The 144,179-nt window shown below is 31.9% G+C and overlaps 54 non-coding genes across 54 annotated transcripts; all 54 read left to right on the top strand.

Annotated features, from left to right (window-relative positions):
• The first annotated feature begins 1,401 nt into the window (after window positions 1-1,401).
• LOC148617388 (U6 spliceosomal RNA) lies at window positions 1,402-1,508 on the top strand. Its single transcript, XR_015923006.1, has one exon. It is a non-coding gene; the product is annotated as a U6 spliceosomal RNA (small nuclear RNA).
• A 12,560-nt stretch (window positions 1,509-14,068) lies between these two features.
• Window positions 14,069-14,142, top strand: Trnat-agu (transfer RNA threonine (anticodon AGU)). Its single transcript has one exon. It is a non-coding gene; the product is annotated as a tRNA-Thr (tRNA).
• Window positions 14,143-14,651: 509 nt separating this feature from the next.
• Window positions 14,652-14,725, top strand: Trnat-agu (transfer RNA threonine (anticodon AGU)). The gene has a single exon. It is a non-coding gene; the product is annotated as a tRNA-Thr (tRNA).
• A 510-nt stretch (window positions 14,726-15,235) lies between these two features.
• On the top strand, window positions 15,236-15,309 carry Trnat-agu (transfer RNA threonine (anticodon AGU)). The gene has a single exon. It is a non-coding gene; the product is annotated as a tRNA-Thr (tRNA).
• A 31,533-nt stretch (window positions 15,310-46,842) lies between these two features.
• On the top strand, window positions 46,843-46,916 carry Trnat-agu (transfer RNA threonine (anticodon AGU)). The gene has a single exon. It is a non-coding gene; the product is annotated as a tRNA-Thr (tRNA).
• A 509-nt stretch (window positions 46,917-47,425) lies between these two features.
• Trnat-agu (transfer RNA threonine (anticodon AGU)) lies at window positions 47,426-47,499 on the top strand. Its single transcript has one exon. It is a non-coding gene; the product is annotated as a tRNA-Thr (tRNA).
• A 509-nt stretch (window positions 47,500-48,008) lies between these two features.
• On the top strand, window positions 48,009-48,082 carry Trnat-agu (transfer RNA threonine (anticodon AGU)). Its single transcript has one exon. It is a non-coding gene; the product is annotated as a tRNA-Thr (tRNA).
• An 8,941-nt stretch (window positions 48,083-57,023) lies between these two features.
• Window positions 57,024-57,097, top strand: Trnat-agu (transfer RNA threonine (anticodon AGU)). Its single transcript has one exon. It is a non-coding gene; the product is annotated as a tRNA-Thr (tRNA).
• Window positions 57,098-57,606: 509 nt separating this feature from the next.
• Window positions 57,607-57,680, top strand: Trnat-agu (transfer RNA threonine (anticodon AGU)). Its single transcript has one exon. It is a non-coding gene; the product is annotated as a tRNA-Thr (tRNA).
• A 511-nt stretch (window positions 57,681-58,191) lies between these two features.
• Window positions 58,192-58,265, top strand: Trnat-agu (transfer RNA threonine (anticodon AGU)). The gene has a single exon. It is a non-coding gene; the product is annotated as a tRNA-Thr (tRNA).
• A 509-nt stretch (window positions 58,266-58,774) lies between these two features.
• Window positions 58,775-58,848, top strand: Trnat-agu (transfer RNA threonine (anticodon AGU)). Its single transcript has one exon. It is a non-coding gene; the product is annotated as a tRNA-Thr (tRNA).
• Window positions 58,849-59,357: 509 nt separating this feature from the next.
• Trnat-agu (transfer RNA threonine (anticodon AGU)) lies at window positions 59,358-59,431 on the top strand. Its single transcript has one exon. It is a non-coding gene; the product is annotated as a tRNA-Thr (tRNA).
• Window positions 59,432-59,940: 509 nt separating this feature from the next.
• On the top strand, window positions 59,941-60,014 carry Trnat-agu (transfer RNA threonine (anticodon AGU)). Its single transcript has one exon. It is a non-coding gene; the product is annotated as a tRNA-Thr (tRNA).
• A 509-nt stretch (window positions 60,015-60,523) lies between these two features.
• On the top strand, window positions 60,524-60,597 carry Trnat-agu (transfer RNA threonine (anticodon AGU)). The gene has a single exon. It is a non-coding gene; the product is annotated as a tRNA-Thr (tRNA).
• A 511-nt stretch (window positions 60,598-61,108) lies between these two features.
• On the top strand, window positions 61,109-61,182 carry Trnat-agu (transfer RNA threonine (anticodon AGU)). Its single transcript has one exon. It is a non-coding gene; the product is annotated as a tRNA-Thr (tRNA).
• Window positions 61,183-61,691: 509 nt separating this feature from the next.
• Trnat-agu (transfer RNA threonine (anticodon AGU)) lies at window positions 61,692-61,765 on the top strand. The gene has a single exon. It is a non-coding gene; the product is annotated as a tRNA-Thr (tRNA).
• Window positions 61,766-62,276: 511 nt separating this feature from the next.
• Window positions 62,277-62,350, top strand: Trnat-agu (transfer RNA threonine (anticodon AGU)). The gene has a single exon. It is a non-coding gene; the product is annotated as a tRNA-Thr (tRNA).
• Window positions 62,351-62,859: 509 nt separating this feature from the next.
• Window positions 62,860-62,933, top strand: Trnat-agu (transfer RNA threonine (anticodon AGU)). Its single transcript has one exon. It is a non-coding gene; the product is annotated as a tRNA-Thr (tRNA).
• A 509-nt stretch (window positions 62,934-63,442) lies between these two features.
• On the top strand, window positions 63,443-63,516 carry Trnat-agu (transfer RNA threonine (anticodon AGU)). The gene has a single exon. It is a non-coding gene; the product is annotated as a tRNA-Thr (tRNA).
• Window positions 63,517-64,025: 509 nt separating this feature from the next.
• On the top strand, window positions 64,026-64,099 carry Trnat-agu (transfer RNA threonine (anticodon AGU)). The gene has a single exon. It is a non-coding gene; the product is annotated as a tRNA-Thr (tRNA).
• A 509-nt stretch (window positions 64,100-64,608) lies between these two features.
• Trnat-agu (transfer RNA threonine (anticodon AGU)) lies at window positions 64,609-64,682 on the top strand. Its single transcript has one exon. It is a non-coding gene; the product is annotated as a tRNA-Thr (tRNA).
• A 511-nt stretch (window positions 64,683-65,193) lies between these two features.
• Trnat-agu (transfer RNA threonine (anticodon AGU)) lies at window positions 65,194-65,267 on the top strand. The gene has a single exon. It is a non-coding gene; the product is annotated as a tRNA-Thr (tRNA).
• A 509-nt stretch (window positions 65,268-65,776) lies between these two features.
• Window positions 65,777-65,850, top strand: Trnat-agu (transfer RNA threonine (anticodon AGU)). The gene has a single exon. It is a non-coding gene; the product is annotated as a tRNA-Thr (tRNA).
• Window positions 65,851-66,361: 511 nt separating this feature from the next.
• Trnat-agu (transfer RNA threonine (anticodon AGU)) lies at window positions 66,362-66,435 on the top strand. The gene has a single exon. It is a non-coding gene; the product is annotated as a tRNA-Thr (tRNA).
• Window positions 66,436-66,944: 509 nt separating this feature from the next.
• Window positions 66,945-67,018, top strand: Trnat-agu (transfer RNA threonine (anticodon AGU)). Its single transcript has one exon. It is a non-coding gene; the product is annotated as a tRNA-Thr (tRNA).
• Window positions 67,019-67,529: 511 nt separating this feature from the next.
• Window positions 67,530-67,603, top strand: Trnat-agu (transfer RNA threonine (anticodon AGU)). The gene has a single exon. It is a non-coding gene; the product is annotated as a tRNA-Thr (tRNA).
• A 509-nt stretch (window positions 67,604-68,112) lies between these two features.
• Trnat-agu (transfer RNA threonine (anticodon AGU)) lies at window positions 68,113-68,186 on the top strand. The gene has a single exon. It is a non-coding gene; the product is annotated as a tRNA-Thr (tRNA).
• A 509-nt stretch (window positions 68,187-68,695) lies between these two features.
• Trnat-agu (transfer RNA threonine (anticodon AGU)) lies at window positions 68,696-68,769 on the top strand. The gene has a single exon. It is a non-coding gene; the product is annotated as a tRNA-Thr (tRNA).
• A 511-nt stretch (window positions 68,770-69,280) lies between these two features.
• Window positions 69,281-69,354, top strand: Trnat-agu (transfer RNA threonine (anticodon AGU)). The gene has a single exon. It is a non-coding gene; the product is annotated as a tRNA-Thr (tRNA).
• A 509-nt stretch (window positions 69,355-69,863) lies between these two features.
• Window positions 69,864-69,937, top strand: Trnat-agu (transfer RNA threonine (anticodon AGU)). Its single transcript has one exon. It is a non-coding gene; the product is annotated as a tRNA-Thr (tRNA).
• A 511-nt stretch (window positions 69,938-70,448) lies between these two features.
• On the top strand, window positions 70,449-70,522 carry Trnat-agu (transfer RNA threonine (anticodon AGU)). Its single transcript has one exon. It is a non-coding gene; the product is annotated as a tRNA-Thr (tRNA).
• Window positions 70,523-73,821: 3,299 nt separating this feature from the next.
• On the top strand, window positions 73,822-73,895 carry Trnat-agu (transfer RNA threonine (anticodon AGU)). Its single transcript has one exon. It is a non-coding gene; the product is annotated as a tRNA-Thr (tRNA).
• A 509-nt stretch (window positions 73,896-74,404) lies between these two features.
• Window positions 74,405-74,478, top strand: Trnat-agu (transfer RNA threonine (anticodon AGU)). The gene has a single exon. It is a non-coding gene; the product is annotated as a tRNA-Thr (tRNA).
• Window positions 74,479-74,989: 511 nt separating this feature from the next.
• Window positions 74,990-75,063, top strand: Trnat-agu (transfer RNA threonine (anticodon AGU)). Its single transcript has one exon. It is a non-coding gene; the product is annotated as a tRNA-Thr (tRNA).
• Window positions 75,064-75,574: 511 nt separating this feature from the next.
• Window positions 75,575-75,648, top strand: Trnat-agu (transfer RNA threonine (anticodon AGU)). The gene has a single exon. It is a non-coding gene; the product is annotated as a tRNA-Thr (tRNA).
• Window positions 75,649-76,158: 510 nt separating this feature from the next.
• Window positions 76,159-76,232, top strand: Trnat-agu (transfer RNA threonine (anticodon AGU)). Its single transcript has one exon. It is a non-coding gene; the product is annotated as a tRNA-Thr (tRNA).
• Window positions 76,233-76,742: 510 nt separating this feature from the next.
• On the top strand, window positions 76,743-76,816 carry Trnat-agu (transfer RNA threonine (anticodon AGU)). The gene has a single exon. It is a non-coding gene; the product is annotated as a tRNA-Thr (tRNA).
• A 511-nt stretch (window positions 76,817-77,327) lies between these two features.
• Window positions 77,328-77,401, top strand: Trnat-agu (transfer RNA threonine (anticodon AGU)). The gene has a single exon. It is a non-coding gene; the product is annotated as a tRNA-Thr (tRNA).
• A 510-nt stretch (window positions 77,402-77,911) lies between these two features.
• Trnat-agu (transfer RNA threonine (anticodon AGU)) lies at window positions 77,912-77,985 on the top strand. The gene has a single exon. It is a non-coding gene; the product is annotated as a tRNA-Thr (tRNA).
• Window positions 77,986-78,496: 511 nt separating this feature from the next.
• Window positions 78,497-78,570, top strand: Trnat-agu (transfer RNA threonine (anticodon AGU)). Its single transcript has one exon. It is a non-coding gene; the product is annotated as a tRNA-Thr (tRNA).
• Window positions 78,571-79,080: 510 nt separating this feature from the next.
• On the top strand, window positions 79,081-79,154 carry Trnat-agu (transfer RNA threonine (anticodon AGU)). The gene has a single exon. It is a non-coding gene; the product is annotated as a tRNA-Thr (tRNA).
• A 448-nt stretch (window positions 79,155-79,602) lies between these two features.
• Window positions 79,603-79,676, top strand: Trnat-agu (transfer RNA threonine (anticodon AGU)). Its single transcript has one exon. It is a non-coding gene; the product is annotated as a tRNA-Thr (tRNA).
• A 448-nt stretch (window positions 79,677-80,124) lies between these two features.
• On the top strand, window positions 80,125-80,198 carry Trnat-agu (transfer RNA threonine (anticodon AGU)). The gene has a single exon. It is a non-coding gene; the product is annotated as a tRNA-Thr (tRNA).
• Window positions 80,199-80,708: 510 nt separating this feature from the next.
• Trnat-agu (transfer RNA threonine (anticodon AGU)) lies at window positions 80,709-80,782 on the top strand. The gene has a single exon. It is a non-coding gene; the product is annotated as a tRNA-Thr (tRNA).
• A 509-nt stretch (window positions 80,783-81,291) lies between these two features.
• Window positions 81,292-81,365, top strand: Trnat-agu (transfer RNA threonine (anticodon AGU)). Its single transcript has one exon. It is a non-coding gene; the product is annotated as a tRNA-Thr (tRNA).
• Window positions 81,366-81,874: 509 nt separating this feature from the next.
• Trnat-agu (transfer RNA threonine (anticodon AGU)) lies at window positions 81,875-81,948 on the top strand. The gene has a single exon. It is a non-coding gene; the product is annotated as a tRNA-Thr (tRNA).
• Window positions 81,949-82,457: 509 nt separating this feature from the next.
• On the top strand, window positions 82,458-82,531 carry Trnat-agu (transfer RNA threonine (anticodon AGU)). Its single transcript has one exon. It is a non-coding gene; the product is annotated as a tRNA-Thr (tRNA).
• A 9,149-nt stretch (window positions 82,532-91,680) lies between these two features.
• On the top strand, window positions 91,681-91,754 carry Trnat-agu (transfer RNA threonine (anticodon AGU)). Its single transcript has one exon. It is a non-coding gene; the product is annotated as a tRNA-Thr (tRNA).
• Window positions 91,755-97,257: 5,503 nt separating this feature from the next.
• On the top strand, window positions 97,258-97,331 carry Trnat-agu (transfer RNA threonine (anticodon AGU)). The gene has a single exon. It is a non-coding gene; the product is annotated as a tRNA-Thr (tRNA).
• A 510-nt stretch (window positions 97,332-97,841) lies between these two features.
• Trnat-agu (transfer RNA threonine (anticodon AGU)) lies at window positions 97,842-97,915 on the top strand. The gene has a single exon. It is a non-coding gene; the product is annotated as a tRNA-Thr (tRNA).
• Window positions 97,916-102,636: 4,721 nt separating this feature from the next.
• Trnat-agu (transfer RNA threonine (anticodon AGU)) lies at window positions 102,637-102,710 on the top strand. Its single transcript has one exon. It is a non-coding gene; the product is annotated as a tRNA-Thr (tRNA).
• Window positions 102,711-103,220: 510 nt separating this feature from the next.
• Window positions 103,221-103,294, top strand: Trnat-agu (transfer RNA threonine (anticodon AGU)). The gene has a single exon. It is a non-coding gene; the product is annotated as a tRNA-Thr (tRNA).
• A 25,595-nt stretch (window positions 103,295-128,889) lies between these two features.
• On the top strand, window positions 128,890-128,963 carry Trnat-agu (transfer RNA threonine (anticodon AGU)). Its single transcript has one exon. It is a non-coding gene; the product is annotated as a tRNA-Thr (tRNA).
• Window positions 128,964-135,901: 6,938 nt separating this feature from the next.
• On the top strand, window positions 135,902-135,975 carry Trnat-agu (transfer RNA threonine (anticodon AGU)). Its single transcript has one exon. It is a non-coding gene; the product is annotated as a tRNA-Thr (tRNA).
• Window positions 135,976-144,179: the final 8,204 nt, after the last annotated feature.

Here is a 144,179-nt window from a genome sequence, read left to right as displayed (position 1 = left end):
CTTTTCCAAAGTACAAGAAATGAAACTTGGTATTGAGATTTTGTTCTGTGAATTTAAGCAGAGACAGTTGGAGAGTTTACCTGATTTTTATAAATATATGCTGTTTGCTTGGGGAAAGATACGTGATTATATTGAAATTGATATCAATTTGAATAATGTATTTGACCTGCCTTTGTTCAATAATCCTTTGATGACTAATAATGGTAATATGCTGTATATCAAGACTTTTATAGATGCAGGCATTATTAAAGTGAAAGATTTAGCATTTGAATGTAAAAAAGGATTCATGAGAGATGAGTTTGTTCAAGATATTGTTTCTGAAAAGTTTCCACAGGTATCTGCTGCTAAGATTATTAAGGTAGTACAATGTATAAAACAATGTATTCCTGATGAATGTAAAATTTTAGTAGAAAATAATGAAAATGTTCGTAGAAATCTCAGTTTGAATATAGAATGTAATGTTAATAATAGAAAATACTCTTTTCCTAGTACAACAAAGTCTTTTTATTCTATGTTGTTGAAATCATTATCAAAAGAACCGAATACTGTCAAATATTGGTGTGAGATGTTTTCTGATTTTGATACTCAAAAAGTCCAAAGAATTTTGAACTTTCCATTTTTACCAAGTGATTGGATTGAGTTATCATTTAAAATATTTCATAGAGTTTTATTTACTAAGGAGAAGTTATTGAGATGTCGCATTACTGATGATTCATTGTGTCCAGTTTGTGACGATATGCATGAGGACTTAGAACATCGAATAATTTCGTGTAGATGTTTGACTCAATTCAATGACTTTTTTAAAGATTTTTTACATAATATATTGTGTAATAGTTCAGCTACCTTTATCAATATGTTAGACTTTAATTATCTATGTTATTTCGGTCTACTCAAGAAAGATAAAAAAGTTAACTTTTATTTTGTTAATACTGCTTTATCTGTTAGAAAGTTTTGTGATGTAAAGAGAAGAAATTTAGCAGATTGTGGAAAATAAACTTTACATTTATTCCAAATAAAGCATAAGAAATCATCAACTTGTGGAACAAGTTATTAAATGCGACGTCAATGACGTATAAAGAACATCTACATGCTACTATTTTTTCTTTAAAGTGATTCGGTGATCTTTCTGATGAGTAGATATCTTCAAAACAAGTACATGTATGTATATGCACATATCACCTTTTCTATTAAAATCAATGCATCAATACTATACAACAGTGTAGATCTATACACAAAGGCAGACATAAATGTATTGTGTGTTCATTTTGTGAATCTGAACTTGTAATATTGGAAACTTGGTGTATATGATTAAAGGTTGTTTCTGTTGTATTCCATTTTCATATTACTATACTTTTCCTATTTTTTGCTGAACAAGACTACCTCTAAATACGGTAATTTCCTGTACTCGCGTCGGCAGTACATATACTAAAATTGGAACGATACAGAGAAGATTAGCATGGCCCCTGCGAATGGATGACACGCAAATTCTTGAAGCGTTCCATATTTTTATGTCCGGTTCGAGACGACGGCCACGTTTTCTGAGCTGGGTGAAAAATCGAAAAGTTTTTCTCGTTTTTACGAGTCATCCGCACAGTTGGATATTCTTTTATTGGATTATTAACCTTAACTGTGATATTAAATAAGTATTTGTGCTTTTTATCAACCTGAACTGTGTTTCCTCCCTCCACCATATCGGGTGGGAGGGGAGGTCGAAAAACCCTGAAAGAACTTACTGTGTTTGTTGATGTTGGAGACAACAAATCTGTATTAGCCGGTGCTGTTATTAAAAGTGTTGAAGAAGCAGTCGGAGATGGAACAGTTGCTGCGTATGTACCGAAAAGTGGAAACGGATATGAAATTACTTTGTTGGATTACGATGCTTTGGAACTTATCTGTGACACAGGATTTAAAATCAAGAACAATACGTTTAAACCAAATGCCATTTTCTCAAAAGAGAAGCTGGTAAGTTTTTTGAATGTTTCATATTATGTAACTGATGAAGAAATTACTAAAAAGCTAACAGATGCAGGCTTAGAACTTGTTACTTCTCTGAAACGCAGGATGTACCCTGGCACCTCGGTGGCGGATGGTACACGTTTCGCAGTAGTCAAATTCCCTGATGAAATACAGAGCTTACCATATTCAATGAAGTTCTCAACTGGCATAAACTCTTTCGAATATATCCGAGTTGTACATGACAACCAGAAAAAGGTATGCACGAAGTGTTATGAAAGTGGTCACGTCTACGCCAACTGTCCAGAAAACCGATGCTTTAAGTGTTATAGAACTGGTCACCTAGCAAAGTTGTGTAACACGCCACCGTGTAAAACCTGCAACAAATACCCCCACAAGTGTCACTGTACCCCTTGGGGGGAACATTCACGGCCAGAAGTCGAGATTGATGAGGCAGAGCTATGGCAGACGAAAGGCGGAGATACGACCTCGGATGATAATACAGAGGAGGCAACTTTGATGACAGCTAATGATGATACAGTCGATACTGGTAGCGGTGATGTGCAGGACGACGATGATACACTTGACATTGAGGACATTTCAGATATTGAAACAGACAATTGTGTGAATCTAAAGAACATTATGAAAGAACCAGTTTCAAATATGGACACTGACAGTGTTGGTAATATTGATACTTGTAATAAATTTGGGGGGTCTGGGTTTCTCGGGCATCAAGGGACAGCCTCGGATTCCGTTATTCCTCTTTTTACTACAGATTTTGCATGTAAGTCTGATGATAAAGACCAAAATGACTCCGAGTCTGTCCTAGAACTTGAGAAAGATAAGTCTGATGAAGATTGTGAAAACCTTAAGAAAATTTGTAAAATGGGGTCAGGCCATATTCGAAGAAGAAAGATGCTAACAGGTCCTTCACTTACTGCTGAGGACATTAAGAAGTTGAAACAAAATCCTAGACACAAACTTTCCTGTTAAGACTCCACCTTCATCGTCCTAAACCCTTTAGTAGCCTTCCTCCTTATTACGATGGTTAATATTGTATCAATTAATGTCAATGGTCTTAGAGATTTGCATAAATTTGAACTGTTTAGTACATATTGTGAAGAGAATAAGTTTGATATTATTGCTATTCAAGAAACTTTTTGGGACGAGTCCGTTCAAAATAATTTAAGTAAATTATGGAATGGCAAAATATATGCCGAATGTACCGAAACCCATAGGCAAGGTGTTGGATTTTTAATTTCAAATAGATTAAAAGATAATGTTTCTTATGTAAAAAGTTTTGACGGCAGGTATCTACATATTAAGTTAAAAGTTGACGATAGAGAATTGGATATAATAACTTGTTATGCTCCAAATGTCGTGAAAGAAAAGGTTGCCTTTTTTGAGAAAATATCAAAAAATATCCCCATGTCAGAAAATACCATTTTACTCGGAGATTTTAACAATTCATTATCTAAACTCGACCGCCCAGAAAGGTCAGTTCATATAGAAGATAATGCTTTTAAATGTTTAGTACAATTATGCGAGACCCGTGATATTTATGATATTTGGAGAGCTAGAAACCATTCAGTCCGTTGTTACTCGTGGCGCAGAGTTATTAGTGATAAATTATGCCAAAGCCGTATAGATTTCATTTTTATTTCTAGAGTTTTGTCACAATTTGTCAAAAATGTTTATTACAAACACAATACATTTAGCGACCACTCCGCCGTCGTGATGCGTGTCGACTTTGTAGATGTAGAGCGTGGCCCCGGCCTCTGGATTTTCAACAACATGTTATTAGAAGACGTTATGTTCACTGAAAAAATTCGTACTTTAATCGAAAATGAAAAGAAATGTCACTTATATAATAGTGAACCGCTGGTGTGGTATGATAATTTAAAATTCAAAATTAAGCAAATTTCAAAGCTTTTTGCTACGAATAAAAGAAAGGCTGAAAAGTCAGAATATTTTAAACTACAGCGTGAATATGAAAAAATGTCCATCCAAGCCGCAAGTAATATAAATTTTAATGTTACTAAGTTTGAAGAAACCAAAATGAAACTTAAAGAGTATGAACATGATATATGTAAAGGTGCCATTCTCAGGTCCAAAGCCCATTGGGCGATCGAAAGCGATCGAAACTCTAAGTATTTTCTTGAATTAGAAAAGTTTAGGCAAAACAATAACTGTATAAAAGAACTCAAAACTCCCGACGGTAACTTACTCACAAACACCGACGACATTTTGAACGAAATCCACAGATTTTATAAAAACTTGTACTCTTGTACTGAAATTAATAAGGATAAGGCAGCGGAGATACTTGACTATATTTCCGAAAAAATTACAGAAGAAAACATGCAAATATTGGAATCTGAGGTAACTCTAGACGAGATTCGTTCGGCCTTATTCGGGATGGCTAAAAATAAGTCACCTGGTCCCTGCGGTTTAACAGTTGAGTTCTTTTGCAAATTTTTCGATTTATTCGGTGAAATTTTTATGAAGATTTTCAAAGTTATAGAAAATGAACAAATCCTTTCTAGATCTATGCGCCATGGTGTGATAAATCTTGTTTACAAAAATAAAGGAGATAAAAATAATCTTAAAAACTTTCGTCCAATTTCATTACTTTGCGTCGATTACAAAATTCTGGCAAGAGTTATGTCGAATCGCCTAAAAATCGTTCTGCCTAGTATCATCTCCGAAACGCAGACATGTTGTGTAACCGGTCGCGATATCGCGGATACAACGTCCAGCATACGAGACATTATAGAAGTCATTGAAAACGACAACTTAGAAGGGTATTTGATTAAGGTTGATCAAGAAAAAGCATTCGATCGAGTCGATCACGAATATCTCTATCTTGCTTTGGAAAAATTCGGATTCGGGCCAAATTTTATTCGTTGGATAAAAATTTTTTATAATGACGTAAGCGGCAGTATTAAATGCAACGGATTCCAAACTAAATACGTAAAAATTAGAAACTCAATTAAGCAGGGTTGTCCCGTTTCTGCTCTCCTGTACGTCTTGGCCGCTGAACCTCTCGGACAGGCTATAATTAAAAACAAAAATATTGTAGGTGTTAAAATTCACAATTCAGAGAAAGAGGGTAAAGTTTTTCAACATGCCGATGATACTAATATATTTACTTCCGACAAAGAGTCTATAGGTGAAGTGTTTGAGGTCCTTGACTTATACTGTCAGGCTTCAGGTGCTAAAATTAATAAAGATAAATCAGAAATTATGTGTCTCGGAGCCGGAAAATTATCGGATCAGGAATTGTATAATCTTAAACTTAAACGAAGTGAAAATGTTACAAAAGTTTTAGGTATTTACGTTGGTAAAGATAAAGTTTCTTGTGAATATCTTAATTGGAGAGACAAAATTCAAACAATTAAGTCCATTCTCTCCCTTTGGAACAAGCGTCAGCTAACCCTCCATGGTCGCGCAACTGTCGTCTCTATTTTGATCATGTCGCGTTTATATTATACGCTAACAGTTTGTCCCCTACCTGAAATTATTAAAGTTGAACTCCGGTCAGCAGTTTTAATTTTTTTATGGAAAGGGAAACCACCTTTAATTAAATACCAGTCAATTATAGGTGCAAAGGCTAATGGTGGCTTAAACATACCAGATATTTACTTAAAAATGCAAGCATTTAGATTAAAATTTCTTAATAAATATTTAGACCCTAATTGCACTGCTCTTTGGAAAAGTGCATTTAGCTATTTCATAACAAATATCAATAATCTTGATGTTGCCGAAAATATTGTCTATTTGGTTTTAAATAACAGCCAGCTTAAGCAACTTCCGGTATTTTATCAAGAAATGATGGAATCATTCTACAGAATCAAACATAAAATCAGCTTCAAAATGGAACCACACCAGATTTATAATATCCCAATTTTTTGTAATCCAGAGATTAAGTATAACAATAAAATGCTCCTCTTTCAAAATTTCATAGATGCAGGCTTGTTTCTAGTAAAGCACATATCCTCTGAAGTGGTACCAGGTTTTCTAAATCCGAATGCAATAATCGAAATAATCCAATCGCATAATCCAGATGAGAATGCCGAACACATAGCGTTATCCTTACAAAAGATTCTCGTTTCTATTCCTTTAGAATGGCACAAACACGTAAAAACTGTAAATAATCCCCAAGGTGACAAAATCCCGATACTCAAAATTATCGACGAAAATGACAAAGAAATTTTCTTCAATACATGTACAACTAGGAATTTCTATTCAGTCATTTTATCTTTATCGTGGGAACAGCCTACGGCCGAGAAGAAGTGGGCGGAGTTTTATCCTGAACTAGAATTTAAACGCTTATACTCGCTTGTCAATCAAGAAACGTTAACGCCTGATTGCCGATGTTTGTACTATCGCATGATACATCGCTCTATATTTACCCTTGAAAAATTAAATAAAATAGGTACTGTAGATAATGAGATATGTAAGTGCTGTAATCAATCAACAGAAGACTTGTCTCATCTGTGGGTCACTTGTTCATTTCAGAAACCACTTCACAACTATTTAAAGGATTTATTATTTGACATGTTTAGGAATTGTTCTGCAGATATTGTGAACTCTATAGATTACGAACAACTTATCCTACTAGGTTATTTGAATACTTCAAAGCTTATAAATACATACTTTTTGAACTACATGATTTGTGTAGCTAGACTTGGCATTTATAAATCACGTAATTTGAAAGTGTTTGAAAGCAAAAATATCGAAACAGTCCGTTTTTTCAAATATACAATTCAGAGATACATTGAATATGCTTTTGCTTTATATAGAGTGAAAAACAAAATGAACCAGTTTTATCAATATTTTCTTAATAGAAATCCACTCTTACGACTAGAAATGGATTCACTTGTGTTTCATTTTTGATTTTTAACATATTGATGAAAGGAAAATGTTCTTGCCTAATTATTGTGATTACTTGTAGACATTGTTTATATAAATACAACTTGATACATGTACAACTGTGTTTGTATGCAGAAAGCATTGTTATCTATTTTTATTTCTTCCTTTCTTCTAACATGTATTGGCTAACTTTGGCTAAATTCAAAATTAAGTATATCTAAAAGACATATATATATATATATATATTCGTTGAATTTGTAAAACCGGGTATTGTCCGGTTCAACACAACCTTGTAAATATTAATGAATAAAATTATTTTTACAATGAAAAAAAAAGAGCGCCAGTCTAGTAAACTGGAGGTCGCGAGTTCGAATCTCGCTGGAGCCTTTTTCTCAGTTGAAATCATTGTTCACATCTTTTTTTCCCCTATTTTGACGATTAATAGGCTACAATTAGCAGATTGTAGAAAATAAACTTTACATTTATTCCAAATAAAGCATAAGAAATCATCAACTTGTGGAACAAGTTATTAAATGCGATGTCAATGACGTATAAAGAACATCTACATTCTACTATTTTTTCTTTAAAATGATTCGGTGATCTTTCTGATGAGTAGATATCTTCAAAACAAGTACATGTATGTATATGCACATATCACCTTTTGCTATTAAAATCAATGCATCAATACTATACAACAGTGTAGATCTATACACAAAGACAGACATAAATGTATTGTGTGTTCATTTTGTGAGTCTGAACTTGTAATATTGGAAACTTGGTGTATATGATGAAAGGTTGTTTCTGTTGTATTCCATTTTCATATTACTATACTTTTCCTATTTTTCGCTGAAGAAGACTACCTCTAAATGCGGTAATTTCCTACTCATTATTGTCGACGGCTCCATAGCTCAGTTGGTTAGAGCGCCAGTCTAGTGGAGCTGGTTTTTGGATGTACCATGTTTAACATGTAAACAAAGTGTTGTCCGGAAATTATTCTGATTTTGGTGAGTTCTTCGCCATATTTGTAACTGTAAACATTTCCTGAAGTTTAATGTGTATTATATGATTGAATGTGACATATATTATCTCATAATATTTGTTGAATAGCCCCTTTTCCTGTGTTTTCGTTACAGGGAAAAGGGGGAGGGAAGGTGTGTTCGATTTGTATTCAGTGGTTTGACTAAAGACTGATGGCAAACTTTAATAATAGTGGGGGAGAAAGTTCTCGAAAAAACATGAATTTTTCAAATGAACAGTTCTCAAAGGAGAAAACCGTTTTAGTTGGGTGCCCCGTAGATGGTTTTGGTGCCGTGGAGGCTGAAATGATTATTGATGAAATTGAGAAGAAATGTGGTGTTGGAAGTGTCGTTGCATGCGTACCGAAAAATGGAGTTGGTTATGAGGTGGTACTAAGAGAGAGAAAAATGATGGAATCCGTTATTGGTGAACTATCTTTAAATGGTAAAAAGTGCGCTGTTAATGAAGTAGAGGCAAGTTTTAAGTACGTTTCAATACTAAATTTAAGTATGTATGTCTCAGATCGAGAAATTATTGATAGATTTTCCAAGATTGGAGTGGAGATTGTTTCTCCGATAAAGAAGCATAGGATGAAGTCAAAGAATAATGTCTTTGACGGAACTCGTATTTTCAAAGTTAAACTTCCGCCGAACATGGCTTCAATACCGTATTCAATGAAGTTTTCAGTTAATGAAAAGGAGACGGCTTACTACCGGGTTATTCATAACCAACAAGTCAAGGTGTGCTCTGGGTGCTTTAGCTCAGAACATATATACAAAGACTGTCCAGAATTTAAATGTTTTGAATGTGGTCAGCAGGGGCACATTAGTAGAAAATGTTTAAAAAACAGGTGTGCGTTTTGTTTTCGAAAGAAAGACTATTGTAATTGCAAAGCCAGAGAAGAATTGCAAATTGTGAATCAATTTCCACAATTTTCTTCTGAGAATTTGCAGGAAATGTCATGTCAGGAGTTGATAAAAGAAGCAGATGAGGAGGCTATGAAAACCACAGATGTGAAAGTTGGATATATGGATAAAAATTGTAAGGAGACGGAGGTTTGTACAAGTGTGCAGGAGAATGTTGATTCTCGTGAAGGTACAGATGTAGGAGATAGTATGGAAGAAGGAATCGTAAGTGTAAATGGCGATGCTAGTCATTACACTGAGGATGTAGATGAAGTGGGTTTTGGTGAAAGTGCTAAAGGTGGTGCTAGCCTTTGCACTGATGATGAGGGTGACGGTGATTGGAATGGAGATGGTATTTACATTGATGAGGAGGAGTGTTTTGAGATGGATGATGGTGTTGGTGATGACAGTGCGGAATGTGTCAGAGATGATAAAGTCAAGAAAGGTACAGATAAAGAATTAAACAATATTTGTTTGAATAATTGTAATATTGAACCAGTTTTGCTTACTAAATCAAATGTTGAATTGTCTGGTGAAAATATAATTGATAAAATGTCTGATGGTTTAGGTGTTGAAAGTGCTGTCTCCCCCTTGAACAAAATGACAGTAGCCAGGGGGAAGTCAGGAGTTCATGTGATTCTCTGGATGAGATTACTATGGACACTTTTCCCGTGGTCAGTGAAGACCAAGAGGAAAGTGGAGATACTTTCACTGTTGTAGGGAAGAAGAGAAATTACTTGGGTATTAAAAGGAGAAGTATGCTTAATATCAAGCCTAATATTAAAGCAGCAAGGTTGTCAAATTTACAAAAACATTTGAATAGTTAATAATGGAGTGTTTAATGTTGTATATTATTAGAATTATTTTTGTGATGGCTACTTATAACTTCATAAGTTTTAATTGTAATGGTCTATGTAACCAAAGTAAAAAGGATTGTATTTTTTCATTATGTAATGAAAGAAAGTATGATATTGTATGCTTACAGGAAACATTTTGGAATAATATTATTTTTGAAGATATAAAGAATGATAAGACATTATGGAATGGTGATATTTTTGCAAGTAATAGTAACTGTAATAGACAGGGTGTTGCAATTCTTGTCAGTAAAAACCTTAAAAATGTATTTAAAGTTTGTGAATGTGTACCTGGTAGATTTATTCATATTCAAGGTAAAATCAATGATAAAATTGTAGATATTTTTAATTTGTATGTTCCTAATAGTGTAAGTGAAAAATGTGAATTTTTTGAAGATTGTAAAAGTAAAATTAAAGGAGACGGATATGTTATAGTAGCAGGCGATTTTAATACTGCACTGTCTCCTTTAGATAAAAGTGGGAAAACTGCTTTTTATGCAGATAGGTCTGTGAAATATCTTAATACTATGATGCATGATAATTGTTTGTTTGATGTCTGGAGAGACAGAAATGCAGGTGTCAAAATGTTTTCACGAAAACAAGTTGTACAAGGTTTTTTGACACAGAGTAGAATTGACTATTTTTTAGTTTCTAGTAATGTTAAGCCCTGTATTAAAAATATTTTTATAGAGATACTTGTTTTAGTGATCACTGTATTGTTAGCATGAAATTAGATTTTACAGAGGTTGAAAGAGGACCAGGTATCTGGATTTTTAACTATTCCTTATTAGATAATGAAGAATATGTAACAAGAATCAGAAAGTTATTAGAAGATGAAATATGTTCAGATTTTTATTATTCAAACCCTCTCATTTGGTGGGATAATTTGAAATTTAGTATTAAGAGAATAAGTCAAATCTATGGCAAAGAAAATCAGAAAGTGAGAAGCAAAGAATATTTTAAATTGCAAAATAAGTTACAAGAATTGTCAGTGAAGTCTGCATGTGGTATAGAAATTGATTATGTAAAATATTTAGAATTAAAAGATGAACTTGAAGCTATAGAAAAACATAGATGTAATGGTGCTATATTAAGGTCTAAATGTCAACATGCCTTAGAAAGTGACAAGAATACTGCTTATTTCTTAAGTGTGGAAAAATATAAACAAAATAAGAATTTGATAAGTACTTTGAGAAATTGTGATGGTAATGCTGTTAATAGTACTGTGGAATTATTAGATGTTGTGCATAATTTTTATGAAAAATTGTTTTCATGTGTAAATACTGACAATAATGCAATCAATGACATGTTAGATTGTGTTGATGTTAAAATTGATGATATTGATATTACTAAATGTGATGATGATATATGTATTGATGAGATTGAACAATCATTGAAAGGAATAAAAAAAGGCAAAACGCCTGGCTCTGATGGATTGACTGTTGAATTCTATCTTTATTAAAAATTAAAAATTTCAGACCTATAACTTTATTAAATGTGGATTATAAAATACTAGCAAGAGTAATGGCTAACAGGTTTAAGTTTGTATTACCAAAAATTATATCACCTACTCAAAGTTGCTGTATTATAGGTAAAGACATTTCTGACACTACTGCAAGTGTTAGAGATATTATTGATTTGGTTGAAATGGATGATTTAGAATGTTACTTGTTGAAACTTGATCAGGAAAAAGCATTTGACAGGGTTGGACATGAATATTTATTTTCTGTCTTGCAGAAATTTGGATTTGGGGAGAAATTTATTTCTTGGATAAAAATATTTTATACTGTCAGTAAATACTATTTATACTATATATTTTTCAGCACTGTCAAGTGTAATGGGTTCCTGTCCAAATATTTTCAATTAAAGAACTCTGTAAAGCAAGGTTGTCCTATATCAGCTTTATTATATGTATTAGTAGCTGAACCATTGAGTACAATGATTAAAAAGAATAGTAGTATTAGAGGTTTGAATATTCCTAATACAAACGTTGAAGAAAAGATTTTTTCACATGCTGATGACACTACTTTAATTTTGTCTGACAAAAATTCAGTAGATGAAGCCTTTAGAGTTTTACATTTGTATGAACAAGCATCTGGGGCAAAATTAAATAAGGATAAATCAGAAATTTTGGCATTGGGAACTGGAACTATTTCAAAACATGAATTAGATGCTTGGAGTATTAGAGAGTGTGATGGGGTTTTACAGCTTTTAGGCATATGGATTGGTAAGGATAAATCTCTTTGTGATAGTTTGAATTGGGATTGCAAAGTACAATCTATTTTGAAGCTATTGAATTTTTGGAAAAGGAGACACTTATCAATACATGGTAGATTAACTGTAATAAATACTTTATTGATGAGTAAACTTTGGTATACTCTTATGGTTGTTAATATACCAGAAAAACATTATTTAGAAATTAAGAAGATATGTATTGATTTTTTGTGGAATGATAAACCATCTCTAGTTGCATATGATGTAATAACTAATAAGGTGTTAGATGGTGGTTTAAATTTTCCTGAAATTTTTCATAAAATGTATGCATTTAGACTAAAGTTTTTAAATAGGCTATTAGATATGGATTATAATGCTGTTTGGAAAGTTATATGTCTTTATTTCTTTTCTAAAGTACAAGGAATGAATCTTGGTGTTGAAATATTTTATTGCGATTTTACTCATAGACAATTAGGATGTTTGCCTGATTTTTATAAATGTATGTTGTATGCATGGGGGAAGATACGTCATTATATGGAAATAGAAATTAATGTAACTAACGTTTTTGATTTTCCCCTCTTCTGTAATCCAATGATTGTGAATGGTGATAGTATGTTATATATGAGAACATTTATAGAAGCAGGTATTATCAAGATTAAGGACTTAGCTTATGAATGCAAGAGAGGTTTTATGAAGGACACTTATATTCAAGATATTGTATCTCAAAAGTTCCCTGATGTTTCCGTTGATAAAATTATTAAAGTAGTGAAATGTATTAAGCAATGTATTCCACAAGATTATGTAGTTTTAGTTGAAGAAAATGCAAACACTTGTAAAGCAACTGTTTTAAATATAATTTACAGCGTTAATGGTAGAAAGTATGCTTTACCTAATACAACAAGATCATTTTATGATATACTGTTAAAGACATTAACAAGAGAACCTAATTCTGTAAAATACTGGTGTGAAACATTTTCAGATTTTGATGTTCAAAAAGTACAAAAGGTTTTGAACTTTTCACTTTTACAAAGTGATTGGATTGAGTCATCATTCAAAATTTTCCATAGAGTTTTCTTCACTAAGGAGAGACTGATGAGATGCCAAATTACTGTTGATTCTATGTGTCCAGTTTGCGAAGATGTGCATGAAGACTTGGAGCACTTGATCATTGTGTGTAGATGTTTGACTCAGTTCAATGACTTTTTTAAAGATTTCCTACATAACATTCTGTGTAATAGTTCTACTAGCTTTGTCAATACTCTAGATTTCAATTATATATGTTACTTTGGTCAAGTCAAGAAGGATAAAAATATAAACTTATACTTTGTGAATACAGTTTTATGTGCTAGAAGATTCTGTGTAGTAAAGAGGAGAAATATCTCTATGAAGGATGATCATTTGATAGACATAGTGCCATATTTTAAAAATGTTCTGCAAAAACATATGAGTTATGCATACTTGTATTATAAACAGAAGAAGTGCGTGTATTTATTTGAAAAGTATTATTTAAACAAAAATCCTGTATTAAGGATAAGTAATGATGAAGTACATATTGAGTTTTAATTGAGATCTGTTGTTAATAATAGTTACAATTCTAACCAACACTGTGATAATATGAATTAATGGGAGACTAGCCCAATAATTCTTTTATGAATGTATTTATTTGAATAAAATTTTATCAAAACAAAAAAAAGAGCGCCAGTCTAGTAAACCGGAGGTCGCGAGTTCGAATCTCGCTGGAGCCTTTTTCTCAGTTGAAATCATTGTTCACATCTTTTTTTCCCCTATTTTGACGCTAAATTGGCTACAATTAGCAGATTGTAGAAAATAAACTTTACATTTATTCCAAATAAAGCATAAGAAATCATCAACTTGTGGAACAAGTTATTAAATGCGACGTCAATGACGTATAAAGAACATCTACATTCTACTATTTTTCTTTAAAATGATTCGGTGATCTTTCTGATGAGTAGATATCTTCAAAACAAGTACATGTATGTATATGCACATATCACCTTTTCTATTAAAATCAATGTATCAATACTATACAACAGTGTAGATCTATACACAAAGGCAGACATAAATGTATTGTGTGTTCATTTTGTGAATCTGAACTTGTAATATTGGAAAGTTGGTGTATATGATTAAAGGTTGTTTCTGTTGTATTCCATTTTCATGTTACTATACTTTTCCTATTTTTTGCTGAACAAGACTACCTCTAAATACGGTAATTTCCTACTCATTATTGTCGACGGCTCCATAGCTCAGTTGGTTAGAGCGCCAGTCTAGTAAACTGGAGGTCGCGAGTTCGAATCTCGCTGGAGCCTTTTTCTCACTTGAAATCATTGTTCACATCTTTTTTTCCCCTATTTTGACGCTTAATTGGCTGCAATTAGCAGATTGTAGAAAATAAACTTTACATTTATTCCAAATAAAGCATAAGAAATCATCAACTTGTGGAACAAGTTATTAAATGCGACGTCAATGACGTATAAAGAACATCTACATTCTACTATTTTTTCTTTAAAATGATTCGGTGATCTTTCTGATGAGTAGATATCTTCAAAACAAGTACATGTATGTATATGCACATATCACCTTTTCTATTAAAATCAATGCATCAATACTATACAACACTGTAGATCTATACACAAAGGCAGACATAAATGTATTGTGTGTTCTTTTTGTGAATCTGAACTTGTAATATTGGAAAGTTGGTGTATATGATTAAAGGTTGTTTCTGTTGTATTCCATTTTCATATTACTATACTTTTCCTATTTTTTGCTGAACAAGACTACCTCTAAATACGGTAATTTCCTACTCATTATTGTCGACGGCTCCATAGCTCAGTTGGTTAGAGCGCCAGTCTAGTAAACTGGAAGTCGCGAGTTCGAATCTCGCTGGAGCCTTTTTCTCAGTTGAAATTATTGTTCACATCTTTTTTTCCCCTATTTTGACGCTTAATTGGCTACAATTAGCAGATTGTAGAAAATAAACTTTACATTTATTCCAAATAAAGCATAAGAAATCATCAACTTGTGGAACAAGTTATTAAATGCGACGTCAATGACGTATAAAGAACATCTACATTCTACTATTTTTTCTTTAAAATGATTCGGTGATCTTTCTGATGAGTAGATATCTTCAAAACAAGTACATGTATGTATATGCACATATCACCTTTTCTATTAAAATCAATGCATCAATACTATACAACAGTGTAGATCTATACACAAAAGGCAGACATAAATGTATTGTGTGTTCATTTTGTGAATCTGAACTTGTAATATTGGAAAGTTGGTGTATATGATTAAAGGTTGTTTCTGTTGTATTCCATTTTCATATTACTATACTTTTCCTATTTTTTGCTGAACAAGACTACCTCTAAATACGGTAATTTCCTACTCATTATTGTCGACGGCTCCATAGCTCAGTTGGTTAGAGCGCCAGTCTAGTAAACTGGAAGTCGCGAGTTCGAATCTCGCTGGAGCCTTTTTCTCAGTTGAAATTATTGTTCACATCTTTTTTTCCCCTATTTTGACGCTTAATTGGCTACAATTAGCAGATTGTAGAAAATAAACTTTACATTTATTCCAAATAAAGCATAAGAAATCATCAACTTGTGGAACAAGTTATTAAATGCGACGTCAATGACGTATAAAGAACATCTACATTCTACTATTTTTTCTTTAAAATGATTCGGTGATCTTTCTGATGAGTAGATATCTTCAAAACAAGTACATGTATGTATATGCACATATCACCTTTTCTATTAAAATCAATGCATCAATACTATACAACAGTGTAGATCTATACACAAAAGGCAGACATAAATGTATTGTGTGTTCATTTTGTGAATCTGAACTTGTAATATTGGAAAGTTGGTGTATATGATTAAAGGTTGTTTCTGTTGTATTCCATTTTCATATTACTATACTTTTCCTATTTTTTGCTGAACAAGACTACCTCTAAATACGGTAATTTCCTACTCATTATTGTCGACGGCTCCATAGCTCAGTTGGTTAGAGCGCCAGTCTAGAGAGGAGTCGAACGCACCCAAGATGTCAGACGTGTTTTGTTATAGTGTTTTTAATGTTTGTGGAATTAGTTAGATTATCAGTTTTGGAATGGATTTTCCAGCCGAAATATAGTGATATGATGGACATAGTTACACAAGTAGTAAGTTTCAGTTGAGAAAATACGTATTTATGTACAACTGACATTATCGTGATAGCTTCTGCCGTTTTTGATTTGAGGGTCTTTTGGAAAATTGATTTATGAATTCAATGTTGAGAGATTAATTTATGCGAAAATGGATTGTCTACCGAAACATTAACTTCTTTATTGAAAATTGTAAATGAACAATATACTGATTTTAGCTGGACATCTACTGAGCAAAATGGAAGAATGAAAATATCTTTATTGTGGACAAATGGTGATAAATTAACGAAACGGAAATCTAATGCATCTAGAAAACGTGACCGGAAACGACTGAAGCAATTTGTAGAAAAGAAAAATTCAGAAAATAAAACATCTGAAAGCGAAGATGAATCGTTTATTGAAAGTGATACAGAAAGTGATATTCCATCTGAACCCACCGATGCGTTAATGGACGTGATCGACAGTGTTCCGTGCAGCGCCTCATTGACGGTAAATACTAACAAGGGAAAGCAGTCAAGTGAAGAGAATAACCAATTGCGAACCGAGAGTGTGAAACATGTTAACGGAAATTTAAATGCCGCAGGGAAAATATGTATAAGTGAACATTCGAATACACAGAATATGTTAACTAAATCTCATGACGTTGTGAATACAGAAAATATTTTGAACACTGAAGAGAAATCAAAATCTCGACAGACACCAGTTCTAGATAAAATTGTTATCAAAACTTCGTTGAGTATGTGTAGCGCAACACTATTAACGTTGATCCCAATGATTAATTTAATCATGTCCTACTCATTGGGAAAGGAAGAGGACATTCATTATTTCGGTCCAGGAACAAAGCGGTACACGTACGCTTTGCACAATATTGAAAACGATTTTGATGATGTTAGGAAAACTAAATACATGAATAGTGATATAGCTAGTGCAATTGAGAAAATGGCAATTGTTGCCCGCAGGAAAATAGAGACATGGTTAAACTAGGTCTTATTTGATTTTTAAAATGTATGATAAAGTTTGAATGTATGGAAAATGTTTTGAAATATTTTTTTTTACATTTTTTGCATGCCAATGTTTTAAAGCAGTATGGAATGGATAGCCAGCCGGAATCTTTAATATTTGGATATGAAATTGTGTAATGTATTTCAATTACCTTTTCACTTGTTTTTATATTTTACCTAAAATTAAAAAAAAAAGAAAATAAAAATGTGCATGAATACAGTGAAAGAGTACAACTGTGATATCGCTTGTGCGTACATGATTGTGAATAAAAATATATTAAATGTATGAATATAAAAATTTTGTAGGTATTGCGAAAATGGACAATTGTGGTGACTTTGTTTTCTATGCGTATGTAATTGACATATATGATATAACTAATCAATATGATAATAGTATGTCTATGAGAATATTAATAACAATATCTCTTTGATTTGTAAATGTTTTTCTGTTAATAAAATTTTATCAAGATAAAAAAAAAAAAAAAAAAGAGCGCCAGTCTAGTAAACTGGAGGTCGCGAGTTCGAATCTCGCTGGAGCCTTTTTCTCAGTTGAAATCATTGTTCACATCTTTTTTTTCCCTTGATCGGTTATTGGACATATCATAGGATGGTGTTTACATATTGCTGCTCCGGTTGAATGTGCCGTTTTGGTGAGTTCAGCTTTATTTCTGTGTTCAGATACATTTCGTTTTGTAGAGCATTGTTTATTTGACTTAAAGTGATAAGACCACTTGTCTATTTTGTTCGTTTATTTCCCCTTTTCCTGCATTTCACTGCAGGAAAGAGGGGGGAGGAAAGGTGCGTTTGATTCGGTTTTACTGATACAACCAATCACCAAATTTAGTTATGGAGAACAAAGCACCGGAAAGTTCTGGAAATCGCAATATTGGTGCGAAAGGGTATGATGGTGGTAGAAAAGGTGAAAGAACCCGAAAGTACACGAGTTCAAAAAGGGAATATAAAAAAGAGTGTACCGTTAAGATTGTTAAAATTGGGAAAACATCTGAGACTCCATCAAAAATAATTAAAGCAATGGAGGATGTTTGTGGAGTAAACACTGTGTTAGCAGTTGTCCCTGATGATATGGAGGATTCGTACTGTATTACGATGGATAGTGAACAAAATGCTGACAAATTAACCAGGGGTGTTAATATTGAAAGTAAAAACTATGATTGCCTATTTTTGTTTGATAATTCAGTTATAGTTTCATTCATTCATTTGCCTGCTCATCTTAGTGATGAGCTTATTCTTGATGTATTGAGAGAAAAGAATTGTAAGCCTCTGTCCCAGGTATTTACGCATGTTCATCCAGGAACTGAGGTTGCTGATGGAACAAGATATGTGAGAGTACAGTTTCCGCCTGGCCTAATTTCTCTTCCATGGTCAATAAAATTTGATACTGGATTAGGAACACGAAGTTTCCGTGTTAAACATGATCACCAGAGGCAATTATGCAACTATTGTGGATCTCCTGGCCATAAATATAGACAATGTCTACAATTAGTTTGCTATAATTGTGATAAACATGGACATAAAGAAAATGAATGTAAAATTCCACCGTGCCAGAGGTGCAAAAAAAGATTGAGACATTGTGAGTGCAAGGAAACAAAATGCCAATATTGTAACAAAGAAATTTGTGAATGTCCTTGTTTTACTTGTGACCAATCTAAAGAAGAATGCAGATGTAAGTGCAGAGAATGTGGAATAGTAACTGCGCGATGTGCATGTAGAAAGGGATATACTGGTAGAGGTAATGAAGAATTTAGGGGTAAAGAGAAGGAAGAAGAAAGTCATGACAGTGATCAAATATCACGTGAGAATGGCGATAGGGAGGATTTGGAAGGTACATACTCTGACGAGGACGAAAATGGAGGTGACTCAGTTCAGATAGAAAACAAGCGAGATAATAAGTGTGATGACAAGCAGTCTCTTGAAGGTGAAGTTTCGGTAAATATACGTAATGAGACAACATATGCGGTCTTCGGGGCCACTGTAGAAAATGATGATATGGTCTTCGGGACCACTGCCAAGAAAGGGGATGTGGTCTTCGGGACTACAGAAGAGAGAACTAAGGTCTTCGGGGCCAATGCAAATGAAGAAAGCTCAAAAAGAGCATGAATGATAAAAATGTGGTCTTCGGGGCCTCAGATAACCGGGATAAGGTCTTCGAGACCGAAGGTAACAAAAGTGTTGATAAACAATGCACTGGAGATTTGGTAGAAGATGAATCAATGATAGAAAAGACTAAAGGACAGAAAAGACAGAGAAATGAGATTTCGAGAGCATGTGACTCTGATGATGAAATTGTAATTATTAACAAGCATATTGTAACACAAAATGACATTAAAGAAAATAGTTTTGATAGTGATGATATGGAAACTGACATCTCCTCCAGTGATTGTAACACTGGAGTTGATGTTGCAAATGATGCAAAAGATAATTTGTCTTGTTCCCAGAGCAGTGGTACAAGTACTGTGGACTTAGGTCCACCTGAAGGGAAAAAAAGAAGGAACAGGATGAAATTTTATCCTAATATCAATAGTGTTCAGAAAGACAAACTCAACCAAAAGAATGTTAATAATGGAGATGTTTAATTTATTTTATCTGATTTTTACTTTTGCAATGGTGCTTTTTGTAAGTAACAATTGTAATGGTTTGAGAGATTGTGATAAATTTAAGAAGTATGTAGCCATTATAGATAATAGTAAGATTGATTTTTTGTTACTGCAAGAAACTTTCTGGGATGATGATTTTATGTTGAATATTGATAGGATGTATGATGGATGTGTCTTATACTCTAATAGTAAGACAAAAAGACAAGGTGTTGCTATACTTGTAAATAAAAAATTTAAAAACAATGTAAAAGAAATTTTTAAGGATGAAGAAGGTAGATTTTTACATGTTCAACTTCAACATGAAGGATGTATTTACAACATACTGAATGTATATGCTTATAATTCTATTAAGGAAAAATGTGAACTGTTTTCTTTTCTTTGTCATTATATGAATTCATATGATAATATAATATTATCTGGTAATTGGAATACAACTTTGTCAAACCTTGATAGGTCTGGTAAATCAATTCATAGAGATGATATGAGTTTTAAGTCATTGTGTAATTTTATGACTGATAACAATCTATATGATATATGGAGAGCTAGAAATCCTGGTGTTCGAACTTTTTCATGGAAACGTGTTAGTGAATCCTATTTACAACAATCAAGGTTGGATTATTTTTTAATTTCTAGAAATTTGTCAAGTTTTGTACAATATGTAAATTACAAAGATACCACATTAAGTGATCATTCTTTTGTAGAAATGAGAGTTGTTTTTGATAATGTAGAAAGAGGTCCAGGTATATGGATTTTGAATAATACTTTATTAGATAATGAAGAATATGTATTAAATATTACGAATATGATTGAGGACAATAAGAAATGTACTCTTTTTGATGATGATGTATTGATTTGGTGGGATAATTTAAAATATAGAATTAAGAAATTCTCTCAAGTTTTTAGTAAGAGAATTGCAAAAGAGAAAAATGCTGAATATTATTGTTTACAAAATAAGATTCAAAGGTTATGTATGAGGATTGCTGAAGGAGAAATTATAGATGTAGAAAGATATGCAAACTTAAAGTTAGAATTAAGTTTATTAGAAGAAGAAAAATGTAAAGGTGCTATTTTGAGATCAAAAGCTTTTTGGGCTACAGAAAACGATAAATGTACAAGGTATTTTTTGAATTTAGAAAAGTACAAGCAAGAAAGTAACTGTATTAAAGAACTTACTGATTATGATGGTAAAACTGTTGTGTCTGATACTGAAGGTTTGTTAAACTTACAGTATAAGTTTTATGATAAGTTGTATTCATGTGTGGAAACAGACAAAAATGCTATGGATGATTTTTTGCAAAATATAGATGTAAAAGTTGTTGATCATGATCAAGAAATATGTGATAATGATATTACTGCAGAAGAGATCTTTGTTGCATTACATAAAATGTCCAAAAATAAGAGTCCAGGATCTGTTGGACTAACAGTTGAGTTTTATTGTAAATTTTATTATGTTTTAAAGGATATTTTACTGAAGGTGTTTAAGGCAATAGAAAATCGTAACACGTTATCAAGGTCAATGAGAAATGGTGTACTTTCTCTTATTTATAAGAAGAAAGGTGATAGAAGGGATTTGAAGAATTATAGGCCGATTTCATTGTTACAAGTTGATTATAAGATATTAGCAGGTGTCATGTCAAATAGATTTAAGTCAGTACTTTGTAAAATAATATCAAATAGCCAGTCATGTTGTATACCTGGTAGAGATATTGCAGATACAATAGCCAGTGTACGTGATGTAATAAATATGGTTGATAATGATGATGTAGAAGGGTATATTTTAAAATTTGATCAAGAGAAAGCTTTTGACAGAGTGAGTCATGATTATCTCATTAGAGTATTAGAAGGTTTTGGTTTTGGATGTAAATTTATTAATTGGATTAGGATTTTTTATACTGATATTCAAAGTACTGTCAAGTGTAATGGTTTTTTAACAAAATATTTTAAAGTTAGAAATGGTATTAGGCAAGGATGCCCTATTAGTGCTTTATTGTATGTTTTATCAGCAGAACCACTGTCAATGACAATAAAGAAAGACTGTAATATTAATGGTATACGTATATCTTATAGTAATGAAACTGCAGTTTTGTTTCAACATGCAGATGATACTACATTATGTTTGAGTGATAAAAAATCTATTAAATATACTTTTGATGTATTTGATTTATATAGTAGAGCATCAGGTTCTAAGATTAACAGAAGTAAGTCTGAAATTTTATGTATTGGAAAAGGAAATTTGACTGATGATGATAAGACTGTACTTGGATTAAGAGTTTGTGAAAAATGTATTCAAGTTCTTGGTGTTTATGTTGGTGTAGATATTGATGTATGTAATGATATGAATTGGAAGGATAAGATAAGAAAAATAAGATGTATTGTTAATATGTGGAAACAAAGACGTTTGACTTTATCTGGAAGGAATGTTGTAATTTCTTCTTTATTGGTATCTAGAATTTGGTATTTATTAGCTGTTTCTCCAATACCTGAAAATGTGTTGACAGATTTGAAACAAATATGTATTGATTTTTTGTGGGATTCTAAATCTTATTTAGTACAATATGCAACTATTACTGGTATGAAACAAGATGGTGGCTTGAATTTTCAAGATATATATTTAAAAATGTTATCATTTAGATTAAAATTTTTAGGGAGATTTTTAAATCCTGATTGCAATTGTATTTGGAAAAGTACCTTTAGCTATTTTTTGAGAAGAGTGCATTGTATGAATCTTTCGAGGTCTGTTCTATTTTTGTTTTTAAACAAAAAGGATTTATTATGTTTACCGCATGTGTACAGAGAAATGTTGGAAGCATGGCAGTGTATTAGAAAAGATATAACTTTTAATATAGGAGACTCTGATGTTTATAATCAACCACTGTTTTATAATAGTTCTAAGTTTGTGTCTGGTAAAGAATGGGAATATTTTATAAAAGCTGGTATTGTTCAAATTAAAGATATTTCACATGAAGCTATACCTGGATTTTTGCCAGTTCATGCAATTTTTGATATGATGAGAGAAAAAGAAATAGATGTTACTTTTAACATTGTCAGAAAATTGTATACGTTATTATTGAATCACATTCCTGTCGAGTGGAAAGAAGTTGTTTTGACAAAATGTAATGTGAAAAATGATGAACTGTCTCAATTCTATGTTCAGTTTGACAATAAAGTATGTGACATGTCGTTGTGTAAAACAAAAAGATTTTATACGTTACTGTTACAAAAGTGTTTTATTAAACCTAAATGTTATGAATTTTGGTGTGAACAATGTGATATTCATGAAAGTGATTTCTGTTTTGTTTGGAAACAGATACATAGTTTCTGGAAACCATCTGAATGTATTGATCTAGATTTCAAGTTATGTCACAATAAGATTTTTACTAATGTTAAACTATGTAAAATAGGAATAATAGACAGCAATGTGTGTCAAAACTGTGACTGTGAAGAGGAAACTTTATTTCATATATTTCTAACATGTGACATACTTATTAACTTTCATGATTTCGTATTTGATATTTTAGAGACACTATTTGTACAATCGGAGGTGAACTTAATACAGGAACATACTTATATGACGTTATTTTTGTTGGGTGTATCAACCAGTGTAAAGGGTGTAAATGTTCACTTTGTTAATTTTTTGCTGTCTATTGGAAGACTGTGTATAATGAAACAAAGACAAATGTTCAAAAATGGTACACGAAGTATTAACCTAATTCAATATTTCAAATACACACTGAGACATTACATTTGTTATTTTTATATGTATTGTAAATCTACAAACAGACTTTCAGTCTTTCATAAAAAGTTCTTGAGAGACAATCCCATTGTGCTATTAGAAGAAGATGTGTTGTTATTCAAACTGTGATAAATTGTATATTCTTAAATTGTGTAATATTCTGATTTTATAGACATTCTGATTTGCATTGTTATTTAGTATTGTTTTATTCAATAAAGATAAAAAAAAGAGCGCCAGTCTAGTAAACTGGAGGTCGCGAGTTCGAATCTCGCTGGAGCCTTTTTCTCACTTGAAATCATTGTTCACATCTTTTTTTTCCCCTATTTTGACGCTTAATTGGCTACAATTAGCAGATTGTAGAAAATAAACTTTACATTTATTCCAAATAAAGCATAAGAAATCATCAACTTGTGGAACAAGTTATTAAATGCGACGTCAATGACGTATAAAGAACATCTACATTCTACTATTTTTTCTTTAAAATGATTCGGTGATCTTTCTGATGAGTAGATATCTTCAAAACAAGTACATGTATGTATATGCACATATCACCTTTTCTATTAAAATCAATGCATCAATACTATACAACAGTGTAGATCTATACACAAAGGCAGACATAAACGTATTGTGTGTTCTTTTTGTGAATCTGAACTTGTAATATTGGAAAGTTGGTGTATATGATTAAAGGTTGTTTCTGTTGTATTCCATTTTCATATTACTATACTTTTCCTATTTTTTGCTGAACAAGACTACCTCTAAATACGGTAATTTCCTACTCATTATTGTCGACGGCTCCATAGCTCAGTTGGTTAGAGCGCCAGTCCAGAGAGGAGTCGAACGCACCCAACATGTCAGACGTATTTTGTTACAGTGTTCTTAATGTTTGTGGAATTAGTTAGATTATCAGTTTTGGAATGGATTTTCCAGCCGAAATATAGTGATATGATGGACATAGTTACACAAGTAGTAAGCTTCAGTTGACAAAATACGTATTTATATACAATTGACATTATCGTGATAGCTTCTGCCGTTTTTGATTTGAGGGTCTTGTGGAAAATTGATTTATGAATTCAATGTTGAGAGATTAATTTATGTGAAAATGGATTGTCTACCGAAAACATTAACTTCTTTGTTGAAAATTGTAAATGAACAATATACTGATTTTAGCTGGACATCTACTGAGCAAAATGGAAGAATGAAAATATCTTTATTGTGGACAAATGGTGATAAATTAACGAAACGGAAATCTAATGCATCTAGAAAACGTGACCGGAAACGACTGAAGCAATTTGTAGAAAAGAAAAATTCAGAAAATAAAACATCTGAAAGCGAAGATGAATCGTTTATTGAAAGTGATACAGAAAGTGATATTCCATCTGAACCCACCGATGCGTTAATGGACGTGATCGACAGTGTTCCGTGCAGCGCCTCATTGACGGTAAATACTAACAAAGGAAAGCAGTCAAGTGAAGAGAATAACCAATTGCGAACCGAGAGTGTGAAACATGTTAACGGAAATTTAAATGCCGCAGGGAAAATATGTATAAGTGAACATTCGAATACACAGAATATGTTAACTAAATCTCATGACGTTGTGAATACAGAAAATATTTCGAACACTGAAGAGAAATCAAAATCTCGACAGACACCAGTTCTAGATAAAATTGTTATCAAAACTTCGTTGAGTATGTGTAGCGCAACACTATTAACGTTGATCCCAATGATTAATTTAATCATGTCCTACTCATTGGGAAAGGAAGAGGACATTCATTATTTCGGTCCAGGAACAAAGCGGTACACGTACGCTTTGCACAATATTGAAAACGATTTTGATGATGTTAGGAAAACTAAATACATGAATAGTGATATAGCTAGTGCAATTGAGAAAATGGAAATTGTTGCCCGCAGGAAAATAGAGACATGGTTAAACTAGGTCTTATTTGATTTTTAAAATGTATGATAAAGTTTGAATGTATGGAAAATGTTTTGAAATATTTTTTTACATTTTTGCATCCCAATGTTTTAAAGCAGTATGGAATGGATAGCCAGCCGGAATCTTTAATATTTGGATATGAAATTGTGTAATGTATTTCAATTACCTTTTCACTTGTTTTTATATTTTACCTAAAATTAAAAAAAAAAATAAAATAAAAATGTGCATGAATACAGTGAAAGAGTACAACTGTGATATCGCTTGTGCGTACATGATTGTGAATAAAAATATATTAAATGTATGAATATAAAAATTTTGTAGGTATTGCGAAAATGGACAATTGTGGTGACTTTGTTTTCTATGCGTATGTAATTGACATATATGATATAACTAATCAATATGATAATAGTATGTCTATGAGAATATTAATAACAATATCTCTTTGATTTGTAAATGTTTTTCTGTTAATAAAATTTTATCAAGATAAAAAAAAAAAAAAAAAGAGCGCCAGTCTAGTAAACTGGAGATCGCGAGTTCGAATCTCGCTGGAGCCTTTTTCTCAGTTGAAATCATTGTTCACATCTTTTTTTCCCCTATTTTGACGCTTAATTGGCTACAATTAGCAGATTGTAGAAAATAAACTTTACATTTATTCCAAATAAAGCATAAGAAATCATCAACTTGTGGAACAAGTTATTAAATGCGACGTCAATGACGTATAAAGAATATCTACATTCTACTATTTTTTCTTTAAAATGATTCGGTGATCTTTCTGATGAGTAGATATCTTCAAAACAAGTACATGTATGTATATGCACATATCACTTTTTCTATTAAAATCAATGCATCAATACTATACAACAGTGTAGATCTATACACAAAGGCAGACATAAATGTATTGTGTGTTCATTTTGTGAATCTGTATTGAAATATATTTATGATAGTATTGAAGAAAATAAAGTTTTATCTAGGTCTATGAGATATGGCATGATTAATTTGATATATAAGAATAGAGGTGACAAATCTGAACTTAAAAATTTCAGACCTATAACTTTATTAAATGTGGATTATAAAATACTAGCAAGAGTAATGGCTAACAGGTTTAAGTTTGTATTACCAAAAATTATATCACCTACTCAAAGTTGCTGTATTATAGGTAAAGACATTTCTGACACTACTGCAAGTGTTAGAGATATTATTGATTTGGTTGAAATGGATGAATTAGAATGTTACTTGTTGAAACTTGATCAGGAAAAAGCATTTGACAGGGTTGGACATGAATATTTATTTTCTGTCTTGCAGAAATTTGGATTTGGGGAGAAATTTATTTCTTGGATAAAAATATTTTATACTGACATTTTCAGCACTGTCAAGTGTAATGGGTTCCTGTCCAAATATTTTCAATTAAAGAACTCTGTAAAGCAAGGTTGTCCTATATCAGCTTTATTATATGTATTAGTAGCTGAACCATTGAGTACAATGATTAAAAAGAATAGTAGTATTAGAGGTTTGAATATTCCTAATACAAACGTTGAAGAAAAGATTTTTTCACATGCTGATGACACTACTTTAATTTTGTCTGACAAAAATTCAGTAGATGAAGCCTTTAGAGTTTTACATTTGTATGAACAAGCATCTGGGGCAAAATTAAATAAGGATAAATCAGAAATTTTGGCATTGGGAACTGGAACTATTTCAAAACATGAATTAGATGCTTGGAGTATTAGAGAGTGTGATGGGGATTTACAGCTTTTAGGCATATGGATTGGTAAGGATAAATCTCTTTGTGATAGTTTGAATTGGGATTGCAAAGTACAATCTAATTTGAAGCTATTGAATTTTTGGAAAATGAGACACTTATCAATACATGGTAGATTAACTGTAATAAATACTTTATTGATGAGTAAACTTTGGTATACTCTTATGGTTGTTAATATACCAGAAAAACATTATTTAGAAATTAAGAAGATATGTATTGATTTTTTGTGGAATGATAAACCATCTCTAGTTGCATATGATGTAATAACTAATAAGGTGTTAGATGGTGGTTTAAATTTTCCTGAAATTTTTCATAAAATGTATGCATTTAGACTAAAGTTTTTAAATAGGCTATTAGATATGGATTATAATGCTGTTTGGAAAGTTACATGTCTTTATTTCTTTTCTAAAGTACAAGGAATGAATCTTGGTGTTGAAATATTGTATTGCGATTTTACTCATAGACAATTAGGATGTTTGCCTGATTTTTATAAATGTATGTTGTATGCATGGGGGAAGATACGTCATTGTATGGAAATAGAAATTAATGTGACTAACGTTTTTGATATTCCCCTCTTCTGTAATCCAATGATTGTGAATGGTGATAGTATGTTATATATGAGAACATTTATAGAAGCAGGTATTATCAAGATTAAGGACTTAGCTTATGAATGCAAGAGAGGTTTTATGAAGGACACTTATATTCAAGATATTGTATCTCAAAAGTTCCCTGATGTTTCCGTTGATAAAATTATTAAAGTAGTGAAATGTATTAAGCAATGTATTCCACAAGATTATGTAGTTTTAGTTGAAGAAAATGCAAACACTTGTAAAGCAACTGTTTTAAATATAATTTACAGCGTTAATGGTAGAAAGTATGCTTTACCTAATACAACAAGATCATTTTATGATATACTGTTAAAGACATTAACAAGAGAACCTAATTCTGTAAAATACTGGTGTGAAATATTTTCAGATTTTGATGTTCAAAAAGTACAAAAAGTTTTGAACTTTTCATTTTTACAAAGTGATTGGATTGAGTCATCATTCAAAATTTTCCATAGACTTTTCTTCACTAAGGAGAGACTGATGAGATGCCAAATTACTGTTGATTCTATGTGTCCTGTTTGCAAAGATGTGCATGAAGACTTGGAGCACTTGATCATTGTGTGTAGATGTTTGACTCAGTTCAATGACTTTTTTAAAGATTTCCTACATAACATTCTGTGTAATAGTTCTACTAGCTTTGTCAATACTCTAGATTTCAATTATATATGTTACTTTGGTCTAGTCAAGAAGGATAAAAATATAAACTTATACTTTGTGAATACAGTTTTATGTGCTAGAAGATTCTGTGTAGTAAAGAGGAGAAATATCTCTATGAAGGATGATCATTTGATAGACATAGTGCCATATTTTAAAAATGTTCTGCAAAAACATGTGAGTTATGCATACTTGTATTATAAACAGAAGAAGTGCATGTATTTATTTGAAAAGTATTATTTAAACAAAAATCCTGTATTAAGGATAAGTAATGATGAAGTACATATTGAGTTTTAATTGAGATCTGTTGTTAATAATTGTTACAATTCTAACCAACACTGTGATAATATGAATTAATGGGAGACTAGCCCAATAATTCTTTTATGAATGTATTTATTTGAATAAAATTTTATCAAAAAAAAAAAAAAAAAAAAAAAAGAGCGCCAGTCTAGTAAACTGGAGGTCGCGAGTTCGAATCTCGCTGGAGCCTTTTTCTCAGTTGAAATCATTGTTCACATCTTTTTTTCCCCTATTTTGACGCTTAATTGGCTACAATTAGCAGATTGTAGAAAATAAACTTTACATTTATTCCAAATAAATCATAAGAAATCATCAACTTGTGGAACAAGTTATTAAATGCGACGTCAATGACGTATAAAGAACATCTACATTCTACTATTTTTTCTTTAAAATGATTCGGTGATCTTTCTGATGAGTAGATATCTTCAAAACAAGTACATGTATGTATATGCACATATCACCTTTTCTATTAAAATCAATGCATCAATACTATACAACACTGTAGATCTATACACAAAGGCAGACATAAATGTATTGTGTGTTCTTTTTGTGAATCTGAACTTGTAATATTGGAAAGTTGGTGTATATGATTAAAGGTTGTTTCTGTTGTATTCCATTTTCATATTACTATACTTTTCCTATTTTTTGCTGAACAAGACTACCTCTAAATACGGTAATTTCCTACTCATTATTGTCGACGGCTCCATAGCTCAGTTGGTTAGAGCGCCAGTCTAGAAAAGGCAGACATAAGGCAGACTGGTTTTTGGATGTACCATATGTGAAATGTAAACATTGTGTCGTCCGGAGATTTTTCATTGTTTGGTGAGTTCATCGCCTTATCTGTGTTCATAAACATTTTCTGAAGATTGCTAATTAATTATTGATTAAATGTGACCACAGTTTGCTTAGAAACAATTGTTTGTTTGCCCCTTTTCCTGCAATTTCGGTGCAGGAAAAAGGGGGAGGAAGGGTGTGTTTGATTACTATTTGGAGATCTTACTAAAAACCAATGGCTAACTTTGACGGAAGTGGACCAGACAGGTCCAATGGAATGTCGGCTAATTATGATAGCAAATTTTCTAAGGAGAAAACTGTGTTAATTGCTTGTGCTCTGGAGGGTTTTGGAAAACTAGAGCCTGATTTGTTGATAGATGACATTGAATCGAAATGTGGTAAAGGAAGTGTAATTGCATGTGTGCCAAAAACTGGTTACGGCTATGAAATTGTGTTTCGAGAAAGGCAGATGATGGAACCAGTACTCGGTGATCTGACTGTGGATGGAAAAAGATGCAAAGTGAGTGAATTGCAATCTAGCTTTAGATTAGTTTCGATACTTAATTTGAGTATGTATGTGACTGATGAGGAAATTGTGGATAGATTTAATAAAATTGGTGTTGAAATTGTTTCTGTTATTAAGAAGCATAAGATGAAATCAAAGAACAATATTTATGATGGAACAAGAATTTTCAAAGCCAAACTTCCCCCGAATATGAAGTCAATCCCATATTCAATGAAGTTTTCAGTCAATGAGAAAGAGACTGCATATTACCGCGTGATTCATAATCACCAGGTAAAAGTCTGTAATGGTTGCTTTAGTCCTGACCACATGTATAAGGACTGTCCTGAATTCAAATGTTTTGAATGTGGAGAGCAAGGTCATGTCAGGAAGAAATGCTTTAAGAATAAGTGCTCTAAGTGTTTGCATAAGAAGGTTAGCTGTAAGTGTAGTACTCTAAAGAAAACACACGTAGACAATTCTTTTGCTGAATTCCAAGGAACATTTACACGAGATGACGATGTATGGCCTTGTAGCAGAATAATGGATGATGACCATACCAATGGTGAGAGTAATATAACTGTTAATGCTCATCTTGATGATGTAAATGATGTCAGTGATAGCGGAAAGAATGATGTTGCGAATCATTACACTGTTGAGCGTGGTGGTCAGTCTTCGGCTTGTAGTGATAATGGCGTTGCTAGTCATATCACTGAAGATGATGAGAATATTGATTTAGATGTTATTTCAAGTGTCGTTGCTAGCCATTGCAGTGATGAGGGTGATGGTAATGGTGATGTGAATGGTGCCGTTTTGGTCAATGATGATGAAGCTGAGATGGTAGATGGTGATGATGAAGTGTCTGGGGAAGTTGGACAAGATGATAGTATGGTTTATGGTGACCAAGAAAGAAACAAGACAGATAAAGAAGAAAGTAATGTTGATATTGAACTTAATGTTAACAATGTTGATTATGTTAAATCTAAAAGTAAATGTGTTATGCCAAAAGAAAATGTTTCAGAAAATGATTGTAAAATAGGTTCTATTTTGAATATAGAAGCTTCTGTCTCCCCTCTAGAACAAATTAACAGTCAGGGGGAAGTCAGTCAGAGTTCATGTGACACTTTAGACGACTTTGAAATGGATACTTTCCTGATGACTGATAGTAGTCAAGGGGCAAGTGAAAATGATTTTACTCTTGTAGCTAAGAAAAAAAATGCCTTGGGTGTCAAGAGGCGTAGTAAGATTAATATAAAGCCTAATCTGAAAGCAGCAAGGTTATCGAATATACATAAAAAATTGAAATAAGGAACAATGGAGTGTTATATGTTTGCTATTTTACATTTTTGTTTTGCGATGGCTTCTTTTAATTTTATAAGCCTTAATTGTAATGGTCTTTGTGACAAAAATAAAAGAGAGTGTATTTTTGCACTGTGTAATGAAAAGAAATATGATGTTGTATGTTTACAAGAAACATTCTGGAATGATGATTTATATAAAATTATACAGAATGACAATAGTGTATGGGGTGGTGATATTTTTGCTAGTAATAGTAATTGTAATAGAAAAGGTGTGGCTATTCTTTTAAGTAAAAGATTGAGAAATGTTTTTAAAGTTTGTGATAGTATATGTGGAAGATTATTGCATATTCAAGGTAAAGTTGAAGGTAAAAATGTTGATATAATCAATGTGTATGCTCCTAATAGTATCAGTGATAAATGTACTTTTTTTAATGATTGTAAAGACAAAATATATGGAGATGAATATATTATAGTTGTAGGAGATTTCAATACTGCGTTCTGTCCTTTAGATAGAAGTGGAAAAACTACGTTTTATGCAGATAAATCTGTAAAATGTTTAACTAATTTGATGAATGATAAATGTTTATTTGATGTATGGAGAAATAGAAATATGAATGTCAAAATGTTTTCTAGAAAACAGGTAGTTCAAGGTTTTTTAACACAAAGTAGGATTGATTATATTTTGGTATCTAGTAATTTAAAATCATGTATAAGAAATATTTTTTATAGCGACACATGCTTTAGTGATCATAGCATTGTAAATATGAAACTTGATTTCCCTGAAGTTGAAAAAGGACCTGGTGTTTGGCTTTTTAATGAAACCTTATTAAATGATGATGTTTATGTTGAAAAGATTAGACAAATTTTATTTGATGAAATTGGTTCAGATTTTTATTTGTCAAATCCACTTATTTGGTGGGATAATTTGAAATATAGAGTAAAGAAAGTCAGCCAAATATATGGAAAAGAGAAACAAAAAGAATTAAATAGAGAGTATTTTAGGTTACAAAATAAGCTGCAAGAAATGTCTGTGAAGTCAGCTTGTGGTATATCAATTGATCATGTCAAATATTTAGAATTGAAAGATGAATTAGAAAGTTTAGAAAAACACAAATGTAATGGTGCTATTATTAGATCAAAATGTCAGTATTCAATTGAAAGTGATAAGAATACAGCTTATTTCTTAAGTTTAGAGAAACATAGACAAAACAGAAATATGATATGTAGCTTAAAAAATTGTGATGGTGTTGTTGTCAATGATTCTGCTGAAATGTTAGATGTTGTACACAATTTTTATGAGAAACTCTTTTCTTGTGTTCAAACTGATCATGAGGCAATAGAGGAAATGTTAGACTGTGTTAACGTTAGTGTTGAAAATTGTGATATTGAAAACTGTGATTGTGAAATTACTAGTGATGAAATTGAAACCTCTATAAAAGGCATGAAAAAGGGTAAAACACCTGGCCCTGATGGGCTTACTGTAGAATTTTATTTATACTTTTTTAGTGAGTTGAAACCGGTATTGAAATATATTTATGACTGTATTGGAGAAAATAAAATTTTGTCAAGATCTATGAGATATGGAATGATTAACCTGATTTATAAGAATAGGGGTGACAAGTCTGACCTGAAAAACTTCAGACCTATAACTTTGTTAAATGTTGATTATAAAATTTTAGCAAGAGTAATGGCCAACAGATTTAAATTTGTATTACCAAAGATTATATCACCAAATCAGAGTTGTTGTATTATTGGTAAAGATATTTCTGATACTACAGTAAGTATCAGAGATATTATAGAATTAGTAGAAATGGATGATTTGGAATGTTATTTGCTGAAACTTGATCAGGAAAAGGCATTTGACAGAGTTGGACATGACTACTTATTTTCTGTATTGCAGAAATTTGGATTTGGGGAGAAATTCATTTCATGGATAAAGATATTTTATACTGACATTTTCAGCACTGTCAAATTCAATGGTTTTTTGTCCAAGTATTTTCAATTAAAGAACTCTGTAAAACAAGGGTGTCCTATATCAGCTTTGTTATATGTGTTAGTTGCTGAACCCTTGAGTATTATGATTAAAAGGAATGATAGAATTCATGGTATACAAATTCCCAATGCATCTGGTGAGGAGAAAATATTTTCACATGCAGATGATACAACATTGATATTGTCTGACAAAAATTCAGTAAATGAGGCCTTTGGAGTTTTAAATTTGTATGAACAAGCATCTGGGGCAAAATTGAATAAAGATAAATCTGAAATTTTGGCATTGGGTACCGGAAAGATATCGAAACAAGAAATAGATGCTTGGAATATTAAAGAGTGTGATGGGGTTCTTCAGCTTTTAGGTATATGGATTGGCAAAGACAAAACTGTTTGTGATAATTTAAATTGGGATTGCAAAGCGCAATCTATTTCAAAATTATTGAATTTTTGGAAAATGAGACATTTATCAATACAGGGTAGAGTAACGGTTATAAATACCTTGTTGATGAGTAAATTATGGTATACTCTAATGGTGGTCAATATACCTGAGAAATACTATTTAGACATTAAAAAGATGTGTGTAGATTTTTTGTGGAATAATAAGCCATCATTGGTTGCATATGATGTTATAATAAATAGAGTTTTGAATGGTGGTTTAAATTTTCCAGATATATTTCACAAAATGTATGCTTTTAGACTTAAATTTTTAAGTCGATTGTTAGATAATGATTATAATGCAGCGTGGAAACATACTTGCACTTATTTTTTATCAAAAGTTCTAGATATGAATCTTGGTATGGAAATTCTATTTTGTGATCTTAATAATAGACAATTAGGTATTTTACCTGATTTTTATAAGTGTATGTTATATGCTTGGGGAAAGATTCGTACTCATATGGAAATTGATATAAATGTGAATAATGTATTTGATATTCCATTGTTTTATAATCCAATGATAGTAAATGATGGGAAAATGTTGTATATTAAACCCTTTGTAGATGCAGGAATAGTTAAAATTAAAGACTTGGCATTTGAATGTAAAAAAGGTTTTTTGAAGAACAAATATGTACAGGATATAGTCTCTCAAAGGTTTCCTGAGTTAGTTGCTGATAGAATTGTTGATGTAGTTCAGAGTATTAAGCAGTCTATTCCAGAACAGGTAAAACGTTTAGTTAGAGAAAATGCATATAACTATAATAAACCTGTTCTGAATGTAGTATATAATGATAATGGTAAAAAATATACATTACCTAGAACGGCAAAAATTTGTTATGGTATGCTCTTAGAAACTAGCACAATAATGCCAAATGCTGTCAGCTACTGGTATGAAGTATTTAGTGATTTTAATGTCCAAAGGGTTCAAAATATTTTGAATTTTCCATTTTTACCTAGTGACTGTATTAAAACATCGTTTAAAATTTTCCATAGAGTTTTATTTACGAAGGAGAGATTATTCAGATGTCATATTACTATTGATTCTTTATGTCCAGTATGTTATGATGTACATGAAGATTTGGAACATCTTATAATTTCATGTAGATGTTTAACTAAATTCAACAACTTTTTGAAGGATTTCCTACATAATATTTTGTGCAATAGCTCTACAAGATATGTCAATATGCTTGATTTTAATTTTCTATGTTATTTTGGATTAACTGAGAAAGATAAAAACAGTAACTATTATTTTGTTAATACTGTCTTAGCATTTAGAAAATGTTGTGTTGTGAAAAGGAGAAATGTAGCTGTGAAAGATGAGAAAGTACTAGATATTCAAAATTATTTTAAGTCCGTACTTCAGCGACATGTAAATTATGCTTATATGTATTATAAAAAGAAGAACTTTTCATTGTTTGAAAAATACTACTTGAAAAGAAATCCTGTTTTACGTATATGTGACGAAAATGTTGTGATTGACTTTTAGTATGCAAGCCATTATATAATATGGAAGACTGACTTAACATACATGATATTATTAATTGTTATCTGTGATATGTGAATTAGTGGGAGATTAGCCCAATAATTCTTTTACATGTAAATATATTTCTGTGAATAAACTTTTATCAAGAAAAAAAAAAAAAGAGCGCCAGTCTAGTAAACTGGAGGTCGCGAGTTCGAATCTCGCTGGAGCCTTTTTCTCACTTGAAATCATTGTTCACATCTTTTTTTCCCCCTATTTTGACGCTTAATTGGCTACAATTAGCAGATTGTAGAAAATAAACTTTACATTTATTCCAAATAAAGCATAAGAAATCATCAACTTGTCGAACAAGTTATTAAATGCGACGTCAATGACGTATAAAGAACATCTACATTCTACTATTTTTTCTTTAAAATGATTCGGTGATCTTTCTGATGAGTAGATATCTTCAAAACAAGTACATGTATGTATATGCACATATCACCTTTTCTATTAAAATCAATGCATCAATACTATACAACAGTGTAGATCTATACACAAAGGCAGACATAAATGTATTGTGTGTTCATTTTGTGAATCTGAACTTGTAATATTGGAAAGTTGGTGTATATGATTAAAGGTTGTTTCTGTTGTATTCCATTTTCATATTACTATACTTTTCCTATTTTTTGCTGAACAAGACTACCTCTAAATACGGTAATTTCCTACTCATTATTGTCGACGGCTCCATAGCTCAGTTGGTTAGAGCGCCAGTCTAGAGAGGAGTCGAACGCACCCAAGATGTCAGACGTGTTTTGTTACAGTGTTCTTAATGTTTGTGGAATTAGTTAGATTATCAGTTTTGGAATGGATTTTCCAGCCGAAATATAGTGATATGATGGACATAGTTACACAAGTAGTAAGTTTCAGTTGACAAAATACGTATTTATATACAATTGACATTATCGTGATAGCTTCTGCCGTTTTTGATTTGAGGGTCTTGTGGAAAATTGATTTATGAATTCAATGTTGAGAGATTAATTTATGTGAAAATGGATTGTCTACCGAAAACATTAACTTTTTTGTTGAAAATTGTAAATGAACAATATACTGATTTTAGCTGGACATCTACTGAGCAAAATGGAAGAATGAAAATATCTTTATTGTGGACAAATGGTGATAAATTAACGAAACGGAAATCTAATGCATCTAGAAAACGTGACCGGAAACGACTGAAGCAATTTGTAGAAAAGAAAAATTCAGAAAATAAAACATCTGAAAGCGAAGATGAATCGTTTATTGAAAGTGATACAGAAAGTGATATTCCATCTGAACCCACCGATGCGTTAATGGACGTGATCGACAGTGTTCCGTGCAGCGCCTCATTGACGGTAAATACTAACAAAGGAAAGCAGTCAAGTGAAGAGAATAACCAATTGCGAACCGAGAGTGTGAAACATGTTAACAGAAATTTAAATGCCGCAGGGAAAATATGTATAAGTGAACATTCGAATACACAGAATATGTTAACTAAATCTCATGACGTTGTGAATACAGAAAATATTTCGAACACTGAAGAGAAATCAAAATCTCGACAGACACCAGTTCTAGATAAAATTGTTATCAAAACTTCGTTGAGTATGTGTAGCGCAACACTATTAACGTTGATCCCAATGATTAATTTAATCATGTCCTACTCATTGGGAAAGGAAGAGGACATTCATTATTTCGGTCCAGGAACAAAGCGGTACACGTACGCTTTGCACAATATTGAAAACGATTTTGATGATGTTAGGAAAACTAAATACATGAATAGTGATATAGCTAGTGCAATTGAGAAAATGGCAATTGTTGCCCGCAGGAAAATAGAGACATGGTTAAACTAGGTCTTATTTGATTTTTAAAATGTATGATAAAGTTTGAATGTATGGAAAATGTTTTGAAATATTTTTTTTTACATTTTTTGCATGCCAATGTTTTAAAGCAGTATGGAATGGATAGCCAGCCGGAATCTTTAATATTTGGATATGAAATTGTGTAATGTATTTCAATTACCTTTTCACTTGTTTTTATATTTTACCTAAAATTAAAAAAAAAAGAAAATAAAAATGTGCATGAATACAGTGAAAGAGTACAACTGTGATATCGCTTGTGCGTACATGATTGTGAATAAAAATATATTAAATGTATGAATATAAAAATTTTGTAGGTATTGCGAAAATGGACAATTGTGGTGACTTTGTTTTCTATGCGTATGTAATTGACATATATGATATAACTAATCAATATGATAATAGTATGTCTATGAGAATATTAATAACAATATATCTTTGATTTGTAAATGTTTTTCTGTTAATAAAATTTTATCAAGATAAAAAAAAAAAAAAAAAAGAGCGCCAGTCTAGTAAACTGGAGGTCGCGAGTTCGAATCTCGCTGGAGCCTTTTTCTCACTTGAAATCATTGTTCACATCTTTTTTTCCCCTATTTTGACGCTTAATTGGCTGCAATTAGCAGATTGTAGAAAATAAACTTTACATTTATTCCAAATAAAGCATAAGAAATCATCAACTTGTGGAACAAGTTATTAAATGCGACGTCAATGACGTATAAAGAACATCTACATTCTACTATTTTTTCTTTAAAATGATTCGGTGATCTTTCTGATGAGTAGATATCTTCAAAACAAGTACATGTATGTATATGCACATATCACCTTTTCTATTAAAATCAATGCATCAATACTATACAACAGTGTAGATCTATACACAAAGGCAGACATAAATGTATCGTGTGTTCATTTTGTGAATCTGAACTTGTAATATTGGAAAGTTGGTGTATATGATTAAAGGTTGTTTCTGTTGTATTCCATTTTCATATTACTATACTTTTCCTATTTTTTGCTGAACAAGACTACCTCTAAATACGGTAATTTCCTACTCATTATTGTCGACGGCTCCATAGCTCAGTTGGTTAGAGCGCCAGTCTAGTGGGGAGGAGTCGAACGCACCCAAGATGTCAGACGTGTTTTGTTACAGTGTTCTTAATGTTTGTGGAATTAGTTAGATTATCAGTTTTGGAATGGATTTTCCAGCCGAAATATAGTGATATGATGGACATAGTTACACAAGTAGTAAGTTTCAGTTGACAAAATACGTATTTATATACAATTGACATTATCGTGATAGCTTCTGCCGTTTTTGATTTGAGGGTCTTGTGGAAAATTGATTTATGAATTCAATGTTGAGAGATTAATTTATGTGAAAATGGATTGTCTACCGAAAACATTAACTTCTTTGTTGAAAATTGTAAATGAACAATATACTGATTTTAGCTGGACATCTACTGAGCAAAATGGAAGAATGAAAATATCTTTATTGTGGACAAATGGTGATAAATTAACGAAACGGAAATCTAATGCATCTAGAAAACGTGACCGGAAACGACTGAAGCAATTTGTAGAAAAGAAAAATTCAGAAAATAAAACATCTGAAAGCGAAGATGAATCGTTTATTGAAAGTGATACAGAAAGTGATATTCCATCTGAACCCACCGATGCGTTAATGGACGTGATCGACAGTGTTCCGTGCAGCGCCTCATTGACGGTAAATACTAACAAAGGAAAGCAGTCAAGTGAAGAGAATAACCAATTGCGAACCGAGAGTGTGAAACATGTTAACGGAAATTTAAATGCCGCAGGGAAAATATGTATAAGTGAACATTCGAATACACAGAATATGTTAACTAAATCTCATGACGTTGTGAATACAGAAAATATTTCGAACACTGAAGAGAAATCAAAATCTCGACAGACACCAGTTCTAGATAAAATTGTTATCAAAACTTCGTTGAGTATGTGTAGCGCAACACTATTAACGTTGATCCCAATGATTAATTTAATCATGTCCTACTCAGTGGGAAAGGAAGAGGACATTCATTATTTCGGTCCAGGAACAAAGCGGTACACGTACGCTTTGCACAATATTGAAAACGATTTTGATGATGTTAGGAAAACTAAATACATGAATAGTGATATAGCTAGTGCAATTGAGAAAATGGCAATTGTTGCCCGCAGGAAAATAGAGACATGGTTAAACTAGGTCTTATTTGATTTTTAAAATGTATGATAAAGTTTGAATGTATGGAAAATGTTTTGAAATATTTTTTTTTACATTTTTTGCATGCCAATGTTTTAAAGCAGTATGGAATGGATAGCCAGCCGGAATCTTTAATATTTGGATATGAAATTGTGTAATGTATTTCAATTACCTTTTCACTTGTTTTTATATTTTACCTAAAATTAAAAAAAAAAGAAAATAAAAATGTGCATGAATACAGTGAAAGAGTACAACTGTGATATCGCTTGTGCGTACATGATTGTGAATAAAAATATATTAAATGTATGAATATAAAAATTTTGTAGGTATTGCGAAAATGGACAATTGTGGTGACTTTGTTTTCTATGCGTATGTAATTGACATATATGATATAACTAATCAATATGATAATAGTATGTCTATGAGAATATTAATAACAATATATCTTTGATTTGTAAATGTTTTTCTGTTAATAAAATTTTATCAAGATAAAAAAAAAAAAAAAAAAGAGCGCCAGTCTAGTAAACTGGAGGTCGCGAGTTCGAATCTCGCTGGAGCCTTTTTCTCACTTGAAATCATTGTTCACATCTTTTTTTCCCCTATTTTGACGCTTAATTGGCTGCAATTAGCAGATTGTAGAAAATAAACTTTACATTTATTCCAAATAAAGCATAAGAAATCATCAACTTGTGGAACAAGTTATTAAATGCGACGTCAATGACGTATAAAGAACATCTACATTCTACTATTTTTTCTTTAAAATGATTCGGTGATCTTTCTGATGAGTAGATATCTTCAAAACAAGTACATGTATGTATATGCACATATCACCTTTTCTATTAAAATCAATGCATCAATACTATACAACAGTGTAGATCTATACACAAAGGCAGACATAAATGTATCGTGTGTTCATTTTGTGAATCTGAACTTGTAATATTGGAAAGTTGGTGTATATGATTAAAGGTTGTTTCTGTTGTATTCCATTTTCATATTACTATACTTTTCCTATTTTTTGCTGAACAAGACTACCTCTAAATACGGTAATTTCCTACTCATTATTGTCGACGGCTCCATAGCTCAGTTGGTTAGAGCGCCAGTCTAGTGGGGAGGAGTCGAACGCACCCAAGATGTCAGACGTGTTTTGTTACAGTGTTCTTAATGTTTGTGGAATTAGTTAGATTATCAGTTTTGGAATGGATTTTCCAGCCGAAATATAGTGATATGATGGACATAGTTACACAAGTAGTAAGTTTCAGTTGACAAAATACGTATTTATATACAATTGACATTATCGTGATAGCTTCTGCCGTTTTTGATTTGAGGGTCTTGTGGAAAATTGATTTATGAATTCAATGTTGAGAGATTAATTTATGTGAAAATGGATTGTCTACCGAAAACATTAACTTCTTTGTTGAAAATTGTAAATGAACAATATACTGATTTTAGCTGGACATCTACTGAGCAAAATGGAAGAATGAAAATATCTTTATTGTGGACAAATGGTGATAAATTAACGAAACGGAAATCTAATGCATCTAGAAAACGTGACCGGAAACGACTGAAGCAATTTGTAGAAAAGAAAAATTCAGAAAATAAAACATCTGAAAGCGAAGATGAATCGTTTATTGAAAGTGATACAGAAAGTGATATTCCATCTGAACCCACCGATGCGTTAATGGACGTGATCGACAGTGTTCCGTGCAGCGCCTCATTGACGGTAAATACTAACAAAGGAAAGCAGTCAAGTGAAGAGAATAACCAATTGCGAACCGAGAGTGTGAAACATGTTAACGGAAATTTAAATGCCGCAGGGAAAATATGTATAAGTGAACATTCGAATACACAGAATATGTTAACTAAATCTCATGACGTTGTGAATACAGAAAATATTTCGAACACTGAAGAGAAATCAAAATCTCGACAGACACCAGTTCTAGATAAAATTGTTATCAAAACTTCGTTGAGTATGTGTAGCGCAACACTATTAACGTTGATCCCAATGATTAATTTAATCATGTCCTACTCATTGGGAAAGGAAGAGGACATTCATTATTTCGGTCCAGGAACAAAGCGGTACACGTACGCTTTGCACAATATTGAAAACGATTTTGATGATGTTAGGAAAACTAAATACATGAATAGTGATATAGCTAGTGCAATTGAGAAAATGGCAATTGTTGCCCGCAGGAAAATAGAGACATGGTTAAACTAGGTCTTATTTGATTTTTAAAATGTATGATAAAGTTTGAATGTATGGAAAATGTTTTGAAATATTTTTTTTTACATTTTTTGCATGCCAATGTTTTAAAGCAGTATGGAATGGATAGCCAGCCGGAATCTTTAATATTTGGATATGAAATTGTGTAATGTATTTCAATTACCTTTTCACTTGTTTTTATATTTTACCTAAAATTAAAAAAAAAAGAAAATAAAAATGTGCATGAATACAGTGAAAGAGTACAACTGTGATATCGCTTGTGCGTACATGATTGTGAATAAAAATATATTAAATGTATGAATATAAAAATTTTGTAGGTATTGCGAAAATGGACAATTGTGGTGACTTTGTTTTCTATGCGTATGTAATTGACATATATGATATAACTAATCAATATGATAATAGTATGTCTATGAGAATATTAATAACAATATATCTTTGATTTGTAAATGTTTTTCTGTTAATAAAATTTTATCAAGATAAAAAAAAAAAAAAAAAAGAGCGCCAGTCTAGTAAACTGGAGGTCGCGAGTTCGAATCTCGCTGGAGCCTTTTTCTCACTTGAAATCATTGTTCACATCTTTTTTTCCCCTATTTTGACGCTTAATTGGCTGCAATTAGCAGATTGTAGAAAATAAACTTTACATTTATTCCAAATAAAGCATAAGAAATCATCAACTTGTGGAACAAGTTATTAAATGCGACGTCAATGACGTATAAAGAACATCTACATTCTACTATTTTTTCTTTAAAATGATTCGGTGATCTTTCTGATGAGTAGATATCTTCAAAACAAGTACATGTATGTATATGCACATATCACCTTTTCTATTAAAATCAATGCATCAATACTATACAACAGTGTAGATCTATACACAAAGGCAGACATAAATGTATTGTGTGTTCATTTTGTGAATCTGAACTTGTAATATTGGAAAGTTGGTGTATATGATTAAAGGTTGTTTCTGTTGTATTCCATTTTCATATTACTATACTTTTCCTATTTTTTGCTGAACAAGACTACCTCTAAATACGGTAATTTCCTACTCATTATTGTCGACGGCTCCATAGCTCAGTTGGTTAGAGCGCCAGTCTAGAGAGGAGTCGAACGCACCCAAGATGTCAGACGTGTTTTGTTACAGTGTTCTTAATGTTTGTGGAATTAGTTAGATTATCAGTTTTGGAATGGATTTTCCAGCCGAAATATAGTGATATGATGGACATAGTTACACAAGTAGTAAGTTTCAGTTGACAAAATACGTATTTATATACAATTGACATTATCGTGATAGCTTCTGCCGTTTTTGATTTGAGGGTCTTGTGGAAAATTGATTTATGAATTCAATGTTGAGAGATTAATTTATGTGAAAATGGATTGTCTACCGAAAACATTAACTTCTTTGTTGAAAATTGTAAATGAACAATATACTGATTTTAGCTGGACATCTACTGAGCAAAATGGAAGAATGAAAATATCTTTATTGTGGACAAATGGTGATAAATTAACGAAACGGAAATCTAATGCATCTAGAAAACGTGACCGGAAACGACTGAAGCAATTTGTAGAAAAGAAAAATTCAGAAAATAAAACATCTGAAAGCGAAGATGAATCGTTTATTGAAAGTGATACAGAAAGTGATATTCCATCTGAACCCACCGATGCGTTAATGGACGTGATCGACAGTGTTCCGTGCAGCGCCTCATTGACGGTAAATACTAACAAAGGAAAGCAGTCAAGTGAAGAGAATAACCAATTGCGAACCGAGAGTGTGAAACATGTTAACGGAAATTTAAATGCCGCAGGGAAAATATGTATAAGTGAACATTCGAATACACAGAATATGTTAACTAAATCTCATGACGTTGTGAATACAGAAAATATTTCGAACACTGAAGAGAAATCAAAATCTCGACAGACACCAGTTCTAGATAAAATTGTTATCAAAACTTCGTTGAGTATGTGTAGCGCAACACTATTAACGTTGATCCCAATGATTAATTTAATCATGTCCTACTCATTGGGAAAGGAAGAGGACATTCATTATTTCGGTCCAGGAACAAAGCGGTACACGTACGCTTTGCACAATATTGAAAACGATTTTGATGATGTTAGGAAAACTAAATACATGAATAGTGATATAGCTAGTGCAATTGAGAAAATGGCAATTGTTGCCCGCAGGAAAATAGAGACATGGTTAAACTAGGTCTTATTTGATTTTTAAAATGTATGATAAAGTTTGAATGTATGGAAAATGTTTTGAAATATTTTTTTTTACATTTTTTGCATGCCAATGTTTTAAAGCAGTATGGAATGGATAGCCAGCCGGAATCTTTAATATTTGGATATGAAATTGTGTAATGTATTTCAATTACCTTTTCACTTGTTTTTACATTTTACCTAAAATTAAAAAAAAAAAGAAAATAAAAATGTGCATGAATACAGTGAAAGAGTACAACTGTGATATCGCTTGTGCGTACATGATTGTGAATAAAAATATATTAAATGTATGAATATAAAAATTTTGTAGGTATTGCGAAAATGGACAATTGTGGTGACTTTGTTTTCTATGCGTATGTAATTGACATATATGATATAACTAATCAATATGATAATAGTATGTCTATGAGAATATTAATAACAATATATCTTTGATTTGTAAATGTTTTTCTGTTAATAAAATTTTATCAAGTTAAAAAAAAAAAAAAAAAAAGAGCGCCAGTCTAGTAAACTGGAGGTCGCGAGTTCGAATCTCGCTGGAGCCTTTTTCTCACTTGAAATCATTGTTCACATCTTTTTTTCCCCTATTTTGACGCTTAATTGGCTGCAATTAGCAGATTGTAGAAAATAAACTTTACATTTATTCCAAATAAAGCATAAGAAATCATCAACTTGTGGAACAAGTTATTAAATGCGACGTCAATGACGTATAAAGAACATCTACATTCTACTATTTTTTCTTTAAAATGATTCGGTGATCTTTCTGATGAGTAGATATCTTCAAAACAAGTACATGTATGTATATGCACATATCACCTTTTCTATTAAAATCAATGCATCAATACTATACAACAGTGTAGATCTATACACAAAGGCAGACATAAATGTATTGTGTGTTCATTTTGTGAATCTGAACTTGTAATATTGGAAAGTTGGTGTATATGATTAAAGGTTGTTTCTGTTGTATTCCATTTTCATATTACTATACTTTTCCTATTTTTTGCTGAACAAGACTACCTCTAAATACGGTAATTTCCTACTCATTATTGTCGACGGCTCCATAGCTCAGTTGGTTAGAGCGCCAGTCTAGAGAGGAGTCGAACGCACCCAAGATGTCAGACGTGTTTTGTTACAGTGTTCTTAATGTTTGTGGAATTAGTTAGATTATCAGTTTTGGAATGGATTTTCCAGCCGAAATATAGTGATATGATGGACATAGTTACACAAGTAGTAAGTTTCAGTTGACAAAATACGTATTTATATACAATTGACATTATCGTGATAGCTTCTGCCGTTTTTGATTTGAGGGTCTTGTGGAAAATTGATTTATGAATTCAATGTTGAGAGATTAATTTATGTGAAAATGGATTGTCTACCGAAAACATTAACTTCTTTGTTGAAAATTGTAAATGAACAATATACTGATTTTAGCTGGACATCTACTGAGCAAAATGGAAGAATGAAAATATCTTTATTGTGGACAAATGGTGATAAATTAACGAAACGGAAATCTAATGCATCTAGAAAACGTGACCGGAAACGACTGAAGCAATTTGTAGAAAAGAAAAATTCAGAAAATAAAACATCTGAAAGCGAAGATGAATCGTTTATTGAAAGTGATACAGAAAGTGATATTCCATCTGAACCCACCGATGCGTTAATGGACGTGATCGACAGTGTTCCGTGCAGCGCCTCATTGACGGTAAATACTAACAAAGGAAAGCAGTCAAGTGAAGAGAATAACCAATTGCGAACCGAGAGTGTGAAACATGTTAACGGAAATTTAAATGCCGCAGGGAAAATATGTATAAGTGAACATTCGAATACACAGAATATGTTAACTAAATCTCATGACGTTGTGAATACAGAAAATATTTCGAACACTGAAGAGAAATCAAAATCTCGACAGACACCAGTTCTAGATAAAATTGTTATCAAAACTTCGTTGAGTATGTGTAGCGCAACACTATTAACGTTGATCCCAATGATTAATTTAATCATGTCCTACTCATTGGGAAAGGAAGAGGACATTCATTATTTCGGTCCAGGAACAAAGCGGTACACGTACGCTTTGCACAATATTGAAAACGATTTTGATGATGTTAGGAAAACTAAATACATGAATAGTGATATAGCTAGTGCAATTGAGAAAATGGCAATTGTTGCCCGCAGGAAAATAGAGACATGGTTAAACTAGGTCTTATTTGATTTTTAAAATGTATGATAAAGTTTGAATGTATGGAAAATGTTTTGAAATATTTTTTTTACATTTTTTGCATGCCAATGTTTTAAAGCAGTATGGAATGGATAGCCAGCCGGAATCTTTAATATTTGGATATGAAATTGTGTAATGTATTTCAATTACCTTTTCACTTGTTTTTATATTTTACCTAAAATTAAAAAAAAAAGAAAATAAAAATGTGCATGAATACAGTGAAAGAGTACAACTGTGATATCGCTTGTGCGTACATGATTGTGAATAAAAATATATTAAATGTATGAATATAAAAATTTTGTAGGTATTGCGAAAATGGACAATTGTGGTGACTTTGTTTTCTATGCGTATGTAATTGACATATATGATATAACTAATCAATATGATAATAGTATGTCTATGAGAATATTAATAACAATATCTCTTTGATTTGTAAATGTTTTTCTGTTAATAAAATTTTATCAAGATAAAAAAAAAAAAGAAAAAAAGAGCGCCAGTCTAGTAAACTGGAGGTCGCGAGTTCGAATCTCGCTGGAGCCTTTTTCTCAGTTGAAATCATTGTTCACATCTTTTTTCCCCTATTTTGACGCTTAATTGACTACAATTAGCAGATTGTAGAAAATAAACTTTACATTTATTCCAAATAAAGCATAAGAAATCATCAACTTGTGGAACAAGTTATTAAATGCGACGTCAATGACGTATAAAGAACATCTACATTCTACTATTTTTTCTTTAAAATGATTCGGTGATCTTTCTGATGAGTAGATATCTTCAAAACAAGTACATGTATGTATATGCACATATCACCTTTTCTATTAAAATCAATGCATCAATACTATACAACAGTGTAGATCTATACACAAAGGCAGACATAAATGTATTGTGTGTTCATTTTGTGAATCTGAACTTGTAATATTGGAAAGTTGGTGTATATGATTAAAGGTTGTTTCTGTTGTATTCCATTTTCATATTACTATACTTTTCCTATTTTTTGCTGAACAAGACTACCTCTAAATACGGTAATTTCCTACTCATTATTGTCGACGGCTCCATAGCTCAGTTGGTTAGAGCGCCAGTCTAGTAAACTGGAGGTCGCGAGTTCGAATCTCGCTGGAGCCTTTTTCTCACTTGAAATCATTGTTCACATCTTTTTTTCCCCTATTTTGACGCTTAATTGGCTGCAATTAGCAGATTGTAGAAAATAAACTTTACATTTATTCCAAATAAAGCATAAGAAATCATCAACTTGTGGAACAAGTTATTAAATGCGACGTCAATGACGTATAAAGAACATCTACATTCTACTATTTTTTCTTTAAAATGATTCGGTGATCTTTCTGATGAGTAGATATCTTCAAAACAAGTACATGTATGTATATGCACATATCACCTTTTCTATTAAAATCAATGCATCAATACTATACAACAGTGTAGATCTATACACAAAGGCAGACATAAATGTATTGTGTGTTCATTTTGTGAATCTGAACTTGTAATATTGGAAAGTTGGTGTATATGATTAAAGGTTGTTTCTGTTGTATTCCATTTTCATATTACTATACTTTTCCTATTTTTTGCTGAACAAGACTACCTCTAAATACGGTAATTTCCTACTCATTATTGTCGACGGCTCCATAGCTCAGTTGGTTAGAGCGCCAGTCTAGTAAACTGGAGGTCGCGAGTTCGAATCTCGCTGGAGCCTTTTTCTCAGTTGAAATCATTGTTCACATCTTTTTTTCCCCTATTTTGACACTTAATTGGCTACAATTAGCAGATTGTAGAAAATAAATTTTACATTTATTCCAAATAAAGCATAAGAAATCATCAACTTGTGGAACAAGTTATTAAATGCGACGTCAATGACGTATAAAGAACATCTACATTCTACTATTTTTTCTTTAAAATGATTCGGTGATCTTTCTGATGAGTAGATATCTTCAAAACAAGTACATGTATGTATATGCACATATCACCTTTTCTATTAAAATCAATGCATCAATACTATACAACAGTGTAGATCTATACACAAAGGCAGACATAAATGTATTGTGTGTTCATTTTGTGAATCTGAACTTGTAATATTGGAAAGTTGGTGTATATGATTAAAGGTTGTTTCTGTTGTATTCCATTTTCATATTACTATACTTTTCCTATTTTTTGCTGAACAAGACTACCTCTAAATACGGTAATTTCCTACTCATTATTGTCGACGGCTCCATAGCTCAGTTGGTTAGAGCGCCAGTCTAGTAAACTGGAGGTCGCGAGTTCGAATCTCGCTGGAGCCTTTTTCTCACTTGAAATCATTGTTCACATCTTTTTTTCCCCTATTTTGACGCTTAATTGGCTGCAATTAGCAGATTGTAGAAAATAAACTTTACATTTATTCCAAATAAAGCATAAGAAATCATCAACTTGTGGAACAAGTTATTAAATGCGACGTCAATGACGTATAAAGAACATCTACATTCTACTATTTTTTCTTTAAAATGATTCGGTGATCTTTCTGATGAGTAGATATCTTCAAAACAAGTACATGTATGTATATGCACATATCACCTTTTCTATTACAATCAATGCATCAATACTATACAACGGTGTAGATCTATACACAAAGGCAGACATAAATGTATTGTGTGTTCATTTTGTGAATCTGAACTTGTAATATTGGAAAGTTGGTGTATATGATTAAAGGTTGTTTCTGTTGTATTCCATTTTCATATTACTATACTTTTCCTATTTTTTGCTGAACAAGACTACCTCTAAATACGGTAATTTCCTACTCATTATTGTCGACGGCTCCATAGCTCAGTTGGTTAGAGCGCCAGTCTAGAAAAGGCAGACATAAGGCAGACTGGTTTTTGGATGTACCATATGTGAAATGTAAACATTGTGTCGTCCGGAGATTTTTCATTGTTTGGTGAGTTCATCGCCTTATCTGTGTTCATAAACATTTTCTGAAGATTGCTAATTAATTATTGATTGAATGTGACCACAGTTTGCTTAGAAACAATTGTTTGTTTGCCCCTTTTCCTGCAATTTCGGTGCAGGAAAAAGGGGGAGGAAGGGTGTGTTTGATTACTATTTGGAGATCTTACTAAAAACCAATGGCTAACTTTGACGGAAGTGGACCAGACAGGTCCAATGGAAAGTCGGCTAATTATGATAGCAAATTTTCTAAGGAGAAAACTGTGTTAATTGCTTGTGCTCTGGAGGGTTTTGGAAAACTAGAGCCTGATTTGTTGATAGATGACATTGAATCGAAATGTGGTAAAGGAAGTGTAATTGCATGTGTGCCAAAAACTGGTTACGGCTATGAAATTGTGTTTCGAGAAAGGCAGATGATGGAACCAGTACTCGGTGATCTGACTGTGGATGGAAAAAGATGCAAAGTGAGTGAATTGCAATCTAGCTTTAGATTAGTTTCGATACTTAATTTGAGTATGTATGTGACTGATGAGGAAATTGTGGATAGATTTAATAAAATTGGTGTTGAAATTGTTTCTGTTATTAAGAAGCATAAGATGAAATCAAAGAACAATATTTATGATGGAACAAGAATTTTCAAAGCCAAACTTCCCCCGAATATGAAGTCAATCCCATATTCAATGAAGTTTTCAGTCAATGAGAAAGAGACTGCATATTACCGCGTGATTCATAATCACCAGGTAAAAGTCTGTAATGGTTGCTTTAGTCCTGACCACATGTATAAGGACTGTCCTGAATTCAAATGTTTTGAATGTGGAGAGCAAGGTCATGTCAGGAAGAAATGCTTTAAGAATAAGTGCTCTAAGTGTTTGCATAAGAAGGTTAGCTGTAAGTGTAGTACTCTAAAGAAAACACACGTAGACAATTCTTTTGCTGAATTCCAAGGAACATTTACACGAGATGACGATGTATGGCCTTGTAGCAGAATAATGGATGATGACCATACCAATGGTGAGAGTAATATAACTGTTAATGCTCATCTTGATGATGTAAATGATGTCAGTGATAGCGGAAAGAATGATGTTGCGAATCATTACACTGTTGAGCGTGGTGGTCAGTCTTCGGCTTGTAGTGATAATGGCGTTGCTAGTCATATCACTGAAGATGATGAGAATATTGATTTAGATGTTATTTCAAGTGTCGTTGCTAGCCATTGCAGTGATGAGGGTGATGGTAATGGTGATGTGAATGGTGCCGTTTTGGTCAATGATGATGAAGCTGAGATGGTAGATGGTGATGATGAAGTGTCTGGGGAAGTTGGACAAGATGATAGTATGGTTTATGGTGACCAAGAAAGAAACAAGACAGATAAAGAAGAAAGTAATGTTGATATTGAACTTAATGTTAACAATGTTGATTATGTTAAATCTAAAAGTAAATGTGTTATGCCAAAAGAAAATGTTTCAGAAAATGATTGTAAAATAGGTTCTATTTTGAATATAGAAGCTTCTGTCTCCCCTCTAGAACAAATTAACAGTCAGGGGGAAGTCAGTCAGAGTTCATGTGACACTTTAGACGACTTTGAAATGGATACTTTCCTGATGACTGATAGTAGTCAAGGGGCAAGTGAAAATGATTTTACTCTTGTAGCTAAGAAAAAAAATGCCTTGGGTGTCAAGAGGCGTAGTAAGATTAATATAAAGCCTAATCTGAAAGCAGCAAGGTTATCGAATATACATAAAAAATTGAAATAAGGAACAATGGAGTGTTATATGTTTGCTATTTTACATTTTTGTTTTGCGATGGCTTCTTTTAATTTTATAAGCCTTAATTGTAATGGTCTTTGTGACAAAAATAAAAGAGAGTGTATTTTTGCACTGTGTAATGAAAAGAAATATGATGTTGTATGTTTACAAGAAACATTCTGGAATGATGATTTATATAAAATTATACAGAATGACAATAGTGTATGGGGTGGTGATATTTTTGCTAGTAATAGTAATTGTAATAGAAAAGGTGTGGCTATTCTTTTAAGTAAAAGATTGAGAAATGTTTTTAAAGTTTGTGATAGTATATGTGGAAGATTATTGCATATTCAAGGTAAAGTTGAAGGTAAAAATGTTGATATAATCAATGTGTATGCTCCTAATAGTATCAGTGATAAATGTACTTTTTTTAATGATTGTAAAGACAAAATATATGGAGATGAATATATTATAGTTGTAGGAGATTTCAATACTGCGTTCTGTCCTTTAGATAGAAGTGGAAAAACTACGTTTTATGCAGATAAATCTGTAAAATGTTTAACTAATTTGATGAATGATAAATGTTTATTTGATGTATGGAGAAATAGAAATATGAATGTCAAAATGTTTTCTAGAAAACAGGTAGTTCAAGGTTTTTTAACACAAAGTAGGATTGATTATATTTTGGTATCTAGTAATTTAAAATCATGTATAAGAAATATTTTTTATAGCGACACATGCTTTAGTGATCATAGCATTGTAAATATGAAACTTGATTTCTCTGAAGTTGAAAAAGGACCTGGTGTTTGGCTTTTTAATGAAACCTTATTAAATGATGATGTTTATGTTGAAAAGATTAGACAAATTTTATTTGATGAAATTGGTTCTGATTTTTATTTGTCAAATCCACTTATTTGGTGGGATAATTTGAAATATAGAGTAAAGAAAGTCAGCCAAATATATGGAAAAGAGAAACAAAAAGAATTAAATAGAGAGTATTTTAGGTTACAAAATAAGCTGCAAGAAATGTCTGTGAAGTCAGCTTGTGGTATATCAATTGATCATGTCAAATATTTAGAATTGAAAGATGAATTAGAAAGTTTAGAAAAACACAAATGTAATGGTGCTATTATTAGATCAAAATGTCAGTATTCAATTGAAAGTGATAAGAATACAGCTTATTTCTTAAGTTTAGAGAAACATAGACAAAACAGAAATATGATATGTAGTTTAAAAAATTGTGATGGTGTTGTTGTCAATGATTCTGCTGAAATGTTAGATGTTGTACACAATTTTTATGAGAAACTCTTTTCTTGTGTTCAAACTGATCACGAGGCAATAGAGGAAATGTTAGACTGTGTTAACGTTAGTGTTGAAAATTGTGATATTGAAAACTGTGATTGTGAAATTACTAGTGATGAAATTGAAACCTCTATAAAAGGCATGAAAAAGGGTAAAACATCTGGCCCTGATGGGCTTACTGTAGAATTTTATTTATACTTTTTTAGTGAGTTGAAACCGGTATTGAAATATATTTATGACTGTATTGGAGAAAATAAAATTTTGTCAAGATCTATGAGATATGGAATGATTAACCTGATTTATAAGAATAGAGGTGACAAGTCTGACCTGAAAAACTTCAGACCTATAACTTTGTTAAATGTTGATTATAAAATTTTAGCCAGAGTAATGGCCAACAGATTTAAATTTGTATTACCAAAGATTATATCACCAAATCAGAGTTGTTGTATTATTGGTAAAGATATTTCTGATACTACAGTAAGTATCAGAGATATTATAGAATTAGTAGAAATGGATGATTTGGAATGTTATTTGCTGAAACTTGATCAGGAAAAGGCATTTGACAGAGTTGGACATGACTACTTATTTTCTGTATTGCAGAAATTTGGATTTGGGGAGAAATTCATTTCATGGATAAAGATATTTTATACTGACATTTTCAGCACTGTCAAATTCAATGGTTTTTTGTCCAAGTATTTTCAATTAAAGAACTCTGTAAAACAAGGGTGTCCTATATCAGCTTTGTTATATGTGTTAGTTGCTGAACCCTTGAGTATTATGATTAAAAGGAATGATAGAATTCATGGTATACAAATTCCCAATGCATCTGGTGAGGAGAAAATATTTTCACATGCAGATGATACAACATTGATATTGTCTGACAAAAATTCAGTAAATGAGGCCTTTGGAGTTTTAAATTTGTATGAACAAGCATCTGGGGCAAAATTGAATAAAGATAAATCTGAAATTTTGGCATTGGGTACCGGAAAGATATCGAAACAAGAAATAGATGCTTGGAATATTAAAGAGTGTGATGGGGTTCTTCAGCTTTTAGGTATATGGATTGGCAAAGACAAAACTGTTTGTGATAATTTAAATTGGGATTGCAAAGCGCAATCTATTTCAAAATTATTGAATTTTTGGAAAATGAGACATTTATCAATACAGGGTAGAGTAACGGTTATAAATACCTTGTTGATGAGTAAATTATGGTATACTCTAATGGTGGTCAATATACCTGAGAAATACTATTTAGACATTAAAAAGATGTGTGTAGATTTTTTGTGGAATAATAAGCCATCATTGGTTGCATATGATGTTATAATAAATAGAGTTTTGAATGGTGGTTTAAATTTTCCAGATATATTTCACAAAATGTATGCTTTTAGACTTAAATTTTTAAGTCGATTGTTAGATAATGATTATAATGCAGTGTGGAAACATACTTGCACTTATTTTTTATCAAAAGTTCTAGATATGAATCTTGGTATGGAAATTCTATTTTGTGATCTTAATAATAGACAATTAGGTATTTTACCTGATTTTTATAAGTGTATGTTATATGCTTGGGGAAAGATTCGTACTCATATGGAAATTGATATAAATGTGAATAATGTATTTGATATTCCATTGTTTTATAATCCAATGATAGTAAATGATGGGAAAATGTTGTATATTAAACCCTTTGTAGATGCAGGAATAGTTAAAATTAAAGACTTGGCATTTGAACGTAAAAAAGGTTTTTTGAAGAACAAATATGTACAGGATATAGTCTCTCAAAGGTTTCCTGAGTTAGTTGCTGATAGAATTGTTGATGTAGTTCAGAGTATTAAGCAGTGTATTCCAGAACAGGTAAAACGTTTAGTTAGAGAAAATGCATATAACTATAATAAACCTGTTCTGAATGTAGTATATAATGATAATGGTAAAAAATATACATTACCTAGAACGGCAAAAATTTGTTATGGTATGCTCTTAGAAACTAGCACAATAATGCCAAATGCTGTCAGCTACTGGTATGAAGTATTTAGTGATTTTAATGTCCAAAGGGTTCCAAATATTTTGAATTTTCCATTTTTACCTAGTGACTGTATTGAAACATCGTTTAAAATTTTCCATAGAGTTTTATTTACGAAGGAGAGATTATTCAGATGTCATATTACTATTGATTCTTTATGTCCAGTATGTTATGATGTACATGAAGATTTGGAACATCTTATAATTTCATGTAGATGTTTAACTAAATTCAACAACTTTTTGAAGGATTTCCTACATAATATTTTGTGCAATAGCTCTACAAGATATGTCAATATGCTTGATTTTAATTTTCTATGTTATTTTGGATTAACTGAGAAAGATAAAAACAGTAACTATTATTTTGTTAATACTGTCTTAGCATTTAGAAAATTTTGTGTTGTGAAAAGGAGAAATGTAGCTGTGAAAGATGAGAAAGTACTAGATATTCAAAATTATTTTAAGTCCGTACTTCAGCGACATGTAAATTATGCTTATATGTATTATAAAAAGAAGAACTTTTCATTGTTTGAAAAATACTACTTGAAAAGAAATCCTGTTTTAAGTATCTGTGACGAAAATGTTGTGATTGACTTTTAGTATGCAAGCCATTATATAATATGGAAGATTGACTTAACATACATGATATTATTAATTGTTATCTGTGATATGTGAATTAGTGGGAGATTAGCCCAATAATTCTTTTACATGTAAATATATTTCTGTGAATAAACTTTTATCAAGAAAAAAAAAAAGAGCGCCAGTCTAGTAAACTGGAGGTCGCGAGTTCGAATCTCGCTGGAGCCTTTTTCTCACTTGAAATCATTGTTCACATCTTTTTTTCCCCTATTTTGACGCTTAATTGGCTACAATTAGCAGATTGTAGAAAATAAACTTTACATTTATTCCAAATAAAGCATAAGAAATCATCAACTTTGTTAATACTGCTTTATCTGTTAGAAGGTTTTGTGTTGTAAAGAGAAGAAATTTAGTCATGAAAGATGAGAAAGTTTTGCACATTATTTCTTATTTTAAATCTGTTCTTCAAAAGCATGTTAATTATGCTTACATATATTATATACAGAAAAAGAACTTTTCTTTGTTTCAAAAATATTACTTGAATGACAATCCTATTCTGCGCATCTCTGATGATAATGTTGTGATAGACTTTTAAATATACTTATTCATATATATACTGTCAATGTAATTTAAGGACAATTTGTGATCTGTGATATGTGAATTATTGGGAGACTAGCCCAATAATTCTTTTATATGATGTTTTACTGTGAATAAAATTTTATCAAGATAAAAAAAAAGAGCGCCAGTCTAGTAAACTGGAGGTCGCGAGTTCGAATCTCGCTGGAGCCTTTTTCTCACTTGAAATCATTGTTCACATCTTTTTTTCCCCTATTTTGACGCTTAATTGGCTGCAATTAGCAGATTGTAGAAAATAAACTTTACATTTATTCCAAATAAAGCATAAGAAATCATCAACTTGTGGAACAAGTTATTAAATGCGACGTCAATGACGTATAAAGAACATCTACATTCTACTATTTTTTCTTTAAAATGATTCGGTGATCTTTCTGATGAGTAGATATCTTCAAAACAAGTACATGTATGTATATACACATATCACCTTTTCTATTAAAATCAATGCATCAATACTATACAACAGTGTAGATCTATACACAAAGGCAGACATAAATGTATTGTGTGTTCATTTTGTGAATCTGAACTTGTAATATTGGAAAGTTGGTGTATATGATTAAAGGTTGTTTCTGTTGTATTCCATTTTCATATTACTATACTTTTCCTATTTTTTGCTGAACAAGACTACCTCTAAATACGGTAATTTCCTACTCATTATTGTCGACGGCTCCATAGCTCAGTTGGTTAGAGCGCCAGTCTAGTGGGGAGGAGTCGAACGCACCCATGTGTACTGAAAAACCTATTGGTACTCTCATGTGGAAAACAATTTTTAATATTGAAGATGTTGATTTAGTTCCAATCTGGAAATATTTGAATATGTACTGGAAACCTGCTAATATGATAGAATTAGATTTTAAGCTTTTACATGGTACTTTGTATACCAAAGTTAAACTACAGAAAATTGGGTTATCTGATAGTGATATTTGTGATGTATGTGGACAAAAACCAGAAAACATTTTACATTTATTTTTAGAATGTGATGAGTTAGATGAATTTCTTGATTATATTTCATTACTATTGACAAAATGTTTTGAAAATTGTGATTCCGATCGAATAAGCCTAGTTGAGAGTGACCAACTTCTTTTCTTAGGTTTACGCTGGTCCATGAAAGGAGTAAATGATGTGTTTGTTAATTTCCTCATGTCAACAGTGAGATTTTGTATCTATAGAAGAAGAAATCTTGTGATGAATGGTCCAACAAATGTCAATTTGATCAAGTTTTTTTTCAATTTACCTTTAAGCATTATATTTCTTACTTCCAAATGTACATGAGTCAGAATAAGCTATTAAAGAGAGTTTCTGAAAAACAATTTTTAATGTTCATTCAACTTTTGGAAGAGACTGCGAATGCAATAATGTTAAACATATAATATGTAAGAGATTAACTGTGATATTTCAGATTATTGTGATATGATAGTGTTTTTATTTGTGAACATGATGATGACTTATTTTAATAAAGATAAAAAAAAAAGAGCGCCAGTCTAGTAAACTGGAGGTCGCGAGTTCGAATCTCGCTGGAGCCTTTTTCTCACTTGAAATCATTGTTCACATCTTTTTTTCCCCTATTTTGACGCTTAATTGGCTGCAATTAGCAGATTGTAGAAAATAAACTTTACATTTATTCCAAATAAAGCATAAGAAATCATCAACTTGTGGAACAAGTTATTAAATGCGACGTCAATGACGTATAAAGAACATCTACATTCTACTATTTTTTCTTTAAAATGATTCGGTGATCTTTCTGATGAGTAGATATCTTCAAAACAAGTACATGTATGTATATGCACATATCACCTTTTCTATTAAAATCAATGCATCAATACTATACAACAGTGTAGATCTATACACAAAGGCAGACATAAATGTATTGTGTGTTCATTTTGTGAATCTGAACTTGTAATATTGGAAAGTTGGTGTATATGATTAAAGGTTGTTTCTGTTGTATTCCATTTTCATATTACTATACTTTTCCTATTTTTTGCTGAACAAGACTACCTCTAAATACGGTAATTTCCTAATTATTGTCGACGGCTCCATAGCTCAGTTGGTTAGAGCGCCAGTCTAGTAAACTGGAGGTCGCGAGTTCGAATCTCGCTGGAGCCTTTTTCTCACTTGAAATCATTGTTCACATCTTTTTTTCCCCTATTTTGACGCTTAATTGGCTGCAATTAGCAGATTGTAGAAAATAAACTTTACATTTATTCCAAATAAAGCATAAGAAATCATCAACTTGTGGAACAAGTTATTAAATGCGACGTCAATGACGTATAAAGAACATCTACATTCTACTATTTTTTCTTTAAAATGATTCGGTGATCTTTCTGATGAGTAGATATCTTCAAAACAAGTACATGTATGTATATGCACATATCACCTTTTCTATTAAAATCAATGCATCAATACTATACAACAGTGTAGATCTATACACAAAGGCAGACATAAATGTATTGTGTGTTCATTTTGTGAATCTGAACTTGTAATATTGGAAAGTTGGTGTATATGATTAAAGGTTGTTTCTGTTGTATTCCATTTTCATATTACTATACTTTTCCTATTTTTTGCTGAACAAGACTACCTCTAAATACGGTAATTTCCTACTCATTATTGTCGACGGCTCCATAGCTCAGTTGGTTAGAGCGCCAGTCTAGTAAACTGGAGGTCGCGAGTTCGAATCTCGCTGGAGCCTTTTTCTCAGTTGAAATCATTGTTCACATCTTTTTTGTTTCCCTATTTTGACGCTTAATTGGCTACAATTAGCAGATTGTAGAAAATAAACTTTACATTTATTCCAAATAAAGCATAAGAAATCATCAACTTGTGGAACAAGTTATTAAACGCGACGTCAATGACGTATAAAGAACATCTACATTCTACTATTTTTTCTTTAAAATGATTCGGTGATCTTTCTGATGAGTAGATATCTTCAAAACAAGTACATGTATGTATATGCACATATCACCTTTTCTATTAAAATCAATGCATCAATACTATACAACAGTGTAGATCTATACACAAAGGCAGACATAAATGTATTGTGTGTTCATTTTGTGAATCTGAACTTGTAATATTGGAAAGTTGGTGTATATGATTAAAGGTTGTTTCTGTTGTATTCCATTTTCATATTACTATACTTTTCCTATTTTTTGCTGAACAAGACTACCTCTAAATACGGTAATTTCCTACTCATTATTGTCGACGGCTCCATAGCTCAGTTGGTTAGAGCGCCAGTCTAGTAAACTGGAGGTCGCGAGTTCGAATCTCGCTGGAGCCTTTTTCTCACTTGAAATCATTGTTCACATCTTTTTTTCCCCTATTTTGACGCTTAATTGGCTGCAATTAGCAGATTGTAGAAAATAAACTTTACATTTATTCCAAATAAAGCATAAGAAATCATCAACTTGTGGAACAAGTTATTAAATGCGACGTCAATGACGTATAAAGAACATCTACATTCTACTATTTTTTCTTTAAAATGATTCGGTGATCTTTCTGATGAGTAGATATCTTCAAAACAAGTACATGTATGTATATGCACATATCACCTTTTCTATTAAAATCAATGCATCAATACTATACAACAGTGTAGATCTATACACAAAGGCAGACATAAATGTATTGTGTGTTCATTTTGTGAATCTGAACTTGTAATATTGGAAAGTTGGTGTATATGATTAAAGGTTGTTTCTGTTGTATTCCATTTTCATATTACTATTCTTTTCCTATTTTTCGCTGAACAAGACTACCTCTAAATACGGTAATTTCCTACTCATTATTGTCGACGGCTCCATAGCTCAGTTGGTTAGAGCGCCAGTCTAGTAAACTGGAGGTCGCGAGTTCGAATCTCGCTGGAGCCTTTTTCTCACTTGAAATCATTGTTCACATCTTTTTTTCCCCTATTTTGACGCTTAATTGGCTGCAATTAGCAGATTGTAGAAAATAAACTTTACATTTATTCCAAATAAAGCATAAGAAATCATCAACTTGTGGAACAAGTTATTAAACGCGACGTCAATGACGTATAAAGAACATCTACATTCTACTATTTTTTCTTTAAAATGATTCGGTGATCTTTCTGATGAGTAGATATCTTCAAAACAAGTACATGTATGTATATGCACATATCACCTTTTCTATTAAAATCAATGCATCAATACTATACAACAGTGTAGATCTATACACAAAGGCAGACATAAATGTATTGTGTGTTCATTTTGTGAATCTGAACTTGTAATATTGGAAAGTTGGTGTATATGATTAAAGGTTGTTTCTGTTGTATTCCATTTTCATATTACTATACTTTTCCTATTTTTTGCTGAACAAGACTACCTCTAAATACGGTAATTTCCTACTCATTATTGTCGACGGCTCCATAGCTCAGTTGGTTAGAGCGCCAGTCTAGTAAACTGGAGGTCGCGAGTTCGAATCTCGCTGGAGCCTTTTTCTCACTTGAAATCATTGTTCACATCTTTTTTTCCCCTATTTTGACGCTTAATTGGCTGCAATTAGCAGATTGTAGAAAATAAACTTTACATTTATTCCAAATAAAGCATAAGAAATCATCAACTTGTGGAACAAGTTATTAAATGCGACGTCAATGACGTATAAAGAACATCTACATTCTACTATTTTTTCTTTAAAATGATTCGGTGATCTTTCTGATGAGTAGATATCTTCAAAACAAGTACATGTATGTATATGCACATATCACCTTTTCTATTAAAATCAATGCATCAATACTATACAACAGTGTAGATCTATACACAAAGGCAGACATAAATGTATTGTGTGTTCATTTTGTGAATCTGAACTTGTAATATTGGAAAGTTGGTGTATATGATTAAAGGTTGTTTCTGTTGTATTCCATTTTCATATTACTATACTTTTCCTATTTTTTGCTGAACAAGACTACCTCTAAATACGGTAATTTCCTACTCATTATTGTCGACGGCTCCATAGCTCAGTTGGTTAGAGCGCCAGTCTAGTAAACTGGAGGTCGCGAGTTCGAATCTCGCTGGAGCCTTTTTCTCACTTGAAATCATTGTTCACATCTTTTTTTCCCCTATTTTGACGCTTAATTGGCTGCAATTAGCAGATTGTAGAAAATAAACTTTACATTTATTCCAAATAAAGCATAAGAAATCATCAACTTGTGGAACAAGTTATTAAACGCGACGTCAATGACGTATAAAGAACATCTACATTCTACTATTTTTTCTTTAAAATGATTCGGTGATCTTTCTGATGAGTAGATATCTTCAAAACAAGTACATGTATGTATATGCACATATCACCTTTTCTATTAAAATCAATGCATCAATACTATACAACAGTGTAGATCTATACACAAAGGCAGACATAAATGTATTGTGTGTTCATTTTGTGAATCTGAACTTGTAATATTGGAAAGTTGGTGTATATGATTAAAGGTTGTTTCTGTTGTATTCCATTTTCATATTACTATACTTTTCCTATTTTTTGCTGAACAAGACTACCTCTAAATACGGTAATTTCCTACTCATTATTGTCGACGGCTCCATAGCTCAGTTGGTTAGAGCGCCAGTCTAGTAAACTGGAGGTCGCGAGTTCGAATCTCGCTGGAGCCTTTTTCTCAGTTGAAATCATTGTTCACATCTTTTTTGTTTCCCTATTTTGACGCTTAATTGGCTACAATTAGCAGATTGTAGAAAATAAACTTTACATTTATTCCAAATAAAGCATAAGAAATCATCAACTTGTGGAACAAGTTATTAAATGCGACGTCAATGACGTATAAAGAACATCTACATTCTACTATTTTTTCTTTAAAATGATTCGGTGATCTTTCTGATGAGTAGATATCTTCAAAACAAGTACATGTATGTATATGCACATATCACCTTTTCTATTAAAATCAATGCATCAATACTATACAACAGTGTAGATCTATACACAAAGGCAGACATAAATGTATTGTGTGTTCATTTTGTGAATCTGAACTTGTAATATTGGAAAGTTGGTGTATATGATTAAAGGTTGTTTCTGTTGTATTCCATTTTCATATTACTATACTTTTCCTATTTTTTGCTGAACAAGACTACCTCTAAATACGGTAATTTCCTACTCATTATTGTCGACGGCTCCATAGCTCAGTTGGTTAGAGCGCCAGTCTAGTAAACTGGAGGTCGCGAGTTCGAATCTCGCTGGAGCCTTTTTCTCACTTGAAATCATTGTTCACATCTTTTTTTCCCCTATTTTGACGCTTAATTGGCTGCAATTAGCAGATTGTAGAAAATAAACTTTACATTTATTCCAAATAAAGCATAAGAAATCATCAACTTGTGGAACAAGTTATTAAACGCGACGTCAATGACGTATAAAGAACATCTACATTCTACTATTTTTTCTTTAAAATGATTCGGTGATCTTTCTGATGAGTAGATATCTTCAAAACAAGTACATGTATGTATATGCACATATCACCTTTTCTATTAAAATCAATGCATCAATACTATACAACAGTGTAGATCTATACACAAAGGCAGACATAAATGTATTGTGTGTTCATTTTGTGAATCTGAACTTGTAATATTGGAAAGTTGGTGTATATGATTAAAGGTTGTTTCTGTTGTATTCCATTTTCATATTACTATACTTTTCCTATTTTTTGCTGAACAAGACTACCTCTAAATACGGTAATTTCCTACTCATTATTGTCGACGGCTCCATAGCTCAGTTGGTTAGAGCGCCAGTCTAGTAAACTGGAGGTCGCGAGTTCGAATCTCGCTGGAGCCTTTTTCTCAGTTGAAATCATTGTTCACATCTTTTTTGTTTCCCTATTTTGACGCTTAATTGGCTACAATTAGCAGATTGTAGAAAATAAACTTTACATTTATTCCAAATAAAGCATAAGAAATCATCAACTTGTGGAACAAGTTATTAAACGCGACGTCAATGACGTATAAAGAACATCTACATTCTACTATTTTTTCTTTAAAATGATTCGGTGATCTTTCTGATGAGTAGATATCTTCAAAACAAGTACATGTATGTATATGCACATATCACCTTTTCTATTAAAATCAATGCATCAATACTATACAACAGTGTAGATCTATACACAAAGGCAGACATAAATGTATTGTGTGTTCATTTTGTGAATCTGAACTTGTAATATTGGAAAGTTGGTGTATATGATTAAAGGTTGTTTCTGTTGTATTCCATTTTCATATTACTATACTTTTCCTATTTTTTGCTGAACAAGACTACCTCTAAATACGGTAATTTCCTACTCATTATTGTCGACGGCTCCATAGCTCAGTTGGTTAGAGCGCCAGTCTAGTAAACTGGAGGTCGCGAGTTCGAATCTCGCTGGAGCCTTTTTCTCACTTGAAATCATTGTTCACATCTTTTTTTCCCCTATTTTGACGCTTAATTGGCTGCAATTAGCAGATTGTAGAAAATAAACTTTACATTTATTCCAAATAAAGCATAAGAAATCATCAACTTGTGGAACAAGTTATTAAATGCGACGTCAATGACGTATAAAGAACATCTACATTCTACTATTTTTTCTTTAAAATGATTCGGTGATCTTTCTGATGAGTAGATATCTTCAAAACAAGTACATGTATGTATATGCACATATCACCTTTTCTATTAAAATCAATGCATCAATACTATACAACAGTGTAGATCTATACACAAAGGCAGACATAAATGTATTGTGTGTTCATTTTGTGAATCTGAACTTGTAATATTGGAAAGTTGGTGTATATGATTAAAGGTTGTTTCTGTTGTATTCCATTTTCATATTACTATTCTTTTCCTATTTTTCGCTGAACAAGACTACCTCTAAATACGGTAATTTCCTACTCATTATTGTCGACGGCTCCATAGCTCAGTTGGTTAGAGCGCCAGTCTAGTAAACTGGAGGTCGCGAGTTCGAATCTCGCTGGAGCCTTTTTCTCACTTGAAATCATTGTTCACATCTTTTTTTCCCCTATTTTGACGCTTAATTGGCTGCAATTAGCAGATTGTAGAAAATAAACTTTACATTTATTCCAAATAAAGCATAAGAAATCATCAACTTGTGGAACAAGTTATTAAACGCGACGTCAATGACGTATAAAGAACATCTACATTCTACTATTTTTTCTTTAAAATGATTCGGTGATCTTTCTGATGAGTAGATATCTTCAAAACAAGTACATGTATGTATATGCACATATCACCTTTTCTATTAAAATCAATGCATCAATACTATACAACAGTGTAGATCTATACACAAAGGCAGACATAAATGTATTGTGTGTTCATTTTGTGAATCTGAACTTGTAATATTGGAAAGTTGGTGTATATGATTAAAGGTTGTTTCTGTTGTATTCCATTTTCATATTACTATACTTTTCCTATTTTTTGCTGAACAAGACTACCTCTAAATACGGTAATTTCCTACTCATTATTGTCGACGGCTCCATAGCTCAGTTGGTTAGAGCGCCAGTCTAGTAAACTGGAGGTCGCGAGTTCGAATCTCGCTGGAGCCTTTTTCTCACTTGAAATCATTGTTCACATCTTTTTTTCCCCTATTTTGACGCTTAATTGGCTGCAATTAGCAGATTGTAGAAAATAAACTTTACATTTATTCCAAATAAAGCATAAGAAATCATCAACTTGTGGAACAAGTTATTAAATGCGACGTCAATGACGTATAAAGAACATCTACATTCTACTATTTTTTCTTTAAAATGATTCGGTGATCTTTCTGATGAGTAGATATCTTCAAAACAAGTACATGTATGTATATGCACATATCACCTTTTCTATTAAAATCAATGCATCAATACTATACAACAGTGTAGATCTATACACAAAGGCAGACATAAATGTATTGTGTGTTCATTTTGTGAATCTGAACTTGTAATATTGGAAAGTTGGTGTATATGATTAAAGGTTGTTTCTGTTGTATTCCATTTTCATATTACTATACTTTTCCTATTTTTTGCTGAACAAGACTACCTCTAAATACGGTAATTTCCTACTCATTATTGTCGACGGCTCCATAGCTCAGTTGGTTAGAGCGCCAGTCTAGTAAACTGGAGGTCGCGAGTTCGAATCTCGCTGGAGCCTTTTTCTCACTTGAAATCATTGTTCACATCTTTTTTTCCCCTATTTTGACGCTTAATTGGCTGCAATTAGCAGATTGTAGAAAATAAACTTTACATTTATTCCAAATAAAGCATAAGAAATCATCAACTTGTGGAACAAGTTATTAAACGCGACGTCAATGACGTATAAAGAACATCTACATTCTACTATTTTTTCTTTAAAATGATTCGGTGATCTTTCTGATGAGTAGATATCTTCAAAACAAGTACATGTATGTATATGCACATATCACCTTTTCTATTAAAATCAATGCATCAATACTATACAACAGTGTAGATCTATACACAAAGGCAGACATAAATGTATTGTGTGTTCATTTTGTGAATCTGAACTTGTAATATTGGAAAGTTGGTGTATATGATTAAAGGTTGTTTCTGTTGTATTCCATTTTCATATTACTATACTTTTCCTATTTTTTGCTGAACAAGACTACCTCTAAATACGGTAATTTCCTACTCATTATTGTCGACGGCTCCATAGCTCAGTTGGTTAGAGCGCCAGTCTAGTAAACTGGAGGTCGCGAGTTCGAATCTCGCTGGAGCCTTTTTCTCAGTTGAAATCATTGTTCACATCTTTTTTGTTTCCCTATTTTGACGCTTAATTGGCTACAATTAGCAGATTGTAGAAAATAAACTTTACATTTATTCCAAATAAAGCATAAGAAATCATCAACTTGTGGAACAAGTTATTAAATGCGACGTCAATGACGTATAAAGAACATCTACATTCTACTATTTTTTCTTTAAAATGATTCGGTGATCTTTCTGATGAGTAGATATCTTCAAAACAAGTACATGTATGTATATGCACATATCACCTTTTCTATTAAAATCAATGCATCAATACTATACAACAGTGTAGATCTATACACAAAGGCAGACATAAATGTATTGTGTGTTCATTTTGTGAATCTGAACTTGTAATATTGGAAAGTTGGTGTATATGATTAAAGGTTGTTTCTGTTGTATTCCATTTTCATATTACTATACTTTTCCTATTTTTTGCTGAACAAGACTACCTCTAAATACGGTAATTTCCTACTCATTATTGTCGACGGCTCCATAGCTCAGTTGGTTAGAGCGCCAGTCTAGTAAACTGGAGGTCGCGAGTTCGAATCTCGCTGGAGCCTTTTTCTCACTTGAAATCATTGTTCACATCTTTTTTTCCCCTATTTTGACGCTTAATTGGCTGCAATTAGCAGATTGTAGAAAATAAACTTTACATTTATTCCAAATAAAGCATAAGAAATCATCAACTTGTGGAACAAGTTATTAAACGCGACGTCAATGACGTATAAAGAACATCTACATTCTACTATTTTTTCTTTAAAATGATTCGGTGATCTTTCTGATGAGTAGATATCTTCAAAACAAGTACATGTATGTATATGCACATATCACCTTTTCTATTAAAATCAATGCATCAATACTATACAACAGTGTAGATCTATACACAAAGGCAGACATAAATGTATTGTGTGTTCATTTTGTGAATCTGAACTTGTAATATTGGAAAGTTGGTGTATATGATTAAAGGTTGTTTCTGTTGTATTCCATTTTCATATTACTATACTTTTCCTATTTTTTGCTGAACAAGACTACCTCTAAATACGGTAATTTCCTACTCATTATTGTCGACGGCTCCATAGCTCAGTTGGTTAGAGCGCCAGTCTAGTAAACTGGAGGTCGCGAGTTCGAATCTCGCTGGAGCCTTTTTCTCAGTTGAAATCATTGTTCACATCTTTTTTGTTTCCCTATTTTGACGCTTAATTGGCTACAATTAGCAGATTGTAGAAAATAAACTTTACATTTATTCCAAATAAAGCATAAGAAATCATCAACTTGTGGAACAAGTTATTAAATGCGACGTCAATGACGTATAAAGAACATCTACATTCTACTATTTTTTCTTTAAAATGATTCGGTGATCTTTCTGATGAGTAGATATCTTCAAAACAAGTACATGTATGTATATGCACATATCACCTTTTCTATTAAAATCAATGCATCAATACTATACAACAGTGTAGATCTATACACAAAGGCAGACATAAATGTATTGTGTGTTCATTTTGTGAATCTGAACTTGTAATATTGGAAAGTTGGTGTATATGATTAAAGGTTGTTTCTGTTGTATTCCATTTTCATATTACTATTCTTTTCCTATTTTTCGCTGAACAAGACTACCTCTAAATACGGTAATTTCCTACTCATTATTGTCGACGGCTCCATAGCTCAGTTGGTTAGAGCGCCAGTCTAGTAAACTGGAGGTCGCGAGTTCGAATCTCGCTGGAGCCTTTTTCTCACTTGAAATCATTGTTCACATCTTTTTTTCCCCTATTTTGACGCTTAATTGGCTGCAATTAGCAGATTGTAGAAAATAAACTTTACATTTATTCCAAATAAAGCATAAGAAATCATCAACTTGTGGAACAAGTTATTAAACGCGACGTCAATGACGTATAAAGAACATCTACATTCTACTATTTTTTCTTTAAAATGATTCGGTGATCTTTCTGATGAGTAGATATCTTCAAAACAAGTACATGTATGTATATGCACATATCACCTTTTCTATTAAAATCAATGCATCAATACTATACAACAGTGTAGATCTATACACAAAGGCAGACATAAATGTATTGTGTGTTCATTTTGTGAATCTGAACTTGTAATATTGGAAAGTTGGTGTATATGATTAAAGGTTGTTTCTGTTGTATTCCATTTTCATATTACTATACTTTTCCTATTTTTTGCTGAACAAGACTACCTCTAAATACGGTAATTTCCTACTCATTATTGTCGACGGCTCCATAGCTCAGTTGGTTAGAGCGCCAGTCTAGTAAACTGGAGGTCGCGAGTTCGAATCTCGCTGGAGCCTTTTTCTCAGTTGAAATCATTGTTCACATCTTTTTTGTTTCCCTATTTTGACGCTTAATTGGCTACAATTAGCAGATTGTAGAAAATAAACTTTACATTTATTCCAAATAAAGCATAAGAAATCATCAACTTGTGGAACAAGTTATTAAACGCGACGTCAATGACGTATAAAGAACATCTACATTCTACTATTTTTTCTTTAAAATGATTCGGTGATCTTTCTGATGAGTAGATATCTTCAAAACAAGTACATGTATGTATATGCACATATCACCTTTTCTATTAAAATCAATGCATCAATACTATACAACAGTGTAGATCTATACACAAAGGCAGACATAAATGTATTGTGTGTTCATTTTGTGAATCTGAACTTGTAATATTGGAAAGTTGGTGTATATGATTAAAGGTTGTTTCTGTTGTATTCCATTTTCATATTACTATACTTTTCCTATTTTTTGCTGAACAAGACTACCTCTAAATACGGTAATTTCCTACTCATTATTGTCGACGGCTCCATAGCTCAGTTGGTTAGAGCGCCAGTCTAGTAAACTGGAGGTCGCGAGTTTGAATCTCGCTGGAGCCTTTTTCTCAGTTGAAATCATTGTTCACATCTTTTTTTCCCCTATTTTGACGCTTAATTGGCTGCAATTAGCAGATTGTAGAAAATAAACTTTACATTTATTCCAAATAAAGCATAAGAAATCATCAACTTGTGGAACAAGTTATTAAATGCGACGTCAATGACGTATAAAGAACATCTACATTCTACTATTTTTTCTTTAAAATGATTCGGTGATCTTTCTGATGAGTAGATATCTTCAAAACAAGTACATGTATGTATATGCACATATCACCTTTTCTATTAAAATCAATGCATCAATACTATACAACAGTGTAGATCTATACACAAAGGCAGACATAAATGTATTGTGTGTTCATTTTGTGAATCTGAACTTGTAATATTGGAAAGTTGGTGTATATGATTAAAGGTTGTTTCTGTTGTATTCCATTTTCATATTACTATTCTTTTCCTATTTTTCGCTGAACAAGACTACCTCTAAATACGGTAATTTCCTACTCATTATTGTCGACGGCTCCATAGCTCAGTTGGTTAGAGCGCCAGTCTAGTAAACTGGAGGTCGCGAGTTCGAATCTCGCTGGAGCCTTTTTCTCACTTGAAATCATTGTTCACATCTTTTTTTCCCCTATTTTGACGCTTAATTGGCTGCAATTAGCAGATTGTAGAAAATAAACTTTACATTTATTCCAAATAAAGCATAAGAAATCATCAACTTGTGGAACAAGTTATTAAACGCGACGTCAATGACGTATAAAGAACATCTACATTCTACTATTTTTTCTTTAAAATGATTCGGTGATCTTTCTGATGAGTAGATATCTTCAAAACAAGTACATGTATGTATATGCACATATCACCTTTTCTATTAAAATCAATGCATCAATACTATACAACAGTGTAGATCTATACACAAAGGCAGACATAAATGTATTGTGTGTTCATTTTGTGAATCTGAACTTGTAATATTGGAAAGTTGGTGTATATGATTAAAGGTTGTTTCTGTTGTATTCCATTTTCATATTACTATACTTTTCCTATTTTTTGCTGAACAAGACTACCTCTAAATACGGTAATTTCCTACTCATTATTGTCGACGGCTCCATAGCTCAGTTGGTTAGAGCGCCAGTCTAGTAAACTGGAGGTCGCGAGTTCGAATCTCGCTGGAGCCTTTTTCTCAGTTGAAATCATTGTTCACATCTTTTTTGTTTCCCTATTTTGACGCTTAATTGGCTACAATTAGCAGATTGTAGAAAATAAACTTTACATTTATTCCAAATAAAGCATAAGAAATCATCAACTTGTGGAACAAGTTATTAAACGCGACGTCAATGACGTATAAAGAACATCTACATTCTACTATTTTTTCTTTAAAATGATTCGGTGATCTTTCTGATGAGTAGATATCTTCAAAACAAGTACATGTATGTATATGCACATATCACCTTTTCTATTAAAATCAATGCATCAATACTATACAACAGTGTAGATCTATACACAAAGGCAGACATAAATGTATTGTGTGTTCATTTTGTGAATCTGAACTTGTAATATTGGAAAGTTGGTGTATATGATTAAAGGTTGTTTCTGTTGTATTCCATTTTCATATTACTATACTTTTCCTATTTTTTGCTGAACAAGACTACCTCTAAATACGGTAATTTCCTACTCATTATTGTCGACGGCTCCATAGCTCAGTTGGTTAGAGCGCCAGTCTAGTAAACTGGAGGTCGCGAGTTCGAATCTCGCTGGAGCCTTTTTCTCACTTGAAATCATTGTTCACATCTTTTTTTCCCCTATTTTGACGCTTAATTGGCTGCAATTAGCAGATTGTAGAAAATAAACTTTACATTTATTCCAAATAAAGCATAAGAAATCATCAACTTGTGGAACAAGTTATTAAATGCGACGTCAATGACGTATAAAGAACATCTACATTCTACTATTTTTTCTTTAAAATGATTCGGTGATCTTTCTGATGAGTAGATATCTTCAAAACAAGTACATGTATGTATATGCACATATCACCTTTTCTATTAAAATCAATGCATCAATACTATACAACAGTGTAGATCTATACACAAAGGCAGACATAAATGTATTGTGTGTTCATTTTGTGAATCTGAACTTGTAATATTGGAAAGTTGGTGTATATGATTAAAGGTTGTTTCTGTTGTATTCCATTTTCATATTACTATTCTTTTCCTATTTTTCGCTGAACAAGACTACCTCTAAATACGGTAATTTCCTACTCATTATTGTCGACGGCTCCATAGCTCAGTTGGTTAGAGCGCCAGTCTAGTAAACTGGAGGTCGCGAGTTCGAATCTCGCTGGAGCCTTTTTCTCACTTGAAATCATTGTTCACATCTTTTTTTTCCCCCTATTTTGACGCTTAATTGGCTACAATTAGCAGATTGTAGAAAATAAACTTTACATTTATTCCAAATAAAGCATAAGAAATCATCAACTTGTGGAACAAGTTATTAAATGCGACGTCAATGACGTATAAAGAACATCTACATTCTACTATTTTTTCTTTAAAATGATTCGGTGATCTTTCTGATGAGTAGATATCTTCAAAACAAGTACATGTATGTATATGCACATATCACCTTTTCTATTAAAATCAATGCATCAATACTATACAACAGTGTAGATCTATACACAAAGGCAGACATAAATGTATTGTGTGTTCATTTTGTGAATCTGAACTTGTAATATTGGAAAGTTGGTGTATATGATTAAAGGTTGTTTCTGTTGTATTCCATTTTCATATTACTATACTTTTCCTATTTTTTGCTGAACAAGACTACCTCTAAATACGGTAATTTCCTACTCATTATTGTCGACGGCTCCATAGCTCAGTTGGTTAGAGCGCCAGTCTAGTAAACTGGAGGTCGCGAGTTCGAATCTCGCTGGAGCCTTTTTCTCAGTTGAAATCATTGTTCACATCTTTTTTTCCCCTATTTTGACGCTTAATTGGCTACAATTAGCAGATTGTAGAAAATAAACTTTACATTTATTCCAAATAAAGCATAAGAAATCATCAACTTGTGGAACAAGTTATTAAATGCGACGTCAATGACGTATAAAGAACATCTACATTCTACTATTTTTTCTTTAAAATGATTCGGTGATCTTTCTGATGAGTAGATATCTTCAAAACAAGTACATGTATGTATATGCACATATCACCTTTTCTATTAAAATCAATGCATCAATATTATACAACAGTGTAGATCTATACACAAAGGCAGACATAAATGTATTGTGTGTTCATTTTGTGAATCTGAACTTGTAATATTGGAAAGTTGGTGTATATGATTAAAGGTTGTTTCTGTTGTATTCCATTTTCATATTACTATTCTTTTCCTATTTTTCGCTGAACAAGACTACCTCTAAATACGGTAATTTCCTACTCATTATTGTCGACGGCTCCATAGCTCAGTTGGTTAGAGCGCCAGTCTAGAAAAGGCAGACATAAGACATGAATATTTATTTTCTGTCTTGCAGAAATTTGGATTTGGGGAGAAATTTATTTCTTGGATAAAAATATTTTATACTGACATTTTCAGCACTGTCAAGTGTAATGGATTCCTGTCCAAATATTTTCAATTAAAGAACTCTGTAAAGCAAGGCTGTCCTATATCAGCTTTATTATATGTATTAGTAGCTGAACCATTGAGTACAATGATTAAAAAGAATAGTAGTATTAGAGGTTTGAATATTCCTAATACAAACGTTGAAGAAAAGATTTTTTCACATGCTGATGACACTACTTTAATTTTGTCTGACAAAAATTCAGTAGATGAAGCCTTTAGAGTTTTACATTTGTATGAACAAGCATCTGGGGCAAAATTAAATAAGGATAAATCAGAAATTTTGGCATTGGGAACTGGAACTATTTCAAAACATGAATTAGATGCTTGGAGTATTAGAGAGTGTGATGGGGTTTTACAGCTTTTAGGCATATGGATTGGTAAGGATAAATCTCTTTGTGATAGTTTGAATTGGGATTGCAAAGTACAATCTATTTTGAAGCTATTGAATTTTTGGAAAATGAGACACTTATCAATACATGGTAGATTAACTGTAATAAATACTTTATTGATGAGTAAACTTTGGTATACTCTTATGGTTGTTAATATACCAGAAAAACATTATTTAGAAATTAAGAAGATATGTATTGATTTTTTGTGGAATGATAAACCATCTCTAGTTGCATATGATGTAATAACTAATAAGGTGTTAGATGGTGGTTTAAATTTTCCTGAAATTTTTCATAAAATGTATGCATTTAGACTAAAGTTTTTGCAGAGGCTATTAGATATGGATTATAATGCTGTTTGGAAAGTTACATGTCTTTATTTCTTTTCTAAAGTACAAGGAATGAATCTTGGTGTTGAATTATTGTATTGCGATTTTACTCATAGACAATTAGGATGTTTGCCTGATTTTTATAAATGTATGTTGTATGCATGGGGGAAGATACGTCATTGTATGGAAATAGAAATTAATGTGACTAACGTTTTTGATATTCCCCTCTTCTGTAATCCAATGATTGTGAATGGTGATAGTATGTTATATATGAGAACATTTATAGAAGCAGGTATTATCAAGATTAAGGACTTAGCTTATGAATGCAAGAGAGGTTTTATGAAGGACACTTATATTCAAGATATTGTATCTCAAAAGTTCCCTGATGTTTCCGTTGATAAAATTATTAAAGTAGTGAAATGTATTAAGCAATGTATTCCACAAGATTATGTAGTTTTAGTTGAAGAAAATGCAAACACTTGTAAAGCAACTGTTTTAAATATAATTTACAGCGTTAATGGTAGAAAGTATGCTTTACCTAATACAACAAGATCATTTTATGATATACTGTTAAAGACATTAACAAGAGAACCTAATTCTGTAAAATACTGGTGTGAAATATTTTCAGATTTTGATGTTCAAAAAGTACAAAAAGTTTTGAACTTTTCATTTTTACAAAGTGATTGGATTGAGTCATCATTCAAAATTTTCCATAGAGTTTTCTTCACTAAGGAGAGACTGATGAGATGCCAAATTACTGTTGATTCTATGTGTCCAGTTTGCGAAGATGTGCATGAAGACTTGGAGCACTTGATCATTGTGTGTAGATGTTTGACTCAGTTCAATGACTTTTTTAAAGATTTCCTACATAACATTCTGTGTAATAGTTCTACTAGCTTTGTCAATACTCTAGATTTCAAATATATATGTTACTTTGGTCTAGTCAAGAAGGATAAAAATATAAACTTATACTTTGTGAATACAGTTTTATGTGCTAGAAGATTCTGTGTAGTAAAGAGGAGAAATATCTCTATGAAGGATGATCATTTGATAGACATAGTGCCATATTTTAAAAATGTTCTGCAAAAACATGTGAGTTATGCATACTTGTATTATAAACAGAAGAAGTGCATGTATTTATTTGAAAAGTATTATTTAAACAAAAATCCTGTACTAAGGATACGTAATGATGAAGTACATATTGAGTTTTAATTGAGATCTGTTGTTAATAATTGTTACAATTCTAACCAACACTGTGATAATATGAATTAATGGGAGACTAGCCCAATAATTCTTTTATGAATGTATTTATTTGAATAAAATTTTATCAAAATAAAAAAAAAAGAGCGCCAGTCTAGTAAACTGGAGGTCGCGAGTTCGAATCTCGCTGGAGCCTTTTTCTCAGTTGAAATCATTGTTCACATCTTTTTTTTCCCCTATTTTGACGCTTAATTGGCTACAATTAGCAGATTGTAGAAAATAAACTTTACATTTATTCCAAATAAAGCATAAGAAATCATCAACTTGTGGAACAAGTTATTAAACGCGACGTCAATGACGTATAAAGAACATCTACATTCTACTATTTTTTCTTTAAAATGATTCGGTGATCTTTCTGATGAGTAGATATCTTCAAAACAAGTACATGTATGTATATGCACATATCACCTTTTCTATTAAAATCAATGCATCAATACTATACAACAGTGTAGATCTATACACAAAGGCAGACATAAATGTATTGTGTGTTCATTTTGTGAATCTGAACTTGTAATATTGGAAAGTTGGTGTATATGATTAAAGGTTGTTTCTGTTGTATTCCATTTTCATATTACTATTCTTTTCCTATTTTTCGCTGAACAAGACTACCTCTAAATACGGTAATTTCCTACTCATTATTGTCGACGGCTCCATAGCTCAGTTGGTTAGAGCGCCAGTCTAGTAAACTGGAGGTCGCGAGTTCGAATCTCGCTGGAGCCTTTTTCTCACTTGAAATCATTGTTCACATCTTTTTTTCCCCTATTTTGACGCTTAATTGGCTGCAATTAGCAGATTGTAGAAAATAAACTTTACATTTATTCCAAATAAAGCATAAGAAATCATCAACTTGTGGAACAAGTTATTAAATGCGACGTCAATGACGTATAAAGAACATCTACATTCTACTATTTTTTCTTTAAAATGATTCGGTGATCTTTCTGATGAGTAGATATCTTCAAAACAAGTACATGTATGTATATGCACATATCACCTTTTCTATTAAAATCAATGCATCAATACTATACAACAGTGTAGATCTATACACAAAGGCAGACATAAATGTATTGTGTGTTCATTTTGTGAATCTGAACTTGTAATATTGGAAAGTTGGTGTATATGATTAAAGGTTGTTTCTGTTGTATTCCATTTTCATATTACTATACTTTTCCTATTTTTTGCTGAACAAGACTACCTCTAAATACGGTAATTTCCTACTCATTATTGTCGACGGCTCCATAGCTCAGTTGGTTAGAGCGCCAGTCTAGTAAACTGGAGGTCGCGAGTTCGAATCTCGCTGGAGCCTTTTTCTCAGTTGAAATCATTGTTCGCATCTTTTTTGTTTCCCTATTTTGACGCTTAATTGGCTACAATTAGCAGATTGTAGAAAATAAACTTTACATTTATTCCAAATAAAGCATAAGAAATCATCAACTTGTGGAACAAGTTATTAAATGCGACGTCAATGACGTATAAAGAACATCTACATTCTACTATTTTTTCTTTAAAATGATTCGGTGATCTTTCTGATGAGTAGATATCTTCAAAACAAGTACATGTATGTATATGCACATATCACCTTTTCTATTAAAATCAATGCATCAATACTATACAACAGTGTAGATCTATACACAAAGGCAGACATAAATGTATTGTGTGTTCATTTTGTGAATCTGAACTTGTAATATTGGAAAGTTGGTGTATATGATTAAAGGTTGTTTCTGTTGTATTCCATTTTCATATTACTATACTTTTCCTATTTTTTGCTGAACAAGACTACCTCTAAATACGGTAATTTCCTACTCATTATTGTCGACGGCTCCATAGCTCAGTTGGTTAGAGCGCCAGTCTAGTAAACTGGAGGTCGCGTGTTCGAATCTCGCTGGAGCCTTTTTCTCAGTTGAAATCATTGTTCGCATCTTTTTTGTTTCCCTATTTTGACGCTTAATTGGCTACAATTAGCAGATTGTAGAAAATAAACTTTACATTTATTCCAAATAAAGCATAAGAAATCATCAACTTGTGGAACAAGTTATTAAATGCGACGTCAATGACGTATAAAGAACATCTACATTCTACTATTTTTTCTTTAAAATGATTCGGTGATCTTTCTGATGAGTAGATATCTTCAAAACAAGTACATGTATGTATATGCACATATCACCTTTTCTATTAAAATCAATGCATCAATACTATACAACAGTGTAGATCTATACACAAAGGCAGACATAAATGTATTGTGTGTTCATTTTGTGAATCTGAACTTGTAATATTGGAAAGTTGGTGTATATGATTAAAGGTTGTTTCTGTTGTATTCCATTTTCATATTACTATACTTTTCCTATTTTTTGCTGAACAAGACTACCTCTAAATACGGTAATTTCCTACTCATTATTGTCGACGGCTCCATAGCTCAGTTGGTTAGAGCGCCAGTCTAGTAAACTGGAGGTCGCGAGTTCGAATCTCGCTGGAGCCTTTTTCTCACTTGAAATCATTGTTCACATCTTTTTTTTCCCCTATTTTGACGCTTAATTGGCTACAATTAGCAGATTGTAGAAAATAAACTTTACATTTATTCCAAATAAAGCATAAGAAATCATCAACTTGTGGAACAAGTTATTAAATGCGACGTCAATGACGTATAAAGAACATCTACATTCTACTATTTTTTCTTTAAAATGATTCGGTGATCTTTCTGATGAGTAGATATCTTCAAAACAAGTACATGTATGTATATGCACATATCACCTTTTCTATTAAAATCAATGCATCAATACTATACAACAGTGTAGATCTATACACAAAGGCAGACATAAATGTATTGTGTGTTCATTTTGTGAATCTGAACTTGTAATATTGGAAAGTTGGTGTATATGATTAAAGGTTGTTTCTGTTGTATTCCATTTTCATATTACTATACTTTTCCTATTTTTTGCTGAACAAGACTACCTCTAAATACGGTAATTTCCTACTCATTATTGTCGACGGCTCCATAGCTCAGTTGGTTAGAGCGCCAGTCTAGTAAACTGGAGGTCGCGAGTTCGAATCTCGCTGGAGCCTTTTTCTCACTTGAAATCATTGTTCACATCTTTTTTTTCCCCTATTTTGACGCTTAATTGGCTACAATTAGCAGATTGTAGAAAATAAACTTTACATTTATTCCAAATAAAGCATAAGAAATCATCAACTTGTGGAACAAGTTATTAAATGCGACGTCAATGACGTATAAAGAACATCTACATTCTACTATTTTTTCTTTAAAATGATTCGGTGATCTTTCTGATGAGTAGATATCTTCAAAACAAGTACATGTATGTATATGCACATATCACCTTTTCTATTAAAATCAATGCATCAATACTATACAACAGTGTAGATCTATACACAAAGGCAGACATAAATGTATTGTGTGTTCATTTTGTGAATCTGAACTTGTAATATTGGAAAGTTGGTGTATATGATTAAAGGTTGTTTCTGTTGTATTCCATTTTCATATTACTATACTTTTCCTATTTTTTGCTGAACAAGACTACCTCTAAATACGGTAATTTCCTACTCATTATTGTCGACGGCTCCATAGCTCAGTTGGTTAGAGCGCCAGTCTAGTAAACTGGAGGTCGCGAGTTCGAATCTCGCTGGAGCCTTTTTCTCACTTGAAATCATTGTTCACATCTTTTTTTTCCCCCTATTTTGACGCTTAATTGGCTACAATTAGCAGATTGTAGAAAATAAACTTTACATTTATTCCAAATAAAGCATAAGAAATCATCAACTTGTGGAACAAGTTATTAAATGCGACGTCAATGACGTATAAAGAACATCTACATTCTACTATTTTTTCTTTAAAATGATTCGGTGATCTTTCTGATGAGTAGATATCTTCAAAACAAGTACATGTATGTATATGCACATATCACCTTTTCTATTAAAATCAATGCATCAATACTATACAACAGTGTAGATCTATACACAAAGGCAGACATAAATGTATTGTGTGTTCATTTTGTGAATCTGAACTTGTAATATTGGAAAGTTGGTGTATATGATTAAAGGTTGTTTCTGTTGTATTCCATTTTCATATTACTATACTTTTCCTATTTTTTGCTGAACAAGACTACCTCTAAATACGGTAATTTCCTACTCATTATTGTCGACGGCTCCATAGCTCAGTTGGTTAGAGCGCCAGTCTAGTAAACTGGAGGTCGCGAGTTCGAATCTCGCTGGAGCCTTTTTCTCACTTGAAATCATTGTTCACATCTTTTTTTTCCCCTATTTTGACGCTTAATTGGCTACAATTAGCAGATTGTAGAAAATAAACTTTACATTTATTCCAAATAAAGCATAAGAAATCATCAACTTGTGGAACAAGTTATTAAATGCGACGTCAATGACGTATAAAGAACATCTACATTCTACTATTTTTTCTTTAAAATGATTCGGTGATCTTTCTGATGAGTAGATATCTTCAAAACAAGTACATGTATGTATATGCACATATCACCTTTTCTATTAAAATCAATGCATCAATACTATACAACAGTGTAGATCTATACACAAAGGCAGACATAAATGTATTGTGTGTTCATTTTGTGAATCTGAACTTGTAATATTGGAAAGTTGGTGTATATGATTAAAGGTTGTTTCTGTTGTATTCCATTTTCATATTACTATACTTTTCCTATTTTTTGCTGAACAAGACTACCTCTAAATACGGTAATTTCCTACTCATTATTGTCGACGGCTCCATAGCTCAGTTGGTTAGAGCGCCAGTCTAGTAAACTGGAGGTCGCGAGTTCGAATCTCGCTGGAGCCTTTTTCTCACTTGAAATCATTGTTCACATCTTTTTTTTCCCCCTATTTTGACGCTTAATTGGCTACAATTAGCAGATTGTAGAAAATAAACTTTACATTTATTCCAAATAAAGCATAAGAAATCATCAACTTGTGGAACAAGTTATTAAATGCGACGTCAATGACGTATAAAGAACATCTACATTCTACTATTTTTTCTTTAAAATGATTCGGTGATCTTTCTGATGAGTAGATATCTTCAAAACAAGTACATGTATGTATATGCACATATCACCTTTTCTATTAAAATCAATGCATCAATACTATACAACAGTGTAGATCTATACACAAAGGCAGACATAAATGTATTGTGTGTTCATTTTGTGAATCTGAACTTGTAATATTGGAAAGTTGGTGTATATGATTAAAGGTTGTTTCTGTTGTATTCCATTTTCATATTACTATACTTTTCCTATTTTTTGCTGAACAAGACTACCTCTAAATACGGTAATTTCCTACTCATTATTGTCGACGGCTCCATAGCTCAGTTGGTTAGAGCGCCAGTCTAGTAAACTGGAGGTCGCGAGTTCGAATCTCGCTGGAGCCTTTTTCTCACTTGAAATCATTGTTCACATCTTTTTTTTCCCCTATTTTGACGCTTAATTGGCTACAATTAGCAGATTGTAGAAAATAAACTTTACATTTATTCCAAATAAAGCATAAGAAATCATCAACTTGTGGAACAAGTTATTAAATGCGACGTCAATGACGTATAAAGAACATCTACATTCTACTATTTTTTCTTTAAAATGATTCGGTGATCTTTCTGATGAGTAGATATCTTCAAAACAAGTACATGTATGTATATGCACATATCACCTTTTCTATTAAAATCAATGCATCAATACTATACAACAGTGTAGATCTATACACAAAGGCAGACATAAATGTATTGTGTGTTCATTTTGTGAATCTGAACTTGTAATATTGGAAAGTTGGTGTATATGATTAAAGGTTGTTTCTGTTGTATTCCATTTTCATATTACTATACTTTTCCTATTTTTTGCTGAACAAGACTACCTCTAAATACGGTAATTTCCTACTCATTATTGTCGACGGCTCCATAGCTCAGTTGGTTAGAGCGCCAGTCTAGTAAACTGGAGGTCGCGAGTTCGAATCTCGCTGGAGCCTTTTTCTCACTTGAAATCATTGTTCACATCTTTTTTTCCCCTATTTTGACGCTTAATTGGCTGCAATTAGCAGATTGTAGAAAATAAACTTTACATTTATTCCAAATAAAGCATAAGAAATCATCAACTTGTGGAACAAGTTATTAAATGCGACGTCAATGACGTATAAAGAACATCTACATTCTACTATTTTTTCTTTAAAATGATTCGGTGATCTTTCTGATGAGTAGATATCTTCAAAACAAGTACATGTATGTATATACACAAAGGCAGACATAAATGTATTGTGTGTTCATTTTGTGAATCTGAACTTGTAATATTGGAAAGTTGGTGTATATGATTAAAGGTTGTTTCTGTTGTATTCCATTTTCATATTACTATACTTTTCCTATTTTTTGCTGAACAAGACTACCTCTAAATACGGTAATTTCCTACTCATTATTGTCGACGGCTCCATAGCTCAGTTGGTTAGAGCGCCAGTCTAGTAAACTGGAGGTCGCGAGTTCGAATCTCGCTGGAGCCTTTTTCTCACTTGAAATCATTGTTCACATCTTTTTTTCCCCTATTTTGACGCTTAATTGGCTGCAATTAGCAGATTGTAGAAAATAAACTTTACATTTATTCCAAATAAAGCATAAGAAATCATCAACTTGTGGAACAAGTTATTAAATGCGACGTCAATGACGTATAAAGAACATCTACATTCTACTATTTTTTCTTTAAAATGATTCGGTGATCTTTCTGATGAGTAGATATCTTCAAAACAAGTACATGTATGTATATACACAAAGGCAGACATAAATGTATTGTGTGTTCATTTTGTGAATCTGAACTTGTAATATTGGAAAGTTGGTGTATATGATTAAAGGTTGTTTCTGTTGTATTCCATTTTCATATTACTATACTTTTCCTATTTTTTGCTGAACAAGACTACCTCTAAATACGGTAATTTCCTACTCATTATTGTCGACGGCTCCATAGCTCAGTTGGTTAGAGCGCCAGTCTAGTAAACTGGAGGTCGCGAGTTCGAATCTCGCTGGAGCCTTTTTCTCACTTGAAATCATTGTTCACATCTTTTTTTTCCCCTATTTTGACGCTTAATTGGCTACAATTAGCAGATTGTAGAAAATAAACTTTACATTTATTCCAAATAAAGCATAAGAAATCATCAACTTGTGGAACAAGTTATTAAATGCGACGTCAATGACGTATAAAGAACATCTACATTCTACTATTTTTTCTTTAAAATGATTCGGTGATCTTTCTGATGAGTAGATATCTTCAAAACAAGTACATGTATGTATATGCACATATCACCTTTTCTATTAAAATCAATGCATCAATACTATACAACAGTGTAGATCTATACACAAAGGCAGACATAAATGTATTGTGTGTTCATTTTGTGAATCTGAACTTGTAATATTGGAAAGTTGGTGTATATGATTAAAGGTTGTTTCTGTTGTATTCCATTTTCATATTACTATACTTTTCCTATTTTTTGCTGAACAAGACTACCTCTAAATACGGTAATTTCCTACTCATTATTGTCGACGGCTCCATAGCTCAGTTGGTTAGAGCGCCAGTCTAGTAAACTGGAGGTCGCGAGTTCGAATCTCGCTGGAGCCTTTTTCTCACTTGAAATCATTGTTCACATCTTTTTTTCCCCTATTTTGACGCTTAATTGGCTGCAATTAGCAGATTGTAGAAAATAAACTTTACATTTATTCCAAATAAAGCATAAGAAATCATCAACTTGTGGAACAAGTTATTAAATGCGACGTCAATGACGTATAAAGAACATCTACATTCTACTATTTTTTCTTTAAAATGATTCGGTGATCTTTCTGATGAGTAGATATCTTCAAAACAAGTACATGTATGTATATGCACATATCACCTTTTCTATTAAAATCAATGCATCAATACTATACAACAGTGTAGATCTATACACAAAGGCAGACATAAATGTATTGTGTGTTCATTTTGTGAATCTGAACTTGTAATATTGGAAAGTTGGTGTATATGATTAAAGGTTGTTTCTGTTGTATTCCATTTTCATATTACTATACTTTTCCTATTTTTTGCTGAACAAGACTACCTCTAAATACGGTAATTTCCTACTCATTATTGTCGACGGCTCCATAGCTCAGTTGGTTAGAGCGCCAGTCTAGTAAACTGGAGGTCGCGAGTTCGAATCTCGCTGGAGCCTTTTTCTCACTTGAAATCATTGTTCACATCTTTTTTTCCCCTATTTTGACGCTTAATTGGCTGCAATTAGCAGATTGTAGAAAATAAACTTTACATTTATTCCAAATAAAGCATAAGAAATCATCAACTTGTGGAACAAGTTATTAAATGCGACGTCAATGACGTATAAAGAACATCTACATTCTACTATTTTTTCTTTAAAATGATTCGGTGATCTTTCTGATGAGTAGATATCTTCAAAACAAGTACATGTATGTATATGCACATATCACCTTTTCTATTAAAATCAATGCATCAATACTATACAACAGTGTAGATCTATACACAAAGGCAGACATAAATGTATTGTGTGTTCATTTTGTGAATCTGAACTTGTAATATTGGAAAGTTGGTGTATATGATTAAAGGTTGTTTCTGTTGTATTCCATTTTCATATTACTATACTTTTCCTATTTTTTGCTGAACAAGACTACCTCTAAATACGGTAATTTCCTACTCATTATTGTCGACGGCTCCATAGCTCAGTTGGTTAGAGCGCCAGTCTAGTAAACTGGAGGTCGCGAGTTCGAATCTCGCTGGAGCCTTTTTCTCACTTGAAATCATTGTTCACATCTTTTTTTCCCCTATTTTGACGCTTAATTGGCTGCAATTAGCAGATTGTAGAAAATAAACTTTACATTTATTCCAAATAAAGCATAAGAAATCATCAACTTGTGGAACAAGTTATTAAATGCGACGTCAATGACGTATAAAGAACATCTACATTCTACTATTTTTTCTTTAAAATGATTCGGTGATCTTTCTGATGAGTAGATATCTTCAAAACAAGTACATGTATGTATATGCACATATCACCTTTTCTATTAAAATCAATGCATCAATACTATACAACAGTGTAGATCTATACACAAAGGCAGACATAAATGTATTGTGTGTTCATTTTGTGAATCTGAACTTGTAATATTGGAAAGTTGGTGTATATGATTAAAGGTTGTTTCTGTTGTATTCCATTTTCATATTACTATACTTTTCCTATTTTTTGCTGAACAAGACTACCTCTAAATACGGTAATTTCCTACTCATTATTGTCGACGGCTCCATAGCTCAGTTGGTTAGAGCGCCAGTCTAGTAAACTGGAGGTCGCGAGTTCGAATCTCGCTGGAGCCTTTTTCTCACTTGAAATCATTGTTCACATCTTTTTTTCCCCTATTTTGACGCTTAATTGGCTGCAATTAGCAGATTGTAGAAAATAAACTTTACATTTATTCCAAATAAAGCATAAGAAATCATCAACTTGTGGAACAAGTTATTAAATGCGACGTCAATGACGTATAAAGAACATCTACATTCTACTATTTTTTCTTTAAAATGATTCGGTGATCTTTCTGATGAGTAGATATCTTCAAAACAAGTACATGTATGTATATGCACATATCACCTTTTCTATTAAAATCAATGCATCAATACTATACAACAGTGTAGATCTATACACAAAGGCAGACATAAATGTATTGTGTGTTCATTTTGTGAATCTGAACTTGTAATATTGGAAAGTTGGTGTATATGATTAAAGGTTGTTTCTGTTGTATTCCATTTTCATATTACTATACTTTTCCTATTTTTTGCTGAACAAGACTACCTCTAAATACGGTAATTTCCTATTCATTATTGTCGACGGCTCCATGGTTCAGTTGGTTAGAGAGCCAGTCTAGGGGGGGGGGGGTTTTGGATGCATCATCTGTAGGATGTAAACATTGTGTCGTCCGAGAATTTTTCTTTGTTTGGTGAGTTCTTCGCCGTATTTTTGTGTGTAAATATTTCCAGAACATTGTTAGATGATATTTGCTTTAAAGTGATAATAGTTTCCATATAAATATTCGTTTTATATCCCCTGTTCCTGCTTTTTCGTAGCAGGAAAAAGGGGGAGGAAAGGTGCGCTCGATTCGTTTCTTGAGATCCATCTAAGAACTAATGGCGAACTTTGAAAGAAGTGGACCAGAAAGGTCCAATAGAAAGTCTTTTAATGTTGAAAATGAATTTTCAAAGGAGAAAACTGTTTTAATTTCATGTGTACTTGAAGGTTCTGGGAAAGTAGAACCTGATTCAGTAATTGATGAAATTGAATTGAAATGTGGTAGAGGAAGTGTTATAGCATGTGTGCCAAAGACCGACAGTGGATATGAAGTTGTATTTAGAGAGAGGCAGATGATGGAACCAATTCTTGATGATTTATCAGTCAGTGGTAAAACATTTAAAGTGACTGATTTAGAATCCAGCTTCAGATATGTTTCAATACTCAACTTGAGTATGTATGTAACTGATGCTGAAATCATTGAAAGATTTTCAAAAATTGGAGTTGAAGTGGTGTCACCAATTAAAAAACATAAGATGAAGTCGAAAAACTATATTTATGATGGAACAAGAGTATTTAAGGCAAAATTTCCACCTAATATGAAATCCATCCCCTACTCGATGAAGTTTTCAGTGAATGAAAAAGAAACTGCATACTATCGTGTGATCCACAATATTCAAGTTAGAGTGTGCCATGGGTGTTTTAGCCCGGACCACATATATAAAGATTGTCCTGATTTCAAGTGTTTTGAGTGTGGCGAGCAAGGTCATATTAGTAGGAAATGCTTGAAAAATAAGTGTTCTTTCTGCTTTTACAAGAAGGAGAACTGTAAGTGTGAAACCTTGAGGAAGACAGGCGTGGGTAATTCATGTACAGAATTCCAAACTGATTCCTACTCAGGCATTTTTAAGGATCATGACATTCAACATTCAAGTGACAGAATGTTTCATACAGAAAATGATGATTCAAGTGATGTTTCTGAAGATGACGAATGGGCACAGAACACTAGAAGACGTGAAAATGTTGTCTGTAGTGTTCATTCCCGTTATCGTGATGATGTCAGTCATGTTGACACTAATGGCGATGCTACCCATACAACTGTGGAGGCGGTTGTTGAGCCGATAGCGAATGGTGATAATGGTGTTGCTAGCCATATCACAGATGATGTTCCGAATGGTGTTGCTGGTCAGTGTATTGATGAATGTGACGGTGCTAGTCACGATGGAGAGAATCATGAAGTGGATTGTGATGACGTTTCTGAGGTGTTAGATGATGTTTGTGACATGGTTCATGGTGTTGAAGATATTGTAAGTGGTGAAGATAAAGAAAAAGTAGAATCAGAAATCGATCATGACAATCTTACTAATAATGTAGATGTTAGCCATGTTAATTTGGTTGAATTTAATGATGTCTCTGGTGTATCTGAGAATAATGTTAAAGATATTGATCATATATCTAATATAGAAAATACTGCCTCCTCTCAGGATAAAATCAAAAGCCAGGGAGGAGTCAGCCATAGTACTTGTGATACTTTGGATGATTTTGAAATGGACACTCATTCATTGACAAGTGATTGTCAGTTGGCGAGTGGTGATGAGTTTACTGTTGTGGGTAAGAAAAAATCCTACTTGGGTATCAAAAGGCGAAATAAATTTCAGATTAAGCCTAATTTAAAGGCAGCTAGATTGTCAAATGTTAAAAATAAGTTAATGAAGTAACAATGGAGTGGAATGTGTCATTAGTTATGAACTTTTGTTTTGTGATGGCTACTTTTAACTTCATTAGCCTTAATTGTAATGGTTTGTGTGACAAAAATAAAAGGGATTGTATTTTTGCATTATGTATTGAAAGAAAATATGACATTGTTTGTTTACAGGAAACATTTTGGACTGATAAATTGTATGAGGATATTCAAATTGATAAAACTGTATGGGATGGTGAGATTTTTGCCAGTAATAGCATTTGTAATAGGAAAGGGGTTGCCATTCTTGTAAGTAAAAGGTTGAAAAATGTTTTTAAAGTTTGTGAGAGTGTATGTGGAAGATTAGTTCATATACAAGGTAAAATTCTTGACAAAAGTTTGGACATAATTAATTTGTATGCTCCAAATAATGTTAGTGAAAAGTGTAATTTTTTCAATGATTGTAAAAGTAAAATATATGGAGATGAATTTATTATAATAGCAGGTGATTATAATACCACTCTTTCCCCTTTAGACAAACGTGGGAAAACTGTTTTTTATGCTGACAGATCTTTAAAATGTCTGACTGAATTGATAAATGAAAAAGGTTTATCTGATGTATGGAGAGATAGAAATGTAGGTGTTAAAATGTTTTCAAGAAAACAAGTTGTACAAAGTTTTTTAACTCAAAGTAGAATTGATTATTTTTTAGTTTCTTGTAATTTAAAACCATTTATAAAGAATGTTTTTTACAATGATACATCTTTCAGTGATCATTCTATTGTTAGTATGAAATTAGATTTTTCTGAAGTTGAAAAAGGACCTGGTGTTTGGATTTTTAACAAGTCCTTATTGAGTGATGATTTTTTTGTTGAAAAAATTAGAAATATCTTACTTGATGAAATTGGTTCAGATTTTTATTTTTCACATCCATTAATTTGGTGGGATAATTTGAAATATAAAATCAAGAAAACAAGTCAACTCTATGGTAAAGAAAAACAGAGAGAGTTATATAGAGATTATTATAGAATACAGAATAAGTTACAAGAATTGTCAATAAAGGCTGCTTGTGGTAATGATATAGATCATGTCAAATATTTAGAGTTGAAAGAGGAACTTGAAAGTTTAGAAAAACATAGATGTAATGGTGCTGTTATAAGATCCAAATGTCAATATTCATTAGAAAGTGATAAAAATACAACCTATTTTTTGAATTTAGAGAAACATAGACAGAATAGAAATATGATAAATGGTTTGAAAAATTGTGATGGTAATGTTGTCAGTGAAACTGCTGAAATTTTAGATGTTATTTATAGTTTTTATAAAAGGCTATTTTCTTGTGTACAAACTGATTATGAAGCAATTGATAAAATGTTAGATTGTATTAACGTCAATGTTGACGTTTGTGATGTTGAAAAATGTGATGAGGAAATTAATATTGAAGAAATAAAAACCTCTATAAAAGGTATGAAACAAGGAAAAACACCTGGTCCTGATGGACTCACGATGGAGTTTTATTTATATTTTTTTAATGAGTTGAAAGATGTTTTGAAATATATTTATGATACAGTTGAAGAGAATAAAGTTTTATCTAGGTCTATGAGGTATGGAATGATTAACCTAATTTATAAAAATAGAGGTGACAAAACTGACTTGAAAAATTTTAGACCTATCAGTTTATTGAATGTAGATTATAAAATATTAGCAAGAGTCATGGCAAATAGGTTTAAATTTGTACTTCCAAAGATTATTTCACCAACTCAGAGTTGTTGTATAATAGGTAAAGACATCTCTGATATTACTGTTACTGTAAGAGACATAATTGACTTGGTTGAAATGGATAATCTAGAATGTTATTTGTTAAAGTTAGATCAGGAAAAGGCTTTTGACAGGGTTGGGCATGAATATCTTTTTTCGGTTTTACAAAAATTTGGTTTTGGGGAGAGATTTATATCTTGGATAAAAATCTTTTATACAGATATTTTTAGTACTGTCAAGTGCAATGGTTTCCTATCCAAATATTTTCCATTGGCAAACTCTGTTAAACAAGGTTGCCCAATATCTGCTTTATTGTATGTTTTAGTTGCTGAACCTTTAAGTATAATGATCAAAAGGAATGATAGGATTCAAGGTATTAACATTCCTGTTGTGAATATTGAAGAAAAAATATTTTCACATGCTGATGACACTACATTGATATTGTCTGACAAAAATTCAGTAACTGAATCATTTAATGTTTTACAATTGTATGAACAAGCATCTGGGGCAAAATTAAATAAAGATAAATCTGAAATTTTGGCATTGGGTACTGGAAAAATATCAAAAAATGATTTAGATGCTTGGAAAATTAAAGAGTGTGATGGGGTTTTACAGCTTTTAGGCATATGGATTGGCAAGGATAAAAAGTTATGTGATAGTCTGAATTGGGAATGCAAAGTGCAGTCTATTTCAAAAATACTGAATCTTTGGAAAATGAGACAATTGTCAATACATGGTAGAGTACTGTGATAAATACTCTTTTAATGAGCAAACTTTGGTATACTCTGATGGTAGTTAATATACCAGAAAAATACTATTTAGATATCAAGAAATTGTGCATCGGGTTTTTGTGGAATGATAAACCATCTTTGGTTGCTTATGATGTTGTTATTAATAGAATACTAGATGGAGGTTTGAACTTTCCAGAAATTTTACATAAGATGTATGCTTTTAGACTTAAATTTTTAAGTCGTTTGTTAGATGTAGAGTATTGTGCTGTTTGGAAGCATCTTTGTACTTATTTCTTTTCCAAAGTACAAGATATGAAACTTGGTATTGAGATTTTGTTCTGTGAATTTAAGCAGAGAAAGTTGGGGAGTTTACCTGATTTTTATAAATGTATGCTGTTTGCTTGGGAAAAGATACGTGATTATATTGAAATTGATATCAATTTGAATAATGTATTTGACCTGCCTCTGTTCAATAATCCTTTGATTACTAATAATGGTAATATGCTGTATATCAAGACTTTTATAGATGCAGGCATTATTAAAGTGAAAGATTTAGCATTTGAATGTAAAAAGGGATTCATGAGAGATGATTTTGTTCAAGATATTGTTTCTGAAAAGTTTCCACAGGTATCTGCTGCTAAGATTATTAAGGTAGTACAATGTATAAAACAATGTATTCCTGATGAATGTAAAATTTTAGTAGAAAATAATGAAAATGGTCGTAGAAATCTCAGTTTGAATATAGAATGTAATGTTAATAATAGAAAGTACTCTTTTCCTAGTACAACAAAGTTTTTTTATTCTATGTTGTTGAAATCATTATCAAAAGAACCAAATGCTGTCAAATATTGGTGTGAGATGTGTTCTGATTTTGATACTCAAAAAGTCCAAACAATTTTGAACTTTCCATTTTTATCAAGTGATTGGATTGAGTTATCATTTAAAATATTTCATAGAGTTTTATTTACTAAGGAGAGGTTATTGAGATGTCGCATTACTGATGATTCATTGTGTCCAGTTTGTGATGATATGCATGAGGACTTAGAACATCTTATAATTTCGTGTAGATGCTTGACTCGATTCAATGACTTTTTTAAAGACTTTTTACATAATATATTGTGTAATAGTTCAGCTAGCTTTATCAATATGTTAGACTTTAATTTTCTATGTTATTTCGGTCTACTCAAGAAAGATAAAAAAGTAAACTTTTATTTTGTTAATACTGCTTTATCTGTTAGAAGGTTTTGTGTTGTAAAGAGAAGAAATTTAGTCATGAAAGATGAGAAAGTTTTGCACATTATTTCTTATTTTAAATCTGTTCTTCAAAAGCATGTTAATTATGCTTACATGTATTATATACAGAAAAAGAACTTTTCTTTGTTTCAAAAATATTACTTGAATGACAATCCTGTTCTGCGCATCTCTGATGATAATGTTGTGATAGACTTTTAAATATACTTATTCATATATATACTGTCAATGTAATTTAAGGACAATTTGTGATCTGTGATATGTGAATTATTGGGAGACTAGCCCAATAATTCTTTTATATGATGTTTTACTGTGAATAAAATTTTATCAAGATAAAAAAAAAGAAAAGAGAGCCAGTCTAGTAAACTGGAGGTCGCGAGTTCGAATCTCGCTGGAGCCTTTTTCTCAGTTGAAATCATTGTTCACATCTTTTTTTCCCCTATTTTGACGCTTAATTGGCTACAATTAGCAGATTGTAGAAAGTAAACTTTACATTTATTCCAAATAAAGCATAAGAAATCATCAACTTGTGGAACAAGTTATTAAATGCGACGTCAATGACGTATAAAGAACATCTACATTCTACTATTTTTTTCTTTAAAATGATTCGGTGATCTTTCTGATGAGTAGATATCTTCAAAACAAGTACATGTATGTATATGCACATATCACCTTTTCTATTAAAATCAATGCATCAATACTATACAACAGTGTAGATCTATACACAAAGGCAGACATAAATGTATTGTGTGTTCATTTTGTGAATCTGAACTTGTAATATTGGAAAGTTGGTGTATATGATTAAAGGTTGTTTCTATTGTATTCCATTGTCATATTGCTATACTTTTCCTATTTTTTTGCTGAACAAGACTACCTCTAAATACGGTAATTTCCTACTCATTATTGTCGACGGCTCCATAGCTCAGTTGGTTAGAGCGCCAGTCTCGGACCAGTCGAGTATGCCCAAGATGTCGGACGCCTTTTTGTCAGTGCTGATAGAAAATGTGATTATTTGTCGGATTTCCGTGTTTTGGATTGGATTTACCAGCCATTACTTGTGTATTTAGGACATTGTTTCACTAAACGTAAGTCAGATTGACAATTTGATGTATTATAAGCGTTTTTATACTGATTGTGCTTATTCTTCATTTCCCGTTGAGGGTCTGCATGGGAGGTAGAGCTTCATTGGAAATTATGGAAAATCTCCCAAAAACGTTGTTAGCTTTGGTGAATATTGTTAGTGAACAATACAGTGAATTTTCATGGTCTTCTGTTGAACAGAATGGAAAAATTCGAATTAGCTTAACTTGGACAAACAATCAACCGAAGCGACACAAATCCAAGTCTACACGTAGTCGTGATCAAAGACGGTTTGATGAATTTATTGCGGCCAAAAATAGCGTCGGTGAAAACATAAAAGATCAGACATTGTCAAGTGATACTGGTTCTTCCGATGATGATTCCGAATCATCTGACAAACAATCGGACTGGGATATGGAGATATCTGTCGCAGATAAATTAGAGAAAACCCCGTGTGGATCCTCGCGTAAGGTAATTAAATCACCGGTTGAACCAAATAAAGAAAAGCAGTCAAGCAAGAAAGGTAGCGGTGGACAATCGATTACTGATAATGCGTGTATAAAGAAGACTATTCATAAACCTGTTGAACCACCTCGGCAAGATTTAAGTAGATCAAAAGTGAATACCGGTACACAAAAAAGGAAAACAGACAATACACAACCAATTGTTCAAATACCGCTTTCATTGGACAAAATTGTTATCAAATTTTGTACTGGTAGTATTGGCGTTTTATTAGCATTTTTGCCAGGAACGATGAACATTCTTCATCACTGTTTAACAGACGATGAAACTATTATTATTGACCGCTCCGTCCATCACTGGAAATATTTTAAGAAAAATATTGAAGAAGATTTTAATGATGTACGGCAAACTAAATTTTACAGTGATATAGTGAAAGAAGGAATTCAAAAGATGGAATATTTTTTGAAGAGTCAATAGACCCTTATTTGTATGAGAGTGCCTTTGAATTGTGGATTGTTTGAGTTTAATCATATTTTGTTAAAACTTTATACCAAAGTTGATATAAAGGCGTGGAGGTCCAGCCTTTTTACATAACTTTTGGACAAGAGATTTAATTGATATATTGTTAAATTAAAATAATCCTCTTTTCTTGAAGTCATGCTTGTTTTTACCTTTTACGAAAAATGTTGAAAAATAACTAAAAAATATGCGAACATATTTAAACTGTTGTAAGAAAGTGTAGATGATATGAGCAGACATTTGTATGTTTAATGTATTCTTTCAGGATTGCATGAAAAATAGACAATTGTGAATGTGATTGTATTCAGCCTGGATTGTAATACGGACAATTGAGAATTAATGTTTTAGTGAACAAAATATTGATGTAAAAATCTGTGATATATATTTGATGATTGATAATATAAAGATAAAAAAAAAAAAGAGCGCCAGTCTAGTAAACTGGAGGTCGCGAGTTCGAATCTCGCTGGAGCCTTTTTCTCACTTGAAATCATTGTTCACATCTTTTTTTCCCCTATTTTGACGCTTAATTGGCTGCAATTAGCAGATTGTAGAAAATAAACTTTACATTTATTCCAAATAAAGCATAAGAAATCATCAACTTGTGGAACAAGTTATTAAATGCGACATCAATTACGTATAAAGAACATCTACATTCTACTATTTTTTTCTTTAAAATGATTCGGTGATCTTTCTGATGAGTAGATATCTTCAAAACTAGTACATGTATGTATATGCACATATCACCTTTTCTATTAAAATCAATGCATCAATACTATACAACAGTGTAGATCTATACACAAAGGCAGACATAAATGTATTGTGTGTTCATTTTGTGAATCTGAACTTGTAATATTGGAAAGTTGGTGTATATGATTAAAGGTTGTTTCTGTTGTATTCCATTTTCATATTACTATACTTTTCCTATTTTTTGCTGAACAAGACTACCTCTAAATACGGTAATTTCCTACTCATTATTGTCGATGGCTCCATAGTTCAGTTGGTTAGAGCGCCAGTCTAGTAAACTGGAGGTCGCGAGTTCGAATCTCGCTGGAGCCTTTTTGTCAGTTGAAATCATTGTTCACTTCCTTTTTTCCCCTATTTTGACGCTTAATAGGCTACAACTAGCAGATTCTAGAAAATAAACTTTACATTTATTCCAAATAAAGCATAAGAAATCATCAACTTGTGGAACAAGTTATTAAATGCGACGTCAATGACGTATAAAGAACATCTACATTCTACTATTTTTTCTTTAAAATGATTCGGTGATCTTTCTGATGAGTAGATATCTTCAAAACAAGTACATGTATGTATATGCACATATCACCTTTTCTATTAAAATCAATGCATCAATACTATACAACAGTGTAGATCTATACACAAAGGCAGACATAAATGTATTGTGTGTTCATTTTGTGAATCTGAACTTGTAATATTGGAAATTTGGTGTATATGATTAAAGGTTGTTTCTGTTGTATTCCTTTTTCATATTACTATACTTTTCCTATTTTTTGCTGAACAAGACTACCTCTAAATACGGTAATTTCCTACTCATTATTGTCGACGGCTCCATAGCTCAGTTGGTTAGAGCGCCAGTCTAGTTGGTGGAGGAGTCGAACGCACCCAAGATGTCAGACGTGTTTTGTTACAGTGTTCTTAATGTTTGTGGAATTAGTTAGATTATCAGTTTTGGAATGGATTTTCCAGCCGAAATATAGTGATATGATGGACATAGTTACACAAGTAGTAAGTTTCAGTTGACAAAATACGTATTTATATACAATTGACATTATCGTGATAGCTTCTGCCGTTTTTGATTTGATGGTCTTGTGGAAAATTGATTTATGAATTCAATGTTGAGAGATTAATTTATTTGAAAATGGATCGTCTACCGAAAACATTAACTTCTTTGTTGAAAATTGTAAATGAACAATATACTGATTTTAGCTGGACATCTACTGAGCAAAATGGAAGAATGAAAATATCTTTATTGTGGACAAATGGTGATAAATTAACGAAACGGAAATCTAATGCATCTAGAAAACGTGACCGGAAACGACTGAAGCAATTTGTAGAAAAGAAAAATTCAGAAAATAAAACATCTGAAAGCGAAGATGAATCGTTTATTGAAAGTGATACAGAAAGTGATATTCCATCTGAACCCACCGATGCGTTAATGGACGTGATCGACAGTGTTCCGTGCAGCGCCTCATTGACGGTAAATACAAACAAAGGAAAGCAGTCAAGTGAAGAGAATAACCAATTGCGAACCGAGAGTGTGAAACATGTTAACGGAAATTCAAATGCCGCAGGGAAAATATGTATAAGTGAACATTCGAATACACAGAATATGTTAACTAAATCTCATGACGTTGTGAATACAGAAAATATTTCGAACACTGAAGAGAAATCAAAATCTCGACAGACACCAGTTCTAGATAAAATTGTTATCAAAACTTCGTTGAGTATGTGTAGCGCAACACTATTAACGTTGATCCCAATGATTAATTTAATCATGTCCTACTCATTGGGAAAGGAAGAGGACATTCATTATTTCGGTCCAGGAACAAAGCGGTACACGTACGCTTTGCACAATATTGAAAACGATTTTGATGATGTTAGGAAAACTAAATACATGAATAGTGATATAGCTAGTGCAATTGAGAAAATGGCAATTGTTGCCCGCAGGAAAATAGAGATATGGTTAAACTAGGTCTTATTTGATTTTTAAAATGTATGATAAAGTTTGAATGTATGGAAAATGTTTTGAAATATTTTTTTTTTTTACATTTTTTGCATGCCAATGTTTTAAAGCAGTATGGAATGGATAGCCAGCCGGAATCTTTAATATTTGGATATGAAATTGTGTAATGTATTTCAATTACCTTTTCACTTGTTTTTACATTTTACCTAAAATTTAAAAAAAAAGAAAATAAAAATGTGCATGAATACAGTGAAAGAGTACAACTGTGATATCGCTTGTGCGTACATGATTGTGAATAAAAATATATTAAATGTATGAATATAAAAATTTTGTAGGTATTGCGAAAATGGACAATTGTGGTGACTTTGTTTTCTATGCGTATGTAATTGACATATATGATATAACTAATCAATATGATAATAGTATGTCTATGAGAATATTAATAACAATATCTCTTTGATTTGTAAATGTTTTTCTGTTAATAAAATTTTATCAAGATAAAAAAGAGCGCCAGTCTAGTAAACTGGACGTCGCGAGTTCGAATCTCGCTGGAGCCTTTTTCTCAGTTGAAATCATTGTTCACATCTTTTTTTCCCCTATTTTGACGCTTAATTGGCTACAATTAGCAGATTGTAGAAAATAAACTTTACATTTATTCCAAATAAAGCATAAGAAATCATCAACTTGTGGAACAAGTTATTAAATGCGACGTCAATGACGTATAAAGAACATCTACATTCTACTATTTTTTCTTTAAAATGATTCGGTGATCTTTCTGATGAGTAGATATCTTCAAAACAAGTACATGTATGTATATGCACATATCACCTTTTCTATTAAAATCAATGCATCAATACTATACAACAGTGTAGATCTATACACAAAGGCAGACATAAATGTATTGTGTGTTCATTTTGTGAATCTGAACCTATAATATTGGAAAGTTGGTGTTTATGATTAAAGGTTGTTTCTGTTGTATTCCATTTTCATATTACTATACTTTTCCTATTTTTTGCTGAACAAGACTACCTCTAAATACGGTAATTTCCTACTCATTATTGTCGACGGCTCCATAGCTCAGTTGGTTAGAGCGCCAGTCTAGAAAAGGCAGACATAAGACATGAATATTTATTTTCTGTCTTGCAGAAATTTGGATTTGGGGAGAAATTTATTTCTTGGATAAAAATATTTTATACTGACATTTTCAGCACTGTCAAGTGTAATGGATTCCTGTCCAAATATTTTCAATTAAAGAACTCTGTAAAGCAAGGCTGTCCTATATCAGCTTTATTATATGTATTAGTAGCTGAACCATTGAGTACAATGATTAAAAAGAATAGTAGTATTAGAGGTTTGAATATTCCTAATACAAACGTTGAAGAAAAGATTTTTTCACATGCTGATGACACTACTTTAATTTTGTCTGACAAAAATTCAGTAGATGAAGCCTTTAGAGTTTTACATTTGTATGAACAAGCATCTGGGGCAAAATTAAATAAGGATAAATCAGAAATTTTGGCATTGGGAACTGGAACTATTTCAAAACATGAATTAGATGCTTGGAGTATTAGAGAGTGTGATGGGGTTTTACAGCTTTTAGGCATATGGATTGGTAAGGATAAATCTCTTTGTGATAGTTTGAATTGGGATTGCAAAGTACAATCTATTTTGAAGCTATTGAATTTTTGGAAAATGAGACACTTATCAATACATGGTAGATTAACTGTAATAAATACTTTATTGATGAGTAAACTTTGGTATACTCTTATGGTTGTTAATATACCAGAAAAACATTATTTAGAAATTAAGAAGATATGTATTGATTTTTTGTGGAATGATAAACCATCTCTAGTTGCATATGATGTAATAACTAATAAGGTGTTAGATGGTGGTTTAAATTTTCCTGAAATTTTTCATAAAATGTATGCATTTAGACTAAAGTTTTTGCAGAGGCTATTAGATATGGATTATAATGCTGTTTGGAAAGTTACATGTCTTTATTTCTTTTCTAAATACAAGGAATGAATCTTGGTGTTGAATTATTGTATTGCGATTTTACTCATAGACAATTAGGATGTTTGCCTGATTTTTATAAATGTATGTTGTATGCATGGGGGAAGATACGTCATTGTATGGAAATAGAAATTAATGTGACTAACGTTTTTGATATTCCTCTCTTCTGTAATCCAATGATTGTGAATGGTGATAGTATGTTATATATGAGAACATTTATAGAAGCAGGTATTATCAAGATTAAGGACTTAGCTTATGAATGCAAGAGAGGTTTTATGAAGGACACTTATATTCAAGATATTGTATCTCAAAAGTTCCCTGATGTTTCCGTTGATAAAATTATTAAAGTAGTGAAATGTATTAAGCAATGTATTCCACAAGATTATGTAGTTTTAGTTGAAGAAAATGCAAACACTTGTAAAGCAACTGTTTTAAATATAATTTACAGCGTTAATGGTAGAAAGTATGCTTTACCTAATACAACAAGATCATTTTATGATATACTGTTAAAGACATTAACAAGAGAACCTAATTCTGTAAAATACTGGTGTGAAATATTTTCAGATTTTGATGTTCAAAAAGTACAAAAAGTTTTGAACTTTTCATTTTTACAAAGTGATTGGATTGAGTCATCATTCAAAATTTTCCATAGAGTTTTCTTCACTAAGGAGAGACTGATGAGATGCCAAATTACTGTTGATTCTATGTGTCCAGTTTGCGAAGATGTGCATGAAGACTTGGAGCACTTGATCATTGTGTGTAGATGTTTGACTCAGTTCAATGACTTTTTTAAAGATTTCCTACATAACATTCTGTGTAATAGTTCTACTAGCTTTGTCAATACTCTAGATTTCAAATATATATGTTACTTTGGTCTAGTCAAGAAGGATAAAAATATAAACTTATACTTTGTGAATACAGTTTTATGTGCTAGAAGATTCTGTGTAGTAAAGAGGAGAAATATCTCTATGAAGGATGATCATTTGATAGACATAGTGCCATATTTTAAAAATGTTCTGCAAAAACATGTGAGTTATGCATACTTGTATTATAAACAGAAGAAGTGCATGTATTTATTTGAAAAGTATTATTTAAACAAAAATCCTGTACTAAGGATACGTAATGATGAAGTACATATTGAGTTTTAATTGAGATCTGTTGTTAATAATTGTTACAATTCTAACCAACACTGTGATAATATGAATTAATGGGAGACTAGCCCAATAATTCTTTTATGAATGTATTTATTTGAATAAAATTTTATCAAAATAAAAAAAAAAGAGCGCCAGTCTAGTAAACTGGAGGTCGCGAGTTCGAATCTCGCTGGAGCCTTTTTCTCAGTTGAAATCATTGTTCACATCTTTTTTTTCCCCTATTTTGACGCTTAATTGGCTACAATTAGCAGATTGTAGAAAATAAACTTTACATTTATTCCAAATAAAGCATAAGAAATCATCAACTTGTGGAACAAGTTATTAAATGCGACGTCAATGACGTATAAAGAACATCTACATTCTACTATTTTTTCTTTAAAATGATTCGGTGATCTTTCTGATGAGTAGATATCTTCAAAACAAGTACATGTATGTATATGCACATATCACCTTTTCTATTAAAATCAATGCATCAATACTATACAACAGTGTAGATCTATACACAAAGGCAGACATAAATGTATTGTGTGTTCATTTTGTGAATCTGAACTTGTAATATTGGAAAGTTGGTGTATATGATTAAAGGTTGTTTCTGTTGTATTCCATTTTCATATTACTATACTTTTCCTATTTTTTGCTGAACAAGACTACCTCTAAATACGGTAATTTCCTACTCATTATTGTCGACGGCTCCATAGCTCAGTTGGTTAGAGCGCCAGTCTAGTAAACTGGAGGTCGCGAGTTCGAATCTCGCTGGAGCCTTTTTCTCACTTGAAATCATTGTTCACATCTTTTTTTTCCCCTATTTTGACGCTTAATTGGCTACAATTAGCAGATTGTAGAAAATAAACTTTACATTTATTCCAAATAAAGCATAAGAAATCATCAACTTGTGGAACAAGTTATTAAATGCGACGTCAATGACGTATAAAGAACATCTACATTCTACTATTTTTTCTTTAAAATGATTCGGTGATCTTTCTGATGAGTAGATATCTTCAAAACAAGTACATGTATGTATATGCACATATCACCTTTTCTATTAAAATCAATGCATCAATACTATACAACAGTGTAGATCTATACACAAAGGCAGACATAAATGTATTGTGTGTTCATTTTGTGAATCTGAACTTGTAATATTGGAAAGTTGGTGTATATGATTAAAGGTTGTTTCTGTTGTATTCCATTTTCATATTACTATACTTTTCCTATTTTTTGCTGAACAAGACTACCTCTAAATACGGTAATTTCCTACTCATTATTGTCGACGGCTCCATAGCTCAGTTGGTTAGAGCGCCAGTCTAGTAAACTGGAGGTCGCGAGTTCGAATCTCGCTGGAGCCTTTTTCTCACTTGAAATCATTGTTCACATCTTTTTTTTCCCCTATTTTGACGCTTAATTGGCTACAATTAGCAGATTGTAGAAAATAAACTTTACATTTATTCCAAATAAAGCATAAGAAATCATCAACTTGTGGCTATTGAAGGTGATAAAAATTCTAAGTATTTTTTAGAGCTTGAAAAATATAAGCAAAAAAGTAATGCTATCAAAGAGTTGAAAACAAAAGAAGGTATCATTGTAAATACAACTGAACAAATTTTAGAAGAAGTGAGGTCCTTTTATGAGGAGTTGTATTCCTGTACGCACATTAACAAGAATAGCGCACATGAGATTTTAGATTTTATTACCAAAAAAGTTCCGGAAAATGATATGGAAAATTTAGAAGCTGATTTTACTTGCGACGAACTTAAAACGGCACTATTTAGTATGACAAAAAATAAATCGCCGGGTCCGGATGGTTTAACTGCGGAATTTTTTTGCAGGTTTTATCATTTGTTTGAAAATATTTTTATGAAAATATTTAGTATTATTCAAGAAGAGCAGATTATGACTAGATCAATGAGACATGGGGTTATAACCTTAATCTATAAAAACAGAGGTGATAAAAATTCATTAAAGAATTTCAGACCGATTTCTTTATTATGCGTTGATTACAAAATAATGGCTCGCATCATGTCGAACCGACTAAAATTCGTTCTGCCTAAATTAATATCGAATAGCCAAACGTGTTGTATTTTAGGTCGTGATATTGCTGATACGACTTCGAGTATTCGAGATCTGATAGAAATAATTGAAAACGATAATTTAGAAGCATATCTGATCAAAGTAGACCAAGAGAAAGCCTTTGATAAAGTTGATCATGATTACCTTTTTCTTGTTTTACAGAAATTTGGCTTTGGTCCAAAATTTATAGAGTGGATTAAAATATTTTACAAAAATGTTAACAGCAGTGTCAAATGCAATGGCTTCTTGACCAAGTATGTTAAGCTTAAAAATTCTATAAAACAAGGATGTCCGCTTTCCGCGTTATTGTACGTTATCGCCGCAGAACCACTAGGACAAGCCATAGCAAAAAATCAAACTATACGAGGAGTAACAATTCCGAAATCTGAAAGAGAAGCGCGAATATTTCAACACGCAGATGACACGAATATTTTCACAAGTGACAAAAACTCGATAGATGAAGTTTTCAATGTTTTGAAACTTTATAGTGATGCGTCCGGTGCGAAAATCAACAAGCAAAAATCAGAAATTATGTGTCTCGGGTCCGGAACATTATCTGATAACGAGCTAAATAAATTAGAAATACAAAGATGTGAAGATGTTACAAAAGTGCTAGGCATTTACGTTGGTAAAAACCGAAATGCGTGTGACGACCTCAACTGGAGAGACAAGCTTAAGAAAATAAAAACTATTTTATTTTTCTGGCTAAAACGAGATTTAACATTACCCGGTCGAGCCACGGTTTTGACATCGTTAATTATATCACGGTTTTACTATACTCTCACAGTTTGTCCGCTACCGGAATATGTAAAAAATGAACTTCGAGTAGCCGTCATGAAGTTTCTGTGGCAAAACAAAGCGCATTTAGTGAAATATCAAACTATAGTTGGTGAAAAACTTTCCGGTGGGTTAAATATTCCTGATATTTTTATAAAGATGCAAGCATTCCGGATAAAATTTCTCCGGAAATATTTAGATCCTGATTGTACATCCATTTGGAAAGTAACACTAGATTATTTTATTTTCAAAATTGATCACATGAATCTTAAGCAGAATATTGTGTACACATTTTTGAATTCTGCTCAGCTGAAAAGGTTGCCTCTTTATTATCAGGAGATGTTTGCAGCTTTTTACAGAATAAAATCCAAGTTGAAATTTCAAATTGAAGTTCAACATGCCTACAGTAATCCGATATTTTGTAACCCGAAAATAACACACAACGGTAAGATGCTTCTTTTTGACGACTTTGCACAAGCCGGTTTGATTCAAATTAAGGATGTGTGTTATGAATTCATTCCTGGATTTTTCACTTCTGATGCGATAGTAGAAATTATCCATCGTAGATTTCCGGACGAAAAACCATACACAATCGAATCCGCTTTTAACAAGATATTGCGTTGTATTCCTGACGAATGGAAAATATTGCTCCGACATAACAATCCGGTCAATGCTAATTGCGTCCCACAAATAATGCTTTGCTTTGAAAATAATGCAGAAATTCCATTATTAACGGCTGTAACAAAACAAATATACAAACTCTTCATGTCTACTTTCTTTGAAAAACCGACCTCCGAGTTAAAGTGGGCGGAGAAATTTCCATCGATCAATTTTAGACAAGTGTACTCAGTAGCCAATCAGGTGGGACTTTGTCCAGATCTTCATTGTTTGAATTATAGGCTGGTTAATAGAGCAATTTTCACACTTGATAAACTGTCTAAATTTAGTCAGGTAGATACCAATACATGTAAAGCGTGCGGGTATTGTACTGAGGATTTAGCACACCTGTTTATTTTTTGTACGAAATTAAAATCAGTACATGATTACCTGAAAGATTTATTACATAACATATTTATTAATGTCCCACCTGATATTGTAAACATGATCAACTATGACGAACTGATATATTTTGGCTATTTGAGGTCTTCCAACATAGTAAATGTTCATTTTTTGAACTTTTTATTAAGTATTGCTAGATTGTGCATTTTTAAAGTTAGGAATATTCTCGTTTTTAAAGGTAAAAACTTGGATACTTTACGTTTATTTAAGTACACAATGCAGAAGTATGTAGAGTACGCATATTCATTTTATAAGATGAAAAATCAAATGTGGTTTTTTGAAAAATATTTTTTACGAAACAACACACTATTGAAAATACAGAATGATAAGGTAGTTTTATTTCTGTAGCTACTGGGGAGGTAGACTTCAGTCTGGCAGTTTTTGGGTTCTAATTATTTAAATTTTAGTTGGTACATTAGTCATTGCCCTGCACGGAATTTGCTTATTTACTGGTCGGTAGAGAGGCGCTTGCCACCTATCGTTAGGTTCGACTAAGTCTGGTGCGGGCCGATGGTGATATACTTTGTTGCATTTAGTTGATTGGTAGTCGTTGTCTTTTATCTACACAGTGTACAGTAAACAAAATGGATAACTTTACAATTTACACATACACGTACATGAATAGTATGAACACATAGAAATGACGTTAATAGTTACTCTGGGACTGTAGGTTATATCTATTTTCCCTCTAACCAATTGAATGAATGCAATGATACTTATGCAAATGTGGTCACGAATGATTACATAAGGCTGTGAAAACATCGAAAATTCTATCAGTAGTTTATTTCGGGCTATAACATGTGAAAATGACTTTTGTTGGTTTGGCTTGCAGTGTTGTGTACCTCCTTTGTGGTTAATACATATTAAGAGTGGGCTTCAAAACTATTAATTTCGATGTTATTTAGAACATATGAAATATTTTCAATGGTGTGTTGTGATATTTTAAACACAGTACAAATGAGGTTTTCCATCTATTATTTACATTTGCACCAGGGTGACTAATGATAACACCCTTAAATATATTAAAGAGTATTTAAGTTAGCCGTGTATACACATTAAATTTACGAGTAAAATGTAACGGTACCATATGTAACTTTATGAGGGTGACTAATAATAACACCTGAAAGAATTCTAAAGGGTTTTAGTCATATATACATATTAAAAAAGGTGACTAATGATAACACCCCAAAACTTCTTAGAATCAGGGTGACAGTACAAGTCAAAATTGCCCGCTGCTATGGTTCAGTATACAAAGAAGAATAACTTAAGTAATTATGACTTTAATGAGACCACAGTTGTGATCTCCCCTGGATAGTGCATGCATATGGACAGGGTCTTCTATTGGTTCCGGATTATTTTTTTATATACAAAGAAACCAATAGACGGCACTGATAACTTCTGCACCCAACACTCAATACTATACAAGTAAATAAAGACATTGGATTAATTACATCAATGATGGAATCCCTCACAGATGTACAAGATAAGCTCCACATTATAGTATTTAATATTTAGCACTGTGATAGCGGATTTCGGGGATTGTCCGATTCCGTTTTTATTGTATTGTATGTATTATAATTTTAATAAATGATAAAAAAAAAAGAGCGCCAGTCTAGTAAACTGGAGGTCGCGAGTTCGAATCTCGCTGGAGCCTTTTTCTTAGTTGAAATCATTGTTCACATCTTTTTTTCCCCCTATTTTGACGCTTAATTGGCTACAATTAGCAGATTGTAGAAAATAAACTTTACATTTATTCCAAATAAAGCATAAGAAATCATCAACTTGTGGAACAAGTTATTAAATGCGACGTCAATGACGTATAAAGAACATCTACATTCTACTATTTTTTCTTTAAAATGATTCGGTGATCTTTCTGATGAGTAGATATCTTCAAAACAAGTACATGTATGTATATGCACATATCACCTTTTCTATTAAAATCAATGCATCAATACTATACAACAGTGTAGATCTATACACAAAGGCAGACATAAATGTATTGTGTGTTCATTTTGTAAATCTGAACTTGTAATATTGGAAAGTTGGTGTATATGATTAAAGGTTGTTTCTGTTGTATTCCATTTTCATATTACTATACTTTTCCTATTTTTTGCTGAACAAGACTACCTCTAAATACGGTAATTTCCTACTCATTATTGTCGACGGCTCCATAGCTCAGTTGGTTAGAGCGCCAGTCTAGTAAACTGGAGGTCGCGAGTTCGAATCTCGCTGGAGCCTTTTTCTTAGTTGAAATCATTGTTCACATCTTTTTTTCCCCCTATTTTGACGCTTAATTGGCTACAATTAGCAGATTGTAGAAAATAAACTTTACATTTATTCCAAATAAAGCATAAGAAATCATCAACTTGTGGAACAAGTTATTAAATGCGACGTCAATGACGTATAAAGAACATCTACATTCTACTATTTTTTCTTTAAAATGATTCGGTGATCTTTCTGATGAGTAGATATCTTCAAAACAAGTACATGTATGTATATGCACATATCACCTTTTCTATTAAAATCAATGCATCAATACTATACAACAGTGTAGATCTATACACAAAGGCAGACATAAATGTATTGTGTGTTCATTTTGTGAATCTGAACTTGTAATATTGGAAAGTTGGTGTATATGATTAAAGGTTGTTTCTGTTGTATTCCATTTTCATATTACTATACTTTTCCTATTTTTTGCTGAACAAGACTACCTCTAAATACGGTAATTTCCTACTCATTATTGTCGACGGCTCCATAGGTCAGTTGGTTAGAGCGCCAGTCTAGTAAACTGGAGGTCGCGAGTTCGAATCTCGCTGGAGCCTTTTTCTCACTTGAAATCATTGTTCACATCTTTTTTTCCCCTATTTTGACGCTTAATTGGCTGCAATTAGCAGATTGTAGAAAATAAACTTTACATTTATTCCAAATAAAGCATAAGAAATCATCAACTTGTGGAACAAGTTATTAAATGCGACGTCAATGACGTATAAAGAACATCTACATTCTACTATTTTTTCTTTAAAATGATTCGGTGATCTTTCTGATGAGTAGATATCTTCAAAACAAGTACATGTATGTATATGCACATATCACCTTTTCTATTAAAATCAATGCATCAATACTATACAACAGTGTAGATTTATACACAAAGGCAGACATAAATGTATTGTGTGTTCATTTTGTGAATCTGAACTTGTAATATTGGAAAGTTGGTGTATATGATTAAAGGTTGTTTCTGTTGTATTCCATTTTCATATTACTATACTTTTCCTATTTTTTGCTGAACAAGACTACCTCTAAATACGGTAATTTCCTACTCATTATTGTCGACGGCTCCATAGCTCAGTTGGTTAGAGCGCCAGTCTAGGGGGTCGGTTTTTGGATGCATCATCTGTAGGATGTAAACATTGTGTCGTCCGAGAATTTTTCTTTGTTTGGTGAGTTCTTCGCCGTATTTTTGTGTGTAAATATTTCCGGAACATTGTTAGATGATATTTGCTTTAAAGTGATAATAGTTTCCATATAAATATTCGTTTTATATCCCCTTTTCCTGCTTTTTCGTAGCAGGAAAAAGGGGGAGGAAAGGTGCGCTCGATTCGTTTCTTGAGATCCATCTAAGAACTAATGGCGAACTTTGAAAGAAGTGGACCAGAAAGGTCCAATAGAAAGTCTTTTAATGTTGAAAATGAATTTTCAAAGGAGAAAACTGTTTTAATGTCATGTGTACTTGAAGGTTCTGGGAAAGTAGAACCTGATTCAGTAATTGATGAAATTGATTTGAAATGTGGTAGAGGAAGTGTTATAGCATGTGTGCCAAAGACCGACAGTGGATATGAAGTTGTATTTAGAGAGAGGCAGATGATGGAACCAATTCTTGATGATTTATCAGTCAGTGGTAAAACATTTAAAGTGACTGATTTAGAATCCAGCTTCAGATATGTTTCAATACTCAACTTGAGTATGTATGTAACTGATGCTGAAATCATTGAAAGATTTTCAAAAATTGGAGTTGAAGTGGTGTCACCAATTAAAAAACATAAGATGAAGTCGAAAAACTATATTTATGATGGAACAAGAGTATTTAAGGCAAAATTTCCACCTAATATGAAATCCATCCCCTACTCGATGAAGTTTTCAGTGAATGAAAAAGAAACTGCATACTATCGTGTGATCCACAATATTCAAGTTAGAGTGTGCCATGGGTGTTTTAGCCCGGACCACATATATAAAGATTGTCCTGATTTCAAGTGTTTTGAGTGTGGCGAGCAAGGTCATATTAGTAGGAAATGCTTGAAAAATAAGTGTTCTTTCTGCTTTTACAAGAAGGAGAACTGTAAGTGTGAAACCTTGAGGAAGACAGGCGTGGGTAATTCATGTACAGAATTCCAAACTGATTCCTACTCAGGCATTTTTAAGGATCATGACATTCAACATTCAAGTGACAGAATGTTTCATACAGAAAATGATGATTCAAGTGATGTTTCTGAAGATGACGAATGGGCACAGAACACTAGAAGACGTGAAAATGTTGTCAGTAGTGTTCATTCCCGTTATCGTGATGATGTCAGTCATGTTGACACTAATGGCGATGCTACCCATACAACTGTGGAGGCGGTTGTTGAGCCGATAGCGAATGGTGATAATGGTGTTGCTAGCCATATCACAGATGATGTTCCGAATGGTGTTGCTGGTCAGTGTATTGATGAATGTGACGGTGCTAGTCACGATGGAGAGAATCATGAAGTGGATTGTGATGACGTTTCTGAGGTGTTAGATGATGTTTGTGACATGGTTCATGGTGTTGAAGATATTGTAAGTGGTGAAGATAAAGAAAAAGTAGAATCAGAAATCGATCATGACAATCTTACTAATAATGTAGATGTTAGCCATGTTAATTTGGTTGAATTTAATGATGTCTCTGGTGTATCTGAGAATAATGTTAAAGATATTGATCATATATCTAATATAGAAAATACTGCCTCCTCTCAGGATAAAATCAAAAGCCAGGGAGGAGTCAGCCATAGTACTTGTGATACTTTGGATGATTTTGAAATGGACACTCATTCATTGACAAGTGATTGTCAGTTGGCGAGTGGTGATGAGTTTACTGTTGTGGGTAAGAAAAAATCCTACTTGGGTATCAAAAGGCGAAATAAATTTCAGATTAAGCCTAATTTAAAGGCAGCTAGATTGTCAAATGTTAAAAATAAGTTAATGAAGTAACAATGGAGTGGAATGTGTCATTAGTTATGAACTTTTGTTTTGTGATGGCTACTTTTAACTTCATTAGCCTTAATTGTAATGGTTTGTGTGACAAAAATAAAAGGGATTGTATTTTTGCATTATGTATTGAAAGAAAATATGACATTGTTTGTTTACAGGAAACATTTTGGACTGATAAATTGTATGAGGATATTCAAATTGATAAAACTGTATGGGATGGTGAGATTTTTGCCAGTAATAGCATTTGTAATAGGAAAGGGGTTGCCATTCTTGTAAGTAAAAGGTTGAAAAATGTTTTTAAAGTTTGTGAGAGTGTATGTGGAAGATTAGTTCATATACAAGGTAAAATTCTTGACAAAAGTTTGGACATAATTAATTTGTATGCTCCAAATAATGTTAGTGAAAAGTGTAATTTTTTCAATGATTGTAAAAGTAAAATATATGGAGATGAATTTATTATAATAGCAGGTGATTATAATACCACTCTTTCCCCTTTAGACAAAAGTGGGAAAACTGTTTTTTATGCTGACAGATCTTTAAAATGTCTGACTGAATTGATAAAATGAAAAAGGTTTATCTGATGTATGGAGAGATAGAAATGTAGGTGTTAAAATCTAGAAAACAAGTTGTACAAAGTTTTTTAACTCAAAGTAGAATTGATTATTTTTTAGTTTCTTGTAATTTAAAACCATTTATAAAGAATGTTTTTTACAATGATACATCTTTCAGTGATCATTCTATTGTTAGTATGAAATTAGATTTTTCTGAAGTTGAAAAAGGACCTGGTGTTTGGATTTTTAACAAGTCCTTATTGAGTAATGATTTTTTTGTTGAAAAAATTAGAAATATCTTACTTGATGAAATTGGTTCAGATTTTTATTTTTCACATCCATTAATTTGGTGGGATAATTTGAAATATAAAATCAAGAAAACAAGTCAACTCTATGGTAAAGAAAAACAGAGAGACTTATATAGAGATTATTATAGAATACAGAATAAGTTACAAGAATTGTCAATAAAGGCTGCTTGTGGTAATGATATAGATCATGTCAAATATTTAGAGTTGAAAGAGGAACTTGAAAGTTTAGAAAAACATAGATGTAATGGTGCTGTTATAAGATCCAAATGTCAATATTCATTAGAAATTGATAAAAATACAACCTATTTTTTGAATTTAGAGAAACATAGACAGAATAGAAATATGATAAATGGTTTAAAAAATTGTGATGGTAATGTTGTCAGTGAAACTGCTGAAATTTTAGATGTTATTTATAGTTTTTATAAAAGGCTATTTTCTTGTGTACAAACTGATTATGAAGCAATTGATAAAATGTTAGATTGTATTAACGTCAATGTTGACGTTTGTGATGTTGAAAAATGTGATGAGGAAATTAATATTGAAGAAATAAAAACCTCTATAAAAGGTATGAAACAAGGAAAAACACCTGGTCCTGATGGACTCACGGTGGAGTTTTATTTATATTTTTTTAATGAGTTGAAAGATGTTTTGAAATATATTTATGATACAGTTGAAGAAAATAAAGTTTTATCTAGGTCTATGAGGTATGGAATGATTAACCTAATTTATAAAAATAGAGGTGACAAAACTGACTTGAAAAATTTTAGACCTATCAGTTTATTGAATGTAGATTATAAAATATTAGCAAGAGTCATGGCAAATATGTTTAAATTTGTACTTCCAAAGATTATTTCACCAACTCAGAGTTGTTGTATAATAGGTAAAGACATCTCTGATACTACTGTTACTGTAAGAGACATAATTGACTTGGTTGAAATGGATAATCTAGAATGTTATTTGTTAAAGTTAGATCAGGAAAAGGCTTTTGACAGGGTTGGGCATGAATATCTTTTTTCGGTTTTACAAAAATTTGGTTTTGGGGAGAGATTTATATCTTGGATAAAAATCTTTTATACAGATATTTTTAGTACTGTCAAGTGCAATGGTTTCCTATCCAAATATTTTCCATTGGCAAACTCTGTTAAACAAGGTTGCCCAATATCTGCTTTATTGTATGTTTTAGTTGCTGAACCTTTAAGTATAATGATCAAAAGGAATGATAGGATTCAAGGTATTAACATTCCTGTTGTGAATATTGAAGAAAATATACTTTCACATGCTGATGACACTACATTGATATTGTCTGATAAAAATTCAGTAACTGAATCATTTAATGTTTTACAATTGTATGAACAAGCATCTGGGGCAAAATTAAATAAAGATAAATCTGAAATTTTGGCATTGGGTACTGGAAAAATATCAAAAAATGATTTAGATGCTTGGAAAATTAAAGAGTGTGATGGGGTTTTACAGCTTTTAGGCATATGGATTGGCAAGGATAAAAAGTTATGTGATAGTCTGAATTGGGAATGCAAAGTGCAGTCTATTTCAAAAATACTGAATCTTTGGAAAATGAGACAATTGTCAATACATGGTAGAGTAACTGTGATAAATACTCTTTTAATGAGCAAACTTTGGTATACTCTGATGGTAGTTAATATACCAAAAAAATACAATTTAGATATAAAGAAATTGTGTATCGGGTTTTTGTGGAATGATAAACCATCTTTGGTTGCTTATGATGTTGTTATGAATAGAATACTAGATGGAGGTTTGAATTTTCCAGAAATTTTACATAAGATGTATGCTTTTAGACTTAAATTTTTAAGTCGTTTGTTAGATGTAGAGTATTGTGCTGTTTGGAAGCATCTTTGTACTTATTTCTTTTCCAAAGTACAAGATATGAAACTTGGTATTGAGATTTTGTTCTGTGAATTTAAGCAGAGACAGTTGGGGAGTTTACCTGATTTTTATAAATGTATGCTGTTTGCTTGGGGAAAGATACGTGATTATATTGAAATTGATATCAATTTGAATAATGTATTTGACCTGCCTCTGTTCAATAATCCTTTGATTACTAATAATGGTAATATGCTGTATATCAAGACTTTATAGATGCAGGCATTATTAAAGTGAAAGATTTAGCATTTGAATGTAAAAAGGGATTCATGAGAGATGATTTTGTTCAAGATATTGTTTCTGAAAAGTTTCCACAGGTATCTGCTGCTAAGATTATTAAGGTAGTACAATGTATAAAACAATGTATTCCTGATGAATGTAAAATTTTAGTAGAAAATAATGAAAATGTTCGTAGAAATCTCAGTTTGAATATTGAATGTAATGTTAATAATAGAAAGTACTCTTTTCCTAGTACAACAAAGTTTTTTTATTCTATGTTGTTGAAATCATTATCAAAAGAACCAAATGCTGTCAAATATTGGTGTGAGATGTTTTCTGATTTTGATACTCAAAAAGTCCAAACAATTTTGAACTTTCCATTTTTACCAAGTGATTGGATTGAGTTATCATTTAAAATATTTCATAGAGTTTTATTTACTAAGGAGAGGTTATTGAGATGTCGCATTACTGATGATTCATTGTGTCCAGTTTGTGATGATATGCATGAGGACTTAGAACATCTTATAATTTCGTGTAGATGTTTGACTCGATTCAATGACTTTTTTAAAGACTTTTTACATAATATATTGTGTAATAGTTCAGCTAGCTTTATCAATATGTTAGACTTTAATTTTCTATGTTATTTCGGTCTACTCAAGAAAGATAAAAAAGTAAACTTTTATTTTGTTAATACTGCTTTATCTGTTAGAAGGTTTTGTGTTGTAAAGAGAAGAAATTTAGTCATGAAAGATGAGAAAGGTTTGCACATTATTTCTTATTTTAAATCTGTTCTTCAAAAGCATGTTAATTATGCTTACATGTATTATATACAGAAAAAGAACTTTTCTTTGTTTCGAAAATATTACTTGAATGACAATCCTGTTCTGCGCATCTCTGATGATAATGTTGTGATAGACTTTTAAATATACTTATTCATATATATACTGTCAATGTAATTTAAGGACAATTTGTGATCTGTGATATGTGAATTATTGGGAGACTAGGACAATAATTCTTTTATATGATGTTTTACTGTGAATAAAATTTTATCAAGATAAAAAAAAAGAGCGCCAGTCTAGTAAACTGGAGGTCGCGAGTTCGAATCTCGCTGGAGCCTTTTTCTCACTTGAAATCATTGTTCACATCTTTTTTTCCCCTATTTTGACGCTTAATTGGCTGCAATTAGCAGATTGTAGAAAATAAACTTTACATTTATTCCAAATAAAGCATAAGAAATCATCAACTTGTGGAACAAGTTATTAAATGCGACGTCAATGACGTATAAAGAACATCTACATTCTACTATTTTTTTCTTTAAAATGATTCGGTGATCTTTCTGATGAGTAGATATCTTCAAAACAAGTACATGTATGTATATGCACATATCACCTTTTCTAGGAGTCTTCCGGTTAAGCTTTCAAGGTGAGCGGACGTACCTGATTTAGCTGAGAGAAAATCCGAAGTTTTTGCTGTTTAAAACCAGCCATCAGTTGATGGTTGGTCCATGTATTGATTTAGTGTCATTATTGGTGAAGTATAGAACCTTTATGGTGGAAGCGTGTGTACCAAAAAGCGGTAATTTCTTTGAAATAACACTCAAACAAACTGATGCTGTGGAACTTTTGGTTGATACTGGTTTTAAGGTTGAAAGTAAATCTTTTAAACCCAAATAGATTTTTCCGAGCAAAAAGTTGTTAGTTTCTTCAATGTTTCGCACTACGTTGCAGACTCGGAAATGACAGATAAATTAGTTAATCTTGGCCTTGAAGTGAAGTCATCGATGAAACGAAACGTTCACCCAGGCACTCAAGTGGAAAATGGCACGAGGTATGTTGTGGTGAAATTTAACAATGAAATTAAAAGCCTCCCTTACACGATGAAATTACCAACAGGTGTTAACTCGTTTGAGTATATTCGTGTGACACACGATAATCAGAGGAAAGTTTGTACCAAATGCTTTGAAACCGATCATGTGTTTTCGAAATGTCCAGAAAACAGATGTTTCAAGTGTTTAAGGCTTGGGCACTTAGCCCGATTTTGTAACACTCCTCCATGTAGTAAGTGTAATCTGCATGTGATGAGATGTAAGTGCCCCAGTTGGCCCGATGGCACACATGAGTCCCAAAACAATGATGATAATGAGGAGATCGACACTGATGAGAATGTCGAAAAAGATGAGATAGGCAGTGATGATGAGTATGATGATATCAAAGATGATGATGTTGATGTTGCTAATGGTAGAGAAAAAGATGATGATCCTGTTACAAATGAACATGATGAGAGCATAAATGATAACAATCATGATGATACACATAAATCTGGAGAAAATGGTGATGATAATGGACAATCTGACGAGGAACTAAACCTGATGGCCTCTGGTGGAAATCAGACGGAACAATTAGACAATAACTCTTTTGTTGATTTACCTGTTAAAAAAAGTAATGAAAAATCAACTAGCCCTCCCCCTCTACTTCACAATCCCCTCCTCATCACACTAAGTCTGCCCCCTCTGGTATAAATAGTGACACTGAGATGACTGATGAGGAGTTGGCTGTGAATATGGTGAAAATTCGCAGCAAAAGATTGGTGAATGGTCCAAAGTTTTCGAAAGATGAATTGAAAAAGATAAGAATGGATCCCAGGAACAAATTAACAGAATCAAATTCATCCAATTAAATCTTTTTCAATTTATTATTATCTTTCAGATGATAAGTATTGTTTCTTTCAATGTAAATGGTCTTCGAGACTTGTCAAAATTTCAGCAGTTATGTACTTACTGTTCTGAAAATTATTATGATGTTGTAGGGTTACAAGAAACTTTTTGGTCAGAAGATTTAATTGAGAATTTGTCTAAGTTCTGGAGTGGTCAAATATTTCATTCATGTAGTGATATTCACAGACAAGGTGTGGCCTTTTTAATAAGCAAAAAAATAGAAAATGAAGTAAAATATATACAGGGTTTCGATGGTAGGTGTATTCAAATACAGCTTCACCAGGATGACAAAGTTTTTGATATTGTTAATTGTTATGCTCCTAATTTAGTCCTTGAGAGGAGCAAGTTTTTTGACAGCATATTAGATAAGTTATCTGACCCCGAAAATGTCATTCTGTTGGGGGATTTGAATACATCTATGTCAACACTTGATAGGTGTGGCAGATCACAACACACTGAAGACAAAGCTTATAAATCTATTAGTAAATTTTGTGACAATTTCAACCTTTATGATGTATGGCGCTCAAGGAATCCAAATGCTCGAGTGTACTCTTGGCGCCGAGTGGTTCAAAATATTCTCATTCAGAGTAGGATTGACTTCATCTTTATTCCAAAATCTTTTTCTGTTTTTGTCAAAAATATTTATCATAAGCACAGCACTTTCAGTGATCATTCTTTAGTAGTTTTAAATATAGAATTTTGTGAAGTTGAGAGAGGTCCAGGATTATGGGTGTTTAATAACACACTGTTAAATGATGAAAAGTTTGTTTTAAAAATTGAGAAATTAATAGAAACTGAAAAACAGTGTAGACTATATGATGACGAGCCACTGATTTGGTATGATAATTTAAAATTTAAGATTAAACAACTATCTAAAGTAGTTTCAAAAGATAAAAAGCGTGCCGAAAGATCGGAATATTTTAAAATTCAAAGAGAATTCGAAAAGTTCTCTCTTGCTGTGGCAAATGATGAAGAGGTTGATATAAATAAATTTGAAGAAATTAAATTAAAACTTAAAAGTTACGAGGACATAATCTGCAAAGGAGCTATATTACGCTCTAAAGCTCACTGGGCTATTGAAGGTGATAAAAATTCTAAGTATTTTTTAGAGCTTGAAAAATATAAGCAAAAAAGTAATGCTATCAAAGAGTTGAAAACAAAAGAAGGTATCATTGTAAATACAACTGAACAAATTTTAGAAGAAGTGAGGTCCTTTTATGAGGAGTTGTATTCCTGTACGCACATTAACAAGAATAGCGCACATGAGATTTTAGATTTTATTACCAAAAAAGTTCCGGAAAATGATATGGAAAATTTAGAAGCTGATTTTACTTGCGACGAACTTAAAACGGCACTATTTAGTATGACAAAAAATAAATCGCCGGGTCCGGATGGTTTAACTGCGGAATTTTTTTGCAGGTTTTATCATTTGTTTGAAAATATTTTTATGAAAATATTTAGTATTATTCAAGAAGAGCAGATTATGACTAGATCAATGAGACATGGGGTTATAACCTTAATCTATAAAAACAGAGGTGATAAAAATTCATTAAAGAATTTCAGACCGATTTCTTTATTATGCGTTGATTACAAAATAATGGCTCGCATCATGTCGAACCGACTAAAATTCGTTCTGCCTAAATTAATATCGAATAGCCAAACGTGTTGTATTTTAGGTCGTGATATTGCTGATACGACTTCGAGTATTCGAGATCTGATAGAAATAATTGAAAACGATAATTTAGAAGCATATCTGATCAAAGTAGACCAAGAGAAAGCCTTTGATAAAGTTGATCATGATTACCTTTTTCTTGTTTTACAGAAATTTGGCTTTGGTCCAAAATTTATAGAGTGGATTAAAATATTTTACAAAAATGTTAACAGCAGTGTCAAATGCAATGGCTTCTTGACCAAGTATGTTAAGCTTAAAAATTCTATAAAACAAGGATGTCCGCTTTCCGCGTTATTGTACGTTATCGCCGCAGAACCACTAGGACAAGCCATAGCAAAAAATCAAACTATACGAGGAGTAACAATTCCGAAATCTGAAAGAGAAGCGCGAATATTTCAACACGCAGATGACACGAATATTTTCACAAGTGACAAAAACTCGATAGATGAAGTTTTCAATGTTTTGAAACTTTATAGTGATGCGTCCGGTGCGAAAATCAACAAGCAAAAATCAGAAATTATGTGTCTCGGGTCCGGAACATTATCTGATAACGAGCTAAATAAATTAGAAATACAAAGATGTGAAGATGTTACAAAAGTGCTAGGCATTTACGTTGGTAAAAACCGAAATGCGTGTGACGACCTCAACTGGAGAGACAAGCTTAAGAAAATAAAAACTATTTTATTTTTCTGGCTAAAACGAGATTTAACATTACCCGGTCGAGCCACGGTTTTGACATCGTTAATTATATCACGGTTTTACTATACTCTCACAGTTTGTCCGCTACCGGAATATGTAAAAAATGAACTTCGAGTAGCCGTCATGAAGTTTCTGTGGCAAAACAAAGCGCATTTAGTGAAATATCAAACTATAGTTGGTGAAAAACTTTCCGGTGGGTTAAATATTCCTGATATTTTTATAAAGATGCAAGCATTCCGGATAAAATTTCTCCGGAAATATTTAGATCCTGATTGTACATCCATTTGGAAAGTAACACTAGATTATTTTATTTTCAAAATTGATCACATGAATCTTAAGCAGAATATTGTGTACACATTTTTGAATTCTGCTCAGCTGAAAAGGTTGCCTCTTTATTATCAGGAGATGTTTGCAGCTTTTTACAGAATAAAATCCAAGTTGAAATTTCAAATTGAAGTTCAACATGCCTACAGTAATCCGATATTTTGTAACCCGAAAATAACACACAACGGTAAGATGCTTCTTTTTGACGACTTTGCACAAGCCGGTTTGATTCAAATTAAGGATGTGTGTTATGAATTCATTCCGGGATTTTTCACTTCTGATGCGATAGTAGAAATTATTCATCGTAGATTTCCGGACGAAAAACCATACACAATCGAATCCGCTTTTAACAAGATATTGCGTTGTATTCCTGACGAATGGAAAATATTGCTCCGACATAACAATCCGGTCAATGCTAATTGCGTCCCACAAATAATGCTTTGCTTTGAAAATAATGCAGAAATTCCATTATTAACGGCTGTAACAAAACAAATATACAAACTCTTCATGTCTACTTTCTTTGAAAAACCGACCTCTGAGTTAAAGTGGGCGGAGAAATTTCCATCGATCAATTTTAGACAAGTGTACTCAGTAGCCAATCAGGTGGGACTTTGTCCAGATCTTCATTGTTTGAATTATAGGCTGGTTAATAGAGCAATTTTCACACTTGATAAACTGTCTAAATTTAGTCAGGTAGATACCAATACATGTAAAGCGTGCGGGTATTGTACTGAGGATTTAGCACACCTGTTTATTTTTTGTACGAAATTAAAATCAGTACATGATTACCTGAAAGATTTATTACATAACATATTTATTAATGTCCCACCTGATATTGTAAACATGATCAACTATGACGAACTGATATATTTTGGCTATTTGAGGTCTTCCAACATAGTAAATGTTCATTTTTTGAACTTTTTATTAAGTATTGCTAGATTGTGCATTTTTAAAGTTAGGAATATTCTCGTTTTTAAAGGTAAAAACTTGGATACTTTACGTTTATTTAAGTACACAATGCAGAAGTATGTAGAGTACGCATATTCATTTTATAAGATGAAAAATCAAATGTGGTTTTTTGAAAAATATTTTTTACGAAACAACACACTATTGAAAATACAGAATGATAAGGTAGTTTTATTTCTGTAGCTACTGGGGAGGTAGACTTCAGTCTGGCAGTTTTTGGGTTCTAATTATTTAAATTTTAGTTGGTACATTAGTCATTGCCCTGCACGGAATTTGCTTATTTACTGGTCGGTAGAGAGGCGCTTGCCACCTATCGTTAGGTTCGACTAAGTCTGGTGCGGGCCGATGGTGATATACTTTGTTGCATTTAGTTGATTGGTAGTCGTTGTCTTTTATCTACACAGTGTACAGTAAACAAAATGGATAACTTTACAATTTACACATACACGTACATGAATAGTATGAACACATAGAAATGACGTTAATAGTTACTCTGGGACTGTAGATTATATCTATTTTCCCTCTAACCAATTGAATGAATGCAATGATACTTATGCAAATGTGGTCACGAATGATTACATAAGGCTGTGAAAACATCGAAAATTCTATCTGTAGTTTATTTCGGGCTATAACATGTGAAAATGACTTTTGTTGGTTTGGCTTGCAGTGTTGTGTACCTCCTTTGTGGTTAATACATATTAAGAGTGGGCTTCAAAACTATTAATTTCGATGTTATTTAGAACATATGAAATATTTTCAATGGTGTGTTGTGATATTTTAAACACAGTACAAATGAGGTTTTCCATCTATTATTTACATTTGCACCAGGGTGACTAATGATAACACCCTTAAATATTTTAAAGAGTATTTAAGTTAGCCGTGTATACACATTAAATTTACGAGTAAAATGTAACGGTACCATATGTAACTTTATGAGGGTGACTAATAATAACACCTGAAAGAATTCTAAAGGGTTTTAGTCATATATACATATTAAAAAAGGTGACTAATGATAACACCCCAAAACTTCTTAGAATCAGGGTGACAGTACAAGTCAAAATTGCCCGCTGCTATGGTTCAGTATACAAAGAAGAATAACTTAAGTAATTATGACTTTAATGAGACCACAGTTGTGATCTCCCCTGGATAGTGCATGCATATGGACAGGGTCTTCTATTGGTTCCGGATTATTTTTTTATATACAAAGAAACCAATAGACGGCACTGATAACTTCTGCACCCAACACTCAATACTATACAAGTAAATAAAGACATTGGATTAATTACATCAATGATGGAATCCCTCACAGATGTACAAGATAAGCTCCACATTATAGTATTTAATATTTAGCACTGTGATAGCGGATTTCGGGGATTATCCGATTACGTTTTTATTGTATTGTATGTATTATAATTTTAATAAATGATAAAAAAAAAGAGCGCCAGTCTAGTAAACTGGAGGTCGCGAGTTCGAATCTCGCTGGAGCCTTTTTCTCAGTTGAAATCATTGTTCACATCTTTTTTCCCCTATTTTGACGCTTAATAGGCTACAATTAGCAGATTGTAGAAAATAAACTTTACATTTATTCCAAATAAAGCATAAGAAATCATCAACTTGTGGAACAAGTTGTTAAATAGGACGTCAATGACGTATAAAGAACATCTACATGCTACTATTTTTTCTTTAAAATGATTCGGTGATCTTTCTGATGAGTAGATATCTTCAAAACAAGTACATGTATGTATATGCACATATCACCTTTTCTATTAAAATCAATGCATCAATACTATACAACAGTGTAGATCTATACACAAAGGCAGACATAAATGTATTGTGTGTTCATTTTGTGAATCTGAACTTGTAATATTGGAAACTTGGTGTATATGATTAAAGGTTGTTTCTGTTGTATTCCATTTTCATATTACTATTCTTTTCCTATTTTTCGCTGAACAAGACTACCTCTAAATACGGTAATTTCCTACTCATTATTGTCGACGGCTCCATAGCTCAGTTGGTTAGAGCGCCAGTCTAGTGGATCGGTTATTGGACATATCATAGGAAGGTGTTTACATATTACCGCTCCTGTTGAATGTGCCGTTTTGGTGAGTTCAGCTTTATTTCTGTGTTCAGATACGTTTCGTTTTGTAGAGCATTGTTTATTTGACTTAAAGTGATAAGACCACTTGTCTATTTTGTTCGTTTATTTCCCCTTTTCCTGCATTTCACTGCAGGAAAGAGGGGGGAGGAAAGGTGCGTTTGATTCGGTTTTACTGATACAACCAATCACCAAATTTAGTTATGGAGAACAAAGCACCGGAAAGTTCTGGAAATCGCAATATTGGTGCGAAAGGGTATGATGGTGGTAGAAAAGGTGAAAGAACCCGAAAGTACACGAGTTCAAAAAGGGAATATGAAAAAGAGTGTACCGTTAAGATTGTTAAAATTGGGAAAACATCTGAGACTCCATCAAAAATAATTAAAGCAGTGGAGGATGTTTGTGGAGTAAACACTGTGTTAGCAGTTGTCCCTGATGATATGGAGGATTCGTACTGTATTACGATGGATAGTGAACAAAATGCTGACAAATTAACCAGGGGTGTTAATATTGAAAGTAAAAACTATGATTGCCTATTTTTGTTTGATAATTCAGTTATAGTTTCATTCATTCATTTGCCTGCTCATCTTAGTGATGAGCTTATTCTTGATGTATTGAGAGAAAAGAATTGTAAGCCTCTGTCCCAGGTATTTAGGCATGTTCATCCAGGAACTGAGGTTGCTGATGGAACAAGATATGTGAGAGTACAGTTTCCGCCTGGCCTAATTTCTCTTCCATGGTCAATAAAATTTGATACTGGATTAGGAACACGAAGTTTCCGTGTTAAACATGATCACCAGAGGCAATTATGCAACTATTGTGGATCTCCTGGCCAATGTCTACAATTAGTTTGCTATAATTGTGATAAACATGGACATAAAGAAAATGAATGTAAAATTCTACCGTGCCAGAGGTGCAAAAAAAGATTGAGACATTGTGAGTGCAAGGAAACAAAATGCCAATATTGTAACAAAGAAATTTGTGAATGTCCTTGTTTTACTTGTGACCAATCTAAGAAGAATGCAGATGTAAGTGCAGAGAATGTGGAATAGTAACTGCGCGATGTGCATGTAGAAAGGGATATACTGGTAGAGGTAATGAAGAATTTAGGGGTAAAGAGAAGGAAGAAGAAAGTCATGACAGTGATCAAATATCACGTGAGAATGGCGATAGGGAGGATTTGGAAGGTACATACTCTGACGAGGACGAAAATGGAGGTGACTCAGTTCAGATAGAAAACAAGCGAGATAATAAGTGTGATGACAAGCAGTCTCTTGAAGGTGAAGTTTCGGTAAATATACGTAATGAGACAACAGATGTGGTCTTCGGGGCCACTGTAGAAAATGATGATATGGTCTTCGGGACCACTGCCAAGAAAGGGGATGTGGTCTTCGGGACTACAGAAGAGAGAACTAAGGTCTTCGGGGCCAATGCAAATGATGGAAAGCTAAAAAAGAGCATGAATGATAAAAATGTGGTCTTCGGGGCCTCAGATAACCGGGATAAGGTCTTCGGGACCGAAGGTAACAAAAGTGTTGATAAACAATGCACTGGAGATTTGGTAGAAGATGAATCAATGATAGAAAAGACTAAAGGACAGAAAAGACAAAGAAATGAGATTTCGAGAGCATGTGACTCTGATGATGAAATTGTGATTATTAACAAGCATATTGTAACACAAAATGACATTAAAGAAAATAGTTTTGATAGTGATGATATGGAAACTGACATCTCCTCCAGTGATTGTAACACTGGAGTTGATGTCGCAAATGATGCAAAAGATAATTTGTCTTGTTCCCAGAGCAGTGGTACAAGTACTGTGGACTTAGGTCCACCTGAAGGGAAAAAAAAGGAGGAACAGGATGAAATTTTATCCTATTATCAATAGTGTTCAGAAAGACAAACTCAACCAAAAGAATGTTAATAATGGAGATGTTTAATTTATTTTATCTGATTTTTACTTTTGCAATGGTGCTTTTTGTAAGTAACAATTGTAATGGTTTGAGAGATTGTAATACATTTAAGAAGTATGTAGCCATTATAGATAATAGTAAGATTGATTTTTTGTTACTGCAAGAAACTTTCTGGGATGATGATTTTATGTTGAATATTGATAGGATGTATGATGGATGTGTCTTATACTCTAATAGTAAGACAAAAAGACAAGGTGTTGCTATACTTGTAAATAAAAAATTTAAAAACAATGTAAAAGAAATTTTTAAGGATGAAGAAGGTAGATTTTTACATGTTCAACTTCAACATGAAGGATGTATTTACAACATACTGAATGTATATGCTTATAATTCTATTAAGGAAAAATGTGAACTGTTTTCTTTTCTTTGTCATTATATGAATTCATATGATAATATAATATTATCTGGTGATTGGAATACAACTTTGTCAAACCTTGATAGGTCTGGTAAATCAATTCATAGAGATGATATGAGTTTTAAGTCATTGTGTAATTTTATGACTGATAACAATCTATATGATATATGGAGAGCTAGAAATCCTGGTGTTTGAACTTTTTCATGGAAACGTGTTAGTGAATCTTATTTACAACAATCAAGGTTGGATTATTTTTTAATTTCTAGAAATTTGTCAAGTTTTGTACAATATGTAAATTACAAAGATAGCACATTAAGTGATCATTCTTTTGTAGAAATGAGAGTTGTTTTTGATAATGTAGAAAGAGGTCCAGGTATATGTATTTTGAATAATACTTTATTAGATAATGAAGAATATGTATTAAATATTACGAATATGATTGAGGACAATAAGAAATGTACTCTTTTTGATGATGATGTATTGATTTGGTGGGATAATTTAAAATATAGAATTACGAAATTCTCTCAAGTTTATAGTAAGAGAATTGCAAAAGAGAAAAATGCTGAGTATTAATGTTTACAAAATAAGATTCAAAGGTTATGTATGAGGATTGCTGAAGGAGAAATTATAGATGTAGAAAGATATGAAAACTTAAAGTTAGAATTAAGTTTATTAGAAGAAGAAAAATGTAAAGGTGCTATTTTGAGATCAAAAGCTTTTTGGGCTACAGAAAACGATAAATGTACAAGGTATTTTTTGAATTTAGAAAAGTACAAGCCAGAAAGTAACTGTATTAAAGAACTTACTGATTATGATGGTAAAACTGTTGTGTCTGATACTGAAGGTTTGTTAAACTTACAGTATAAGTTTTATGATAAGTTGTATTCATGTGTGGAAACAGACAAAAATGCTATGGATGATTTTTTGCAAAATATAGATGTAAAAGTTGATGATCATGATCAAGAAATATGTGATAATGATATTACTGCAGAAGAGATCTTTGTTGCATTACATAAAATGTCTAAAAATAAGAGTCCAGGATCTGATGGACTAACAGTTGAGATTTATTGTAAATTTTATCATGTTTTAAAGGATATTTTACTGAAGGTGTTTAAGGCAATAGAAAATTGTAACACGTTATCAAGGTCAATGAGAAATGGTGTACTTTCTCTTATTTATAAGAAGAAAGGTGATAGAAGGGATTTGAAGAATTATAGCCCGATTTCATTGTTACAAGTTGATTATAAGATATTAGCACGTGTCATGTCAAATAGATTTAAGTCAGTACTTTGTAAAATAATATCAAATAGCCAGTCATGTTGTATACCTGGTAGAGATATTGCAGATACAATAGCCAGTGTACGTGATGTAATAAATATGGTTGATAATGATGATGTAGAAGGGTATATTTTAAAATTTGAGAAAGCAAATCAAGAGAAAGCTTTTGAGAGAGTGAGTCATGATTATCTCATTAGAGTATTAGAAGGTTTTGGTTTTGGATGTAAATTTATTAATTGGATTAGGATTTTTTATACTGATATTCAAAGTACTGTCAAGTGTAATGTTTTTTTAACAAAATATTTTAAAGTTAGAAATGGTATTAGGCAAGGATGCCCTATTAGTGCTTTATTGTATGTTTTATCAGCAGAACCACTGTCAATGACAATAAAGAAAGACTGTAATATTAATGGTATACGTATACCTTATAGTAATGAAACTGCAGTTTTGTTTCAACATGCAGATGATACTACATTATGTTTGAGTGATAAAAAAATCTATTAAATATACTTTTGATGTATTTGATTTATATAGTAGAGCATCAGGTTCTAAGATTAACAGAAGTAAGTCTGAAATTTTATGTATTGGAAAAGGAAATTTGACTGATGATGATAAGACTGTACTTGGATTAAGAGTTTGTGAAAAATGTATTCAAGTTCTTGGTGTTTATGTTGGTGTAGATATTGATGTATGTAATGATATGAATTGGAAGGATAAGATAAGAAAAATAAGATGTATTGTTAATATGTGGAAACAAAGACGTTTGACTTTATCTGGAAGGAATGTTGTAATTTCTTCTTTATTGGTATCTAGAATTTGGTATTTATTAGCTGTTTCTCCAATACCTGAAAATGTGTTGACAGATTTGAAACAAATATGTATTGATTTTTTGTGGAATTCTAAATCTCATTTAGTACAATATGCTACTATTACTGGTATGAAACAAGATGGTGGCTTGAATTTTCAAGATATATATTTAAAAATGTTATCATTTAGATTAAAATTTTTAGGGAGATTTTTAAATCCTGAATGCAATTGTATTTGGAAAAGTACCTTTAGCTAGTTTTTGAGAAGAGTGCATTGTATGAATCTTTCGAGGTCTGTTCTATTTTTGTTTTTAAACAAAAAGGATTTATTATGTTTACCGCATGTGTACAGAGAAATGTTGGAAGCATGGCAGTGTATTAGAAAAGATATAACTTTTAATATAAGAGACTCTGATGTTTATAATCAACCACTGTTTTATAATAGTTCTAAGTTTGTGTCTGGTAAAGAATGGGAATATTTTATAAAAGCTGGTATTGTTCAAATTAAAGATATTTCATATGAAGCTATACCTGGATTTTTGCCAGTTCATGCAATTTTTGATATGATGAGAGAAAAAGAAATAGATGTTACTTTTAACATTGTCAGAAAATTGTATATGTTATTATTGAATCACATTCTTGTCGAGTGGAAAGAAGTTGTTTTGACAAAATGTAATGTGAAAAATGCTGAACTGTCTCAATTCTATGTTCAGTTTGACAATAAAGTATGTGACATGTCGTTGTGTAAAACAAAAAGATTTTATACGTTACTGTTACAAAAGTGTTTTATTAAACCTAAATGTTATGAATTTTGGTGTGAACAATGTGATATTCATGAAAGTGATTTCTGTTTTGTTTGGAAACAGATACATAGTTTCTGGAAACCATCTGAATGTATTGATCTAGATTTCAAGTTATGTCACAATAAGATTTTTACTAATGTTAAACTATGTAAAATAGGAATAATAGACAGCAATGTGTGTCAAAACTGTGACTGTGAAGAGGAAACTTTATTTCATATTTTTCTAACATGTGACATACTTGTTAACTTTCATGATTTCGTATTTGATATTTTAGAGACACTATTTGTACAATCAGAGGTGAACTTAATACAGGAACATACTTATATGACGTTATTTTTGTTGGGTGTATCAACCAGTGTAAAGGGTGTAAATGTTCACTTTGTTATTTTTTTGCTGTCTATTGGAAGACTGTGTATAATGAAACAAAGACAAATGTTCAAAAATGGTACACGAAGTATTAACCTAATTGCATATTTCAAATACACACTGAGACATTACATTGGTTATTTTTATATGTATTGTAAATCTACAAACAGACTTTCGGTCTTTCATAAAAAGTTCTTGAGAGACAATCCCATTGTGATGTTAGAAGAAGATGTGTTGTTATTCAAACTGTGATAAATTGTATAGTCTTCAATTGTGTAATATTATGATTTTATAGACATTGTGATTTGCATTGTTATATAGTATTGTTTTATTCAATAAAGATAAAAATAAAAAAAGAGCGCCAGTCTAGTAAACTGGAGGTCGCGAGTTCGAATCTCGCTGGAGCCTTTTTCTCAGTTGAAATCATTGTTCACATCTTTTTTCCCATATTTTGACGCTTAATAGGCTACAATTAGCAGATTGTAGAAAATAAACTTTACATTTATTCCAAATAAAGCATAAGAAATCATCAACTTGTGGAACAAGTTATTAAATGCGACGTCAGTGGCGTATAAAGAACATCTACATGCTACTATTTTTTCTTTAAAATGATTCAGTGATCTTTCTGATGAGTAGATATCTTCAAAACAAGTACATGTATGTATATGCACATATCACCTTTTCTATTAAAATCAATGCATCAATACTATACAACAGTGTAGATCTATACACAAAGGCAGACATAAATGTATTGTGTGTTCATTTTGTGAATCTGAACTTGTAATATTGGAAAGTTGGTGTATATGATTAAAGGTTGTTTCTGTTGTATTCCATTTTCATATTACTATACTTTTCCTATTTTTTGCTGAACAAGACTACCTCTAAATACGGTAATTTCCTACTCATTATTGTCGACGGCTCCATAGCTCATTTTTCAAAGGATTTTCAAAGGACAAATCTGTCTTAATATCTTGTTTAGTGGAAGGTTTTGGGAAAGTGGAACCCGATTCAGTGATTGATGAAATTGAAGCGCAGTGTGGTAGAGGAAGTATTGTAGCATGTGTGCCAAAGTCTGGCTGCGGAAGTGGTTTTTAGAGAGAGGGAGATTCTTGGTGATATGTCAGTTGGTGGTAAAACATGCAAAGTAACTGAGTTAGAATCCAGTTTTAGATATGTCTCAATACTCAACTTAAGTATATATGTCACTGATGCTGAAATCATACAAAGATTTTCAAAAATTGGAGTTGAAGTGGTGTCACCAATTAAGAAACATAAAATGAAGTCAAAAAATTATATATATGACGGAACAAGAGTCTTTAAGGCAAAACTTCCACCTAAGATGAAATTCTCCGTCAATGAGAAAGAGACTGCGTACTACCGTGTAGTACATAATCAGCAAGTAAAAGTATGCCATGGATGTTTTAGTCCGGACCACATATATAAAGACTGTCCTGACTACAAATGTTTTGAATGTGGTGAACAAGGGCATATCAGTAGAAAGTGTTTGAAAAATAAGTGTTCTTTCTGCTTCTACAAGAAAGAGAACTGTAAGTGTAATACCTTGAGAAAGAATGATATGGGAAATTCATTTACAGAATTCCAAACTGATGCCTTCTCGGGCACGTTTAGGCATAATGATAATAGACATTCAAGTAATAGAATGTATAACATTGAGAGTGATGACACAAGTGTTAATGATTTTGAAGATGATGAATGGGCACGGAATACTAGAAGGTGTGAAAATGACAAAAGCAGTGTTCATCTCCATCGTAGTGATGATGTTAATTATGTTTCCACTGATGGCGAAGCTAGACATATAACTGGTGAGGCTGTTATTAAGCCAATGGCGAAATGTGGTAATGGTGTTGCTAGCCCTATCACAGAAGATGTTGAGGAAGTGAACTTGGATGATGTTCCAAATGGCGTTGCTAGCCAGTGTACTGATGAAAGTGACGGTGCTAGTCACTATGAAGAGAATGATGTAGTAGATGGTAGTGATCTTTCTAAGGTGGTGGTTGGTGATACTGTTTGTGACACGGCTCATTGTGTTAAAGATATGGAAAGTGGTGAAGGAAAAGACAAGACAGATACAGATATAGATCATAACAATATTATAAATGATGTAGGTGTAAGCATGGTTAATTTGGATAAATTAGATAGTGTTTCTGGTGTGTCCATGAAAAATGTTACAGATATTGATAATATGTCCATTGTAGACAATGCTGTCTCCTCTCAGGAAGAAATTGAAAGCCAGGGAGGAGTCAGCCAGAGTACATGTGATACTTTGGATGATTTTGAAATGGACACTCATTCACTGACAAGTGATTGTCAAGGGGTGAGTGGTGATGAATTTACTCTTGTTGGTAAGCAAAAATCCTACTTGGGTATTAAAAGACGAAATAAATTTCAGATTAAGCCTAATTTAAAGGCAGCTAGATTGTCAAATGTTAAAAATAAGTCAATGAAGTAACAATGGAGTGGAATATGTCATTAGTTTTGAACTTTTGTTTTGTGATGGCTACTTTTAACTTCATTAGCCTTAATTGTAATGGTTTGTGTGACAAAAATAAAAGGGATTGTATTTTTGCATTATGTATTGAAAGAAAATATGACATTGTTTGTTTACAGGAAACATTTTGGACTGAAAACTTGTATGATGATATTCAAACTGATAAAACTGTATGGGATGGTGAGATTTTTGCCAGTAATAGCATTTGTATTAGGAAAGGTGTTGCCATTCTGATAAGTAAAAGGTTAAAAAATGTTTTTAAAATTTGTGAAAGTGTATGTGGAAGATTAATTCATATACAAGGTAAAGTTCTTGACAATCTTTTGGACATAATTAATTTGTATGCTCCAAATAATGTTAGTGAAAAGTGTAATTTTTTCAATGATTGTAAAAGTAAAATATATGGAGATGAATTTATTATAATAGCAGGTGATTATAATACCACTCTCTCCCCTTTAGACAAAAGTGGGAAAACTGTTTTTTATGTTGACAGATCCTTTAAATCTCTGACTGAATTAATAAATGAAAAAGGTTTATCTGATGTATGGAGAGATAGAAATATAGGTGTTAAAATGTTTTCAAGAAAACAAGTTGTACAAAGTTTTTTTAACTCAAAGTAGAATTGATTATTTTTTAGTTCCTTGTAATTTGAAACCATTTATAAAGAATGTTTTTTATAATGATACATCTTTCAGTGATCATTCTATTGTTAGTATGAAATTAGATTTTTCTGAAGTTGAAAAGGGACCTGGTGTTTGGATTTTTAACAAGTCCTTATTGAATGATGATTGTTTTGTTGAAAAAAATTAGAAATATTTTACTTGATGAAATTGGTTCAGATTTTTATTTTGCACATCCATTAATTTGGTGGGATAATTTGAAATATAGAATAAAGAAAACAAGTCAACTCTATGGTAAGGAAAAACAGAGAGAGTTATATAGAGATTATTATAGAATACAGAATAAGTTACAAGAATTGTCAATAAAGGCTGCTTGTGGTATTGATATAGATAATGTCAAATATTTAGAGTTGAAAGAGGAACTTCAAGGTTTAGAAAAACATAGATGTAATGGTGTTGTTATAAGATCTAAATGTCAATATTCATTAGAAAGTGATAAAAATACAGCCTATTTTTTGAATTTAGAGAAACAAAGACGGAATAGAAATATGATAAATGGTTTAAAAAATTGTGATGGTAATGTTGTCAGTGAAACTCCTGAAATTTTAGATGTTATTCATAGTTTTTATGAAAGGCTTTTTTCTTGTGTACAAACTGATTATGAAGCCATTGATAAAATGTTAGATTGTATTAACCTCAATGTTGATGATTGTGATGTTGAAATATGTGATGAGGAAATTAATATTGAAGAAATAAAAACCTCTATAAAAGGTATGAAACAAGGAAAAACACCTGGTCCTGATGGACTCACGGTGGAGTTTTATTTATACTTTTTTAATGAGTTGAAGATGTTTTGAAATATATTTATGATGCAGTTGAAGATAATAAAGTTTTATCTAGGTCTATGAGGTATGGAATGATTAACCTAATTTATAAAAATAGAAGTGACAAAACTGACCTGAAAAATTTTAGACCTATCAGTTTACTAAATGTAGATTATAAAATATTAGCAAGAGTCATGGCAAATAGGTTTAAATTTGTACTTCCAAAGATTATTTCACCAACTCAGAGTTGTTGTATAATAGGTAAAGACATCTCTGACACTATTGTTACTGTAAGAGACATAATTGACTTGGTTGAAATGGATAATTTAGAATGTTATTTGTTAAAGTTGGATCAGGAAAAGGCTTTTGACAGGGTTGGGCATGAATATCTTTTTTCGGTTTTACAAAAATTTGGTTTTGGGGAGAGATTTATATCTTGGATAAAAGTTTTTTATACAGATATTTTTAGTACTGTAAAGTGCAATGGTTTCCTATCCAAATATTTTCCATTGGCAAACTCTGTTAAACAAGGTTGCCCAATATCTGCTTTATTGTATGTATTAGTTGCTGAACCTTTAAGTATAATGATCAAAAGGAATGATAGGATTCAAGGTATTAACATTCCTGTTGTGAATATTGAAGAAAAAACATTTTCACATGCTGATGACACTACATTGATATTGTCTGACAAAAATTCAGTAACTGAATCCTTTAATGTTTTACAATTGTACGAACAAGCATCTGGGGCAAAATTAAATAAAGATAAATCTGAAATTTTGGCATTGGGTACTGGAAAAATATCAAAAAATGATTTAGATGCTTGGAAAATTAGAGAGTGTGATGGGGTTTTACAGCTTTTAGGCATATGGATTGGCAAAGATAAGAAGTTATGTCATAATCTAAATTGGGATTGCAAAGTGCAGTCTATTTCAAAAATACTGAATCTTTGTAAAATGAGACAATTGTCAACCCATGGTAGAGTAACTGTGATAAATACTCTTTTAATGAGCAAGCTTTGGTATACTCTGATGGTAGTTAATATACCAGAAAAATACTATAAAGACATAAAGAAATTGTGCATCGGGTTTTTGTGGAATGATAAACCACCTTTGGTTGCTTATGATGTTGTTATTAATAGAATACTAGATGGAGGTTTGAACTTTCCAGAAATTTTACATAAGATGTATGCGTTTAGACTTAAATTTTTAAGTCGTTTGTTAGATGTAGAGTATTGTGCTGTTTGGAAGCATCTTTGTACTTATTTCTTTTCCAAAGTACAAGATATGAAACTTGGTATTGAGATTTTGTTCTGTGAATTTAAGCAGAGACAGTTGGAGAGTTTACCTGATTTTTATAAATGTATGCTGTTTGCTTGGGGAAAGATACGTGATTATATTGAAATTGATATCAATTTGAATAATGTATTTGACCTGCCTCTGTTCAATAATCCTTTGATTACTAATAATGGTAATATGCTGTATATCAAGACTTTTATAGATGCAGGCATTATTAAAGTGAAAGATTTAGCATTTGAATGTAAAAAGGGATTCATGAGAGATGAGTTTGTTCAAGATATTGTTTCTGAAAAGTTTCCGCAGGTATCTGCTGCTAAGATTATTAAGGTAGTACAATGTATAAAACAATGTATTCCTGATGAATGTAAAATTTTAGTAGAAAATAATGAAAATGTTCGTAGAAATCTCATTTTGAATATAGAATGTAATTTTAATAATAGAAAGTACTCTTTTCCTAGTACAACAAAGTTTTTTTATTCTATGTTTCCATTTTTACCAAGTGATTGGATTGAGTTATCATTTAAAATATTTCATAGAGTTTTATTTACTAAGGAGAGCTTATTGAGATATCGCATTACTGATGATTCATTGTGTCCAGTTTGTGACGATATGCATGAGGACTTAGAACATCTTATAATTTCGTGTAGATGTTTGACTCGATTCAATGACTTTTTTAAAGATTTTTTACATAATATATTGTGTAATAGTTCAGCTAGCTTTATCAATATGTTAGACTTTAATTTTCTATGTTATTTCGGTCTACTCAAGAAAGAATCTGAACTTGTAATATTGGAAACTTGGTGTGTATGATTAAAGGTTGTTTCTGTTGTATTCCATTTTCATATTACTATACTTTTCCTAATTTTTGCTGAACAAGACTATCTCTAAATACGGTAATTTCCTACTCATTATTGTCGACGGCTCCATAGCTCATTTGGTTAGAGCGCCAGTCTAGTAAACTGGAGGTCGCGAGTTCGAATCTCGCTGGAGCCTTTTTCTCAGTTGAAATCATTGTTCACATCTTTTTTTCCTCTATTTTGACGCTTAATAGGCTACAATTAGCAGATTGTAGAAAATAAACTTTACATTTATTCCAAATAAAGCATAAGAAATCATCAACTTGTGGAACAAGTTATTAAATGTGACGTCAATGACGTATAAAGAACATCTACATTCTACTATTTTTTCTTTAAAATGATTCGGTGATCTTTCTGATGAGTAGATATCTTCAAAACAAGTACATGTATGTATATGCACATATCACCTTTTCTATTAAAATCAATGCATCAATACTATACAACAGTGTAGATCTATACACAAAGGCAGACATAAATGTATTGTGTGTTCATTTTGTGAATCTGAACTTGTAATATTGGAAACTTGGTGTATATGATTAAAGGTTGTTTCTGTTGTATTCCATTTTCATATTACTATACTTTTCCAATTTTTTGCTGAACAAGACTACCTATAAATACGGTAATTTCCTACTCATTATTGACGACGGCTCCATAGCTCAGTTGGCTAGAGCGCCAGTCTGGAGCTGGTTTTTGGATGTACCATGTTTAACATGTAAACAAAGTGTTGTCCGGAAATTATTCTGATTTTGGTGAGTTCTTCGCCATATTTGTAACTGTAAACATTTCCTGAAGTTTAATGTGCATTATATGATTGTATGTGACATATATTATCGCATAATATTTGTTGAATAGCCCCTTTTCCTGTGTTTTCGTTACAGGGAAAAGGGGGAGGGAAGGTGTGTTCGATTTGTATTCAGTGGTTTGACTAAAGACTGATGGCAAACTTTAATAATAGTGGGGGAGAAAGTTCCCGAAAAAACATGAATTTTTCAAATGAACAGTTCTCAAAGGAGAAAACCGTTTTAGTTGGGTGCCCCGTAGATGGTTTTGGTACCGTGGAGGCTGAAATGATTATTGATGAAATTGAGAAGAAATGTGGTGTTGGAAGTGTGGTTGCATGCGTACCGAAAAATGGAGTTGGTTATGAGGTGGTACTAAGAGAGAGAAAAATGATGGAATCCGTTATTGGTGAACTATCTTTAAATGGTAAAAAGTGCGCTGTTAATGAATTAGAGGCAAGTTTTAAGTACGTTTCAATTCTAAATTTAAGTATGTATGTCTCAGATCGAGAAATTATTGATAGATTTTCCAAGATTGGAGTGGAGATTGTTTCTCCGATAAAGAAGCAAATGATGAAGTCAAAGAATAATGTCTTTGACGGAACTCGTATTTTCAAAGTTAAACTTCCGCCGAACATGGCTTCAATACCGTATTCAATGAAGTTTTCAGTTAATGAAAAGGAGACGGCTTACTACCGGGTTATTCATAACCAACAAGTCAAGGTGTGCTCTGGGTGCATTAGCTCAGAACATATATACAAAGACTGTCCAGAATTTAAATGTTTTGAATGTGGTCAGCATTAGTAGAAAATGTTTAAAAAACAAGTGTGCGTTTTGTTTTCGAAAGAAAGACTATTGTAATTGCAAAGCCAGAGAAGAATTGCAAATTGTGAATCAATTTCCACAATTTTCTTCTGAGAATTTGCAGGAAATGTCATGTCGGGAGTTGATAAAAGAAGCAGATGAGGAGGCTATGAAAACCACAGATGTGAAAGTTGGATATATGGATAAAAATTGTAAGGAGAAGGAGGTTTGTACAAGTGTGCAGGAGAATGTTGATTCTCGTGAAGGTACAGATGTAGGAGATAGTATGGAAGATGGAATCGTGAGTGTAAATGGCGATGCTAGTCATTACACTGAGGATGTAGATGAAGTGGGTTTTGGTGAAAGAGCTAAAGGTGGTGCTAGCCTTTGCACTGATGATGAGGGTGACGGTGATTGGAATGGAGATGGTATTTACATTGATAAGGAGGAGTGTTTTGAGATGGATGATGGTGTTGGTGATGACAGTGCGGAATGTGTCAGAGATGATAAAGTCAAGAAAGGTACAGATAAAGAATTAAACAATATTTGTTTGAATAATTGTAATATTGAACCAGTTTTGCTTACTAAATCAAATGTTGAATTGTCTGGTGAAAATAGAATTGATAAAATGTCTGATGGTTTGAGTGTTGAAAGTGCTGTCTCCCCCCCTTGAACAAAATGACAGTAGCCAGGGGGAAGTCAGAAGTTCATGTGATTCTCTGGATGAGATTACTATGGACACTTTTCCCGTGGTCAGTGAAGATCAAGAGGAAAGTGGAGATACTTTCGCTGTTGTAGGGAAGAAGAGAAATTACTTGGGTATTAAAAGGAGAAGTATGCTTAATATCAAGCCTAATATTAAAGCAGCAAGGTTGTCAAATTTACAAAAACATTTGAATAGTTAATAATGGAGTGTTTAATGTTGTATATTATTAGAATTATTTTTGTGATGGCTACTTATAACTTCATAAGTTTTAATTGTAATGGTCTATGTAACCAAAGTAAAAAGGATTGTCTTTTTTCATTATGTAATGAAAGAAAGTATGATATTGTATGCTTACAGGAAACATTTTGGAATAATATTATTTTTGAAGATATAAAGAATGATAAGACATTATGGAATGGTGATATTTTTGCAAGTAATAGTAACTGTAATAGACAGGGTGTTGCAATTCTTGTCAGTAAAAACCTTAAAAATGTGTTTAAAGTTTGTGAATGTGTACCTGGTAGATTTATTCATATTCAAGGTAAAATCAATGATAAAATTGTAGATATTTTTAACTTGTATGTTCCTAATAGTGTAAGTGAAAAATGTGAATTTTTTGAAGATTGTAAAAGTAAAATTAAAGGAGACGGATATGTTATAGTAGGAGGCGATTTTAATACTGCACTGTCTCCTTTAGATAAAAGTGGGAAAACTGCTTTTTATGCAGATAGGTCTGTGAAATATCTTAATACTATGATGCACGATAATTGTTTGTTTGATGTCTGGAGAGACAGAAATGCAGGTGTCAAAATGTTTTCACGAAAACAAGTTGTACAAGGTTTTTTGACACAGAGTAGAATTGACTATTTTTTAGTTTCTAGTAATGTTAAGCCCTGTATTAAAAATATTTTTATAGAGATACTTGTTTTAGTGATCACTGTATTGTTAGCATGAAATTAGATTTTACAGAGGTTGAAAGAGGACCAGGTATCTGGATTTTTAACTATTCCTGATTAGATAATGAAGAATATGTAACAAGAATCAGAAAGTTATTAGAAGATGAAATATGTTCAGATTTTTATTATTCAAACCCTCTCATTTGGTGGGATAATTTGAAATTTAGTATTAAGAGAATAAGTCAAATCTATGGCAAAGAAAATCAGAAAGAGAGAAGCAAAGAATATTTTAAATTGCAAAATAAGTTACAAGAATTGTCAGTGAAGTCTGCATGTGGTATAGAAATTGATTATGTAAAATATTTAGAATTAAAAGATGAACTTGAAGCTATAGAAAAACATAGATGTAATGGTGCTATATTAAGGTCTAAATGTCAACATGCCTTAGAAAGTGACAAGAATACTGCTTATTTCTTAAGTCTAGAAAAATATAAACAAAATAAGAATTTGATAAGTACTTTGAGAAATTGTGATGGTAATGCTGTTAGTAGTACTGTGGAATTATTAGATGTTGTGCATAATTTTTATGAAAAATTGTTTTCATGTGTAAATACTGACAATAATGCAATCAATGACATGTTAGATTGTGTTGATGTTAAAGTTGATGATATTGATATTACTAAATGTGATGATGATATATGTATTGATGAGATTGAACAATCATTGAAAGGAATGAAAAAAGGCAAAACGCCTGGCTCTGATGGATTGACTGTTGAATTCTATCTTTATTTTTTAAATGAATTGAAACCTGTATTGAAATATATTTATGATAGTATTGAAGAAAATAAAGTTTTATCTAGGTCTATGAGATATGGCATGATTAATTTGATATATAAGAATAGAGGTGACAAATCTGAACTTAAAAATTTCAGACCTATAACTTTATTAAATGTGGATTATAAAATACTAGCAAGAGTAATGGCTAACAGGTTTAAGTTTGTATTACCAAAAATTATATCACCTACTGAAAGTTGCTGTATTATAGGTAAAGACATTTCTGACACTACTGCAAGTGTTAGAGATATTATTGATTTGGTTGAAATGGATGATTTAGAATGTTACTTGTTGAAACTTGATCAGGAAAAAGCATTTGACAGGGTTGGACATGAATATTTATTTTCTGTCTTGCAGAAATTTGGATTTGGGGAGAAATTTATTTCTTGGATAAAAATATTTTATACTGACATTTTCAGCACTGTCAAGTGTAATGGGTTCCTGTCCAAAATATTTTCAATTAAAGAACTCTGTAAAGCAAGGTTGTCCTGTATCAGCTTTATTATATGTATTAGTAGCTGAACCATTGAGTAAAATGATTAAAAAGAATAGTAGTATTAGAGGTTTGAATATTCCTAATACAAACTTTGAAGAAAAGATTTTTTCACTTGCTGATGACACTACTTTAATTTTGTCTGACAAAAATTCAGTAGATGAGTTTTACATTTGTATGAACAAGCATCTGGGGCAAAATTAAATAAGGATAAATCAGAAATTTTGGCATTGGGAACTGGAACTATTTCAAAACATGAATTAGATGCTTGGAGTATTAGAGAGTGTGATGGGGTTTTACAGCTTTTAGGCATATGGATTGGTAAGGATAAATCTCTTTGTGATAGTTTGAATTGGGATTGCAAAGTACAATCTATTTAGAAGCTATTGAATTTTTGGAAAATGAGACACTTATCAATACATGGTAGATGAACTGTAATAAATACTTTATTGATGAGTAAACTTTGGTAGACTTTTATGGTTGTTAATATACCAGAAAAACATTATTTAGAAATTAAGAAGATATGTATTGATTTTTTGTGGAATGATAAACCATCTCTAGTTGCATATGATGTAATAACTAATAAGGTGTTAGATGGTGGTTTAAATTTTCCTGAAATTTTTCATAAAATGTATGCATTTAGACTAAAGTTTTTAAATAGGCTATTAGATATGGATTATAATGCTGTTTGGAAAGTTACATGTCTTTATTTCTTCTCTAAAGTACAAGGAATGAATCTTGGTGTTGAAATATTGTATTGCGATTTTACTCATAGACAATTAGGATGTTTGCCTGATTTTCATAAATGTATGTTGTATGCATGGGGGAAGATACGTCATTGTATGGAAATAGAAATTAATGTGACTAACGTTTTTGATATTCCCCTCTTCTGTAATCCAATGATTGTGAATGGTGATAGTATGTTATATATGAGAACATTTATAGAAGCAGGTATTATCAAGATTAAGGACTTAGCTTATTAATGCAAGAGAGGTTTTATGAAGGACACTTATATTCAAGATATTGTATCTCAAAAGTTCCCTGATGTTTCCGTTGATAAAATTATTAAAGTAGTGAAATGTATTAAGCAATGTATTCCACAAGATTATGTAGTTTTAGTTGAAGAAAATGCAAACACTTGTAAAGCAACTGTTTTAAATATAATTTACAGCGTTAATGGTAGAAAGTATGCTTTACCTAATACAACAAGATCATTTTATGATATACTGTTAAAGACATTAACAAGAGAACCTTATTCTATAAAATACTGGTGTGAAATATTTTCAGATTTTGATGTTCAAAAAGTACAAAAAGTTTTGAACTTTTCATTTTTACAAAGTGATTGGATTGAGTCATCATTCAAAATTTTCCATAGAGTTTTCTTCACTAAGGAGAGACTGATGAGATGCCAAATTACTGTTGATTCTATGTGTCCAGTTTGCGAAGATATGCATGAAGACTTGGAGCACTTGATCATTGTGTGTAGATGTTTGACTCAGTTCAATGACTTTTTTTTAAAGATTTCCTACATAACATTCTGTGTAATAGTTCTACTAGCTTTGTCAATACTCTAGATTTCAATTATATATGTTACTTTGGTCTAGTCAAGAAGGATAAAAATATAAACTTATACTTTGTGAATACAGTTTTATGTGCTAGAAGATTCTGTGTAGTAAAGAGGAGAAATATCTCTATGAAGGATGATCATTTGATAGACATAGTGCCATATTTTAAAAATGTTCTGCAAAAACATGTGAGTTATGCATACTTGTATTATAAACAGAAGAAGTGCATGTATTTATTTGAAAAGTATTATTTAAACAAAAATCCTGTATTAAGGATAAGTAATGATGAAGTACATATTGAGTTTTAATTGAGATCTGTTGTTAATAACTGTTACAATTCTAACCAACACTGTGATAATATGAATTAATGGGAGACCAGCCCAATAATTCTTTTATGAATGTATTTATTTGAATAAAATTTTATCAAAATAAAAAAAGAGCGCCAGTCTAGTAAACTGGAGGTCGCGAGTTCGAATCTCGCTGGAGCCTTTTCTCAGTTGAAATCATTGTTCACATCTTTTTTTCCCCTATTTTGACGCTTAATAGGCTACAATTAGCAGATTGTAGAAAATAAACTTTACATTTATTCCAAATAAAGCATAAGAAATCATCAACTTGTGGAACAAGTTATTAAATGCGACGTCAATGACGTATAAAGAATATCTACATGCTACTATTTTTTCTTTAAAATGATTCGGTGATCTTTCTGATGAGTAGATATCTTCAAAACAAGTACATGTATATATATGCACATATCAACTTTTCTATTAAAATCAATGCATCAATACTATACAACAGTGTAGATCTATACACAAAGGCAGACATAAATGTATTGTGTGTTCATTTTGTGAATCTGAACTTGTAATATTGGAAACTTGGTGTATATGATTAAAGGTTGTTTCTGTTGTATTCCATTTTCATATTACTATACTTTTCCTATCATTTGCTGAACAAGACTACCTCTAAATACGGTAATTTCCTACTCATTATTGTCGACGGCTCCATAGCTCAGTTGGTTAGAGCGCCAGTCTAGTAAACTGGAGGTCGCGAGTTCGAATCTCGCTGGAGCCTTTTTCTCAGTTGAAATCATTGTTCACATCTTTGTTTTTCCCTATTTTGACTTTTAATAGGCTACAATTAGCAGATTGTAGAATATAAACTTTACATTTATTCCAAATAAAGCATAAGAAATCATCAACTTGTGGAACAAGTTATTAAATGCGACGTCAATGACGTATAAAGAACATCTACATGCTACTATTTTTTCTTTAAAATGATTCGGTGATCTTTCTGATGAGTAGATATCTTCAAAACAAGTACATGTATGTATATGCACATATCACCTTTTCTATTAAGATCAATGCATCAATACTATACAACAGTGTAGATCTATACACAAAGGCAGACATAAATGTATTGTGTGTTCATTTTGTGAATCTGAACTTGTAATATTGGAAACTTGGTGTATATGATTAAAGGTTGTTTCTGTTGTATTCCATTTTCATATTACTATACTTTTCCTTTTTTTTGCAGAATAAGACTACCTATAAATACGGTAATTTCCTAGTCGTTGCTGTCGACGGCTCCATAGCTCAGTTGGTAAGAGCGCCAGTGTACTAGGGTTTTTTTGGATGTACCATATTTAAAGATGTAAACATTATGTCGTCCGGAGATTTTTCATTGTTTGGTGAGTTCATCGCCTTATCTGTGTGCATAAACATTTTCTGAAGATTGCTATTTAAGTATGGGGTTTTTGGATGTACCATGTTTAACATGTAAACAAAGTGTTGTCCGGAAATTATTCTGATTTTGGTGAGTTCTTCGCCATATTTGTAACTGTTAACATTTCCAGAAGTTTAATGTGTATTATATCATTGAATGTGACATATATTATCGCATAATATTTGTTGAATAGCCCCTTTTCCTGTGTTTTCGTTACAGGGAAAAGGGGGAGGGAAGGTGTGTTCGATTTGTATTCAGTGGTTTAACTAAATACTGATAGCAAACTTTAATAATAGTGGGGGAGAAAGTTCCCGAAAAAACATGAATTTTTCAAATGAACAGTTCTCAAAGGAAAAAACCGTTTTAGTTGGGTGCCCCGTAGATGGTTTTTTTTGCCGTGGAGGCTGAAATGATTATTGATGAAATTGAGAAGAAATGTGGTGTTGGAAGTGTCGTTGCATGCGTACCGAAAAATGGAGTTGTTTATGAGGTGGTACTAAGAGAGAGAAAAATTATGTAAACCGTTATTGGTGAACTATCTTTAAATGGTAAAAAGTGCGCTGTTAATGAATTAGAGGCAAGTTTTAAGTACGTTTCAATTCTAAATTTAAGTATGTATGTCTCAGATCGAGAAATTATTGATAGATTTTCCAAGATTGGAGTGGAGATTGTTTCTCCGATAAAGAAGCATAGGATGAAGTCAAAGAATCATGTCTTTGACGGAACTCGTATTTTCAAAGATAAACTTTCGCCAAACATGGCTTCGATACCGTATTCAATGAAGTTTTCAGTTAATGAAAAGGAGACGGCTTACTACCGGGTTATTCATAACCAACAAGTCAAGGTGTGCTCTGGGTGCTTTAGCTCAGAACATATATACAAAGACTGTCCAGAATTTAAATGTTTTTAATGTGGTCAGCAGGGGCACATTAGTAGAAAATGTTTAAAAAACAAGTGTGCGTTTTGTTTTCGAAAGAAAGACTATTGTAATTGCAAAGCCAGAGAAGAATTGCAAATTGTGAATCAATTTCCACAATTTTCTTCTGAGAATTTGCAAGAAATGTCATGTCGGGAGTTGATAAAAGAAGCAGATGAGGAGGCTATGAAAACCACAGATGTGAAAGTTGGATATATGGATAAAAATTGTAAGGAGAAGGAGGTTTGTACAAGTGTGCAGGAGAATGTTGATCCTCGTGAAGGTACAGATGTAGGAGATAGTATGGAAGATGGAATCGTGAGTGTAAATGGCGATGCTAGTCATTACACTGAGGATGTAGATGAAGTGGGTTTTGGTGAAAGTGCTAAAGGTGGTGCTAGCCTTTGCACTGATGATGAGGGTGACGGTGATTGGAATGGAGATGGTATTTACATTGATAAGGAGGAGTGTTTTGAGCTGGATGATGGTGTTGGTGATGACAGTGCGGAATGTGTCAGAGATGATAAAGTCAAGAAAGGTACAGATAAAGAACTAAACAATATTTGTTTGAATAATTGTAATATTGAACCAATTTTGCTTACTAAATCAAATGTTGAATTGTCTGGTGAAAATAGAATTGATAAAATGTCTGATGGTTTGAGTGTTGAAAGTGCTGTCTCTCCCCTTGAACAAAATGACAGTAGCCAGGGGGAAGTCAGAAGTTCATGTGATTTTCTGGATCAGATTACTATGGACACTTTTCCCGTGGTCAGTGAAGACCAAGGGGAAAGTGGAGATACTTTCACTGTTGTATGGAAGATTAATATCAAGCCTAATATTAAAGCAGCAAGGTTGTCAAATTTACAAAAACATTTGAATAGTTAATAATGGAGTGTTTAATGTTGTATATTATTAGAATTATTTTTGTGATGGCTACTTATAACTTCATAAGTTTTAATTGTAATGGTCTATGTAACCAAAGTAAAAAGGATTGTCTTTTTTCATTATGTAATGAAAGAAAGTATGATATTGTATGCTTACAGGAAACATTTTGGAATAACATTATTTTTGAAGATATAAAGAATGATAAGACATTATGGAATGGTGATATTTTTGCAGGTATTAGTAACTGTAATAGACAGGGTGTTGCAATTCTTGTCAGTAAAAACCTTAAAAATGTATTTAAAGTTTGTGAATGTGTACCTGGTAGATTTATTCATATTCAAGGTAAAATCAATGATAAAATTGTAGATATTTTTAATTTGTATGTTCCTAATAGTGTAAGTGAAAAATGTGAATTTTTTGAAGATTGTAAAAGTAAAATTAAAGGAGACGGATATGTTATAGTAGCAGGTAATTTTAATACTGCACTGTCTCCTTTAGATAAAAGTGGGAAAACTGCTTTTTATGCAGATAGGTCTGTGAAATATCTCAATACTATGATGCACGATAATTGTTTGTTTGATGTCTGGAGAGACAGAAATGCAGGTGTCAAAATGTTTTCACGAAAACAAGTTGTACAAGGTTTTTTGACACAGAGTAGAATTGACTATTTTTTAATTTCTAGTAATGTTAAGCCTTGTATTAAAAATATTTTTATAGAGATACTTGTTTTAGTGATCACTGTATTGTTAGCATGAAATTAGATTTTACAGAGGTTGAAAGAGGACCAGGTATCTGGATTTTTAACTATTCCTGATTAAATAATGAAGAATATGTAACAAGAATCAGAAAGTTGTTAGAAGATGAAATATGTTCAGATTTTTATTATTCAAACCCTCTCATTTGGTGGGATAATTTGAAATTTAGTATTAAGAGAATAAGTCAAATCTATGGCAAAGAAAATCAGAAAGAGAGAAGCAAAGAATATTTTAAATTGCAAAATAAGTTACAAGAATTGTCAGTGAAGTCTGCATGTGGTATAGAAATTGATTATGTAAAATATTTAGAATTAAAAGATGAACTTGAAGCTATAGAAAAACATAGATAGATGTAATGGTGCTATATTAAGGTCTAAATGTCAACATGCCTTAGAAAGTGACAAGAATACTGCTTATTTCTTAAGTCTAGAAAAATGTAAACAAAATAAGAATTTGATAAATACTTTGAGAAATTGTGATGGTAATGCTGTTAGTAGTACTGTGGAATTATTAGATGTTGTGCATAATTTTTATGAAAAATTGTTTTCATGTGTAAATACTGACAATGATGCAATTAATGAAATGTTAGATTGTGTTGATGTTAAAGTTGATGATATTGATATTACTAAATGTGATGATGATATATGTATTGATGAGATTGAACAATCATTATAAGGAATGAAAAAAGGCAAAACGCCTGGCTCTGATGGATTGACTGTTGAATTCTATCTTTATTTTTTAAATGAATTGAAACCTGTATTGAAATATATTTATGATCGTATTGAAAAAAATAAAGTTTTATCTAGGTCTATGAGATATGGCATGATTAATTTGATATATACGAATAGAGGTGACAAATCTGAACTTAAAAATTTCAGACCTATAACTTTATTAAATGTGGATTATAAAATACTAGCAAGAGTAATGGCTAACAGGTTTAAGTTTGTATTACCAAAAATTATATCACCTACTGAAAGTTGCTGTATTATAGGTAAAGACATTTCTGACACTACTGCAAGTGTTAGAGATATTATTGATTTGGTTGAAATGGATGATTTAGAATGTTACTTGTTGAAACTTGATCAGGAAAAAGCATTTGACAGGGTTGGACATGAATATTTATTTTCTGTCTTGCAGAAATTTGGATTTGGGGAGAAATTTATTTCTTGGATAAAAATATTTTATACTGACATTTTCAGCACTGTCAAGGGTAATGGGTTCCTGTCCAAATATTTTCAATTAAAGAACTCTGTAAAGCAAGGTTGTCCTGTATCAGCTTTATTATATGTATTAGTAGCTGAACCATTGAGTAAAATGATTAAAAAGAATAGTAGTTTTAGAGGTTTGAATATTCCTAATACAAACGTTGAAGAAAAGATTTTTTCACTTGCTGATTACACTACTTTAATTTTGTCTGACAAAAATTCAGTAGATGAAGCCTTTAGAGTTTTACATTTGTATGAACAAGCATCTGGGGCAAAATTAAATAAGGATAAATCAGAAATTTTGGCATTGGGAACTGGAACTATTTCAAAACATGAATTAGATGCTTGGAGTATTAGAGAGTGTGATGGGGTTTACAGCTTTTAGGCATATGGATTGGTAAGGATAAATCTCTTTGTGATAGTTTGAATTGGGATTGCAAAGTACAATCTATTTTGAAGCTATTGAATTTTTGGAAAATGAGACACTTATCAATACATGGTAGATTAACTGTAATAAATACTTTATTGATGAGTAAACTTTGGTATACTCTTATGGTTGTTAATATATCAGAAAAACATTATTTAGAAATTAAGAAGATATGTATTGATTTTTTGTGGAATGATAAACCATCTCTAGTTGCATATGATGTAATAACTAATAAGGTGTTAGATGGTGGTTTAAATTTTCCTGAAATTTTTCATAAAATGTATGCATTTAGACTAAAGTTTTTAAGTAGGCTATTAGATATGGATTATAATGCTGTTTGGAAAGTTACATGTCTTTATTTCTTTTCTAAAGTACAAGGAATGAATCTTGGTGTTGAAATATTGTATTGCGATTTTACTCATAGACAATTAGGATGTTTGCCTGATTTTTATAAATGTATGTTGTATGCATGGGTGAAGATACGTCATTGTATGGAAATAGAAATTAATGTGACTAACGTTTTTGATATTCCCCTCTTCTGTAATCCAATGATTGTGAATGGTGATAGTATGTTATATATGAGAACATTTATAGAAGCAGGTATTATCAAGATTAAGGACTTAGCTTATTAATGCAAGAAAGGTTTTATGAAGGACACTTATATTCAAGATATTGTATCTCAAAAGTTCCCTGATGTTTCCGTTGATAAAATTATTAAAGTAGTGAAATGTATTAAGCAATGTATTCCACAAGATTATGTAGTTTTAGTTGAAGAAAATGCAAACACTTGTAAAGCAACTGTTTTAAATATAATTTACAGCGTTAATGGTAGAAAGTATACTTTACCTAATACAACAAGATCATTTTATGATATACTGTTAAAGACATTAACAAGAGAACCTAATTCTGTAAAATACTGGTGTGAAATATTTTCAGATTTTGATGTTCAAAAAGTACAAAAAGTTTTGAACTTTTCATTTTTACAAAGTGATTGGATTGAGTCATCATTCAAAATTTTCCATAGAGTTTTCTTCACTAAGGAGAGACTGATGAGTTGCCAAATTACTGTTGATTCTATGTGTCCAGTTTGCGAAGATATGCATGAAGACTTGGAGCATTTGATCATTGTGTGTAGATGTTTGACTCAGTTCAATGACTTTTTTTTAAAGATTTCCTACATAACATTCTGTGTAATAGTTCTACTAGCTTTGTCAATACTCTAGATTTAATTATATATGTTACTTTGGTCTATTCAAGAAGGATAAAAATATAAACTTATACTTTGTAAATACAGTTTTATGTGCTAGAAGATTCTGTGTAGTAAAGGATGATCATTTGATAGACATAGTGCCATATTTTAAAAATGTTCTGTAAAAACATGTGAGTTATGCATACTTGTATTATAAACAGAAGAAGTGCATGTATTTATTTGAAAAGTATTATTTAAACAAAAATCCTGTATTAAGGATAAGTAATGATGAAGTACATATTGAGTTTTAATTGAGATCTGTTGTTAATAATTGTTACAATTCTAACCAACACTGTGATGACATGAATTAATGGGAGACTAGCCCAATAATTTTTTTATGAATGTATTTATTGGAATAAAATTTTATCAAAATAAAAAAAAAAAAAAATCTGATTTGCATTGTTATTTAGTATTGTTTTATTCAATAAAGATATAAAACAAAAAAAAAAAAAGAGCGCCAGTCTAGTAAACTGGAGGTCGCGAGTTCGAATCTCGCTGGAGCCTTTTTCTCAGTTGAAATCATTGTTCACGTCTTTTTTCCCTTATTTTGACGCTTAATAGGCTACAATTAGCAGATTGTAGAAAATAAACTTTACATTTATTCCAAATAAAGCATAAGAAATCATCAAGTTGTGGAACAAGTTATTAAATGCGACGTCAATGACGTATAAAGAACATCTATATTATACTATTTTTTCTTTGAAATGATTCGGTGATCTTTCTGATGAGTAGATATCTTCAAAACAAGTACATGTATGTATATGCACATATCACCTTTTCTATTAAAATCAATGCATCAATACTATACAACAGTGTAGATCTATACACAAAGGCAGACATAAATGTATTGAGTGTTCATTTTGTGAATCTGAACTTGTAATATTGGAAACTTGGTGTATATCATCAAAGGTTATTTCTGTTGTATTCCATTTTCATATTACTATACTTTTCCTTTTTTTTTGCTGAACAAGACTACCTTTAAATACGGTAATTTCCTACTCGTTGCTGTCGACGGCTCCATAGCTCAGTTGGTTAGAGTGCCAGTCTAACATAGAGAAACATAGACAGTAACATATTGTGTAATAGTTCTGCAAACTTTGTCAATACACTAGATTTCAACTATATGTGTTACTTTGGTCTATTTAAGAAGGATAAAAATATAAACTTATACTTTGTAAATACAGTTTTATGTGCTAGAAGATTTTGTGTTATAAAGAGGAGAAATATCTCTATGAAGGATGACAAATTGATGGACATAGTGCCATATTTTAAAAATGTTCTGCAAAAACATGTGAATTATGCATACTTGTATTATAAACAGAAGAAGTACATGTATTTATTTGAAAAGTATTATTTAAACAAAAATCCTGTATTAAGAATAAGTAATGATGAAGTACATATTGACTTTTAAATGACATATAATTTTTTGTTAACATTTGTTACAATTCTAACTAATACTGTGATATTGTGAATTATTGGGAGACTAGCCCAATGGTTCTGTTATGAATGTATTTATGTGAATAACATTTTATCAAGAAAAAAAAAGAGTGCCAGTCTAACAGAGAAACATAGACAGAATAGAAATATGATAAATGGTTTAAAAAATTGTGATGGTAATGTTGTCAGTGAAACTGCTGAAATTTTAGATGTTATTTATAGTTTTTATAAAAGGCTATTTTCTTGTGTACAAACTGATTATGAAGGAATTGATAAAATGTTAGATTGTATTAACGTCAATATTGACGTTTGTGATGTTGAAAAATGTGATGAGGAAATTAATATTGAAGAAATAAAAACCTCTATAAAAGGTATGAAACAAGGAAAAACACCTGGTCCTGATGGACTCACGGTGGAGTTTTATTTATATTTTTTTAATGAGCTGAAAGATGTTTTGAAATATATTTATGACGCAGTTGAAGAGAATAATGTTTTATCTAGGTCTTTGAGGTATGGAATGATGAACCTAATTTATAAAAATAGAGGTGACAAAACTGACTTGAAAAATTTTAGACCTATCAGTTTATTGAATGTAGATTATAAAATATTAGCAAGAGTCATGGCAAATAGGTTTAAATTTGTACTTCCAAAGATTATTTCACCAACTCAGAGTTGTTGT

This window comes from Perna viridis, chromosome 5, assembly GCF_037379345.1.
Source record: "Perna viridis isolate PV_CMFRI_1.1 ecotype Kerala chromosome 5, ASM3737934v1, whole genome shotgun sequence".
Taxonomy (NCBI): Eukaryota; Metazoa; Mollusca; class Bivalvia; order Mytilida; family Mytilidae; genus Perna; species Perna viridis.
This window is presented reverse-complemented; position numbering and strand designations above follow the sequence as displayed.